Source organism: Dryas octopetala, chromosome 9, assembly GCF_963921425.1.
Source record: "Dryas octopetala chromosome 9, drDryOcto1.1, whole genome shotgun sequence".
Classification (NCBI taxonomy): domain Eukaryota; kingdom Viridiplantae; phylum Streptophyta; class Magnoliopsida; order Rosales; family Rosaceae; genus Dryas; species Dryas octopetala.
Genome location: NC_141374.1, coordinates 7601032 through 7735755, shown reverse-complemented (window position 1 = coordinate 7735755; position 134724 = coordinate 7601032). Strand labels below are relative to the sequence as shown.

General features: G+C 35.8%; 10 protein-coding genes, 2 non-coding genes and 2 pseudogenes across 14 annotated transcripts; 7 read left to right on the top strand and 7 right to left on the bottom strand.

Annotated features, from left to right (window-relative positions):
* The first annotated feature begins 5442 nt into the window (after nt 1-5442).
* On the top strand, nt 5443-15640 carry LON2 (lon protease 2). Its single transcript, XM_086256480.1, has 17 exons — nt 5443-5670; nt 6202-6314; nt 6414-6522; nt 6856-7025; nt 7768-7859; nt 8469-8648; nt 8753-8836; nt 9410-9537; nt 10631-10832; nt 10924-11130; nt 11651-11781; nt 12040-12253; nt 12460-12762; nt 13288-13482; nt 14128-14373; nt 14793-14894; nt 15120-15640. Exons 1-17 carry the CDS (start codon nt 5564-5566, stop codon nt 15201-15203), a joined length of 2667 nt encoding a protein of 888 aa, XP_086112606.1. The 5' UTR covers nt 5443-5563; the 3' UTR covers nt 15204-15640.
* Nucleotides 15641-18142: 2502 nt separating this feature from the next.
* NAP57 (NAP57 homolog) lies at nt 18143-20890 on the bottom strand. The gene is made up of 2 exons (XM_086257243.1): nt 20790-20890; nt 18143-20170 (listed from the first exon to the last, which is right to left on the bottom strand). Exon 2 carries the CDS (start codon nt 20165-20167, stop codon nt 18380-18382), a length of 1788 nt encoding a protein of 595 aa, XP_086113369.1. The 5' UTR covers nt 20168-20170; nt 20790-20890; the 3' UTR covers nt 18143-18379.
* Nucleotides 20891-26349: 5459 nt separating this feature from the next.
* On the bottom strand, nt 26350-28361 carry LOC147273606 (ATPase, F1 complex, delta/epsilon subunit). Its single transcript, XM_086228009.1, has 2 exons — nt 28023-28361; nt 26350-26706 (listed from the first exon to the last, which is right to left on the bottom strand). The coding sequence occupies exons 1-2, from the start codon at nt 28281-28283 to the stop codon at nt 26362-26364; spliced, it is 606 nt and encodes a 201-aa protein (XP_086084135.1). The 5' UTR covers nt 28284-28361; the 3' UTR covers nt 26350-26361.
* Nucleotides 28362-40948: 12587 nt separating this feature from the next.
* Nucleotides 40949-43437, bottom strand: NMD3 (nonsense-mediated mRNA decay NMD3 family protein). Its single transcript, XM_086257267.1, has 2 exons — nt 43251-43437; nt 40949-42746 (listed from the first exon to the last, which is right to left on the bottom strand). Exon 2 carries the CDS (start codon nt 42742-42744, stop codon nt 41218-41220), a length of 1527 nt encoding a protein of 508 aa, XP_086113393.1. The 5' UTR covers nt 42745-42746; nt 43251-43437; the 3' UTR covers nt 40949-41217.
* A 4189-nt stretch (nt 43438-47626) lies between these two features.
* Nucleotides 47627-68866, bottom strand: LOC147273604 (MraZ). Of its 2 annotated transcripts, none has more exons than XM_086256438.1 (23): nt 68720-68866; nt 65926-66952; nt 64693-64808; nt 63064-63272; nt 61555-61674; nt 61296-61424; nt 61067-61192; nt 60366-60421; nt 60162-60261; nt 58012-58129; nt 57731-57937; nt 56372-56699; nt 54858-54951; nt 53670-53778; nt 53271-53536; nt 53006-53130; nt 52614-52848; nt 51571-51759; nt 51193-51479; nt 50314-50521; nt 49991-50230; nt 48528-48613; nt 47627-48141 (listed from the first exon to the last, which is right to left on the bottom strand). In XM_086256438.1, exons 2-23 carry the CDS (start codon nt 66765-66767, stop codon nt 47982-47984), a joined length of 4350 nt encoding a protein of 1449 aa, XP_086112564.1. In that variant the 5' UTR covers nt 66768-66952; nt 68720-68866; the 3' UTR covers nt 47627-47981. The 2 variants fall into 2 exon arrangements, with proteins under 2 accessions (XP_086112564.1, XP_086112563.1); XM_086256437.1 differs by having other exon boundaries at nt 65926-66946.
* Nucleotides 68867-71011: 2145 nt separating this feature from the next.
* On the top strand, nt 71012-72269 carry LOC147273603 (deoxypodophyllotoxin synthase-like; annotated as a pseudogene).
* A 7171-nt stretch (nt 72270-79440) lies between these two features.
* On the top strand, nt 79441-80103 carry LOC147273602 (uncharacterized). The gene has a single exon (XM_086228238.1). It carries the CDS (start codon nt 79441-79443, stop codon nt 80101-80103), a length of 663 nt encoding a protein of 220 aa, XP_086084364.1.
* A 2452-nt stretch (nt 80104-82555) lies between these two features.
* LBA1 (RNA helicase) lies at nt 82556-96522 on the bottom strand. 2 transcript variants are annotated; one of them, XM_086256568.1, is made up of 29 exons: nt 95805-96522; nt 93930-94181; nt 93662-93832; nt 93454-93504; nt 93242-93334; nt 93031-93126; nt 92885-92935; nt 92670-92788; nt 92058-92166; nt 90854-90976; nt 90688-90759; nt 89554-89625; nt 89404-89470; nt 88411-88553; nt 88260-88331; nt 88040-88168; nt 87369-87524; nt 87110-87223; nt 86925-87023; nt 86761-86838; nt 86104-86238; nt 85602-85676; nt 85322-85439; nt 84579-84955; nt 84406-84468; nt 84245-84316; nt 83819-83950; nt 83626-83745; nt 82556-83353 (listed from the first exon to the last, which is right to left on the bottom strand). In XM_086256568.1, exons 1-29 carry the CDS (start codon nt 96339-96341, stop codon nt 83195-83197), a joined length of 3855 nt encoding a protein of 1284 aa, XP_086112694.1. In that variant the 5' UTR covers nt 96342-96522; the 3' UTR covers nt 82556-83194. The 2 variants fall into 2 exon arrangements, with proteins under 2 accessions (XP_086112694.1, XP_086112695.1); XM_086256569.1 differs by having other exon boundaries at nt 85328-85439.
* A 10200-nt stretch (nt 96523-106722) lies between these two features.
* On the top strand, nt 106723-107225 carry LOC147273600 (putative invertase inhibitor). The gene has a single exon (XM_086228460.1). It carries the CDS (start codon nt 106730-106732, stop codon nt 107222-107224), a length of 495 nt encoding a protein of 164 aa, XP_086084586.1. The 5' UTR covers nt 106723-106729; the 3' UTR covers nt 107225.
* A 4323-nt stretch (nt 107226-111548) lies between these two features.
* LOC147273599 (putative invertase inhibitor pseudogene) lies at nt 111549-112768 on the top strand (annotated as a pseudogene).
* Nucleotides 112769-114848: 2080 nt separating this feature from the next.
* On the bottom strand, nt 114849-117442 carry LOC147273598 (Intron maturase, type II family protein). The gene has a single exon (XM_086227430.1). The coding sequence runs from the start codon at nt 117217-117219 to the stop codon at nt 115006-115008; it is 2214 nt and encodes a 737-aa protein (XP_086083556.1). The 5' UTR covers nt 117220-117442; the 3' UTR covers nt 114849-115005.
* A 1579-nt stretch (nt 117443-119021) lies between these two features.
* On the top strand, nt 119022-119093 carry TRNAE-UUC (transfer RNA glutamic acid (anticodon UUC)). Its single transcript has one exon. It is a non-coding gene; the product is annotated as a tRNA-Glu (tRNA).
* Nucleotides 119094-120794: 1701 nt separating this feature from the next.
* On the bottom strand, nt 120795-120989 carry LOC147273596 (U2 spliceosomal RNA). The gene has a single exon (XR_015119787.1). It is a non-coding gene; the product is annotated as a U2 spliceosomal RNA (small nuclear RNA).
* Nucleotides 120990-121589: 600 nt separating this feature from the next.
* LOC147273595 (putative purine permease 11) lies at nt 121590-123060 on the top strand. The gene is made up of 2 exons (XM_086227510.1): nt 121590-121721; nt 121884-123060. The coding sequence occupies exons 1-2, from the start codon at nt 121688-121690 to the stop codon at nt 122981-122983; spliced, it is 1134 nt and encodes a 377-aa protein (XP_086083636.1). The 5' UTR covers nt 121590-121687; the 3' UTR covers nt 122984-123060.
* The last annotated feature ends 11664 nt before the right edge of the window (nt 123061-134724 follow it).

Here is a 134724-nt window from a genome sequence, read left to right as displayed (position 1 = left end):
TTTTGAGTGGCAAGGCTACTGAAAAAAAAATATATATATATTTATTTTGGAGGATATGAAGAGTGGAATGGAAGATGGCCATACTGTTCACGTCCAATCATTTCACCACCCCTTGCCACTTTATTCAAGCATGTAATCCAGGTTAGTGTTTTTTTTCGCTTTACAAAACAAAAGGGCATGTTTGCTGGATCATGCATTTTATACGAGAAGTGCTTTAAAATTAATTAGTTAGCAAGTTAATACGAAGTTAACTATTTTTTTAGGACCACCACATAGCTAATTTCATAATTCGAATCGTCAATTATTTAGGTCATACTTCATCATTGTAAAAAATTAACTAAATCGTAAATCATTTTATCATCTAATTGAGATCAAATAAATATACAATCAGTGTTTTCGATAAAATCATATAAATAGTTGTTATAATCAAATGACTAAATGACTTCCGATTTTGAAGATTTTTTACAAAGATAATTTTTAAAGTATGGTTTACAAAATAAAAGGTTCAGATTTTAAGATTACATTGTGCAGTGAGCCCAATAGGGTAGTTAATTTTGTATTAAATTACTAACCAGTTAATTTTAGAGCATTTTTGTTATATTATATATATAGACCTATAAATTCACACATGATATCTTTCTATAGATTGTAAATTAGTAATGGTATCAACGCATATGGTCATCTTCACATTTGGGTGGAATAAAAATAAAATATGAGATAAAAATAAAATAGAAATCCTATTTCGGAGAGATGGCCAAATAATTGATGGCCCCAGTCTTGAAAACCGGTGTAGTTCGTCTTTTGCCTTGATGTCTTGGGTGGAAAATCTATTGGCTGCTTTGACTTCAACGATACAAGATACAAGATTTAATAATTTAATAATAATAATGTTTTTTTTTGGCCAGCAATGTTGAATTAATGGACTTATGTATTTTCTTATTGCGATGTCTGTGACTGAAGCATTAAGTACACTAGCTTGTGATGGCTGGCTATTACAGCCTATACCATAATAATTAACCTTTTGAGCTGAGCTTTTCTTGGCCCAAAAAAAAAAAAAAACCCTTTTGAGCTGAGCTTCAGTTTGAAATTGTCAAACAATTTTAATATAATCACGATTCACGACTAAGATGGGCACTATAACCAAGGCTAATTGGGAGACTTATCAGAGTCCACTCCATTTGTTTTTTTGCTTGATTTCGATCATAGTTTTATAGTATAAATTCAAGGGTGTGAACAAAAAGTAATTGATTGAATATTATCTTTTTTTTTGCCCAAGTATTGAATATTATCTTTAAAGATGCATGAGTGAGGTAAATATACAGGTGAGATTAACAAAGCAAGTGAAAAATATACGGTAGAAAATTTAGGAATTGACTACTTTACTTGGACATGGGAGCTGCGTGCATGGACTGTCGATCGTCATGTAATAAATTATTACTAAATATTGTTAAAGATGCAAAGCTAATATTGTTTAGATTAACTTAAGCGGTGAGGATGAGTGAAATGATATATTAAGATTATGCTAGGATTCCTTCAATATACCTTAAAAAAGGATGCAAAGTCAATGCAAAGCCCCCACCCCCGCCCAAAGAAGAGAAAAACTAGAAACACCCTCTTATATGGTCATCCCAAATTTCAACTAAAATTTAAAACGAAAAGCGTTATTCATGACATTTCTAAAAAGTCGGGCCTACTTGGTATTCTATTCAAAAATTATTTATTTATTTTTTAAAAAATAAAAAAATAAATTTTAATCAAGAAAACGTGTTTGGTAGACTATTTTCAGAAACAATTTTTTTAAAAAAAATTCAAAAATATGCCTTTTTTTTAAATGATAAAACATCAAATTTTTTTTTTTTCATACTTTCTTTTTTCTTAACTGTCATCATTTTTTAAATTTAAAAATTGTTTTCAAATTTCATACCAAACAAGTTTTCAAATTTTAAAAATTAATTTTGAAAACTCACATTTTTAAAAAAATCTTAATTCTTGAAAAAAAAAAATTTGAATAAAATACCAAACGGGCCCTCAGTTTATGTTTATTTCTTATTTTTATTATTTTAATATAAGTTTATGAATTCAATTGTTAAACCTACTCTTGTATTATATTATTTTTTTTTATAACAACTATGACACCCCGAAATTTTCGTGCTATTTATTTTGAGCTATCTCAATTTTCTAGTATTTGTGAGGTTATTAGAATTTTCCTCTAGTTTATTTTGGTGAAAATTAGAATTTATTCCTATGAGTTTCGAAGAATTGTCACAATTTTTCGAGGTCAAATGGATCAAGGTGGGAACAAGGTTGGAAAGTATTTGTTGATACAAATTCCAAAAAATTTAGTTCTCTAAAACCGTCAATTTTATAGGTCTTTATTAAAAAATTATCCTTACAAAAAATTAAATAAATTATAAACTATTAAGCTATGTAAATTTGATCAAATAAATAGACGAATAAAATATTTTCGATAAACACTTAAAATGATGACCGTTTAATTAAATATATAAATGATTTCTAATTTAACTAATATTTTGTAAAGAGGGTCTTTAATGGAGACCTAAATTTAGATTATTTCGATTATCAAAATACAATATGAAGTGAACTCCCAAAAAATTTCATTATTAAAATAAAAATGAGAATTACAATGTGATTGGTTGATAAAAAAAGAATAACTCTTTTTACGAACTTGTTAGAATAGCAGTACAGCTGCATGCATATACGTTGAATTAATGTTTTCCATGAAGCATATGTTATATGTGTGATTGACCGACAGATTTGATTCCATGGAGTGATCATCGAATTTGCTTTGTTTCTTATCTCACGCTACTTTTTTTCCTCTTCGAGGTAGCTCCGCCTGCATGTGGCTCTAAGCACACTCACTAGGAAGAGTAGATCAAGACAATTGTGGAAAAAGAACAAACGAACACACCACTTTACGATCATTGCCATCTAGTACGGACTACAACTTGTGTGTGTACAATTACACTCCAGTCCTGACACGCAGCGCTGGGTCCCACTGTGCCGACATGGCGGTCGGACTGTTCACACACGTCAGAGATGACGTTTTGTGGTTGACGCATGCAAGTATGCAACCATTCATTCATTATTCACATTTCACACTCCCACCACTTGGTGATGAGTCAGCGACCGCGTAGCACCCACCTTATCCGGAGATCGGACGATCCACAATTGGCGTGAAAAGGACGTTGTAAAATCCAATCATGAGGAGGAGGATTGGACCCAATAGATTTTCTAGAATGCTTATACCTCACATGGCTCTTCACAGCCTGCAGAATCATCACCAGATCGGCCCTCGCGATCTTCGCCTTCCTAAGCACAAGTATTTCACCGTCGGCACAAAGCTCACAATCGCAGCAGCTGGTTGTTCCCAATCCACTCATTTGTCACCTAGAGTTTGAGAAAATTCTTAACATCTTTTCTGGCGAGAAATTATTTTGTATAATCGATATATTATTTTGTATAATTAATTTAACATATCATAATATAAGTAAATTTTACAGATAATGGAGATATTATGAATAATTACAAATGACGATGGTATGAATAAGCCTGTAATCTCATATTCCTTTCTTTCTTAGCCTATAAGAGAGTAGCAGCCTCATGGCCCACCTGAAGGGCCACCTGAAAAGATAGGAGAAAGAGGAAACCCAAGTCGCAGATAATACAAATATTGTCCAAGTGCCGGACAGCCTACCATATCCAAATGATAGGGTGGGGGAAATACCTGAAAAATGAAAACCAAATGAAAACATACATATATCTGATTATTAAAATACTATGTATAATTGAGTGCATACTCTGTTTTTGTGTGAATGTCATTCGAAACAAAAATTAAAAATATCAGATATTTTACAGCCATTTATTTATTTTATATGAAGAATATGCATGTCTTTGGGTAAACTACATATTTAGTCTATGCATGTCTTTTAACTCAAAATCACATTCGGTCATTGTGATTTAAATTTATAATTTTGGCATTATGTTTCATATTATTTACAATTTAAAAATATTCTGCACCAAATATAATTTTTTTCTTCAAATTAAAGCTAATAACTTATTTAAACTCGTGAGTTCAACTAAAAAATGACTAAAATTCATAAATGTAACTTTGAATTTGATACTTTGGTGGCAAAAAGAATTTTTTTTTGACACTTTACCCTCCAAATCAATTCCATTAAACACGTTACCTCAAAACTGAACAACAAATTATCCATTAGTTCTGCACACATGTTGGCACCACTTGGCTTTCTGCTTGATGTCATTTTTCGTTTTTTTATTTTTAGCTTCAGTTGATGATTAACACGAAAAATATCGTAATTTAGAGGACCACGTGTGCAAAACTAACAAAGAAATTGATTTTATAATGATTTTGGTGTAAACTATTTAATGAATTTAAATTTAGGAAATAAAGTGTCAAAAATTATAGCGTGAGGAAAAAATATCAAACAAGATATAAATTATGGTGGTATCTAGAATTAGCCAAAAAATAATCCCTTCAATTTAAATTAAAAAGCTAAAAAATAAAAAATGAAAAAAAAACCATCCAAACCCATCCCCACCAAGAGTATCCCTACACTCTTCGGCCACATCATCGACGACCATACTCGGTAGCTCGTCTCCCTCATTTTCCTCTCTCTCTCTCTCTCTCTCTCTCTCTTTCTCTCTCTCTCTCTCTCTCTCTCTCTCTCTCTCTCTTTCTCTCTCTCTTTCTCTCTCTCTCTCTCTCAAGTTGCAATGGCGCAACCAGAGCAAAGAAGACTGGCGACTTTGTCAGTTTCTATATTAAAAGACTACTTGGCCAACTGATATTCCTCTCAACAATCTTAAAGAGATCCTAAATTTGAATTTTTCCTCATAAAAAAAGGAAAAATATTTTAAGAATGACTTAAACTTTTGAGTTGAATCAATGTACCCTAACTTTAATTTTGAAGTCAATTTGCCCATTTTATTAGTCTAGCTACATTTTTCGTTAAAAAAAGGTTACGTGCGTGAAGTAGTTTGACTTTTATGTACTTGTATTACAAGTAGAATGGCGAATGTACTCTAAAAAAGTGATCACATGTGTGACACATGATAACTTTTGAATAGAATTTGTAACCGAGTTGACAGAAGTGGCAAATTGGCATCTAAATTCTAAAGTAAAGTTGAGGGGACAAATTAGTACAACTCATTATTCATGTCTTGAATTGACACATGAGGCAACATTTAAGTTATTTTCCAAATTTTATCCCAAAAAAAAAACAAAAAAAAAACAAAAAGCAATTGTTACATAAAGATTCCTAAATTCACCCCAAAATATCACCGCTGAAAACAAAACAAAAATATTAACGAAAAGAGAAATTAAGTAAAAGCGAATTCACAACTACACAAGCCGTCGACGTTTTGAAAAATCAGACGCAACCAACTCAACCATACCAAACCAAACCAAATAAAACCAACCCACATACATAGCATTTACCACCTTCCTTTCTCTCCTCCTCTGACTCTCTCCTTCTCTCTCCCTCTCTGTAAAATCACTGTTTCTTCTCTTCAGTTGCCAACCATGGCGGAATCGGTGGAGCTTCCGAGTCGCCTTGGTATCCTTCCTTTCAGAAACAAAGTCCTCCTACCCGGCGCCATCATTCGTATTCGGTGCACTTCACCCAGCAGGTTCCTTTTAAACATAAAAACCTCCTCTTTCTTTGATTGCTTTTTTTTTTTTTTTTTCTTAAAAATTATCATTTTTTTGTTTGGCTGCTGAGAAAATTCTGTGTGTACTGGAATGCTGTTTGAACTTAGCGGAGCCTTATAGCTATCTATGCAACTGTTCTGCTTGTTTGGAAATTCTGTTCCTTCAATTTTCGTAGAAACAAAATGGAGGAGCATCTTTTCCGGTTCTTTGTTGTCGAAAAAATGTGTCGTCTGGTTTTTGGCCTTTGGTGGTGATTTTCCACTTGATTTCTGTGACCCAATGTTACATATTTTGTTGGAGCGGAAACTCGAGCTATTTTGTTTTTCAATCCTGTTAACAATAAAGGATTTCAATTTCAATGTGTACTTTCTTTTTTCTTGTGAATATGTTTGTAAACAGAATTTGGTGTTATGTTTTTCAGGTAATTAATCATTATGTTTGTGTGGAATTGTGAATTTGTGAGTGCTTGATTATGGAATTGATGAAAATGATAATTCTAATAAATGTAGTGTCAAATTGGTGGAGCAAGAGTTATGGCAGCGCGAAGAGAAGGGATTAATTGGCATTCTTCCCGTTCGAGATGCTGCCGAGACAGCAACAGTGGCCCCTGTGTTGTCTCAAGGTGATTTCTGCTTATTTGCTATTTTCATTCAGATGAGTGGGTGTCTATATTTAATGGCACTTCTGAGAGGGAATTTTCTTGGAATTTCTCTAATTTTAGGTGTGGGAAGTGATTCTGGGGAACGAAGCTCAAGAGTTCAAGTTGGTACATCTGATTGTCACAGGCTAGACGGAAAAAATCAGCAGGAAGTTATTCATTGGCATAACAGGTATATTTGAATCAAAATTCTATTTTATTGTGTATTGGAAAATGTTTGGCTTTTATGGTGCTATTACTTCATACTACAGATATCAGGGTGGTCTATCTAATTGTGTCTTGTGTTCTAATTTTCTATATTTCAATCAGTTTAACTGCCCTTTAACACTTATACGGGCCATCATAAGGTTTCTGGTTCATCCCACATTAGACTGGCGTTCTGTTCATTTTATTTCCTGTTTTTCTGTGAATAACTCCATCATCTTGTTCATATATTTTTATTTGGTGTTTTTGCACTCTGTTGTAACCTAATTATGTTGATAATATTTGATATTTATACTCGTAGGGGAGTTGCTGCGCGTGCGTTACATCTCTCAAGAGGTGTCGAGAAGCCAAGTGGGAGGGTTACATATGTAGTCGTCCTTGAAGGTTTGTGCAGGTTCAGCGTCCAGGAACTTAGCACAAGAGGAACATATTATACCGCACGGATATCTCCTCTTGAAATAACAAAGACTGGTATGTTGTCAATTTAGTATGTGGATTTATTTTTAGTGGAAGATTTTAGGGTTTATCGGTTCATTTACTCCTTATGGTTTGAAACATCCTGCATTTTCTTGTTTTTTTGATTTTCAATTTTCTTTTTTGTTTCAGTACAAGAAATTTTGTTCAGACTTCAGGTGTTAATGTGTTTGTTCAATGTAACCCCCAACACATATATTACATTTGATTATGAGTGTGGTCCTGGTTCATTAGTTGAATATCAATCTGCTTTCCATGACTAGATGTGCTTTTGATAGTTTAATCTCTCTCTCTCTCTCTCTCTCTCACACACACACACACACACACACCACACACTGAGGTTGTTTCTGTGAATCTGACCGGTTTATGTATGTCCCATAACTGACCTGTCACATTATTTAAGGCTCTCACGTAAAATTAGGAAATCTAATTCTGAAGTCACGTGTTCTTAGGAAGAAGATGGTTAGGTATTATATTATTGGTTTTTTCTGTTTTGGTGTGTGTCTTTGCTTCCCTCTAAACAATTGACAATTTTTTTAATGTGACATTCTTACATTATGAAGACTTCCTTGTTGCTTTAAATGTCTACCAGAATGTGCTGGAGTTTATTTTAGATGTTATTGTCTCTACTGTGCTGTATATTTGTACCCATCAAAACTACACGATATTTAGATTGATGAGTTTTATGCCCTTATCTACATATATGTTGAATTGCTCTCATCCTTCTTATCTTAATTAGAAATGGAGCAAGTGGAGCAAGATCCAGAATTTATAACATTGTCTCGCCAGTTCAAAGCAACTGCTACGGAGCTGATTTCTGTTCTTGAGCAGGTAATACCTGATATTAGCGCCTTTCTGCACTTATTTGAAAACCTTCTAGAGAATAAAGTCACAGACACCATCAGTCTTGCTTTATTTCTTTTTATTTTGTTTTCTGGTGTTATCTGAATATTTAGTTAGCAAGTTGGCTCAGGGGTATTAGACTTGATTTCTTCAAAATTATAGGTCAATCGTCTAGTAAGAGGCATCAATAGTGAAATACAAACGCTATAGAGACACAAATATGTATGTATGTATTCTCTATCTACCATATATGTAAGCTCCTTTTGAAGCTGTGAGGCTGAGTGCCATTAGTCAACAAATATCCTTGGTGTTTCAAATGGTTTTTGTTGTGCTTCATGGTAAATATTTCTAGAGAATGTCGTTTGCTTGAAATTCCATGATGTGGTTGAAGAGCATCCTCTAAGCTTCTTGATTTATGAATTCTACCCAGAATCTGCTATTATTAGATATGTATAATAATATATATATTTTTGTTAGTATAACTCTGCGGGTAAAACTTTTTCGAGCCTTTTATTACTTGAAAAGTGTTGTGTTATTTTAGATTTATGTTGTTATTCATATTTTTAAATCAACTCTCATTTTCATTTGTGCATGCAGAAACAAAAAACTGGAGGAAGAACAAAAGTTCTTCTAGAGACCGTTCCGGTTCACAAGTTGGCTGATATATTTGTTGCTAGCTTTGAGATAAGTTTTGAGGAGCAACTGTGTATGCTGGATTCCGTTGATCTGAAAGTAAGACTTTCAAAAGCTACCGAGTTAGTTGACAGGCATTTGCAGGTAACTGCTGATTCACTGGTGCCAGTGTTTTGCACATTTACATCCAATCATCATGATACTTCTCCTATTTCTTAAGGAGTCATGTTGGTTTTACCTTGTGACAGTCCATACATGTAGCAGAGAAGATTACACAAAAAGTTGAGGGTCAATTATCAAAATCACAAAAAGAATTTCTTTTGCGGCAGCAGGTATGCACTTTCATATCAGTTTTTGATTTTCTGAGGAAGTGAAAATTAGGGTAAAAAAGCTTTTTAATGATAATTTTCCTTTTTTATTCAGTTCATCTTCTTTTGTCTTCCTACATTAAAGTGTGATCACAAGTATTGTGATTTATATTTTTATTGTTAAAATTTATTTTTGGGATGGATTTAGTAGCATTTTTAGGATTTTTGTTCTTTTTGAAGTGCTATGGCAACTTTTCAAGTGGAAAAAATAAGAAATTTAGTTAGACTTTTACTGAACTAGTCCATTTTCTCTTAATGGAAGTAATAACTATTAAATGGTTTTAATTAAAATTGCTGATTACAGAATGAAAGTGAATGCTAATTTTATGGGGGAGAGTGGTGATTTATTCAGATTTTCTCAAGCAATATGAAAACTTTCATATATTAAAAACTATGTTGCCCTCACATTTTTCTACTTTTTCAGTTTGATGAGGGATGGAATCCAAAGGACTGTTGGCTTTCTATATTATTATACATTAGCGCCTAAACCCTAATCGTTGTTCCACTTCCTTTCTTGCTTAATGAAACACATTCCAGATGAGAGCTATAAAAGAGGAGCTTGGCGACAATGATGATGATGAAGATGATGTAGCTGCCCTGGAAAGAAAGATGCAAAGTTCAGGAATGCCTTCTAATATCTGGAAGCATGCACAGAGGGAGTTAAGGTATAATTTGATTAGAAGACGGGAATAAAAGGTTACTACGTTTCAGTGCGGCAAGTGAAGTAGTTTTTTCTTCTTCTTTTTCTTATCATTAAATAAATCAATTTTCATATGATGGTTATTAAAGCTTTGATTTAATCTCATTCTTAATAAATTCTGGCCTTTTCTTTTTCCATGCCGAGTAAGATATGGTTATGGTTCTTCAAAACAAAGAATTCTCTGAAATTCAGTTCTTTTGAGAAAAAGGGAACGATGAAACACTTATTAGTGCCCAACATTGCATTATGTTGACATTTCATGGTAAAGTTGTTCTGAATATATTGTTCTTAAAATTTTTGTAAGAACAGAAAATAACAACCAGTGCATATTATTGCATTTTAAAATCTGAAGCCACGTCGAATTATGCAGCTTTACAAACAAAAACAAAAAATTGAGGATTCCTGACTCTTGGGTGTCATTAGTAATAAGATTAAAAATTTGGACTTTGCTAAGTTGGGGCCAGATACAGTTGTATAGAAAAGAGGGGTTACCATCATGATCTCTTCTGTAGATTTCTGACTTTCGGTAGGTTGATGCTGGTGATACTTTAGACAATCTGCTGCCAATAAATTTACTTCCTTATACACTGCTTTGACCATATTCAACATGCATTTTCCAGACCTGCTGTGGATTGATGAACTGTAGTTGATGGTAATTTCTAATTATGTCCATTGTTGATTGTATTGTCTGTAATGTTTCTTTTCTGCAAAACGGTGATGATAAAAATAAGTATAAAAGAAAAATAAGACTAAAATAATGACTTAATCATTCTTCCTCTGAGTGTTCCGTTGTGAAATTTTGCATTGTGAACTAAGCTTTCACTGGAAAAGGATCATAGTAGACTGTGAATATCAAAGAAAATTCATTAATCCCTGTGCCTTGATGATGAGCAAACAGCTATATATTTTTGTTAAGTTTCTGATTTTAGTAAATGTTTAAATCTATCCTACTTGCCTTTGTTGCTTTGTTTAAGTGCACAATAATTGTACTTCAAGTTCTAAAATTTAGTGGGAACTCTCATATCATTTATATAGTTTATTTTCTCCTCATGCCTCAGGAGGCTTAAAAAGATGCAACCCCAGCAACCTGGATATAATAGTTCACGTGTTTACCTGGAGCTTCTTGCTGATCTTCCCTGGCAGAAGGCCAGTGAAGAATATGAATTGGATTTAAGGGCTGCTAAAGAACGTCTAGACAGTGATCACTATGGTTTAGTCAAGGTCAAGCAGCGAATTATTGAATATTTGGCTGTTCGCAAGGTGACCATTTATGTAGTTCTTGTTGCCCTGACTATTTTAATGTTTTGCATTTAGAAGTTGATGCTCATATGTTGGTTACTTTGCATTGCAGCTCAAACCAGATGCCAGAGGCCCTGTGTTGTGCTTTGTTGGCCCACCAGGTGTTGGGAAAACATCTTTGGCATCATCTATTGCTGCTGCTTTGGGCAGAAAGTTTATACGCATATCCCTTGGTGGTGTGAAGGATGAGGCTGATATTCGAGGGCATAGGAGGACATACATTGGAAGCATGCCAGGGAGACTCATTGATGGATTAAAGGTATATATATATATATATATCTATATATATATTTATTTATTATTATTTTTTTGATAAAACATTTTTATGGACTTCTGGTATGATGTCCATATGCTTGCTATGAGGTGGTAATGGGTTCAATGGTCTCAGTCATAATGAAATGTTACGTTCTCAGGGAATCAAACCAACCAAAAAAAAGAGAAGACAAAATAGAGTACTTTGTAATTGATAAGTGATAATTTTTGAAAATTGGATCTATCACTGCCTTAGACAAAAAAATTTCTAGATTGAAAGAAGCCTCATTTTTCTTTTTACTCTCTCTCTCTCTCTCCCTCTCCCTCTCCCTCTTCTTCCTCTCCCTTCCTTCTCTTCTTCTCTTTTTTTTTCTCCCTATAATGGGTCTTTTGAGGACTTTTGGATGCTTTTATTTGGGTTACTGGACACACACAACAACAAAAACAACCCATCCATACCCTCACCTAACTGAAAAATGAAATTGATGTAGCAGGCTAATATTTTTCTTAATTATTTTGTATTTCAGAGAGTAGCTGTTTGCAATCCAGTCATGCTTCTAGATGAAATTGACAAGACAGGTTCTGACGTGCGTGGTGATCCAGCTTCAGCTCTACTGGAGGTTCTTGACCCCGAACAAAATAAAACATTCAATGATCAGTATCCTGTTCTCTTGCTATACCCTATCTCAGTCTAATTTTTATTGAAGTAATCTGAAGTATACTGTCAATATAGCCCGTGACATGATGGTTTAGCTTAATATCACATGACTTCTGAATTTTTAATGGCATAAATTATGTGAAATAACTCTAATCAAGTTTTTTTCTTCCTGGATCCTTCCAATTACCAGTCTTATGTATTGCCTTCATTTGGGGGGATTGAGTATATTCAAGTGATTCCTTAATTAAAGGCCTATAGCTATTTGAATGTTCCATTTGACCTTTCAAAGGTGATTTTTGTTACAACTGCAAATAGGGTGCAGCCTATTCCTCCAGCACTCTTGGACAGGATGGAAGTTATCGAGCTGCCTGGATACACACCTGAAGAAAAACTGAAGATAGCTATGCGCCATTTAATTCCAAGAGTTCTTGATCAGCATGGTTTGAGTTCTGAGTTTCTTCAAATCCCAGAGGTACTAAGTTAATTCCATAGTGTGCATATCAAGTAGTAATGGTGTTAAAATTGTGGTATTTCCAATCATGTCTTCTTTAGATCTAAAAAAGGCACCATCTTTCTAGCTTTAAATATCACATTTTTCTGCCATAGCCTTTTAATGACTGCCTAATTCAAGGCCAAAGTATTTACGAATATATCATAAATGTCTCTCTACTGTGGTAGGCCATCGTGAAACTTGTCATTCAGGGGTACACTAGAGAAGCTGGTGTTCGGAACCTGGAGAGAAACTTGGCTGCTTTGGCTCGTGCAGCAGCTGTCAAAGTTGCAGAGCAAGAACAAGCTGTATCTCTGAGCAAAGATGTGCACTCGCTTGCGTCACCACTACTGGAAAACAGACTTGCTGATGGAGCTGAAGTAGAAATGGAGGTTATTCCAATGGGTGTGAATAATCATGAGATATCGAGCACTTTCAAGATTGCTTCGCCATTGATTGTGGATGAGGATATGCTCGAAAAAGTATTAGGGGTAATTATTCTTGGTTTTTTTATTATTTATTTTTAATAATTAGGTTAGGTTGCTTCATAATTGCAATAAGCATAGTGTTTGCTTAAAATTTAGAATTCAGAGTAATTAGACTTTGTCTTTGGATATGCTACAATCTGGGAAATGTGCCATTTGACAAGTCCCCAAGTTCCATTTTTATGATGTGTCAGGACCATGTTTCTTCAGCTTCTTTTTTATAAAGTCCTTTGTAATGAAGAATGTCAACTTCAGGGATCTTATTTTGATGATCATATGCAAATGGATGCATAGGAGACTTTAGTACCATGCTTCTCGAAACTTGTTTTTCACAATTTGTTATAGTCTTTGTTACCATTTTAAATAGGCTCAACTGCTTAAGCTCCTCATGTGTGAGGTGGTCCAGATTCCAGAAACTAGGAATAATTTTTATAATCAATGTATTTTGGTTTTCTCATGTATTAAGTTTGCTGGTCGGCTTATCATATTGCTCAAGAGATTCTGAAGTTGTCTGTTTGTGTTGTAATGCAGCCTCCAAGGTTTGATGACAGTGAAGCTGCAGAACGGGTTGCAACACCTGGTGTATCTGTTGGGCTTGTTTGGACTGCTTTTGGTGGAGAGGTCCAATTTGTAGAGGTTACAGCAATGGTGGGAAAGGGTGAATTACATCTTACTGGTCAACTAGGAGATGTTATCAAAGAATCAGCCCAAATAGCATTGACATGGGTAATTTTTTTCTTCTAAATTATCTTTATTTATTTGAAGTACCAATTCCTGCCACTGTTTCATGAGTCAAACATTTCTGATGGTGCCTTGATGATCACACTTTCAAATTGGTTTTGATTGCTTATTCATGCATGTTGGGATATACCCAAACTGATTTTTGAAACAACTAAAACAGGTAATCTTAATATGTACATGTATATAAGAAAAAATTCATATGTGAACGTCCGTACGTGCACACTTGAAGCCACCGATATATATATATATATATACGTACATGTATTACAGCAGCAACTTACTGCATTTTTTTTGTTGGCTTGGTATCAACTGTCAAATGATCTTAAGACAATAAGTACAGAGACATTTATGTTCAGATTTTTATATCCTTTAACATTTATATTTTCAAAATTTTGCCTTTTTACTGACAGAGGCATTTATGTTGAGATCCTAGTTAGATTTACTTATGTTTCTGGGATTGGACAGTAGAGAAATATGTTGTAATGTGGATTGCTTGAAGTTAGGCATTAGCCCATGTGCTCTAATTCTCTGATTGCAAAATATACTGATGGAACATGATGTTCAAAATTTCGGCTCATGGAGAAGTTAGCTTATGATTAATGATAATGATGACTGTACTTGTCTCTTTAGGTAAGAGCCAGGGCAATAGATCTTAAGTTGGCAGCAGCTGAGGAAACCAATCTTCTGGAGGGTCGGGATGTTCATATACATTTTCCTGCTGGAGCTGTACCTAAGGATGGGCCCTCAGCAGGTGTGACTCTGGTAACTGCACTGGTTTCATTGTTCAGTCATAGAAGAGTAAGAGCAGATACCGCAATGACTGGAGAAATGACATTGAGGGGTCTTGTACTACCTGTTGGTGGTATCAAGGATAAGGTATGCTCATTCACTTCCTAGTCTTCTTATAAGAAGTATATAGCTGTGACTTTGTACACAAGTCTGTCTGGTAAATCTAAAATGGCTTTCGTTGTAAACGTGGTAGTGCAATGCACCACATGCTCCCATATTATTTTTGCTGTCATTCTGCTAGCAGATCTGTAGAGCCACATGGGTGATTGTATGGTCATTTGATATTTAATGTTGTACACCATTTACAGAAGGGATTTGAGAAATTTTACCGTATTACAAGAAACTTGTTTATCCCAAAAGACTTGAACCTTTTTTTTTTTTGTCTATTATAACTTTTGAAGGAACCTTCAGGTCTTGTAGCAAATCTGTGTGTAATATTCTGGTACATATCAGTAAATGACCCAGGGTTTATCTTGGATTAATTGCCTGAATCTACATTACTGCAGGTATTGGCGGCCCACCGTTGTGGTATTAAAAGAGTCATTCTTCCAGAGAAAAATCTGAAGGACTTAATTGAAGTACCATCAGCTGTGCTTGCCAATCTTGAGGTAATTTTTTATTTTATTTTATTTGGAGCAAGGTGTCTCTCAATAAATAAGTGTGTGTATGACATAAAATGAATTGAGGCCAGATGGTTAAGTTTGCCGTCTCCATAGTTTGTCAGGTGTTTTGATTGCATTGTCAGTTGTAGTTACCCTGATAGGTTTTCACCGTATGAGATGTTATTGTGTTCACGACATAATTTTCTGTTTTGTAAAAACCTGTGGTAACAGATTATACTAGCAAAGCGAATGGAAGATGTGTTAGAGCAGGCATTCGAAGGTGGATGCCCTTGGAGACAGCATTCAAAGTTATAACAGGGGCCTTGAGGGATGAATTTTCTTACACATTCTCTAGTGATTGAATTGACTTTGCCGGTTGTCACTTGCTCATGGCATGCAGCTCCTTATTTGTTCAGCAACAGACTGAAGAAATTGTCAATCACTTCTACCAATCATGGCCCTGGAATAAGAGGAAATCAGCTGGTCATCAAATCTTAATCATTCACTTCCTTTTGAGAATTTGGATGGAAATTCTGGGTTGTATTACATTGTTCTCACAAGGCTGCATTTACTGAGGATGGCCAACTGCTGTATTTTCTTTTGTCCCTCTGCTTCTCTTCTACTTGTCATTTTTTTTTTAAATCCCTTGTAATTATAAATTAATTCCCTGTTCTGTATAAATATTATTGTTTATTTAAGCAAAATAATACATGCCATTTCTTTGGTCCCTTAACAAGTGAGACCTCATATGACATCCAGGATTGGATTGTTACCGAGAATTATACTCGAGTGGATCAGACAGGGGGGGGGGGGGGGGGGGGGGTGGTTTGGATATTAAAATGACCAAATTTCTGTTTTGGTCTTTGTAGTTTGGGTTAGGTTTCACTTTGGTGCATGTAGTTTCAATTGTTTTGATTTTGGTCCTGTATTTTATCAATCGTTGCAGTTCAATGACATGTTCGCATTTTCGTTTAATCGTTGTATTTTTGTCATATACTTTATAATTGACGAAAATATTAACATGTTCTTGCATTGGAACAATTTGTAAAGTATAAGACTAAAATCAGAACAATTGAAATTACATAGACCAAAGTAGAACCTAGGCTAAACTAGAGACCAAAAATGAAATTTAACCTATTAAAATTTGAGACACACCCTCATCTATGTTGATGATGCCATCACCGGCCAGTATATGTTACAAGAAAGTTTTCTTGTTAAAAAAGAGACTGAGAAAACAAAACTTGAAAAATCAAAGAGACAAACAAGAGGAAGACAAGTAGACAACTAGGTCTCATACCATATAAATCTTTTTTTTACATATTTACATGTAAAGAAATCCGGACCGTTGATCCCAATTGATTTTCCCACTTTCTCTTGACCTATCATTATCCACCATACCAGCATTATATTTTTGTTATTGCGATGAAGCCTAATTTCATATTTTCTTGCCTATTAAATTCATGGCCATCAAAGAAAAATAATATTGCCAATGACTTGTTGGTTTATTACACCATGTAGCTGCTCCTTAAGGATGGAGTTTGAGCTCACAGATTTGGACTTGTCCTTTCCGGGCAAACCAATGCTTAAAGCCTAACAATCCAGACAATCAAGTACATTTGTATAAACATAAAAGGGGGATCAATGCAAGAGTTCCATTTTACATATTTAATTCCAGATATCAGGCATAGTAATGAATTCCTTGCATTTTTTTAATACCAAAACATTACATTATCATTTACAATTATCTGGCTAGTTGTGAATTCATCATGTTTATGCAGATCAATTTGTGAGCTTTTCAGAAAAGAAATGGTGTAAAGTTTCATGTTTCAGCAACCATAGATTAGAACGAAGAAAAGGCAATAATAATGATACTAAGTGGACAAAACCTAGAAAAGCATTGATCACTTGTTTAGCTTTGATGACAGATAACCCAAGAAGAAACACCTAAAATAGCATTGACTGGTTATAGAGATTTGAAGAAAGAGTAACAGAACCAAAAAGAAGGCTATATATAGAAGAAAGATTTTATACACTTTACGTGACAAATGAAGACTATCTTCTGATTTTTACTAAAGAAACTGCTAGCTCTGCATTCCATCATGTTATAGGTAGGTTGCAAAGGTGAGCATACAAAAACCAACTTGAGGAATTCTGGAAGTATCAGGGTTTAGAGAATAGACCACTCTCCATATAAAAAACACAAGCACAACAAAAAAGAAAAAGAAAAATATATATTTAGGCATGCTATTTGGTTTCATGGTTCAACTACAACATATTATCACTGGAAAATGAGAGCTTTCTAGTTGCATCCAATCCTTAGATGAGAGGCCAGGTGGAAAATGAATATGAAATTCTAGGGAGCACAGTAAGTGCGCAAATAGTATAACTCAATACACTCCATCTGCAGCCAAGTTGGAAGAATACCCACATATCGAGCAGAACTATAAGAATGGAAGCATACATGTCTAAATATGAGTGAAATTCAGATGAGATGCAAACCATACCTGCTTCCATGAGTTTTCTATTCCAGACAGTGATGCCGCTGGGAGAGAGATCCGCCCTTTACTGCTCCTGACTCATCATAAAAGATGAATAAATCTGAGAGATCTCTTGCTGCTTACATACAGCCACCAAATTTTATGAATAGATAATATCATTTTCGGATTCTAAACTCGAATAGAATTTGTCTTATATATTTTTTTGTGCGTTGGTGTTTTAACAATCCGGCTTCTATGAAAGGCTTAATATGACGGACAACACATTCAAGAATTGAATTTGCTTTAATGAATTGATTTTACAATCGTGTTCAATCCAATCATTGAATGTGTTGTCTCACACTTATCCCCCATGTTAAGTCCATCATAAGAGTCGATTTGAGTGTTATAAAAGATGTTGGTGAGGCGCACTAACAAAGAACATTGATGCCGGAACAGTAGTGTTAGTTATCAAAGCAGTTGCCATAGAGAGATATTTTGCCAAGTCAAATTTCACTGAAAAGGTCATGTGGAAGAACTTGTCATCTGGAAGAACTTCACTGAAAAGGTCATGTATCCCACCGCTAAATGCTCAATTTGGATGAGTCATGTTCACTCACTGCACAACTTCAAGCTTTTGTTCATTAAAATTTATAAGCTAATAAACCAGAAAATCGTACTCAATAGCATCATTAAAATTAACCCAGAAACCAAATAATTTTACTACCCTGCTGCATGAACTAGATCAGAAAGGGGATTTTCCTTCATACATTTAGGGTGGAAAACAAGCAAAGCAAAATGTAAAATTATGAAATGAAAATACTCGATTAACAAGAGAAAACAGCCTGCAAATACAGTGCTAAACTACAAAAACTAGTTCTGCAGGAAGCCCATAAAAACTTAACAAAAATGAAATACGAAAAGTCCAAAGTTGGGAAAATTTCATTGTAGATGAAATAAAAGAGAGGCATACATTCAAAAGTTCTGCAATTTAAAGACTAATCCTAATCCTTTCCTCTAATCTTCTTCTGCATCTGTTTTAATCTTTTTCTTCTTCTTCTTTTTCTCACTCTTATCAGCCTCGCCATCACCCTTCAAATTATCAGTGCCGGTGGGGGATCCAGCACCATGATCCTCAGCATCTTTGTTTTTCTTCTTTTTCTTCTTCTCAGACTTTTCTGTTTTAGGTGAACCAGCTTCAACTTTATCTTTGTGCTCCTTCACCTTCTCAGACTTCTCCCCATCTGAAGAATCCAAAACACCATTCTCTTTATCCTTTTTCTTTTTCTTCTTCTTTTCACTCTTGACTTCTTCAACTTCGTCACCTTTGCTTTTCTTAACAGGTACTGGAACAGGGCTGTCAGTGCTTTCCTCTAGTTTGCGCTTACGCGCCTCCCCAGCTTCTTCTTCATCCTTATGTTTGTCCTTCTTTTTCTTCTCCTTTTTCTCCTTCTTCTCCTTGTCTACAAGAGTCATCTCATCCACTGCCACAGCTGGTTCAGTGGCAAGTGCGGCAGCAGTGCCAGCGATTATGGAATCCCCACCGGTCGGTAAAACCACATTCCTCGACCATTCCTGAGGGGTATTCTCAGTGGGCTTCCCATGCTTATCCAATTTCCCTTCTGCAATCAGTTTCTTCTTCATGGATGCTCTCGGCCCCAATCCCCACTTCCTCGGGTAAGTATCTCGATCCATCACCACCCTCTTAATCTTTGCCACCACACCATGATCACAAGTTGCCATCACTGCAGTGGTCATCTCAGCAATTCCCAACGCAATGGCTTCCCCTTTGGTAGTCATAAGAACAACTTCCTCTCCAACCTCAATATCATTCTCAAACCTCAGCAACCCTGGAATCATCAACTTGGCACCATAGCAAATGGCATTGACAGCTGAGTCCTTGACAACCAATCTCTTATAACTGGTCAAGAGCATCTCAAGAGGCATAATGACCCTCCTCAAATAACTCTCATCCCTGTAATTATCATAAGCCCATTGAGCATCCATGACATCATGCATGGTAACCATGTTGTCTTTCTCACCCATAATCCCAGACCTGACCCTCCTAAGCTCCTGCATATGCCCTCCCACACCAAGAAGCAGACCCAAATGCACACAAAGTGTACGCACATAGGTACCTGCCTCACAAGAAATCCAGAAAACTACCAAATGCTTATCTGCATCAAACTCAAGGAGCTTGCTTTCATAGATAGTCCTAATCCTAAGCTGCCTCTTGACTGCAGATATCAAAGGCGGCCTCTGAAAGACAGCCCCAGTAAGGGCTTCAAGTGCACGAGCCACCTTGGCAACATCAGGCACAGCCGAATGCAAGCGTGCAACACAAACATACTCTTTCCCTGCACCCTGCTGGGACTTCACAAGTCTCGTGGCTCGGTCAATGCAGACAATGAGATTACCTGTAACCTTAGGATCCAGAGTACCGCTGTGGCCAGTTTTCTCCACACGAAGGATGCGTTTAATCCAAGCAACGACCTCATGTGAAGAGGGGTTGGCGGGCTTATCAAGATTGAGAACACCGTATCTGATGTACTCAGCAAGAGGGCGTTTGAGGGGAGAATAACCGGAGGGAAGAGGGGTGTAGTGTCCAGTTCGAACATTGAGGCGGTCATAGTTCTTGAGAAGGATGGGCCACTGAGAGGTGTCTAAGGAAGGAATTGAGTTCTGGGGCTTGATCATGAAGTCACTGTCCAAACCATTGTCTTTGTCTTTATGCTTCTTCTTCTTCTTCTCTGTATCTGTCACTGTCTCAATGGCTTTAGAAACCTTGGGCTCCGAAGAATCCATTTCCTGCACATTAGACAGCAAAAAATAAGAAGACCCAACATAATAACAGTGGGTAAAACCCAATATCAGATTGGAATTGGCTTCTGGGCAATTTTAACTGGACAATGCCTATGATTTTTTTCCAAGAAAACTTCATTAATCATAACTTATCACAGATGCACATTATATGACTGGAGCTAGTAACTTTTATACAAAGCATGATCATTAAAATCCCAGGCTAGAAGTTGCACAAAATACCATGTGGGTTTTCAAAACAGACATTAGTTTTATGTGCAGAAGCATGTTTGGCTAAAATATGAGCAACTCTGCTTCCCTGTATATTAAAGTTAGCTGCAAAGCTTTTTTTTTTTTGGCCAAAGCTGCAAAGCTTTTAAGAGTAAGAAAAAAACAACTCTTTCTAAGTTTTTCTAATCAAACTACTCTTTCACATCTATCTAACTCTTTATGTTCCCAGAAATGATAAGACTACAGATATATTATGAAGAAGTAAAGCCCTCAAAGGCTCAGGAGCTCTTATATGAACAATGAAACAAGCACAATAAGGTTTAGTACTACTTTACCACAATACCATAAACTCTACCATGATCAAGCTCTTCAAAACCCTAAACCAAAAAATCAATACCTGGGATTTTGATTTCTGCTCCGAGGAAACCCTTGGAGTTGGACAGTTGAGAGAGCGGCCACAGAGAGGTTCTCACTTCACTCTTCGCTTTGGTTCTAAAACCCTAAAGCCGAGGTTTAAAAGCACATTTTAAGAACGAAAAGGGCAATCTCGTCAATTCCGCATTATGTGCCTATGCAATCAACATGAGAGTAAAATAGACCTATCATCCTTTTTTTATTTAATAATTCATTAGAGAGAATTCTACTGTCATCCAAAATGTTCAACACATCTAGTTACTTTCCAGTTTCCACACACAAACTCTAATTTATAAAAAAGGGAAAATTTTTCAAACATGACACCTATTTTGGGGTCAATCTTAGTTTTGAACACCAGTTTGAGTTTGTCTTAGTATATGAAACATATTTAGGATTTGTGTTAGTTTGAGATAATCCGTCAACTCTGTTAACTTTTCCGTCCAAAAAGGGATAATTTGATCATTTTATATATATTTTTTTAAATAAAAATAAAAAAGTTACTACTAAAAAACTAAAAAGATTAAAATTGAAAAAAAAAAAACAAAAGAATTAAACTCTCTCTATCTCTCTCTCGGGGCTCGGTGGGGGGGCTTGCGAAGGGGTGGGGCAGGCTGGGTTGGGGTGAAGGGGGTGGTCGGGGAGGGGCTAGGTTGGGTTGGGGAGAGAGGCAGGGGTGGTTCTGGGTGGGGAAGAAGAAAGCAGGCGAGGGGGCTGGTGCTGGGTGGGGGGTGCGACGGGGGCTGGGGCTGGGGGGAGGGGGCGAATCGGGTTAAGTTGGGGAGAGAGAGGCGTAGGTGGTCTTGGGTGGGGAAGAAGAAAGCGGGTGGGGGGGGCTGGTGCTGGGTGGGGGGTGCAACGGGGGCTGAGGCTGGGGGGAGGGGGCGAACCAGGTTGAGTTGGGGAGAGAGAGGCATGGGTGGTTTTGGGTGGGGAAGAAGAAAGCGGACGAATGGGGGGCTAGTGCTGGGTAGGGGGTGCGACGGGGGCTGGGGGTGTGACGGGGCAGGGGCTGGGGGCGGAAAGGGGAAAGAGAGAGAGAGAGAGAGAGAGAGAGAGGGGGGTCGAGTCGGCAGGTAAGGCCTCCGCCGACCGGTAAGCTGTCATCGACAATAGGCTGGGCAGTCTAGATCTGCTGCATCTCAGTTTTTTTTTTGGTTATTATTTTTAATCTATTTTAAATTAATTTTTAGTTTTAAACTTTTTAATTTTTTTTTTCCTCCAAAAAAAGTTTTGCTTTTTTTAGGTAGTAAGCTTTGTTTTTAAGTTTTTTTAAAATTTTAATTTTAATTTGTTTTAAAAATATGAAATAACCAAATTATCTTTTTTTTTTTTTTACAGAAAAGTTAACGGAGTTGACGGATTATCCCAAACTAACACAAATCCTAAATATGTGTCCTACACTAAGACACATTCAAATTGGTGTCCTAAACTAAGATTGACCCCAAAGTAAGTGTCCTGTTTGAAAATTTTTCCCTATAAAAAATAACACTTTGGTTAAGACTTGCGAGCAAAATAAATCTTAGCATGTTCCGAAAAATACTATTCAACACATTTTTATTTTATTTTGTAAAATATTAGAAAAACATCCCAGCACCTTAGAACCCCTTTATTTACTCCCCAAATTTTTGTTGTGTGAAATAAAATTTGGTAATGTAAATTATGTAATTAAACTAAGCTGCAATTTATTTATTGACTTCAAAATATTAAATCATTACAAATAATTTGAAATGAAAAAGTTATGCCAAACATATTATGAACATGATGAACATCAGATAAAAAATAATTTATGAATACATTGCAATGACCATTCAATATAGCATTCATCTAACAAAGAGTAAGAGAGAATGAAAAAAATGAAAATATAAGAATGAGAGAATATAAGAAAGAGAGATGTTATATGCACACCATTTTTCCTCTCAACAAACACCCCTTCTCTCTCATTTAGTAAATTTCGATTCTAACCCCTAACCTAAATGACCAAAATACCCTTACTAAATCCTAGAATAACAAAACAACCCATTACCACCTTCAGCCACCCCCACCCCATCGATCGTCGGCGGTTCAACCTGTCGGCTTTCCTTTCTCTCTTCTTTCTCTATTTCCCTCTTTCTCCTCTTTCCCTTTATCTTCGATCAAATGCAGGGGCTGGCGACCTTGTCCCTAGGAGGGAGAGAGAGGAAAAGAGAGAAAGGAGAAAGGAGAAAGGAAATAAATGGAGGTTGGTGTCAGGGTGGGGCGGTGGCCAAAGTCGGTGTCAGGGGTGGGTTGGCTGTGTTTTTTTTTTTTTCGTTGTGTGTAAATGAGGGTATTTTGAATATTTTTGAGGTTCGTTTTGAGAAATTAAAGAAATAAAAAAGAAAAAAGGGTGTGAGGTGATAAAGGGGTATGTAGTGAGAGAAAAATGAGTGTGCATATATATAGCAGTCTTCTATAAGAAAAAGTGCTGCTATTTGCACACTATTTTTTTCTTTTTGCACACCCTTCATCACTTAATTAGTATTTCTAAAAATTTGTCCCATTGTGAAATTACCCTAAAGCCTTCCCCAACACACTTCATCTCTCTTATCCTTCCCAACCATGCCTTCCATAGCTCCCCATCTCTTCGACTTCTTTCTCCCTCTCCAGCTCCTCTATTCTCCTAGCACATGACCACTCTCCTCGCAACATCTCCCTCCCCACAACATCATCCTCCCCGCAGCACCAACCTCCTCGTAACACCACATTCCCAGCGCAACACCACCTACCCCGCAACACCTTCCAGCGTAGCACCACCCTCTCAACAGCATCATCCTCCCCGTATCACCACTCTCCTCACAGCACCACCCTCCCAGCGCAATACCACCCACCTCGTAGCAACTTCCAGCGCATCACCACCCTCCCTGCAACATCACCCTCCCAACGCAGCACCACTCTCCCAGATCGTTGACTCTCTCTCACTCTTCTTCCCATCTACTACTTCTCTCTTCTCCCAGCGCATCACCACCCTCCTCGCAGCACCTCCCAGCACAGTACCACCCTCCCCACAGCACCACCCTCCTAGCGCAACACCACCATCCTAGCACATCACCATCCTTCTCGCAGCACCACCCTTCCAGCACAGCACCGACTATCTCTCTTTCTCCTCCCTGCAGCACCACTTCTTCTCTCTCTTCTCCCTGCAGCACCAACTTAAAAAAGTTGCAGGTTCGGCGGACCAGTGCTGAACTTGGCTGTTTCGTTTGGCAGAATAGAACATGATTGTTTAGTAGGTACTTGCCGAATGAAACAGCCAGGTTCGACACTGGTCCGCCGAGCCTGCAACCTTTTTATTTTTAAGTTGGTGATGCAAGGAGAAGAGAGAGAGAAAAATGTGGTACTGCAGGGAGGAGAGAGAGATGAGGGTCAGTGATGCGGGGAGGAAATAGAGAGTGAGGTAGTCGGGTGAGGGAAGGAGAAAGGGAGGGAGGTGGTCGGGGTAAGGGAGGGAGAGGGGCTAGGTGTTTTTTTTTTTTTTGTCTGAGATGATGGGGTGTGTTGTGGTGATAAATTTTGTGAAATGTATAAAATATGGGTATTAGGGTAATTGGAGGGGTGTGCCAAAGAGAAGTGTGTATGAGAAAATGATGTGCAAAAAAAAAGTAGTGTGCAAATAGCAACACTCATAATAAATAATAAAGATAAAAGACATATAATAGAGAATAAAAAAAAATGTAATTTTGAGTGCTGCTAGTCAAAGCTCATAACGAGCCACCTGGGCCAACTCACAAGTTGACTCTGGGTCCAAAAGTTAAGCCCGAGCCTTGCTGGATCTATTGCCAAACTTAGCCCAGCCAAATCTTACCTTCTATTGTCTCTGTATCGTCAATTTAATGATAGAATTAATAACAGTGATGATATATTTTTTTATTTTAGCATGAAAAAAGGTTATCAAATTGTTTATACATTAGCCCCAATTTTTGGCAAAAAGTGGTAGTTCTTCCATGTAGTACTGCACTGTCTTTGTATTATGTTATGATAAATTTGATTTATATATGCTAAAGTATCCAATAAGAATTTAATTGTATTGATATATACCACATGCAATATTTGATGTGGAGCAGCAAATGAAAGAGAACCACATCGTAGTATGAGTAGTCACAGTAATTGAAGTACTTGATCGATGCAGCAAATTTCAACATTTTAGAGCATATAGTCTGGTAATTAGCTAGTCCCTTATCCTAATGATGGGGCCTAGACCATTATTACTCCGAGATCGCCATATATAGGAGAGAAATTCCGCATGTAGGGAGTAACGCGTCTCCTCACGAGCACTCTAATACCATGAATAAATCGGAGCATCCAATACAAAATTAATTGATAATAAGTGAAGATGTCCAACAACTTGTATCTATTAGTAAGAGTTTATTTTCTTGACGTGGGATACTCCTCTCTAGAACTCCTAGCAGGTATAATTAGCAACCAATTTGTCATTCTTTTGTCCTTGTTTGTAGAGCAATTAAGTTAAACTATTTGACTAGGTAATTAATATTTAATTTAATTATTAATTAATTAATAAGTCCGTCATTATATTTTCTTCTCTTAGGCCTAATTAATTAACTATAATTAATTTTTGTTCAAGCCTATTTCTAATATCATCCCACACCTCTTGGTTTGACCTTTTAGGTTCCAGTTAAATCTGACAGAGATTTTAGGATACTTTCATAAATTAACCTAATTCGAGTAAAATTATTATTTTACCTTTAGATCTCTATAAGTCATGATTGACACCCTTAGAGCATGTAAATTGCTAAAGGCAAGATGCAAGGCTAAATGCAAAATTTAGCTTTTGCTTTTAGCCAAATTTACAAATTTGTACATTGTTAAACGCTAAGGCTAAAGACAATCTATTTAATTTATTAATTGGTTGGACCACATGTCATTGTCTAATTGCCTGAGCCAATTATTAATAAAAAAACGTGAAGGTGAAAATGAAAACATGTGAAGGTGGGCTAGTCAATGTCTCCCATATGAAGAACAAACGAGTTCCGCTGCTCCCTTGCTCTCCAATCGTTGTGCGACACGTGAAATCCACTATACCCACCAGTTACTGCTTTTCTCAGGCGGGCTCCACCGGTTCTTGGCTTCTGTGCAGGCAAAAGCAAGATTTTAGGCCAAATTTAACCCAAAATCTTGCCAAGGCAAGAATTGTCTTGCCTTTGGCCAATCAATGTAGAAATTTTTTTCACATTTTAAGCTAAATCTTGCCTTAGAGCATGTACATTGCTGGGCCAAAAGCAAGGTTAAAGACAATATTTAGCCTAAAATATGAAAAAATCATTGATTTAATTAATGTCATTTTGAAGCCTCAATGTGGAAGGCTTGAAAATGAACTCGAGTTTCTCCAATTATGTGGTATGGTATCACTAGCACACAACCTCCAACAAGACTACCAGCTCGAGAAGGATTTTGAACAAAAAATTATGGGTTCTTAAATTACTTTATTTTTCTGAAAATGACACTGACAAAATCTTTCCAAGCAGATTATTGCATACAGAGAAAGAAAAATTGAGGTGGAACCATGCAAATAAAATTATTAGCTAGCCAGTTAGAGCAGAGTTGATAGCACTATGAACATCAATGCCAATCTGTGCTTGAGCTTTCTCCAAATCGGTTGTAGCTGAACTGAGCTTCTGGGTGAAGTCCGCAAGCCCCTTTTGTACCAAGCTTGGGTCAATTTGGTCGATTGGCACAGCCTCCACAGCAATTATATCAGCAACAGAATTCGCATGAATAAAAGCAAACCCACTGCTAAGAAAATACTTTGTCACGTCGTTCCCTTCATGCACTGATAGGACCCCAGGCTTAAGCTCTGCAATGGTTGCTACATGGCCAGGCAAAACGCCCATTTGTCCAGTTGTTGCTGGTATTATGACCATGTCAACCTGAATCACATCATTGAACTTCTTATATTAATAGGGATTTAGAATAATAAATTAACATGGGGAATTAAAAATGTGGAGCTGCAGGACTAGCTAGCTATAGGGAAGACATATATACTTGACTTGAGTGACCTTTTCACATATATTACATGTGTGCAGATGAGATATATCGATCACGAATACATATTCACCATCACCATAGCAAAACCAATAAACTAGAAACCAACCAAGTATCACGCGCGCATATATATATGTAAAGACAGACTGACCAATTTAATTGGAGTCCAAAATTAAGCATGCTCCAACAAATAAAGATAATTAACTTGTACAACAACCAACTAAACTTTGTTTTTTATATATGAATTGTAATGATATATACTACTGTAATAGAAAATCATGAACAAGCCATTCACGTATGATGGGCTCTTTCAAGAATTTCATGGCCATAGAAGCATAACCAGATCGACTATACGAAAAATCAGACTGTTCACATTTCTATAAATTAATAGAAACTTCAGATCGAATTCCCAGAAAACTCTAGATATATATTATTGTTTTTGTATAAAAAATCTAGCTTAAAATCATAGACATAATATAAACTAGAGCTGATCAACTTTATTGATTTAATATACCAAAAAAATCCAAATGATAAAAATGAACGACCATTTAAAAGATTTAACAAACCTTACACCATAAGAAGGCATCCAATGAAAATTCCAGAACTAGAATATCATAAAAAAATATTTCAGATGAAACATAACAAGTACAAGAATCTAATCATGATGGCCAAAAAAAAAAATCATATACAATTAGAGAACAAATTATCCTCAATCATTGTGTTCTTGAAGTGCAAATTAAGCCAGGATGAAAAACTGTAATGACTAAAAAAACCTACCATTTAAACTAATTAACCAAAAGAATGTGCATAAAAATCAGTAATTAAAATCACTCATATATATAATGGAGCAAAAAAAAAAAAAAAAAAAACCCTAACAAATACAGTTTGATAATTAATAGGTTCATCTCCATCATTTTTTTCTGTGTGGGTTTCTCAAAAAATTTCATCTCCATCAAATTAATTTGGCCTTCTCCACATAATTAAATTCACAAATATACAAACATATGGATCGAATCAGATAATCCAAACCATACCACATCCAATGACCCCAACCTAGAAAATCCAAATAACAACAAGACTTAAGACCCAACCCAAATGAATGAGCTAATCCAATCCGATCCATACCATTACCATATGAGACAAACCCAGAAACAAGAATTAACAATGAAAGAGAGCAAAGCAAAAGGCACAGACAATCGACCTCTTTGGAGGAGAGCTCAGAAGAATAGGGGAGGACGAAGTTGACGGTGAGTTTGGAAGGGAGGGAAGAGGGGGTGGGAGGGCGAGGGCTGATGTAGGCTGATGGAGTGTTGGGTGGCTCCATGTTTGGCATCACTTTCTTCCACGACTCAATGAAGGTCGAGTCCCCGCTCGGGGTGTCTGGGACCTCCGTGCACAAGGCTCGTACCCTCCTCGGCCAAGAGGCTCGACCCAAGAGGAGACGTGAGGCTTGACGGAACATGGTGATGATCGGAGTACAATGCAATGTGAAACAAGGGCAATGTGGTGGTGGTGGTGTCAATCACCTCATCTCTCTTCACTGTTTCGCTTTCTCAACGATTTTCTTCGTTTTTTACGTGAGTTGTGAACTGAAAAATGAATGCTTTAATTTTGGTCAAACAAGTTACACTTAATTAATTAGAAGAAAAATAAAAAATAAATAAGAGGAAATTATAAACTTTTTCCACTTACTTTATATCTAGATTAATTTTGGTCTACGATTTTTTTTAAGTGGACCAAATCTGTAAAGTTCCATGTCGCGCATATTTCATTAAAGTTGACCGGATTGGGAGCGCACTGTAGTACGTCAGCTGAGTTATTAGCTTTATTTTTCAACTTGACTTAAAAAAAAAAAACCAAAAAAAGTATGGGTTGTTACATTTCAAATGTATATAAACCCTAAACCCTAAATCTATATTCTTAACTCTCAGCATATACCTAGTTTATTGCTTAAAAATATTGGTTGGGACATTTCAATTGTACCAATACGTAGTTTTGTACATTTCATATACTGTACTAGTAGTGAGTTAATTAGTATATTTCGATCAATTGTACCAATATGTGAGTTGATACATTTGAAAACAAAACCATAGTAAATCCTAAGATAATTCAGAGAAAATTTGAAACCCCCAAATTTCATCAAAAAAATTCTGAGCAAGTTCGAAATTAACCTAGAACAACTATACTACAACCAAAAGAAAATTAGTACTATACGTGACAAATAGTGAGGTATTTGAAAAGATTTAAAAAAAAAATCCTAAAAATATGAAATTGTTACAAACAATTCGCAAATCCATAAACACAATTCCAAATTGGTAAAAATTTGCCCAAAACATTTCCCAATATCCTAAATTAGTATACTAGCTAGTTAAAAAAACAACGAGTTACATACTAAAAGTAATGAGTGCATGGAACGACCAATGAGTAAGGGCCAGTTTGATATTGCTGTGAGAAAAAACAGCAGTGAAGTAAGTCAGCTGTAAGGTAAAGTAGTTGAGTGTTTGGTAAACTATGTTTTCAAAAGTGCTGTGAGTGTAAAAAATAATATTAAAGTGTTTGGTAAATGTTAATGTAAAAGTGCTGTGACTGTGTATAATTACTAAAATAGACATGATGCTGAAAGTGTCTTTCATTATTTGTTTGGTAAAACTAAAATGCTTTTTTACTTATTTTTTAAATTTGTGGCTACAAATTTTTATTAGCATTAATTTTTTAAGAACAACATTATTAAATAAGTATTCCTATTATTTTTTAAGTATATTATAATTTTAATCGTACAAATAAAATATCATAATTAATTATCACAATATAAAATATAACTAATAATTGACATATTTTTTAATTAAAAATAAACAAATAAAAATTATAGAAATCAATAAGAGTATTATGGGTAAAATAAAATATTCATTGTTGTTGTGATTCACTGCAGCTTTCAAAAACACTTAGAAACCTGCTTTCTGTTTTTGTTGTGGGGAGTTGAGAATTGTGGGGGAAAGTAGTTTTTTATTTTTTACCAAACGCCAAAACTGCTGTAGGTGATTGAGAATTGTCATCTACAGCAGCTTTTGGGTCCTCCACCGCAATCTCAAACCGGGCCTAAATGTTGAGATTAACGTTCTAGGCTCAATGAACCACATGAGGTATTACGAATGCACGAAAACGTCAATTCGGTGCATGCTAAGTCCAATTTCTTCAAAAGTCAACCAAAACATGCCCAATTGGCAAGAAAGACATGATAACATACTTTATCATGTTGAGATTAGTGTTCTAGATCCAATGAATCACATAAAGTATTATGAATGCACGAAAACGTTATTTCAGTGTATACTCAGTCCAATTTACATAAAAAGGAGAGAAAATAACATATTATATACTAAATTAGTTTGAGGACAAAGTTACAAATTTGCGGAAATGGGATAGGGAACCTTGATGCCAAAGTTGCAGATGATTGGATGTGGTTGAGAGAAAAAAGAATATGTTCAAGTTGAAATTATCTCCAAAAATGATCTTCAATAATATTTTCAATTAATTAAAATTAAATTCTAGATCATATAGACCAATATTCCAAAAAACAAAAAAGTAAAGGCAATATAGGTATTTCAAATTTCATAAATTTTTTTGCAAAAAAAATTAATTGATGATTGGTGATGTGTCATAATTTTTGGACCTCGATCAATCTAAAAAAAGGGATTTCAATCAAAATCAAAACAAACATAAGTTTCAGTAAAAATCAAATCAAACCTAAGCTAATTATTATTATTTTTTTGTATTTTTATAAATATAACACTATCACTAACCCTAACAATCTTCTTCTATAATTTTCATGTTTGTGTGTTGCGCCGCTCTCCTTTCTCTTTGTCTTTCTCTTTCTCAAATCTCATTCTCTCTCTCTCTCTCTCTCTCTCTCTCTCTCTCTCTCTCTCTCTCTCTCTCTCTCTCTCTCTCTCTCTCTCTCTCTCTCTCTCTCTCTCTCTCTCTCACACACACACTTTTTCTCGATGTCTTTGACGTCGTTCAAGAAACCTCATCGTTCAAGAAATCTCAGTTTCAGCGTATTGATTGAAACCGAACCGAATTCTTGGCATACCGAACTAGTCGATCTTAGCTTCATTGGTGATGGTGCCGGTTCCCTTTTTAACGAAACTGATGGCGTTGGTTTAATAGAAAAACCGCATTGTGGCCTCAATTAGTGAACCACACCCTCCTCTTATATCTCTACAATCTACACATTTTACAATTATTTGTATTTCATAAATAGGGATGTATACTACAATTGATTCTTTAAGGTTGTAATGAGTGACCATTTCACATTATGTATTAACATAATCATATAAGAATCCTCAACCAAACACACTCCATTGATGTTTCTTGATAACAATTTCTTTTATTTCTTCAGCAATTCTTTGGACAACATATTTCAAACTTCTACAACTTGTACAATTATTTTCTTTGTGCAAATGAGGATAATGTGATTGATTTTATTCTTAATATACATAGCATTAATGAGGTTAGCTTAATTAGCAGATTACAATTAAATTCCATATTTTTCATTCATTGGCCAAAATTCAATAAAAGGCCATTTAGACCACTATATATATGTACCCTGGTTATTGATGCATATAGTACAAGGTATGCATATGTGATATATTTTTTTTTCTGGTAGAGTTGGAGGTGAACTCTAATCGGTCAATGATTTACCAAAAACTAGTCAGAGAGCTAGCATCTCAAGTTAGGCTTCTGGTAAATCATTGATTCGTTTAGAGCTTGATTCCATTTAACATATGATTTCCTTGTCCAAATTGCTAAGCATTGAAGAATAATTCTAGTCGGTTAGCGATGTACCAAAAAATTATTGAGCAATCTACCTCCTATAGTTTTCCAGTTCATCGTTGATCCAATTAAAGTTAGTTTTTCCAGGAAGCTACGTCATGATTGGAGGAGGTTTGCACTATAAACCCTTATATTTTATTTTAATTTTTTGGGCACTACCCATCATTTCCTCTGAGCATTGCCTCTCATCCCTATTGCGAGGAGAAGCGCTAAAACATAGGGAAGCTATGCCAATGACTTTGCTACCATGGCTAGATCTAGCAAGATCTGCCAAGATCCTGACAGATCTTCTCATATCATGACAAGATCTGACCAGATCTTCTCAGATCTGCCGAGATCCGCTAGCTAGCTATCTTTTCAGATTTGCCAAGATCTAACTAGATCTTCTCAAATCTGGCAAGATATACTCAGATCCGACAAGATCTGCCTAAACCTATTTGTGGAGGCCACAATTTTTTCCTGATCCCCTATCAATGGGGCCTTGCACATATATAGTTGTTTAATTTTTTTTACTTTTAATTTGGTGAATGGAAAGTGTTATTGTTACATTACATGGAATCAAACCACAAACTTGTATTAACTTGAGTAGCAGGATTTTATTCTATTCAAAAACTATTTTAAGAAATTATCTTCCTTATTTCATCCATAAATAAAAAAGTGAAAAACAAAAAAATATTTTTAAAAACAATACCAAATAGGTCAATATTTTCTAAGAAAATGCAAATAAGTAAATTTACTAGGATTGGAAGTTGAGCTATATATAGTTATTGTTTAATTTTTATATTTATGTTTCTTCCAATTTTAAGAAAATGCAGTGAAGGAATTAAATTTACTACGATCACCTAGAATATGGCTATATTGAGAACTTAATACATTGAATGTGTATGTATCCTATAAAAAAAAAAGTCCGTTGACTTTAGGTACCAAATTTCAATATTTTTTTATTTTTACTATCAAAACGTTTATATCATTTCACTTTAGATACTAAATTTTCAGTTTAGGTACCAATTTTAAAAAACATGGTTCTACCGAGCTGTAACTGTTAAACAGTCACAACTTTTTTATTGATTTGTTATTTTTTCAATATTTGCAAGGCTTAAACTTTAATGTTTAGTCTTTGTGTTATAGGATTTCATCCCAAGCTTAAATCAAAAGTATTAAATCCTTATAAATTTTGAATTTTTATGAATTTGAAACAGTCATAACTGTATAACAAACCAATTTGTGACATAATCCAAACCTAAATTAAAAAAAAATTAGTGTCTTACTGCTTTTGCTGAAAAACTATTGATATTTAATATTTGATCATAATTTTTTAATTAAAAAAAAGCTCAATATAGTGAATATTGCCAAGGTTTGTAATTTAAATTAAAATTCCCTATAAAAGAAAGGCTAAATGACCATTATCGTACATGTATATTTTCCCTTATTTCACTTTCATTGTTATGGTTTCAATTTCGACAATAATGCCTTTAAAGTTTTTTAAGGTATGCAATTGGAAGACAAAAATCTCACGTGCATGCGAGTTGATTTTCCGTCAAAATTGGTAGTTGAGGTCCTGAGGATATGAGAGGGAACACAAAAGGAAAAAATTGTCCTCACAAAAAAGACCCGTGTGATTTTTCCCTCTATTGATTTGATGAAAAATTGATTTTGTCCTTCAATTACAGACGCTATAAACTACAAGCGTACTATTATTTAAATTAAAACTACGAGGATGAAAAAGAAATAAGGGTCATTTTTCTTAAATGAAATGCCTAAATTCTTGTATTCTTACTCTTAGGAATTCCATTAGTGAGAGAGAATGGACTAAAAATAAATCAGATATTGTATGAAGGGTTATCTTTCGTCATGAAGTCATGAACCTACAAGAGAAATTGAACTCAGTAACCCACTTTTTAGAGCAAATTGTTATTATAATCTTATTTTTAAAACTTACTTTTAGAGTGTTGTTATATTTTACTTTACTAAAATTTTGGTTTCGATGAAATTTTTTTATGGAAATTTTGATAGAAATTTTCGCGAAAATTTTGATTTCGACAAAATTAGACAAAAACGACAGAAATTGCTATCAAAATGTGAAAATTTTGAATAAAACTTGACTATATGTTTATTTAACATATTATCTACTACATTGATAAAAAAAATTGAAGAAACCAAATTATATAGTAAGTTTCATGTGATATAAGGTGAATATAATGCGCGCTGGAGGCAAATACTGTTAAAAAAATTGGTCACTAATTAATAATTATATAAATAACACCTCAAATTTATTTATATTACGATATCAAATCATGAATTAAATAAGTATTCAATAAGATGAATATAATGTGTGTTGGAAGCAAATACTGTTAAATAAAAATGGTTCACTAATTAATAATTATATAAATAACACCTCAAATTTATTTATATTACAATATTAAATTATGAATTAAATAAGTATTCAATAAAATGAATATAATGTATGTTAAAGGCAAATACTGTTAAATAAAAATGGTTCACTAATTAACAATTACATAAAAATGACCTCTTTTTAAGCGATATATATTTACTCATTTTGAATCCAATTGTCCTTAAAACATATGTGGACAAATAAGAAAATGATATGTATGGTTATTTTCTAAACCCCTTAACCCATTAACCAAACACAATCCCAATAGATTGTGAGATCCGGGAAAATTGGTTTATAATTTATTTTGGAGTAAATAGTGATTTATTGATAATTATCTTGTTAATTTGGAGATATTAGAATTTTTCTGACGAATTTTGAAAGACAATAAATGAATTTGAAGTCGTAGAAAAATAAGATTTATCAAGACGAGTTCACGAGATTTTACAAAATAGTTTTTCGGACCTCGAAGTTAATTTTGGTGAGTTATTTGGATTTTAAGTAATTTCGGCGAGCTATCGAAGAACAATAAAAATTAGGAAATGCCAAGTCTTGATTTTAGTCTTGTTGGAAAAGTCTCGGGTCAACAAGCGCGTAGACGCAAACGGAACGTGTTTTGGAGTTACGGATAAACAAAGGTTGAGGGGTATTTTAGTCTGTTCACCAACTAGGGTTTATTATAAAAAAAACCCAAACCCAGAATTCTATTTCATTCTCTCTTTAGCCGCCACACGTACCAGACCTCATCTCTCTCATCTCTTTGTCACCAAGGCCTAATGTCTTGAAGATAACTGGTGCATAGAATGTGATGACATTAATGCCATGGAATCAGGATGCACATCACAAGGTGAGGCATATATCTATCCTGCCATATGGTCTTCAATGGATGTTGTGCTTTTTTTGCAGCCTTTATTTGAGCAAATGATCGAGAGTCTCTCTCCCCGACCTCATCTCTCTCTCTCTCTTTCCTCGGTGGTTTCGACGCCTCCTCTCACCCCCTGCTGTCGAAACCCAGTGAAAATGGGGCTGGAGGCTGGAGTGTGAGTGTTTACTAATAGCAAAATTTTTGAAATTTCGGCGAAATTTGGAGAAATTTAACAAAAATGTGCTTGGAGCGTGTTCGAAATTTCACCTAAATAATTACGAAAAATAGTGGATACGTGATAAAATTTCGGGATCCCAAAAAATTGAAAATTTAAAAGAAATTTCGCCGAAATTTTCGAAATTTCATTCATTGGTTATATGCTCACCTAATTTCTTCTCACTACACACTCCTCCCTTTGAATTTTTTAAATTACAAATTTAAACCAATATGAAAAGACAATAAAGGACAAAAGGAAAAAAAACAACAACAACAACAAAACACCCCACCCTTAGGCACCCCCACCGCTGGCAAGGTTGTCGGCAGTTCAACCTGCCTTTTCCCCTCTCTTTTTCTCTCTCTTCGTACTCTCATTCCCTCTTTCGATCTCCTCTCTCCCTTTCTCTCTCTTTTTTAGTCCCTCTCAGTCCGGTCTGTTGCAGAGGCCGGCGACCTTGCCGACCGACCTCAAATCAATGGTCGGCGAGACAAAAAACAGAGAGAAAGGAAGAGATGAGAGATAAGGAATGAGTGTAAAGGAAAGAGAGAGGGAAAGAGAGTAAAGGAAAGAGAGAGGGAGAGAGAGAGAGAAGGGAAGGTTTTGTTCGACATAAGGTTCGGCAGTGGTCTGTCGAACCAATTGGGTTCATTCGGCAACAATCTTCCAAATAGTTTATGTTGGTTTGGTAGGTATTCGCCGAACCACTTTTTTTAAAAAAATTCATGAATTTGGTTCGGCAAGTACTTGCCGAACCAACAGAAACTATTCGGCAGATTGCTGCTGAATGAACCCAATTGGTTCGGCAAACTAGTGTTGAACGACCCACAAACATGTTTACTCCTCAACACAAAATTTCAATCTTAAACCCTAAACACCTTTAGTCCAAATCATCTCAAATAGGAAAAAAAAAAAAAGTTGTGATGGATTAAACAATTGAAATTAGATAGGAAAACCTTAGATATAGATTTGAATTAAAAAGTTTGCAGTTAGGGCATATCTCTAAGTGTTAACAATGGCTATGGTTGTGTGGTGGTTTAGAAGTGTGGGGTGGGTGTATAGTGAGAAAATTTGGTGAGAGAAATTAATTTGACTGTAAAAAAGGTAGTTTGGTAATGTGAGAGATGTCTTATGAAAAATTACAAAATTTAAAAAGTGGAAGTGAGAGGAAATAAGGTGTGCATATAGCAGCACTCTACTTTTAGAGTGCTACTATTTGCACATCTTTTTTTTTTCTTTTTGCACACACTTTTCTCCTACACACCCCCTATCTTATCCCAAAATTTAAAATTTCTCTTTAACACACCCCTCCAATTACCCTAATACCCCTATTTTATACATTTCACAAAATTTCTCATAACACACCCCTTCACCCACCACACCCCATCAACCATACCAAAAAAAAAAAACACACAGCCCCTCCCCCTCCCTCACCCCCGACCACCTCCCTCCCTTTCTCCTTCCCTCACCGACCACTTCCCTTTCTCTTTCCTCCTCGCAGCATCGACCTCTCTCTCTCTCTCTCTCTCTCTCTCTCTCTCTCTCTCTCTCTCTCTCTCTCTCTCTCTCTCTCCTCCCCGCAGCACCACCCTCCTATCTCTCTCTCTCTTCTTCCGCAGCAGCACCACCCTCCGAACACCATTAAAAAAAAAAATTTCAGTTCAGCAGGTTCGGCGGACCAGTGCCGAACTGGGCTGTTTCGTTCGGCACTCATCCGCCGAACAATCCTGTTATATTCGGCGGATGACTACCGAACCAAACAGCCCGGTTCGGCATTGGTCTGCCGAACTGCATATATATTTTTTTTAATGGTGGCTGGTTATGGGCTTCGAGGTGGAAGACAAGGTGCTGCGGGCGGAGGTGTAGCAGCGTGTGGGCGGCGGCCAAGGTTGACGGTGAAGAAGAAACATGTGGCTGCCGAAGGTTCGGTGGGTGGCTGCCGAAGGCAACTCGAATGTTCGGTGGGTGGCTGCCGAAGGAAATTGCCGGTTTCGGCGGATGGCTGCCGAACGAACCCGCAGGTTTCGGCGGATGACTGCCGAACGGCCTGCGAAGCTCATCCTTTTGGCAGGGACTGTGGCGTGGTTGTGCAAGCTGGGCAGAGCGAGGTCGGGCGTCAGCGGCGTGGTCGAGCGTTGGGGTTGTGCGAGCTTGGCATGGTGGTGGGCGTGGCTGTGTGAGCTTGGCATGGTGGTGGGCGCGAGAAGGGTGGTGCAGCAAGGAGGAGAGAGAGATGAGGAGAGAGAGAATGAGAGGGTAGTGCAGCAGGGAGGAGAGAGAGATGAGAAGAGAGAGAATGAGAGGGTGGTGCAGGAGGGTGGCGCATGCAGGGGGTGTTGCTGCGCACGGTGGTGGTGCTGCGCCGGTGTGTGCAAAAAGATGGGGTGTGTACGGGGGGAGATGGGAATGGGGTGTGTGGAGGGCCAAAGTGGTCTTTTTCTTTGAGTGTTTTTTTTTTTTTTTTTTTTTCAGATGGGGTGTGCAAATAGCAGCCCTCTACTTTTATGACATTTTTTGAATGTGAAAGGTCCAAAATACCCTTCTCATATTTTCACTATCCACCTCTCTCTCACATCACCTCACCTCTCTCTCTCTCTCTCTCTCTCTCCCTCTCTCCAATTCAACAAAGCCAGATCAACATTCAGATATGAGATCTCAGATCTTCAGCACTTCTTCAATTTTAGTAGATTCAGCCACCATCTAGGCATCTACGAATCATGTGGAATATCATCGACAACCTCAGATACTTTCCTCTTCTTCAATTGAAACTTCTCCATTCTCAGAAGGATATATTGTGTACTTCCTCCTCACCAACATCTTCAGACATTGCAATTACAGGCTCGGAGACATGATTGTCGACCTACAAATCATAAGTATCTGCAACAGGAATACTCTCAAAATTAAAGCCAGTCTTATTGATCCAATGGATGGTCTTAAAAATTGGAAGATGCCAAGCAATGAATGTGGACTACGTAACACTGCCTAAATTCAATCCCCTATCAATTCAAACAACCAAGCTCAACGCAAATTCCAACTATAGGCTTAGATTGGTCAGATTAAACTATTTTTCGTTGTTTTATTTTTTTCTGAACTGACAAACTTAGATTGGCTTCGGCCCTTTTCACCAATTCGCAAGAGATGTACACAGTACACCTAATCTTCTTTTTATTATACAGAAACGATCACTATATATATACATATACATGGGAAGGTGATTTGAGATGTACTGGTAATTGAATATATATAAAGATATACAGAAGCTGGACATCTCCAACATGAACCTCAATGGCCATGTATTCAGATCACATTCAAGGTTTACACAGTCTTTCTATTCTTGAACTTAGATCTTGGATCTTAGATAATTGAATTAAGAACTTGAAATTTTGATAGTCAATGTTGACCATCAAAATATCTCATTTGTCGACTAGACTTGATATTATAAGTCGACGTTATGATCATGTTGACCATGTCTGGATCCCATTTGTCAACCAAAGATCGATGTGCTTTGGTCTAGAAAATGGCCAAAGAGTAAGTTTTAAAAAGGAGGTCAATTTGCTCTAAAAAGTAGGTTACTGAGTTCAATTTCTAACCTACAATTCATTTATAAAAAAAAAAAAATTTATGGTTGAACGTGTACTAAATCAAGAAAGTTGATATGTTTTTTGTTTTACTCTGAACTTAATTAATTAAAATGTTATACATAACTCAGAAATGTATTTAATTTTGGTTTAAAAGGATTTTAATGACACTCAAAAAGTCTTTTGGTCACAATTGACTCACAAATATTGTATAACTCACAAATCATATATTGTATAAGTCACAAGTTATATATGTACCTCCCAAAAGTGCTCACTATAACTCCTCCTTTCTCTATATTTCTCTATAGTGTAAGCTCAATTTTACCCCTACAAACTAAATTTTGAGTCTTCCTAGAAAACTACCCACTTTTGGTCCCCCTCCCTGCTAGAGTTGAGCTATGTTCATGCAATGACGACCCAAAAATCCACTAAAACCAAAAGGGGACTATGCAGACCACTCAAAATGCTGAATTGACCACCTCCTAATTTATTTTGCAAATATTCCTAATATACCCTTAATGTAAATTTATTAAAAAAAAACCAGAAAACCCCATCCCTTCCACCCAGCCGACTAGTCATTCTCCCTCTCTCTCTTCGGTGTGTCGCCGTCCGGCGACTAGTGGCGGCGAGACCACCACCGGCCAACTCGCCTGCCTCTCCTCTCTCTTCCCATGGTAGCCTTCAAACCAGGAAAGCCCAGAAACCCAAACCCAGGCGAAGACCCGATCGGCCCCTTCGCCGGCGATCTTCCTTTTCCGGTGGAGTTGAGACGCCGGACCACTTGGGCTTTGTTCCCCAGGTCACGGCGAGTCCAAACCTGGTCTTCCCTTGCTCATCCGACCACCGTGTGCGGCTAATCGACGTCGTGAAGCTCCGCGACATTCGTCGCCGATTCCGACTGCGAATTGGGTCGACCCATGTATGGTTTTCGATCGTCTCGTTGTGTTCTTGTTGCTGGTTAGATTGGTTTGAACCAATTATGAGGAGGGGTAGTGGTGGCAGTGGGTGGGTTGTTAATGGACATGTGTTTCTTTTTTTTTTTTTTTTTTCTTTAATGCAGGGGTAAAATAGAAAAAAATGGGAAAAAAATCTTAGGGTGGTCGGAATAGCTCCCGTCAAACCAAAACCAAAAGAGTAGAAGAAGTAATAGATTACAAAAAATAGAAAACCCAAATTCACAAGTTGTCAGTTTTATTTTAGGTCAGAAGCTCTCAAAGCTTTCAACTAACTACTCAAGAGCTTAATAAGAAGATATTTATACCTAGGGGCCAAGCCAAAAAAAAGTTCACTCATGGGGGATCACAAAAAAATGCAAGAGTCAAGTGATAAAAATTCACAATTATAAAAAGAGCAAGAGGAAGAAAATTCATTTACACTAGCCGTTGTCTGTGTTGCTTTGCAAGAGAGTTAAAAGTGAGATTAGAGAGGTGGGAAGTCTCTAAAAACAGATATTAAGAGAGGCCCAAGAATTGGATTACGCTAAGATTTTTGAGAAAATTGCTTAAATATTTATGTAAATACATTAATCTTATAATGTAATTATGTAAGAAGGTTTTCAAATAAATAGTGAGCAGGAGCATGAGCCTCTCTGGGCCTCATGTGTATCCACCATTGTAAATACATCAATGAGGTAATTAGCTTAAGTGGAAATTACCTCTTAAACTTAATTTTACAATGCTATAAGAAAAACTTAATTTTACAATCTATAATTCTATACCAAACCACTTGAGCTGGCTTGGGATTCCAAGATCTTCAAAATTCGAGCTTAATTGAGCCACAAACCCAACGATCCACATTGGCTTTTAACTACAAATATAAACATATCTTATGGTTGGCTGCTTATATTGGCAGCCATTTTGAACCACCGAACCTCTTCTTCCATTAGATGTTTCTTGACTTGCTTTTTCCTAGAGGTTCACTTATGCTACAAGGAATAGGAACCAAATGTTGGGAATCTCTAAAAGCTTAGGAATTAGGAAGTTATTCCACCAATGCTGCACCAACAGAGCTCTTCATACAAGTCAACAGAGCAAAAGTTAAGTCATGCATTATATTAAATATTTGTACTCATCATGTTTAGTGGCTTGAAATCAGTTTGGTTTAGATATTTGTGTAATCTCAAGAATCTTTTAAACTAATATTTCCTAATTTTCTGGACTACAAGTTCGAAAAGGGCAAGTAGTAATGCTATCAACGTTAACCATTATGCGAATTTTGGTATGAAGGAATTTTAATTAGCTCACAAACAGAATGAATATGAGTCATATCTTCTTGCACTATATAAAAAGTCAGTACTCTGCTCCACTAAGGAAGTAGTGCCATCTAAGCTATTACACCCACTGTTGTAAGCAGGAAACAGCATATAAAATAAAATTTTAAACAAGCTTAAACACCATGTGAAACACAAGGAACAAGGAGCAAGGAACAAGGAGCAAGATAAATAGCTACTTCGCATATGAAGTAGAAAGAAAAACTGGACCAAAAAACTACCCTGTGATAAAATTGATATTCAGATTAATTTTACTCCATGCGACTGTCTCCATCTTCGTCCTCACTAAGTTCAAGGTCAGCAAGCAACTCTTCAAGAGGAACAGATGGTACATCCTCCCCATCAGTCACAGATGCCATCTCTGATGGCTGGTATTCTTCATTACGGTACAATGATATATTGAACCTCATATCAGGGTTCTCCTCCAGATCTTTCAAGAACTGTTCATATTCAGAGTCCACCTTTTCTTGGTCAACTCTACCTTTATCGTCAACCTCCATGTTAAGGGATTTAAGCTTCCATGGACGAGCCTTCCCACGTTTCCTCTGGCGCTTTTCTTCATAGCTCTTCCTTATCAAAATTGCATCTGGAATGACTAGACCCTTGTACTTATCTAGTTCATCATCATTACTGTTAGCCCCATATAAGTCATAACCAAGAGCATAATCCCCGGGGTTCAAAAGATGGCCAAGATGTGTTTTGATGTTGAAAATAATATCATTCTTCCCAAAATCAGACACACGAGCAACTTGTGCATCAGCTAAAGCATACCTTGAGCCACCAACATTAACTTCGGGCGAAATAATCTCCACGTCAAGCACTATATACTCCACTAGCTCCCTGCACGTGTGTAGAGATTTAAAGGAATACCTCCAATACTGATCAGTATCCAAGAAACAATGCCTCAGGGTTAAAGGATCAAGCAAAGCAATACTGTTGGTCACTTTAGTGCAAATCACGAGAGGACCAAGATTTCCCAGACTAGTTCTAATCTTGGGAGGCAAACAAATCAAATCCTCACGACAAATGGGGCATATTTCAACTGAGAATGTATACTTATAATGATAATTATTACTTTTAGTATCCTGGGAAACAAGCTGTTTGTCACTGCGACTCTTTACCGGAGCAACTTTACCAACAAATTCCACAAATTTCACACCATGGCTCCGGTTTGAAAAAAAGAAGTCAATACCTTGTTCCATCTGCTTTATCTTTATGGCACTGGCAGCAGCACCATGCTTCAAAATCAGCTGCTCCAGATAGAAGAACGTGCGCCTGTGAGGAACATGCTGGCGAAGTTGCACAGAAGCAACCCACTGGTCAGGGTTGGCCTGGACCCTTGAACAAGATTCACACATATGTTCTTGTTGAACATACTCAACAGTGTAGGATTGTTCGAGAATTGCCCCATTAAGTACCTCCTTCTGAACTTTCAACTTAACCTTGATCCTCTTGGAGTGAGGTTCAGTCCAAATAAACTCGGCATGAACCAACCTAACTTTGTTCAAGTTCTTCAGTCTCTTAACACAGAAGGTTAGCAGCTCCTTGGATTCTAATTGGGCTTTAATCCAAGTTCTTGGAGGCTGCAAGTAGGTATCACACTCGGGGCAATGAACAATGGTCACATGCTTCTGCAAACCTTCTGTAATATCAACTTCGGAACGCAAACACTTGACGCACATATTGGCAGCATTTGGTGCCATGGGGATACCGCATTTGCAACACAGTACGCTGCCAACGGTTTGAGGAACCACAAACATACCTGCTTCTTCGGCCATTGCTGGTGAATGTAACATAGAAGCAAATTGTTATTATTTTACAGTACAAAGACAGAACAACAGGAAAGGTTGAAAATGTTTGAGCAAAAATAATTATAGTGAAAAAATAAAACTGAAGAATTTGTATATACTGTTTTTTTTTTTTTTGGCTAAACATATATGTGACATGAATACTAGAAATTCCAAGCAAGCACACACGCACAACCATGAAGACAATCCATGCAATTAGCTCATAAATTAAACTATGATATTTTGCAACAAAAATTTAAACTAATATTTCATGGACATAATTTTCTGTATGCTCCGTTTGGATTGGAAAAAATTTCTAGATAATTTCTAGATAATTTCTAGATAATTTCAAAAGGTTCCCAACTTCTAAATCCTCGGTAAATCAAACAAATATATGATATACTTGGAACTCACAGGAAAGGGAATAGAAATTGCAACTGCTAAAAGATTTTAATCAAACGACAGAAAAAATAAGAAAAATCCAAACACCCACTTACAAAAGAGAGACTTTGAGATGGAGCTCTGGTTGTAATCTTCAATGGAAGGTGAAGAGGATGACAAACGATGAGAGAGTGAGAGGAACGAGACAGAAATGAAGATATGAAAGATTGAGAGGGAGGGGGGTGACGGTGGCGGTGGCTTGAAGAGAGGTGAGCTTGTGCGTTAGGTTTATCAAAGTTTTATTCAAAGGCGTATGATATTTTTGTTCTGTTGAATTACACAAACAGCCTTGAGGTTGAAGATGTTTGCAGTTTTCACATAATTTTTTTTAAGAAAAAAAGGTTAGGGTTAATTATATTTTGCACCCTCTAAGTTTAGGTCTTTTTTCACTTTGCACCATGACCTTCAAAACTCCACAAGTTACACCCTAATGTTAGGTTTGTCTTTCAATTTGTGCGCTCCGTTAATTTGACCATGTTTGACCACTTTTTTGAAGCGTTATTTTGTTACTTGGAAGCTATTATGGGACCCGCGTTTTCTTATGTGACAAGTAACGAGAAGTCCACTCTAGTTTTTACTTGGGCAAGTGCTATGTCATATGATATGACAAACGTGGACAATTTAGGAGGGAAAAATTGATTTTATGAGAATGCCTTTAATAGAAACCAAGGTGGATGCATTATCACATGCTATGTAAAAATGAGTCCATTAGATTTTAGGGTTGGACCCATTAATAATGTTAGTGAGAAGGACAATTAGCTCAATCACTTAAGTTCCACAACAAAATTCACACAACTTCTTTGGAATTCAAAAAAATATGGACAATTCACGAATTTTTTAAACTTTTACTTAGCAATGACCAAAAAAATAAACTTTCACTTAACATGTATATTTGCTTTATTAATATAGATGAAGCTACAATACTTTTTCATAAAATATATATTTAAGCCTCGAAATTTCATTAATGCTCAAGAGCTTTAATATGTCTCATTTTAGTCTATGAACTTAATTAAAATTGTATTCTTTACTCATGAATGTGTGAACAATTTATTCTTAATTAAAATTTTAGTCCACATAACTTTTAGTCCCTAGCCTAGCAAGATTAAAGTTCAAGTTTACTTCCGTACGTTTTGCATTGTGTACTAATTTAGTTCAACTTCTAGTCCGATACACCGTCATATGGTGTATTAATTCAATGTATAAGAGTATTATTGGACGGTATATTTATATTAATAGGGTATAGTATTAATAACATTCACTCATATTATGACATGTTGGATTGGTTACACCACGTGGCAGTGTATCAGATACATACAATAATTTCTCGGCATTATGTAAATAGATCCGTTGACTTTAGGTAAATTTTTTTGATGTTTTTTCATTTAACGATCGAAACGTTTATATCATTTCACTTTAGATACTAAATTTTATTTTAAGTACAAACTTTAAAAAACTTGGTTCTACCGAGCACTCGGTATTGTTCACCGAGCTCTCGGGAGAAATTTTATATTTTACAAACTCAATTGTGATCATCCCAACAATCATAACTTTTTTATTGATTTGTTATTTTTTTAGTGTTTGTGAGGCTTAAGCTTTAATGTTTAGTTTCTAGGTTGTAGGACTTCATCCCCCAAATCTAAATCAAAAGTATTAAACCCTTACAAATTTTGAATTGACAGTCACAGTTGTGACTGTCAAAAAATTGTATAGAAAACCAAAAAAACAAACTAACAAAAAATCACCGAGCGCTCGGCACTTTGTTCGAGCGATCGGTGTAAAAAAATTCATGTTTCGTACAAATTTGTGACATAATTCAAAATCTTACTATAGGTTAGCACCTAAACTAAAAAAAATTAGCGTCTTACTGCTTTATTAGAAAACTATTAGTATTTGGTATTTAATCATAATTTTTTATATGTAAATCAAGATAATGTAATGATTTTGTGGCTTCTATGACTGACCATATTAAAGGAATGAGCAAATTACAATTTAGTACCTCAACTTTACATGTTGTTTCATTTAGTACCCCAACTTTGAAAACTTGCAAAAAAGTACCTCAACTTTCATTTTGTGTCAAAATAGTACCTCTGTTAGTTTTTCTGTCAAATAAACCGTTATCTGCTGACGTGGCAGGGGTATTTTCGTCTTTTTTCTTAAATATAAAAAATAATAATATTTTTTTTTGAATAAAAAAATTTCATAACATAAAAAAATTTCATAAAATAAAAAAAATCCTTTCCCCTTTCCTCAGCCATGCCTCACGCAGAACCACCCTCATCCCTCTCCCCTCCTCCTCTCCTCCTCCCCCACCCATCCCCTCCCCAGCCCGCCCCCACTCAGCCAACCCGCCCCTACCCAGCCAGCCCCCCAGCCAGCCCCTCCCTAGCCCGCTCGCACCCCCTCACCCCAAGCCCAGCGCCGTCACACCCTCCACCCTCAACCCCCGTTGCACCCCCTCCCCCAAGCCCCAGCCCCATCGCACCCCCCAGCCCTAGCCCCCGTCGCACCCATCCTCCCAGCCCCAGCCCCTCCCCTCCCCTTCCCGCCCCCACTCAGCCTTTCCCCAGCCATCCCAGCCCGCCCCTACCCATCCTCCCCCTTCTCCATGCCCAACCCACCCCCAGTCCCGTCGCCCCTCCCCCTCCCCCTCCCCCCTCACCCCCCCAACCCAGCCCCCTTACCCAACCCTGCCCATCTCCCTCCCAATTTTTTTTTAATTTTTAAAAGTTTTAATTTTTTTATTCAAAAGTTTTTAAAAATATTATTATTTTTTAAATTTAGAGAAAAAGACGAAAATACCCCAGCCACGTCAGCAGATAACGGTTTATTTGACAGAAAAACTAACGGAGGTACTATTTTGACACAAAATGAAAGTTGAAGTACTTTTTTGCAAGTTTTCAAAGTTGAGATACTAAGTTGAAACAACATGTAAAGTTGAGATACTAAATTGTAATTTGCTCTAAAGAAATCTAAGCATCCATCTAAAAACTGATTGGATATAGGAAAAGAGGTCCAAGACACTTATAAAACTTATACAAGGCTATATAGTTTACATGTTTTTTCAATTGTTTGTTCAATTTACCAAGCCAAGCACTCCACCAGAGTTCAACAACCTTCATCTAGTTACAAATTATTTTCGTTTGCAGCAATTTTTCAGACAACCGATTTCTAGAATAAGTGACCACGTAGGCACGTATATTAAATTTCAAGCTTATTTGGCATTTTAACTTGATTATTGAAGAATCCTAAACCAGGCATTCCACTCGTGCGAAGTTATCTCTGGTAACAATTTCTGACATTTACAACTTTTACAATTATATGTGTTTCATAAATGGAGATATGTGATTGATTCTTTAAGGTTGTCATTAGTGACCTTATGAATTAGGTGCTTTCCACATTGTGAACTTAATCATCTGAGTTTTTTAAATACTTGCTTTTGTATTAAAAAAAAAAAAAAAAACTTTATTAATCACAAACTCAAACCATACAAGCAACTGAAGTCCATCTCTATAGTACATATTAACCAATACAAATCCGGAACACATTAGCCTCAAAACTCAAGACGAAGAAAATGAGAAATTTCTAAAACTAGCCAAATTTTGTGTCTTTCAAAGTCATTTCGCCCATTTTCCAGAATTTTAGAAATATAATCCTCGAGTAGTACTCGAACTCTTTTTGAACGACGCTCGAATAGCCATTGAGTGTAGATGGGAGTTGATAGGATTCAAGAAGAACTTGAAGGGGGTTCGAGCACTACTAAATGGGAGTTCAAGTGCTACTCGAGTTATATTTCTAAAATTCTGAAAAAATGGACTAAAAGAACAACCGACTAGTTTTCGACAGTTTTCATAGAAAACTAATTGAAACCGTCTTTCAGTGTAACAAAATGGCAAAAAATTTAGCACTCCTATTTGGGGTGGACATTTTATCCAAAAACCGATGGACCGAACAGGTTCAGGTGAATAATAAGCACTATTAAGGCAGTGAAAGATAAACTTCTAGTAGTGAAGATAGTCAGTGTCGGTCTCAGTCCTGTTATGACAATATCCACGACAAACTGCTTCCCTAAACAGATTGTACCACAGCTTTGCAGCCACAAAACAATGGACATGACTGACACTCCCTCCCTTTTCCCTACACATAACACACCAGTTTGGAGACAAGCACACATGTAGTCTTCTCTTCTGAAGTAAATCACATGGAAATGCTTTCATCTGCAGACTTAAGCTTGCCAAAGTAGGAGGCCCCATTGACATGCATGAAAGATATAATATATGAAGCAAATATATGATTAGTCATAAAAAAATAAAAAAATAATGAAGAGTGTCAGTATTCAACATTTTAATTTTTAACACTAACAAAAAAGAGGATCAGCGCAAGAAAAAATTTCCCCTGTCTGTCTGTGTGTGTGCATGCATGTTGTGCATGCATGTGCATGAGAAAGACCCAAAAATTTATATCATAGAAGAATTAAAATTTCGCATTAGAGTAACTTCTGATGAAAAATGACCTAAGAATCTATTCTCCATCTTCTCTAACTTATCCTACACTTTTACACTCGATGTTCCACTATGATTACAATGGAGAAAAAATGCACACCTATAACCAATACTTTTATACAACTACAAACATATTTACAAAGCAAATCAGCCGCACCAGTGCCAAAGCGGAACATAAAGGCAAAGCAGCTACACTGGTACCGAAGCATAACATAAATGCCTCTTTTCTGACAGCAGAGTAACAGAAAAGATTAGAATCATAATCATTTATATTGCCTTTCCTTTGTCTTATATGAGAGACTCATTCGCCCAAAAGGCATCAGGATCTGGGCAGAACAAAGAATAATCTTGGATTTCTAAATTTGCTATGTGCCAGTCCACAAACCGGGCCTGTATTAACTTGAATAGCAGAAGAATGGTTGGCAAAATCCACCATTTATCTTCCTCCCTGAGGGAAAATTAAATTCAAAAGGATATAATGTTGCATTGAAATGTATGAAAATCTCACATGTACAAAATAAAAAAAGATTAGTCATAAGAATGAAAAGAAAGATAATTGATTATTGAAGATTGGCGTTTAATTTCTTACTAGCCCTTAATGAACAGAAAAAAGTTTTGTTCAATGAATTTAAAAGGGAGCATCCATATTCAACTATATTATGGATCAGCTAAAGTTTTTAACGACTGCAACAAGAAACTAAGGTAAAGCTAAAGTTCTCACTTCATGTTTTCCTTTATAGGCATGTATTCAGACACATTAATAAGGGTCACAAGCAGCAGGTTAGTTCCTTCCAAAGAATCTTGTTTCCAGATAGAATGAAGTTAAAGCCTCACCTTCTAGTGTTCCATGTATTTGACTTGTCGGGTGGCTGGAAAAAGGAAAATCCATAATGAAACGTGCCACATAGGAATGCGACCACCTGCAGAAGTCAAAATTGATCACGTTAAATCCAGAATAATACCCGACCTGGGAAATCTAAATAACAAAACATTTGAGCTCCTACAGTTCTACTTATACGTATACAACTGAACATTATATGCTTAGTCTCATCCTCACGCTTTGATCATAGTGCTTTTAAATATATATTTAACCATTTCAGGAAGATATATTATAGTTAGGCTAAGATCAAAAGGAACCCAGCAGCATCTCATGAACAAATGTTCACTCTCTACAAGGGATGAAGACCAAATTAGTTCTTTCCTAGATAAGTTGAAGGGGAGAGAGAATAGTAGAATACAAAAGTAGGTTAAATGTTTCCTATATAAAATCAAAGGAAATAAGCTAAGAAACATGAGTACCCTTCCCCACAAACTCCATGTGGCATCAAATGTATACCGTAGATGCTATTGAGAAAGATAACAATAATTTTCGGAGGTAGATTTTTTGAGAAAGAGAACAATAAATGTTGGGTATTTTTTTTTACAGTTAAATCTTGATGCTGTTCCTAGAAATTTACACAGCTAGAATGTGGACCAATAATTATCATATTTAACATCCCTCTTAATTGTGAGCCCAAAATCCCCCTATGACTCTATGAGTGGGGCCAAAACATGGACTATTTGAATAAAATAGAGAGGAAATGTAGCAAGCAAGGATTTGAACATACCATTACAAATTTTGTTAGTTTACTACTATTCCTAAAAAGTTAATTTGTTAGGGTGTGAATCAACAATTGTTTTATATTCTAATAGTGGGTGCGTTCTCTTGCCAAATAACTAGCATGTTTTGTTGCCAGACTGTCAAGTTGGCACCATACATAAAACAAGAGTCCACCTAATCAATGGTGGTAAGACTGTTAGGTAAGAAGCATTTCCTTCCTAAGAGTAGCTAACTATTATAAAACCAACAAACACCTCCTTTACCTTCCGAATTCCATAGTTTAATATTTTTGTAGCTACTTAATATTTCATGTTGTACAACCACAGGATAGTAGAATCTCATTTGTCTTAGACAAAAAATGGTTGAACTAACAAAGTATTGTAATTGTTAGAATCTTAATCACGCAGGGCCTCTAGAAAGTAGTACAAAGTTGGGTAATTAAGTGATTCTCGGAATGAGTCACCACCCTCCCCCCCCCCCCCCCCCCCCCTCTTCCAAATACTAGTCCTACAACATAAGCATGGTGAGTCCAGTTCAACTCCTTTCTCAGAGATTATTGCTTATGAAAAATATTAAGCTACCCTAAACATAAAATTAGCTCAAAGTGTCATTTATAGCCATAAGTTGCTTCTAACCTTGCAATAGAAATTTCAAAAGGCAATTCTGCATAAGCATATTCAAGCTCTACATAACTTACAATGTTTGATAGAGATGTAGCATTCCACAATGCATATACACGAGCAAGTGAAGCTCTTCTAAGTTCCTTACTGAATAAAGCATTCAATCCAGCCAGGAAGGGAGAAAGTAGGGATAGAGGAAGTATAAGCAAGACAGCAAGGAAAACCCCAAGAGAAATCCAATAGAATTGAAGCAACATTAGAAGGGTGACAGAAAGATCTGCTAAGAGCATGACAGTTATCAGCAGCAGCAGGGTGTCCTGAAACACAGAATTTGTATGAGATCTTGAACCTTTCAAATAAGCCTATCTTAAAGGCAATAAGAGAAATCTAATAGAAATACCTGACGACCGACAGGTCTTGTATTGTGCAGTAAGAGAGAAAGTGGAAAGAGGAAGTCCCTTTTATAATCCAAAGATCTCAAAGTAGTATGATTTATAAGACCTCCATTAATTCCTCCAGTTATCCTCTTAATAGATAATGCATGGCCTACATATGGCCAACTTTGCTGCATCTGCTTAAAACATTTTCTTGCACATGCAGCATCAGACCTGATGTTGGATCAACAATGAACAAATTAGTCAATAATCAATCATGCAAAACAATACATACAGGGCTCAGGAATTAATCATTTGTGCATTCTAAGGTTTGTAGCGTATAATATAGTTAGCAAATGACATGAATGTAGTCAGAAGTCTATACCTAACAACAATAAAAACAGAATTTGTTTTTATTTATGCCATGCAAGTCTTACTAGGTTGAAAACATTTTTAATGAACACTGGTAAATGTATGACATCATTTAGACCTCACATATTGTGACTTTAGTTACTTTTCAAAATGAAGATTCATCTCTTTGGTTCCTTTTTATTTTATTTTTTTCCTACAATCTCTCTACTGAAGGATAATTAATCATATTAGTACTATGTTCTCATCAACACATCAAACAAACTTCTCAGAGACGTAGACTAGAGAATGCAAATGACCCATCTTCAACAGAAATATCAGTCTGAATGGGCAAAAAAAGTAAAAAGAAAAACACACAAAAATACAAAAAACAAGATGTGTATTTGTCTTGCTGCTGGCTGCTTGCATCTTAAATTGGTTGTAGAAACTCCATGTTAAACTGGAAAATGGAGAATCCCATTATAATTGTCCAGGTGTGTATGAGCAATCAACAGCTGTTTTTTCTGAAGAAATGTACGTACAATTACTCAAATTACCTTGGCAGCTCATTACTACTTCTATCCGACATATCAGACTGGTGCACACTATGAAGAGGATAATCCCCAACAACTACCAATATCCCCAGCTGATAATAACCAGAAGCTGTTGCTTGAAACCATCCAAGCTCAATTTTAACACCATGGAACTCAAGTTGAGGGTTTGCATGGCTGTTTATCCAATTAATAACAGGAATTAGGTGAGAACGAATAGATCCATGCCTCACCATCCTCAACTGAGCATTCATACCAGCCACCAAATGCTTCCAAACAGTTTCTGGGACATGCTGGGAATACAATGACATAGTTTACATCAGATATAAATAAGCCAATAATGATTACTAAGGTTACCAAAAGTATGCTATTACAACTAAAGACCTGGCCAAGGAGGTTGGTCAACAATGTATCACTGTGAAGATTATACGGTGACATATAGCTGCCATCACCACCAAAAATTATGCACATGGGGAACCTCTTCTGTATGATAGATACCATATCTAGACGCTTCTCATCACCACCAAGGAAAAAATCAATATATGCCACTATCAAGTCTGGTGTTGCTCCAACCTGCATCAATTTCAATTATAAAGACAAAGCATAGAAGACTTACATCATTCAATACCTATGAAGAAAACTGAACTTAAAGGGACTGTCAGATATTATTATTTCTTTATAAGTACAATTTACTTAAAAAAAAAAAAAAAAAAAAAAGGGAAACTCTGAATGTAGGAAGTAACCAAAATACTACTGGGGCTATAAAAATTGTATAATTTTTTTCATTTCCTGGGCTTGTGGCATTTTTCTTTTTTACACCAGTGAATATAATTTTCACCAATGCTTGAATGAAAAAGAAGATGAGAAAATAATGGATTCTAACAAGAGTTGATGGCAGAAAGCCAATTTTGACAGGTCTGAGTGGCATGCAAGTGATGTCTGTGTCACACAGTATCAGGATCACATTGATATGCCATACTTACAACATAAAGTGGCATGTGCATGTGCTACATGTCTTTCAATTACATGAACAGGAACAGATTTGCATTGTCCACATTAGAGGATGGGACAATGCAAATCTGTTCCTGTTCATGTAATTGAAAGACACATGCACATCTGTTCCTCTAATGTGGACAATGCATTTTCTATGTTTAAAGTTTCTCTGTCTAAATTTTTTTTTAAGTTCCACATAAGATGTTCAAAAGCTTTTAGAAATAGAAATTTTAAAAAAATTATGCTGAAAAATGGGCAGCAGACTGAATGTTGTGAACTGCATTGGTCATCAATGACCACTAGGAATTCAGTGTTAACCCCAGAAACCTACCAAAAATGAATATGAAGCTTAAAAGAATTGATTAAGATAATAAATGTAGTTACAAAATTGAAATGTAGGTAGGAAATAATACTAATGATAAAAAGAGTAAAACCTTCATCCCTTTGTACAAGGCTCGAGATCTGCAAGAGCGGAGACACGAATGGTCATATTCAGACTTCACATATTCCTGAAGGCGATGGACTTTATTTCTTTGTCGCCACTGTTTCCAGGACCAGGAACAAGGATATGCGAGAATTGAAAGTATACTATGCACAGACCCTTCCCACCAGTCATATGCAGCAACAGAATTGATCTCATCAATAAATCTGTTAAATGCATCTTCATACCTGTAGTCCACAAAGAGGGTTGTAAATATAAATAAATATTGCCAGACACAAGACAGAACAAGTGAATGCTAACCTAAAGTGGTGCTTCCAAAATATCACTCTTACATTAGCATCCACTTGCTATCGTATGCCCTTCTAAGTTCAGTTCTTTTCTTACACAATTTCAATGATTGCATTAGGAGGAGAGTAAGGAAGATGCCAAGGTTCTCTGAAAGTATTAGGACCCATGAAGTACATTCGATGAACATGGCTTTGAGTTTCTTCAACTCTGGTTCCCCGCACCTAAGTTATCATTAAAAAAAAAAAAAAAAAAACACACAAAGGAAGAGGTGCAGGAAACTGTCATAAATTCTCCAAGTTGATCGAATCATAGCTGCAGAAGCATAATTTGAAAAATGAGATACTTGTCATATAAAATGTACCTCAGATAAGGAAAGAAGATGGGGGAACTGATGATGACTGTGGTGTTCAATTGAACCAGCCCTGTGATAAGAACCTTTGCCAACCAATTTGACTCTCAAAATACTTAATAACAGAGCCAGAAGCACCAAAATGCATGACAATAAAATTGCAAAAGGCCAGGGCCCCCCAAAAGTATACAAAAGCTCCTCGAGAGGTGTATAGCATTTTGGCATCCTATATTTGTCGGATATGCATCTATAGGGACATGATGGCTGAGTCACCCCGCCTGCAGCAAGTGTGCACCTTCATGTTAGATGAGGACCCAATAATGAACAAAAGAAAACTTCATGAGGAAAACACAGAGAGAGAGAGAGAGAGAGACTCAAACATAAAAATTAAAATCGCACTCATCAAAGTACCTCGCACATAAATGAATTTAGCACGACTTGGAAGAAGATCAACAGAACAAGGCGTACAAAGATGTGCATCAGAGCCATCAACATTTTTGTATGTGCCAACAGGGCATTCCTGAGAAAGGAATCAATGTTCAAAAACCTTCAGAAAAGTAGATATACATCACAATGACCAAACAGGGAATTGATACTAATATGACAACCTTTTAATACATACAAAGGATGAGATCTAAAACCCAAATTATTAATACTACAAATATGCCTGATTGAGTCCACAACCAGAAGATGTCCTCTTATGTTCTGAAATAGGGGTTACTGGAATGTAAAATATAGTTTCAAAATTCTTTTTCTTTACTTATAAAAGTATTAATGAGTAAAACTAGGATAATAGATATCTAAGTGAGCAAAACTTATCCACTACAAAGGTATTAATGCACACACATACATCCTTCCATCCAATTTTACTAAGCCTAGTAAAATAAGTCAAATCCGTGCTGGCTTTAAGTCAACATGACCATATCTAGTCTGAAACCCATGCCAGTAGACCACTGTTCACCCACTTAACCAAAGGTGTACTAGGCCATAGGCCAAGCTATCTCATATCACTCCATTTGATCAATCAATGTTTAATGCTTGAAACAAAAAAAAACAAAAAAATGCAATCTCTCTCTCACACACACATTGTTATTCCTCTCCCATAAACCCTGCAATTGTCTTTTCTATAATTCTATACTGCAAGCAAGATGCACAACCATATACTAGAACAAGGACAGATAATTACTTCCAAAATAAAGGAAATATCAAATACTATGGAGAGTTTATCCAACATGACGAATGTAAGCCTTGCCTTACAATGTAACTAATGTATTGTGTCTCTCTACTCATTGTCAATTGGTTTTGGGTTGGATGCTATAAGCCTCTCACTTCGACAAGGTATTAGAGCAAATAATCTGCGTGTCAGGCCCAATTTCCACATGTACTCCCACGTCACCAATATAAGTTGTTTGTGTGTTTGGCTCAAGTCACGTCACACGTGAGAGGGCATATTGAGAGTTTATCCCATACCGGGAATATAAAGTCTTGCCTTACAATATTAAATGTAATGGGACTCTCCACTCATTACTAATTGGTTTTTGGGTTGAATGCTCTAATTTATATAAATACAAGCAATATAAGTAACCAGACAAAATTTACCTTGCAGAAGGTGCCATAAAGGCCCTTAGGGCATTTTTTCCCAGTGATAGTTCCATTGCTTCCATGTCGACCTCCATCATCCCCAGCACCTCCACTAATAGACATCAATACAACCGAAGATGAGAGTTCTAAACTCAAAGATGCTTACACCTACAGGCTTAAAAGAAACTGTCTGTATGTGGATCTGAATGGCAACTAAAACAACAACATGCGGAAATGAAAAAAGAAAAGCTGCTTTGCACTTATTTTAACATAGTCTATGAAGCCAACCAAATACAACTGAGTTTTTGGCACCACTTGCTGATAATTAGTTATACTTTTGAAGATGGAACGATAGGAATACCCACAGACTGTTGTGACAATCTCTAGGTCCCAAGGTATGGTATTTGATGCACTAGAAAAATCAGAAGAAGCTGATATAGCATCAAAAATAATTTGAGAAAATAATTCAAATCTTAAAATTATTTATATTCAACATGGGATGAGGTAATGGATGATATGTCCATTTGAATCCACTATATATTATCAGAAGTTGAGGGCATGAGCTATCTTGTGGTCTATAGCCCTCTCAAGGATTATGTAGAGACAGAATATCAAATTCCAACCTAGCATACACAAACATGATCTTGTCTATCATCGTAAAGAATATCTTTCTGTAATGTTTAATCAACTGAAATAATAGGTTCTAATCGGAAAGAATCTTCCTCTTGGGAAGATTTCTTTTTTTCTTTTCTCAAACAATATAATAATTTACTTTTATTTTCTGCTCAGGTAAAAGAATGTCATTATATTGGATACATGTCGTCTGTCTTGTATCATCATTCCCTCACCAAGGAACTTTCCTTGGTGTGATAGGGTGTTTAAACTCTTCTTTTAAACAAACAAGTTGGTGTTGAAGCAGTATAGAAAGGGTGCTCTGTTTGTTTAGGTTAAACATTCACATTAGCAAGTAGCAACTCTAATCAAATTAAAAGTTGTAGTTTATCTGCTAGTGTTCCAGTCTTTAGAACAGAGAACCAGGTGTATATCAAATTTAATACATATTAGCGGCCATTTATCCCATGATTAAACTTAGAATTAGTTTTTAAAAATTAGTAACATGATTGAAAAGTTGAAACGGTTGCAACCAAATACACTTTTACATTGTATATGGCTCCAACATAAAAAAGACAAAACATAATTCTTTTCTTTTTCTTCTTTAAAAGGATTATATAAGCCTCTCTCGGGAAAGTATTATCTTTATTACATGTTGTAAACGGAGTTTCTGCATTTTATGAAAGGTCCCTCGACATCTGGCATTAAAAAAACATGCACAAGAAATGGGTGAGGAAGTGATAGTGAATCAAGGGAAAACTTTTTTAAAATATTTGAACAAAAAAAACAGAAGCACACATCTTATGGTGTTCATTACACATATTTCATCCAACAAGGAAATTAAATATTCAAACACCTGATAGCAGCAGCAAGTGTATCAATGTTAAATTTGTGCAATATATCAAGACACTAAATCATACCTGCTGTTAATGGAGCCACTTATACTAGCAACTGGAATATATTCATCCCCAAAATCTATCTTCGACCAATGAAAATGAACTCTTCCACCCCCACCCCCACCTCCACCAAGGGGACCACCTTTGCCGCCAACAACAGATAAAGATGACTTCTGTGTAAGTAATCTAAGCTCTTGAAGGAAAATAAGGATTGTCCCACCTGAACCTCCACCAAGTCCGCCAATCAAAGAACCATTACCATTTCTAGCTGCTTTACCAAAGCTTTGACCATCAGCACTCAAAGATCCATGGACATCAAGCCTTAAGAGTGGCCACTGGATGGATCCCATCACTAACATGAAATATGGATTATAAGCATGGTCCAGGTACATTGTCAAATAAAAATGTTAACAAGCTTCCACTTAACTGTACAAGACTTTTACTATTGCAGATGAATATTTTCCCTAGTTAATAGCTACTAAAACAATCCTTTTTCCTTTTCCCCGTGCAAAAAAAGGAAAGAAAAGAGGGGTTTTGGAATTGCTTACTAACATTTCCAATGATATGTGGCCTCTTCCACCACTAGAGCCCAACATGTAGAATTCAACTTATGTTGGGAGGTTGCAATTATAGGGATTTGAACTCAAGATCACTTATGGTAATACCATAACAAAGTTTGTTGGTTTACCACTATTCCCAAAAACTTAGGTTGTTAGGATAATGGTCAAAAATTCTTTTACTAGCCTCTCTGAATTCGTTCATGCTCATGTACAGTGGCTTTTTATATTGTGCAGACATTGCCATCAACTTTTTTACAATAAATGTGAACACTTATTTTCAAGAAATTGAAAAGAGAAGATAAAAATATTCTAATCTAAGTGCGTAATCTTTTTGCACATCTCCTAAGCCTTATTTATTTTAAAATTTTTTCCTTTTGCATTTCTTTTTAGCCAAAAACGTTGGTAAAATAAAAAACAGGCTTTACATTTTATTGTTTTTGTTTCTTTTTATTCATCTGAGAAATTCATGCCATACCAGACGTAACAGTTACAACCATGATGAGGTAAATATACAGGAGAGGGAGTCTGAGCGGGAAATATAGTTTGGGTGTGTTTTTCATTTATTTATTTTAAGAACTTTGGGTGTCTAATTTCAGGTGGAGTTAGTGGTAGAAAGTACTAAATGGAGAGGTAGTGGCATGACACTACCTATCAAACGTATTGGCTTTTTTTTTTCCTTTAAATTTAAACATATTCCTTTCCCTGTTTTAATTTTTTTTTTCTTTAATAGTTTTCTTTAGTAAAGGGTAGTTCACAATTTCCAAAAATTTCACCAAACTTCAACTTCTAGCTTTATGTAATAGTATAGATACTGTAAAATTACCAATCATTCCCCCTCCGACCACGTAATATGACTGGTCCGGACCCTCAGCTCCACTCCCCAATTCACATGGGAGATCAGCATTTCCATATTCATCACCACCATTACATACCCTCCCATTAAAATATCCAGATCCCCCTCTTCCCCCATGTCCAGCACCACTACCAGCTCCATTTGAATAGTTTCCCTTTCCAATACCTTTACTGCAACCTGAAAAAGACGGTTCCCATTTAATCAGATGTTATACAACATTTTACATCTTCTTTTAGAATAACCTCCGTTACCTAGTTCTGATGCAGTGATCAGGCCATTGGTATCAATAATAATAGTCCTCGCTCTATGGATGTGTATAACACTTCCCTTGACAACGCCATCAACGAGAAGGTCCTCAACGCGACAAATCTGCAAAATTTCAAGGGAAAAATATATTTTGAATAACAATACCTGTGAACCCACAAGTTGATACTTCTACGGGTAAAGGATTCTAGCAAGAAAATGAAGAAACAGAACATTAAGAAAATATAATATAAAACAAAAAAGTGTTAGTAGTGGTAAAACTTATGTCCAGCACCAAGACCACAAAAGGAAGTCTGTACAAACTTTGTCCAGTCTCCTGCTTTATAACCTTTTTTTTTTTTTTGGGAGAAGAAAGAAACTTTATATATATAAAACAATACAGACAAAGTGGTCAAGTTGTCCACCTCAGATACAGAATAATACAACTACCACACAATTAACAAAAACTAATCTAATGGCTAGCTAACTCACGGCACACAAAGATACACCCCGAAAATTCATTTGAAACCAATGTCTATAACTTGGACCAAAATCTAGCGCTCTCCCACAATTTCTCCTGCCCAAGTCCTTTATGGTCTTCAAATGTCCTCCTGTTTCTTTCCACCAGACCACCCAAATAACAGCCATCACACTACACCCCCATGGAACATTTGCCTACTTCCCACCAAAGCCCTTGTGCCATTTGCTTAACAATGCATGACACCCTTGTGGAATAACCATGCTCACTCCTGCCTCCTTAAATAACTTCACCTGGAGATATAAACCCACTGGACAATGGACCATAACATCATCAATGCTTTCTCCCTTCCCTCAGTGTAAAATACACCATTGAGAATATAAACAAACATATGTAGACTTCCTTCCAGCATATCACAAGTACTTGCCAAGAGCAGAGATCCAAGCCAAAACCTTGACTTTAGGTGGAACTTTTGCTTTCCAAATCATCCCGGCTGGATGTAAAGGATACAATTCCTCATAAGTTCATAACCACAAAGAATCTTCATATATGACTTACAAGAAAAAGATCCTGCAGCTTCTGCCATCCACGCCTCATATCTGGTCTTGAAGTTGCCAATTTCACCCTCTCCAATAACAAAAACAGTGAAGAGAGCTCCACAACTTCAGAATCATTTAAGTTCCTCCTAAACCAAAGTTTCCAACTCAAAGGAAAAGAAGAAGTAGCACCATTACGATTCTAGAGATTGAAAAACCAAGGGAATTTCATTTTATTATATTCTCCCCTACTTACTTGTCCTCCCAAAACCTCACTCTCCCCATCACTCACAGCAAACTGGCAGCACCCTTAAAAATCTTCATAATCTTGTGAAAATCCTTCCAAGGACTGCAACTAGACCCCCAAATGGCAAACCTTACATCCCACCCATTCTCTTGCACTCTATACTTGCTTTTTATAACTGTGTGCCATAAAGCCTCCCTTTCCAAAGGAAATCTCAACAGCCACTTACCGAGAAGAGCCTTATCTTTTGCTGCCAGATTACCCATCCCCAGCCACCTTTCTCCTTTACCCTACAAGCTGACTCCCACTTGACTAAATGCATACTCCTACATTTTGACTAAACGTCTGCGGATTTATAACTATAGAAAAAGGAAAATCGAAATGGTAATAGCTCATTCCAGTTTCCCAACTGTATACAATTTGGCAAAGCCACACAAAATAAACCTAATGGTTTAAATTATGATTTAGTTATATGAAGGAAATGAATGGCATCAGGACGTTAAAATTCTCAATATGATGGTCAATTAAAAGTCTTGAAAATGTGCTCAAATTTGATATTATAATTTCTGAACTCTACAGACGAGATATATGGCCAAGAATTTTCCACCCCATTAAACTTAATATACTAATTAGGTTTGAGACAGGGAAGTTTCAAATAAATTGAGTTCGTATAGGCATTTTCTATGCCACTACTGAAATAACCCTTCCCACTATATTTTCTGGTTGGCATTCCAAGAAACTAATTCTGTATCCTATCCAATTGACTAATAAAGAAATTGAATCTTACAAATTAACAAAAAAAATGTATCAGAAAATGAATATAAATTAATAAAAATCAGGTATCTATTTTGAATATACATTAGCATCTCCATATATCTCTAATAAAATTATGACTCTTACTTGAAGTGAAAAGGAGAGTGTATAATTAACATGGCAATCATCTGGTGGAATAATCAAATCCAATGGGCAAGTTTGGCTCTCGCAAAGGGATTTTGTTACCCTACAAAATTTAATTCACAAAATATTTCAAAGAACTTAGGCTGAGTAAAGAAAAAAATAATAATAATAATCAGACAGCAACAAGACCCTAAACTTCATACTCACATGTTTCTGCTAGCATCATCATCCAATGGAGCCTGAAGTAAAGAACCAGAACCAACCTGTCGTAAAGTGGTTATGTCCAAATGGAATTCTAGAATTGCACTACCATAAAAAAGAAAGGTATGACAAAGTAACAGCAGCACTAGAGGAATAGATGAATTTTGGTCAGAATTAAAAGCTGAGGCACCAGAGAAAAACATACAAAGTTACTGATTGCAAAAATAAGTCACATTCTAAAAAACATTTAAACAGAAACATCTCATCAGTTCTAGATGGGGACAAATGTCAGTCTCAACACAAAGGTTGTTTGCTTGGCACATTTAAGAAATGCATGCCAAAGGTCATCAAATATCACACACTTTTGGGTTGTATGCAAATGAAGATCCATAAGGGAAATCGAAGAGTAGTTCTATCGTTTGAAAATGTTATGCAACGCTACTTGGAAGACACAAAAGAAGATATGATGATGATGATGATGATGATGATGATGACAACAATGAAATAATGTAAAAAAATAAATTTTTTTTAAAAGCTATCAAAAAACAATGGAGAAACAGTATTCATTTTGGAAATCTATGAGCTGTTCCTATTTTCAAATCAGCATTGCAATGAGCAACTAGAATTAAACTTTTAGAGCATGATAGAAAGGTACTAAGAGAATCCAGTTATATATAACAATACAAATGTATACACTAATGGCTTACAGTTATGTTATAAAAGAGAGACAAAGAAAGTCGCTGGGCTTTTATTGCATCACCACGACCAGTCAACTTCAGTAATCCCTGACCATATACACCCAAGTTTGTATTTGAACTAATGACAGAGTTATGCTGCAAAAGTCAAAGCACCAACTCAGCATTTCAGTTTCCAAGAAAGGTTTAAACACAAGGAGTACGGAAAACATAAATATGAATGAGATTAAGACAATCATACCCTCAGAACAACCAGATTCCTGACTTCAAGAACCGAAGCAGTAACAACGGTATTTCCACCGCCATCAATTTGAATTTTGGAGTTCCACATGAGTAACATCTTGACAGCAACTCTAAATGCACCAAAAACCTTCATTTATATTAAGGTACTTTTTTAGACTCTTGACAAACAATAACAGATCACATAGAGGGTTTGGATAATTTCTTGTGCTTAACATGAACATTCGTACATAGAAAGGAATGCTTTAATAGCTGCTTGCCTTTATGATGGAATCACTCATCAGAAGTTCTTCCGCAACAAGCTCAAATTCTGAGATTGGAAACTCAGACAACCCAAAGATGATGCTCCCTCCACAGTATAGACTAATTTGGCCTCTCACCTTCACAAACAAAGAGGATGGTTATATCTTCTGGATCTGGCATACAAAATAAAAGAAAAACTTCTAGTAAAGAAAAAATAAATAAAAGATAAAACATGTAATTCTATGGTAGAATCAGTGCCATGGTACTCTTCGACACACAAAATATATCCCCTAGTAATAATAGAAAAAATAAAAATAAAAAACCTCCATTTTCAAGTTCTTAATTCAAACGTTCCAATGTCTATGAAATGAAGCACTTTATGCTTTTCGAAAGGACAATATATAAGATCACCAGGTCCCATTCTCCTTCGCGCAAATGACAACTAACCCCACAGTTTTAAGTTTGCTATGGCCTCCTTGAGGTACTGCTGCACTAGGAAGCCTTAGATGAAGGACCCAACAAGCAGGTTTAGGAAACACCATAACTCTCCAAAAGAGCTCTCCAGTTTAACATAATAGGTACCTAAATGATGTTAACTCCCTTATGAATATCCTTCTACTTGAGGTCAAGTGCCACTATTAGGAAAGGTTGATATAAAATAAGTTTAGGGTCAAGTGCCCTAAAAAAGTTAAAACTGCTCTAAAATATCTACAAGAGCAAAATATTGCCAAGCCATTCCATTCAAGTAGGATTTATTAACACACACACACCTACCAAGCACGGATACTCCAAAAATTTAGTTGTGGAGTACTAGACACAGATATGCCCCCGATACATCTGGAGACATATCCAATACTCCAAATAGGTATCAATTGACTTTTGGCAAGTTTGACACGCACACACACACCTACCAAGCATGGATACTCCAAATATTTTAGATATCACACCTACCATAATTATGCATGCACTCACAACAGATTGAACCTTGAAACTCACCCGTCATCCTAGTTCTCAGATGGAGGTGACATTAGGCCCAAAGACCATTGTCAATCAACGACTCAACAATGGTATAAGTAGCAAACATGTAATTAAATTTTTCTTTGTTTAATGTAGAATATATTTCATTACATACTTCTTTCATATTTATCTCATCCCACCATCTTCCTTGAAAACATAAGAATATTACTTTTCCACTTTCATTAATTATCAAAGCAAGGCTACATTATAATGCAGAACATAGTTTCCTACAGGATGACTAGAGAGACAAAAAAAAAAAAAAAAAGGGCAACTTTTCATCTGATATGCTCTAGTGTCCCCGTTGATGTTAAGATGATAAAACAGGTGCCAAAATGAAGTCCATACTCCATACAACAGGGGAGGTCCCACAATGAAACATTATGAAGCCACATTTTATGCATCATATATTTTCATAGGACAAGCATTCTTTACAGAAATACAATGTAAACTAAATTTAATCAACTCATTAAAAAATAAATAACTACTTGAGATGACTAAAGTACGGCAACCTGAACTCTGGTCCAAAGCAGTGGAACCAACACTTTTGCATTATTCTCCACAAAAACATGTGTCCATAATGGGCTGGTAGGAAAATCAAGCAAAGGGGTTTCAGTTTCTGTTGTGATATTGTCATTTCCAACTCTTAAACTATGTAAATCTGCATTAAAGTACGTGCCAGCTGCTCCAGCATTCCCAGGACAGCCAATACTCAAACCACCTGACATAGTAAAAGCATAATAAAGTCGAAAGCTCCATTTTTCTATTAAATAACTTTACAGGAGTATAACCGTACTTAACAGAAAGAAGAAGCATTTTACAAGTAGTCCAAGACTGAAGATAAAAATAAACATTTGTTACGATAAGTTGAAAATATAAGCATAAACATGCATTGATGAGTCTAAATACTAAATGCATAGGAACTGAAATATTAGACTGGAAAATCCAGGTAATAGGAGTGTCCAGACACATAATGTTGATGCATACCATGTTCTAAGTCATTGCATGAAAATCCAATAATTAAATAACAAAGATTTAGAGCATAAAAGTAAGATACATTTCCTATTAACTGTTAAATATTCATCCAAAAACTTAGACCATAGTATATGCCTTATTCAGTCATGTGTCTGAGCACTCCTTCAAATAAATGATATATGGGGAATGTTCTCTTGCCCGATATCTAGCATGTTTTGATGCTAGACTATGAACCAGGACCATACATTCAGACATGATTTCACATACACAACGATTCATATTCATAGTATGGCATGGTTATATAAAAGGAACACAACACATTTGTTTCATACAAAGAATTGGAAGAGAAGCCAATTCAGAAATATGGCAAAAATTCTTGGGTTATGGATGAGTACGGGGCAGATCAGGCTAGGGATCTTCATGCTCACCCCACCCCAACCCACATTAGTTGAAGTTTGAACCCTCACTCCCCACTCCCCTTCCTCAGCCCACCCATTATGCCCCCACCATGTCTTATAAACGTGCACACACACACACATTTATATAATACATATAAATGTTATATAGACGAGGCGGGCAACACAAGGCAATCTCAGCAATCTCAACATTCTCATCCCTGCTATACCCCATTCGGGTGGGATCAGTCGGACAGTCACCCTATTCAACATTCAGGAGGGTGGAAACTAGGGCAGGGACCTGAAACTCCCATCCAGATGCCCTCCCCTAGGTTGGAAATAACATAGTAAAAGTACTCTATAACTTTTTATTCTAGAGGTCAATTGGGTTCAGAAATAGAGTTTCATTTTTAGAAGAAAACTTCTCAGCCTGAACATCAAAGTTGAAAAAGTCTCTAAAAATGTCCGATATGTAATACAGATTAGCTTAACTGACTTATATCTTATAAAAATTCAAAGAAAACTTCCATTGAAATCTCATTTGTAATACTTTCATTGGTTGCACATAAGTTAGGATTATATCCACAACTGAGGAACCAAAAATATGCAGCAATGTTGTTCGATATATGCAATGAAATTACCCCATTAGGGAGAAAATAATTTGTATACAACCATTCAGATTTACAAAGACTCTAACATTAGAACCAAATATTAAGAAGTTCAATAGCTGTTGTTTCAACTACGAGATAAAGATGTGAAACGAGTACAAACCATGCACAGTGACTTTTACATCTTCTTGTATGCTGTAACAATCAAGTGATATTCTTCCGCCACCTCCTCCACCCCATCCTCTCCCACCAGCGGCACTTACGGTACCATATCCCTTCCTATGTGACAGGAAAAATTGCAAACAATTGAAAGGACTCAGAGAAATTCTTTTATTAAGTAATGCATTCTTCAAAGTAATTAAATGCATAGAAATTTTAATTATTCATCACCACCAAATTTTTCAAGAAAAATAAAATGCAAGATTACTGGAACAGGAGAATATTTGGGGGAGCCATGGGTGGGGAGGAGGATCATTTGTGGGATAGGCTTTTCTTTGGGAGTCGGTATCTTTAGGCCCCGTTTGGTTCGCAGAATTGAGCTCTTGGGAAATCAATTCCTACGCATTTTCCAAGGGGGAAGGGAATGCAAAATTCTCATTCATATGTTTGGTAATGGTGGAAAAGTAACTAGGAAGTATATTTTAATTTCCATTCCCAGTTTTGCTTTGTGCAAGAATAGGAAACAAAAATTGTTTCATTTTTCAATTATACCCATATTTATTATTATATAATAGATAAGGGTATGTAACATAATTGATATTTTCAATTGTTAATAGGGGCAATTTTGTTTTGAAAAGTTGTAATTAATGTTTTCCCATGGGAAGGGAAAATGAAACCCAAGTTGGTTGGAGGGTTTCACTTTCCCCTTTTTGGGGCATACTTTCCCATGAAGCAGGAATTGTTTTCCCAAGGCTGCACTTACAAAACATGGGAATGAAATTATTTTCCAATTCCCAAGCCTCCAATCCGCAAAACAGGGCCTAGAGTTTAGAGATAGTTCTTTTCATGCCATTTTTTATGATTGGAGTGCAGCTGTGCTTTAGTTTTTTATTTTTCCTGTTTTGATGATTGTTAAGGTCATAGTTGTAAATCAGTTTGCTTGTTAGATTAGTGGACACTTTGTTCTCTGTTTTGCACCTTTCTTATTTATATTAATAAAAGATTGTTTCTCATAAAATAAAAATAAAAAGAGTATGGCTTTGTTTCTTTTGCGCTTTTTAGTTTTTCTGACCTAGGTGGACTAGTGTCCATCTACTTTCGTAATTATGTTCTTTTTTCTATGAACTTTATTTCCTACCAACAAAAAAATACCCAGCAGCACCCAAACAGTTATGTAGATCACCCACACCCCAAAGAAACTACAAGCATGATATCAAATTAAACAGTATATACTCACAACTTTACAGCATGTACAAAGATGCTTCCACCAGATCCTCCTCCACCAGTTGTCCCACCATCCCCTCCTTCTGCAGTTACAGACCCATTTATATATAGCATATCCTCCACTTGAAGCTTGACACGACCTCCACCATTCCCTCCAAATGGAAATTTAGTAGATGTGCCGCCACCCTTACTCCCATAACTCCATGGCTGGGACAGCGTTGACCAAGTATAAACATCACCACCCCAAAAACTTGTCTGATTACTTTTCAAGCAAGAAGCACCTCGGCCACCATGCCCTCCACCACCTCCATCATATCCCACTGGAGTTCCACTAGTTTGAGAAGGTGGTAATCCACCCAAAGATGTTGTATTTATAGAAGAATTATATTCCATAGTCAGATTGGCAGCCGAAAAAACTACAGAACCAGCAACTATTGCCGCAAATTGACCAATTTTAATATTTCCTGACATATTAAATGTAATCATGCAGCCTACAATTGGACACATAATTGATACATGGGGGAGTATCTCCAGGTTTCCAGTACCACGTATGTAAAGATCAGATTTGTAGTACAAGTTTGAGTTTAACAAGCACGTAGTATTGAATGATCCAACACCTTTCAGGTCCTCACAAGATACCGAACCATTTAATGGGGATGATAATGTTGATACCTCATAAGTCGAGGTGCTGCTTTGGAAACCATCACCTTGATGTGACCCAAAATCATGAAACCAGTCTTCAGACCCAGTGCCTGTACTTCTGTATTGCCTTGAAGTAAGAGAAAGGGCAGAGATGCAAACATACCCCACCAGAATGCAACACCAAAGGTACCATTTCATTTGTGAAGAAGGCATTACCACTCAGAGTGACAAAACATCAATTCTGTCATATGCATGTAGATTGAACATATCTAACTTTTCAGCCCAGTCTCAGCAGGCAGTAAAGTAACACACTTCTCAGTGGAATATCAAGTTCAATAGACCATCTTCAGTAACATTGCCACTTCTACTGTCCATATACATTGAATATTGCCCTGCAACTACGACCATTAATTTAAAGATGACTTTGTAATCAAGGAATGGAGAAAAAAAAGGACAAATAATCTGACTACAGAGTCTAGAAAAACACAAAACAAAATGTGAGATTTTAAACTCAATAACTAAAACTGCAGCTTCATATTAGATGCGTAAATCTTGCAGCAGATAAATCTTTGACCCACTGAGGTTTAAGAAAGCACCACTTGATGGAGACTGCTCAACAACGCGAACATACATTCTATGCAAATATTATCCGATATCCCTACTCTTAGATTAATTACTATATCATTATGTTCCAGATAGAACTTTAGGTTGTGCTTAGCCTCCACTGAGATCTATAAAATCAAATACAATTTGGAAATAGGTGAATGTGTTGGACTTCAAATATAATTTTTTTTTATTGAATAATAACTTCGTTTGCTGCCAAACCTAGTCAGTCTGCTTATAAACTATGTTGGCATTGTCATGTTTAAACCCATATTTTCACTCTCTCCCATGGCATAACTCATCATTATTATCAGTACTTTAATATTTTACTGCTACAGAATCACAGCTTCACTTTGCCTGATCTACCTGCCAGGAGGCCACTCACATTGTTTGAATAGTCAGTCTTTTCAGCAGCATCCCCTAAGAATACTAGATGTTTGTTGTTTAGTTCGTAAATGGCCATCCCTGAAGCCTAAAGAACTGTAGATAGAAAATAGAACAGTCCTCTGACAAAGTAAGTAAAGGACTGATAATACTCCAATTACTGTTGGGAGTCTATATTTTTAAAGAGAAACCAATGGAAGCCTATAGGACAATAGTTTAGAAACTGATAATATCTCAAATTATATTGATTAAGGTTGGTCTGTCCCTTTTATAATACGCTATTAATGACTCTTACTCCTCCCTAAACACTCTTTTGGAGTTCCACAATACTATACCAGGCTTTTTTAAGTGTTCCTGCAAAATACTGCAGTTATTTACCAAAAGAGGTAAAAAAAAAAAAAAAAAGCGCATTGCTCTCTCTTTCGATATTTCCGAGTAACCCTTCAGTATTCCAACAGCCTACTTAGTACATAATAAATAAAAACTAAAACAACTCTTTTAACTATTCATCAAATTCCATAAATGCTTCGCATTAAGAACACTACTTCTTGATGCAATGACATGAAGCCACATTGAGTAATTATTGACCAAATATATTTCCTTCCTCAAAAGCAGATATAGTTTTAATTCCATAAAACTGCATTAGTTACATTTGCACAAAATTTCATGACATTGGTTATGCTCAACCGCACTAGATAAACACTTCGTGCAGTCATATTATATGAGAGATCATAAAATGTCATACTCCATCACATCAAAGCTTCTTTTTAAGCATTCCAAACTTTCCCAGATATCAACCAAAATTCAATAGGCAGATACCAGTCTTATGCAATCAATCCCACACCGCCATTATAAGCTTCAATTTCATTGCCTAAAGCATTTCTTATATTCGAATGAAGTACAGTAACCACAAATACAAAACTAAAATAAAATAAACCATAATGGTGTGAAGCAAGCACTCACTCATGCACAACACAGACACACAAGGCTTTCGATGATCTGCCATTTCAGTTTCAAAACTCACATTTCCAACAACGATAATCAATTCAATCAACAATGAAGAAGCTCTTCATAGTCAAATACCAGTACACCAAAATTCACACAATTCCAACAAACAAAACTTCCAGTCCAAAATTGAATTGCGAATTGAAACTAATAATAGCACGAAAAAGTTTTACCGTTTGGCCAGAGAAAAACGCGCGAGGAGAAAACAGCAGAGGAGGAAAATTCCCCAGAATCAAAAGGAAACTTCGCTTTTTCTTTCTTCTGAGTTCTGAGTTCTGAGTGAGTCAGAGAATGGTTTCTGCTTTGTCTCTTTGCTTTGTTTTGCCTTTAATAGGATTTGGCTTTGCCTTTTCGTTGTTCGTTTCTTTTTAAATGTAAATAAATTTGCTGAGTGGCATCACATCGAGTATATCTGTATCTGTCTGTGCAGAGAGAGAGTCAGTAAGGGAGTGACTAGTGAAAGAAAAGACCACACGAGTCCAAAGACTACACGAGTCAAAGGCTCAAAGCTACGTTTTATGATCGACACAATCAAAACCTCCAAGCTACGTTTTTGCATATAGCTGGACTGCGGTACAAATCTAACCCGTTTGGTATTCTACTCAATTTGTTTTTTCAAAAATTAAGATTTTTTTTTTTAATGTGAGTTTTTTAAATTAATTTTTAAAATTTGAAATCTTATTTAGTATAAAATTTGAAACAATTTTTAAATTTTAAAAATGATGATAACTAAGAAATAAAGAAGTGTAAAAAAAAAAAAAAAAAACGATATTTTATCATTTTTAGTGTTTTTTAATTCTTTTTTAAAAAATATTTTTAAAAATGGTCTACCAAATATGTTTTATTGACTAAAACATATTTTTTTGTTTTTAAAAAAACTATTCAAATAGTTTTTTTAATAGGATACCAAACAGGCCTAAAGGAATGATTAACAAATTCAATGGTAGACTCAAAGGGTTACTTCAATAATTTTATTGATACAGAATAATTTAGAGCACATGTAGCTGCTACTCAAAGGATGTTGTATTATTTTCAATTGTCAGAACATAACATTTTATTTCCAATTTCAGAATCAAATGTATGCATTGATATAGTCATCAACAATTTAATGAAATGTTAATTTTAGTGAGTAGTTTCAACAATTTAATGAAATGTTAACTTCCAATTTTATCTTAATGTAAATTGACTGTTAAAGATAAATATTTAATTTAAAAATTTTAAAAATAATTAACTTAAACTATACTCAACAGCATCAATATACCCAACAGCTGTGTATACCTAACATTTTCACTCATCGATCTCTTAAATATCTCTACACATCTCTCCTCTTTTATAAAACCCTAAACTATATCTCAACGAAAGATCCTAGAATAATAACATGACATGTTGTAGTTACCTATTTAATTACTAACTATTATTATGGAACGTTATTAGTACTCAAGCAGCTCAAGCTTAGATGTGTGGCTTCTAACTACTATTGTCATGGATATCCAAATTCAAAATTATTTGGCAACTACGATTGTCATGTATATCCAGATTCAATCTCTCTCTCACGTACACACACAGAGGCACGTACGCGCCCACACACAGGGTTGCTGCTGCAACTTTCTTTTTAACTTCACAAATTTCATAGCTTTCTCATCTACATATCAAATTAAAATTCTAATCAACACTTCTTACATTTCATGTAACAAAAAAGTTCACATACTTGCAAGAAAGAATTTAACAATTTATGAATCATATTGTCAGCAAATAAAAACCAATTTATGAGACGTAGCACCATAAAATTTTTATTATATGTATAAACATGTAAGTAAATATAACATACAATTACATATATAAGAAGACTAAACATGTACTAATAATAAATGCAAAAAACATTACAAAATTATATGATTTTCTATTATTTTATATACCCGTAACAATGTCACGTGGTGTAACCATGCAACGTGTATAACATGAGTGAATGACGAATTTATATGTTTAGCGTATAGTATTAATGATGTCTAATCATATTATAACACGTGAATCGATTACACCACGTAGTCGTGTAACAGTTATATACAGAATAATTTCTCATTTTTTAGAGAAATCACTGACTTGCATGCATGTATATCAAAATTTTCTTTTAGTATTTATACGTTATATATAACATATATTACAATTGTGTTTAAAAACAGCCTAAGGAATGAATTTCATCTTCATTGCATTGATCCCAAAAGCCTTATAAGCAAGCATTTCTGCTTAGTTCCATCCAATCAAACTTATAAGAGAATATTTAAAAAGAAATCATGTCACTCATTTTTAAATTGTTTTGAGGAAAAAAGAATAAAAGTTGGTGAAGTTGAAAAAGAATTACGAAACTCTATGTTAATTTGTGCATGCTTTGATATAAAACTGAAATACAAGAAATGTCGTCGCATATATACCACCCTTTTGAAAATAAGAGGCCCATGCACATGCACATGGATGACAGGCTAAAATGGTAACTCAACAGCTTTTTAGATCTGGATTAGAATAATTTAAGACAAAAATAAAAACACGTTTTGGTAACAGCTTTGTTGCTGTTTTCATGGCAAAGGTTCAAAGTGGAAAGTAAGGTATGCTCTCTGACCACCTCTCCCTCCCTCTGATAATTCTGCATATTAGACATGCAAAAATTAAATGAATCAATTTTCTCTTAATTATCTTCTTTAATCTGGCTGGTGGGTATTTGCAGCTAATTGATTGAGAGCTTCACAACACCATCTGTGGCACATTAGAGGAGTTGTTTGATTTCTCCACCCAAATCAAAATGCAAGATGATTCCGGAAAGCCAAAGCTTCACGAAGCCTTGGGGATTGATGATCCCACAAACTTGGAACAAATTCAGAAATTCACACACAACTTGTGGCCTAATGGAAACGATCAATTTAGGTATGATTTGTTCTACATTTCGCGTACGATTCATCATCAATGTTTAACATATTGATTCACTTTTACAGTACTATTAATTTGTTCTTAATTTGTTGCCTTGTTGGACAGTGTGAGTGTTGATGTGTATGCAAAAGTGATGGCGGAACTAGATCAACTTGTGACAAAAATGGTGTTTGAAAACTACGGTGTGGAGAAGTAGCATGATGATCATGTTCAATCAATTTCTTATACACTCCGATTTAATAAGTACAAAGAACCGCAAGAATACTGGAATTGATCTAGGACTAACTAGTCATATAGACAAGACATTTTCCACCATACTTCATCAAAATCATGTCAATGGTTTGGAGATAAATACAAAGGACGATGAGTGGATAATGTTTGATCATTTGTCTTCATATTTCATATTCCTAGCAGGTGATGTATTTCAGGTATGCCATTAAAATTAGTATTTTGAAAGCATAAAATATGTGGACGGGATTTTATAACAATCAATTATAAATACTTTCTATTGTAAAAACACATCAAATCTTAACGGAAATGTTTTTGCATGCTTTTCTTGGCCAAGGTTTGGAGCAACAACATGATACGACCTTATAAACATAGAGTCCGCTTGAGGGATAATGATGTAAGATACTCGTTCGGACTCTTTTCGCTAAAAAAGGGGTGACACAAATACCTAACGAGCTCGTGGACAAGAACCACCCCTTACGGTATAAACCATTGAATCATATGGAATATCTTACAGCACGAAAATCCACTATCCGTGAAACTGAGTATGCCATCAAGGAATATTGTGGTATTTAATTTTTCTTGGTCCAAGCTCCAAGCTAATTACTCTTTTATGTTTTTTTTCCCTTTCTTCCTTTCTTTCTTGTGTTTTTTTTCTTTAATTTTTAATAGAGGGACTCAAATTTGAGATCTCTGTAACATTGCGAACAAAAAAAAAATACCAACTAGTCTATTTTCTAGTTGATTTTTCCTTTTAGCTCTTTAATAAACATCTCGTGTACTTTTTTTTATTCCGAATCAGTTGATGTGATGGCTTGGTTAATTACTTGTTTGAGATATCAAGGACTTGTTGCCTACAAGATGTTGTGGCCGGAAGATATGTCAGTCGTTTTTTTTTTATTAGTAAACATGATGCATGTGTATGTCTTAGTGTTTTAGATTCTTAGGCGTCGTTTTAGGGAGCTCATATAAATCTTCTTATTATTTAAATAAAATTCTAATTATAATTTTATCTTTAATAAAATTAGGAGGTTTTTAAAGTCCAAAATGAAAAATATAATGATCACTCAGCCCACTATAAAAAAAAAAGGTGATAATATATCCAACCCACTTTAATGAAATCACATAAAACACACGCAGCCCCCGCTTTTTTTTTTTTTGGTATTTGTTTAACCGTGGTTATTATAGTAATTCTTGAACAGTTGTTATACTCATTGGGCAACAAACAATTGAAAAAGGAGTGCTGCTATTTGCACACCCTAAATTTCTCTTTGCACACCTTTTCTTGAAAAAAAAAAAAAAACTCAAGAGAAAAGACCATTTGGCCCTTCCCTCACCCACACACCCCCATCCATTTTTCTTTTTGCACACCCTCCCTAAACAGAAAAAAAAAAACACACACACACACCCAAAACTCACACACCCCATCCCCATCTCCCCCCCCCCCGTACACACCCCCTCCCCATGCTGCACCACCCTCGCGCAGCACCACCACCGTGCGCCGCCCACCACCCTGCTGCACCAACCTCCCCGCGCCCACCACCATGCTGCACTACCCTCCCCGCGCGCAGCACCACCACCTTGCGCCCACCACCCTGCTGCACCACCCTCCCCGCGCGCAGCACCACCACCGTGCGCCCACCACCCTGCTGCACCACTCTCCCCGTGCCCACCACCATGCACCACCCCTCTCTCTCCTCCCTGCTGCACCACCCTCCCCGCGCCCAACCCAGCCCCGACCACCTCAGCCCTCCAGCCACCGCGCGCAGCGCCCAACCCAGCCCGACCTCCTCCCTCCCCTCCACCCAGCCCCGGCCCCACTCTCTCTCCTTCCCTCTCTCTCTTTCTCTGTTAACACACCCGCGCAGCACCTTCTGCACCACCTTGCTCGCAGCAGTACCACCACCGGACCATCCTCGCGCGCAGGCCGTTCGGTAGTCATCCGCCGAAACCGGCGGGTTCGTTCGGTAGCCATCAGTCGAAGCTGTTAGTTTCGTTCGGCAGTCATTTGCCGAAACCATTAGTTTCGTTCGGTGGTTGTCTACCGAACCAACCGCAGCGACAGAGAAAGGGAGGGAAGAGAGAAGGGAGAGAGAGAGATGGAGGAGCCGAGGAGGGAGCTTCCGGGCTGGTTGTGGTGGCTGTTTTGGGGGTGCTGTGGTGATGGTGCATGCGGAGAGAAAGGAAGATGGTGGTTAGTGGTGGCGCGCGGTGGTGGTGCTGCGAGGAAGGTGGTGCTGCGCGCGGTGGTTATTGGGCGAGTGGAAAGGAGAAAGGGGCTGCCGGGCTTGGAAGGAAAAAAAAACAGAGGGCTGCGTGGGTGGGAGGGTGTGGTCGGGTGAGGGAGATGAAGGGGGGTGTGTGTGTTTTTTTTTTGTTTGTTGATGGGGTGTGCAAAAGAGAAAAAATGGAGTTGGGGTGTGTTGGGTGAGGGTAAGTGTGTCTTTTTTTTTAATTTTTTATTGTTTTTTTACAAAAGGGTGTGCAAAAAGAAAAAAAATGGTGTGCAAATAGCAGCACTCTTGAAAAAGGCATAAACATAATACCCTTAGTTTTTTTTCTTTCATAAACATGTCAAAAAATCATAAACCAACATAAAACACAAAAGTTCAAGCTTATGGAGTTAAAAATCCTAACTTAATAGTAACAAATCATTGCCACTGTTGAACAGTAAATATCGGCACAGTACCTTCAGATCGCGCGATAAAAAACTCCGACCTCCATACTTTTAGATCGGTGTCAACAAACTCAGATCTGGAGCCCGACTAGGTTTCTGACCTCCTTCAAGACTCCAACGATGGATTATAGTGAAGAAAAGAGAGAGAGAGAGAGAGAGATCAACAAAGAGAGAGAGAACAAAGATATATCAAAGAAGAACGGAGGGAGAGAGATTGAAGAAAAACGAATAGAGAGAACCACCTGTTTTTTTAAAAGATGGGTTTATAACTAATTAAGTGGACCTTTTTTTATCATTTAAATAAAGTGGGTTGATTTACCATTAATTAAGAGTCCAAAAGTGGACTTTATAATCATCTATATAATAAAACAGAACGGTTTTTGAATCTTAAAATTTATTTCCAAATCTGAATGGCTGAGATCGTTTCGGTTTAAATCCAATGGTCAGTTATTTATTTCTCAAATTTACTTTCTTGTCCATGAGAATTGGTTTGCCGCCTCTCTCACTTTAATTAATTTTTTCTTAATTCTTTTTCCTTAATTAATTTATCCTTAATTTCCCATATTCAATTTTTTTTTTTTGGGTTGAACAATTAGGTTTGTTTGTATTTGTGATTTGAGAATAGAAATAAGAGAAGCATATTAAACAAATTATGCTTGCTAAAATATCGGTATTTGCAAAATAGAAAGAGCTGCTTCACAGCGAGTGTGGAGAGGCTAGTTATTTGATAATATAGTAGTGCTAGGGATCCCAACTTTTTTTCCTAAATTACATAGCATTAATACATTGAACACTAAAAAATATAAAATAAAACCTAAAAAAAAAAAAAAGTACCATGTCCAATAAAGTAATGACACATAAGGTAGGAAACAAATGTTGGAAAAAAAAGTTTGGATTCTTAGCATTTTTCTTTGATAATATAATCTTCAAAAGATAAAAATATTGAAGATTTAAATTTACACCCCTCATTCACTTTGTATTCTAAAAAAAAAAAAAAAAAACTCTTCTACACAAATGATCAATTTAGAGGATTCAAAAATAAGATATGTTATTTACCTTCTCCACCAACCTTCTTTTTAATTATTTTTATTCCGCAGTGTAGTCTCGTACTCAGAACCATTCATTTTATCATCGTTTAAAGATATCTCTGCAAAAAATCAACCAAATCGAAAATCGTTTAGTCATGTAACTGTGATCAAATAAATAAATAGTTTTGATAACAATTAGATTCACCATCTATTTATTTGATAACAGTTACATAACCAAACAATTTCTAATTTGGTTGACTTTTTTCAAAGATGGTCTGTAAAGGGTGATCTAAAGTTTTTAAACAATGAACGGTTCTGGTCATGAGACTACACTGCAGAATGAGAATAATAAAGAAGAAGGTAAAAAAAAAGGTAGAAATGAGAAGGTAGATAGTATTTCCTTCAACAATAGCTATATTGCATAAAATTATAATTGATTTTCTTGATATTCTTTTAGGGATTTTTACCTAGCATGCCAAAATGAGAAAGAAACTTAACTCATATCCACATGGTCCAAAACTTACCTTGTAGGACAAAATTAGTACCGAGCACTCGGCAATTCCTACAAAGCACTCGGTAATTCTTGCCGAGCGCTTGGCAAATGCAGGTGCAACTTGCAACTACAACCTAAAAATTGCATATGCAGCTTGCATTTGGTAACCTGCATATGAAACTAAAAATTTAGCTCAAAATGCAGATGCAGCAAAGCACTTAGTAGCCTTTTTTATGCCGGGAATGTGCATTTGCACAAAATGTCCTTTAGCTTAATTTGTTTTGTAGGTATATTTCCGGTTAAAAAAAACTTGCAATTTTTTGTCCTTGGAAAGTTGGAAGTAATTTAAATTTTTTTTTTTTTTATAATATCACATCAAAGCTCAACCTTGAACGATCAAATAACCACATATAAACACATACAGATCAAATAAACACATATAAACACATACAAGTAAGGCATTATGTGTTTATTCCTTTTATATATATAGAATAAACACATAATTAATGGCTTACTTGTATGTGTTTATTTGGCCATTATTGAATCCAATAATCAATCCAAAAAAAATATTGCAATAATGATTGAACACTTTGGAATCATGATTAGTATTTGGATGGAGAAATTAAATTTAGTATTTTTTTAAATGTTGGAATTTGAGAAATGAGAATCTCCATTTTTCATTTTTGGTATCATTAACAAAAAAATGTGAAATTTGGAAGTCATAAATTTGAATTCAATTCCACCAAAATAGTTGTAAATTTTCTAAATTCAAAGATAATGAGATTTTAAGAAAAAAAACACACCCATCACTACCATCACCACTACCACCACATCTACTACTACCTCCACAGCCCAACACTGTGATCCCCACCTCTGCCTTCGATCCACATATATTGTCACTATTGTCATTACCAACACTACCATATATTGTACCACCATCCTTGCTTCCATTGTCGTTGTCACTACTATCACCACCTCTCATTCACCACTATCATCACCACGCGCATCGGTTAAAATTTTTGTCATGCTTAATATGTTATGCAAACAAGAATGAGAAGCAAACATATAATTGCCTGAGAGATAAATAAAGCCCCACTACGTACCACTAGCCACCGGGAACAGCCTTGGAAATTAAAAAACATGACTTTCATTCATCTTAAGCATCAGTGTCCTCGTCCTCCATACTGTTCCTATTCTGTTGAATAGGATAAATCACACACCAATTCCAGATCAAATGAATACATATCCACTACAGCTAGTTCATTATATACTCCAGAATTTGTGTAACTATGAATCCCTTCAAACTTATTAACACACAAATTAAAGCAACATGTATGGATCGATGCACCAGTTTTGAAGCCATATATTGTATCAACATAATTTTGATTCCTCTAGTTCGAGCCATTTTCGACTTAGGAAAGTGATTTTAACTTTGTCAATCGTATCCACCTAGTTAATTAACAATTGCAAGTAAAGCCAAATCAAGATCGATTCCATCAAATTAATTGACAAAATGCCCACATGCATAGGAAAAATTTAAATCTTTTTGAGTTACCATTATAAAGTTCTAAGCCTGCACAACAAAACTAGAATAGCCTCGACAGAAATCTCGAAATGACCTTAATTGCAATTTTGAAATTATTAACTAATTAACTACAGGGACATGATCATTAATAAAATTGAAACTATGGATACAAAAGTAAAAAATGACAAACTGAAAAACAAAATTGTTAATTTAGCTTTTTTTTTTTTTTTAAGCAAATGAACAAACATATATAAAGATTCATATGCAGGTATATGTATTTTCCCATAAAGTAAATTAACAAATCGAATAGCTAAAATTCAATTACAAACTACAAAAAAATAAACAAAACTATCAAAAAATGGTAGTTTTTACTTCTCACATGGATTAGCAAATAAAAGAAAGAAAGAAAGAAAATATGTGCCATTCCATCAACAAGCTTACATAACAATGTATCAGATTCTAGTTACTACCCTTGATTACATAACAACCTTAGCCTTTTACCCTTGGCTACTTCACAAACTGTTGACGAAAGGATAAGCATAGTTTTGATTGATTATTTGATAATCTAACAATGTATCAAATTCTAGTAGAAACCACCAGGTTTACCATTTTTCTTTCGAAAATTTTCGTAACTTGCTAATTAATTTATATCATTCATCGATCTGTTTTTAAAATGCAAGTAAATTGTTTGTAGCAGATAATATATACAGAGTCCAGGTTTAAATTTGGCAACAGTTTAAGTTTAAGATGGTGGACAATCTGTTAGAGATATTCATTTACTCTACTCTTTAGCTATTCATGTGCAGGTCAATCTCCATTATAATTAGATTGGTTATCTGGGGTAAACAACAGATACTCGCTAAGACCATAGAACTGCATTAATATTATATATGCATATATAAAAACATAAATGAGTACATCCATCAATAAAATGCATGTGTAACATTTCAAAACACTTTTGCTCTTCTTCATATATGCACTAGATTACATTTATTATCTATTCTCCAGTTTTGGTTTTACCATATTTATTGGATGATAGAAAGCACGGATGAGATTTTGCATCTGAGTTTCTACTATAGTGTTCAAGAAACCTCAAAGCACCAACTATTTCTATATATATAGCAGCCAAACATTAATCAACAGTTGGGGTTTTGCATGTTGTTAAGTTCTAGACAATATTGGGGCAATTTCTAGTCAATATTGACATTGAAAACAATTTAATTTCATGGATCAAAAACAGTAAAAGTGGAAGATAATTAAGGGTCACAGATTCATCTTTTTCAAAATGCTCGGGTGTGTATTCAAGACTCGGTGTCCAGAACTGAAGGGAGGAGGCGGCAGAGGAAGCCATCTACTCTGTTACCTTGATCGCATAGAGTTTGCCTTGCAGCTCCACTAGCAGGGGGTAACATTTCTTATCCATGAAACTCTCATGCATTGGAAATGGCTTGATGCGCAAGTTAGGTTTCACATTTTAATCAGCCTCAAACATCCAAATTTCTCTCATGTACCACAAGTTTTGAACATTATCCATGGTAGTGGAATTGACCTTCAGCAGTCCTTCCCTTCTCTTATCATATTCCCACACTGAATATGGCTGGTGCATAAGCCAGAGATTGTCTTGCCTCAAGGCAATTTCCTAAATTTACCTTTTTTTTTTAGACTTATCTTCAAATTGAAGAAAAATATAGAGAAAGCACTAAGAGGCCACTGGCCGTTTTCCTCTTTATTAGGGAAAAAAAAAAAAAAAAAAAAAAAAAAAAAGAGGTCTGAGTGCCACTTTAAGCACAAACTTCAGATGCCAATCCCTTTATCCAACACTACAACAGCACAAATTCTCATCGAACAATTTTGTTGAAAATATAATTGGAATACTATCTTACTTTAAACTGTTGGTAAAAGTTCCACTTCAAGTTATTCAGAGAAATTAATATTCTAGAATAGTCTCTCAAAAACAAAATATCAATATAAAAAGGCAGGCCATGTCTCATTCTCTCTCAGTGACACACTGAGCCTCACTGTCAATGGGCCTGAGACAAATCCAAGTCGCAGACAGAACCCTTGTAATCCACGAGCTCGATGACCTCTGCGACTCGGCCACGGCCCAAGCACGCACCGGGTCGTGGGTTTGGGCCTCGGCTCTGGTCCTCTCCAACTGGATGGCCACTCAAGACCCAGCCCACTTCCAAGACAAGACTGTACTCGAGCTCGGCTCCGGAGCCGGACTCCCCGGCCTAACAGCAGCTCGACTCGGCGCGAGCCGAGTCGTGCTCACCGACATCAGGCCACTGCTTCCCGGGTTGTTAAGGAACGTGGAGGCCAACGGAGTCGAGGAGGGAGTTGAGGTGAGAGAACTCGTGTGGGGATCAGACGAGTCACCGAGTCAAATCGGCGAGTTCGACCTGGTTTTGATGTCTGACGTGTTCTATAACCCGGAGGAGATGGGTGGGTTGGCGAAGACGTTGAAGAGCGTGTGTGGGAGAGGGACTAGAGTGTGGGCGGCGACTGAGGTGAGGCCGTGGACCGCCGAGTGCCTGAACGAGTTGGTGAAGGAAGGGTTTGGACTCGTTGAGTTGCCGGGTGAAATGGGTTTTGTTTGTTTGGAGGGAATGGAGGAGAGCTTGGATTCTTTTGCGGTTTTCCAAGTCATACCACCATCACATGAACTTGAAGATAGCCACGTGTGATTTGAGTTTACGCTTTACACTACACGTCGTCTACTTTCTAAAGCCAGAAGGGTCCCACACTAAGATGCCATGTACCCTTTTAACATTCAAATACGAACAACTTATTGGCTCCACAGATTTTCATACACTGAATCTGATACCATTATGTTCTCTCTTCAATATAATCCTTTATTTTTTCTTTTTTGATTACTCGAGATTTGAACTTAAGGAATTCTTCCCGCTAAATGAGAGATTGTCATTCACTAAACCAAATAAACCAAATAATCAATGACTATGTTAACTTAAATCTGATACCGTAATAATGTTTTCTACTAAACAGCTTGCCAAACCATATGATTTTTCTTTTTTCAATAATGTTATGAATCTTAAATTTACATCCCAAATTTTAAAGGAAATGGTCAAAAAAGTTTATTGTATATTAAAAGAGGTTATTTAATAACGTTCCCTTTTATTCTTATAGTCTTCTAAGAATCTAAGGTGTTAGGATTTCTTCTGTAAGGCCTTCCACAATGGTGAGCTTGAGCTTGAGCTTGAGAGTGAGTGTGTGAGGAAACTCTATTTTGTGTACAGTGGGCCGGAATAATGAGAGTGAGGGTGAGTGAGAGTGAGAGTTGAGAGCCAGGAGAGGGTCCGGCTGAGAGTGAGAGTATGTGAGGTTTTTATTTAAGTGGGCCCTACTGAATTTGAAAAGACCATGAAGGGCTTTTGACAAATTCAAAAAGCTGAAGTGGAGTCCGGAATTTTGAAAGAAAGCAGGGGCAATTTGGTACATGCGGAGGGAAGGAATAAAGTGGCCGACAAGCCACTGTTCACTGCAGTAGCTGCCTCCCACTCGCCCACACGCGCGCCTGCTTCACACTGTTGGCCAAGATCTTCCGCCCGTTGCAGATCAACGGTCCCCTTTTTTAAGCCCGGTTTCAATTAAAAAAAAAAAAAAAAGAAGGCAGCAACACGTGGCAGCGTCTGGAGGCTCAGATGAGTGTATCCGTTGGAGATCAACGGCTAGAATTAATTGACCGTTATAATGCAATTAAAAATACAAAAAAAATTTGAAAAAATATTTAAAAATTATGAAAAATTTATAACGGCTATTTCATCAATTTGCCTATACATTGAGCATTCACACCTCATTTTTTCACACATCTATTTATCCAATTCATTCATTTTATCAATCTATTCAAATCACCTCACTTTTCCTAGAAAATTCTTTTTTTCCAATCATGGAAAATGCAAAGAGAAAGAATTGGTCCAATGAAGAAGAGGTAGCGCTTGTTGAAGCTTGGATGGAAAATTCGGAAGATTGTGAAATCGGATCCAATCAAAGAAACATGGAATTTTGGAATAAAGTGTACGATCAATTTATTCGGAAATATCCTCTCGCCGTGAGGAATGGGCGACAAATTGGGGCGGTCATGGCTCACTTCAAGAAAATAGGGCAAGCCACCTCGAAATATCATAAATGTATCTTGGCGGCCGAACGATCACGCACTAGCGGGCAAAATCAAATTGATACGGTGAGTTTTGCTAGTTAAACTCAAATATTTTTGTTAATTTAATTCACATATTTATGTTTAATTAATATGTGTGTACTCTATTTTAAATTGTGTATACTTTATTTTTGCTAGTTAAACTCAAATATTTTTGTTAATTAAATTCACATATTTATGTTTGATTAATATGTGTGTACTTTATTTTAAATTGTGTATACTTTATTTGTGCTAGTTAAACTCAAATATTTTTGTTAATTAAATTCATATATTTATGTTTGATCAATATGTGTGTACTATATTTGAGATTGTGTATACTTTATTTTTGTTGAAGATGTCTCCAATACCATTGTGTGTTTGTTTGTGTTTGTGTTTGTGGCTGTCGTTTTGTGTTTGATTGTAATTGTTTTTTGTTTTATTTGTTTATGTTTATTTATGTTTATCTTAAATTTTTTTGTTTTATGTTGGTGAAATGAAATAAAGGTATTGGTGGAGACAAAATATAGAATTTATATTTTAGGTAATAAAATTATAAATTCAAATATAGTCAATATTGACCTTATATTAAAGATCTCTTTAAAATAAAACTAATGGTATAATTTTTATAAATATTTAAACTATAAATTATAACTTAACTATAACTTAATCTAACTTAGGCTTAATTTAATTATATACAATTACATTACTCTTAGCTCTTACTCTCAGCACCACTGTAGCTTCAGCACATATCACTCTTACTCTCAGGACAAAAAATCACTTTTCAGGCTATGTCTCACTCTCACTCTCACTCTCACCACTGTGGATGGCCTAACCATGTGACCAAAACTCTAAGCCAATATGGCCAATATAATAGTGTAGAAAACTTGATCTTACGAAAGTGGGGAAAAAAAAGACAACCTGGGAGAAAACTTAAGCATGTGATATCAACTGTAAACCAATACAACATTTAAACAATCAAAAGCCAATTACACAAGAAAACTAATATCACACTTCTTATATACCACTGGGGGATCCTTTTGCGAGCAGTACTCGCGCACTAAAATAACAACACATCATCATCATCATCTACTCAATAATATAATGTAGAGTATAATTACATGTCAGGAGCTGAAAGGGTTAGGCGACTTTCCCCAGCATATGCTGTACAAAATTTTTTCTATGTGGTAAACTGCTGATTCTGTATGAGTGAATAATGGGTGTTTTCCCTTTTGTCAGTCACATATATAGCCCCCGCCGCCTCGTCTTCCAGTTTCCAAACCCTTTCTCACCAAAACCATGCCATGTAATGCTCTCATTCATCCAACATTTTTTACCATTCTTCAGAACAATACAAAACTCCAAGCAGGTAATCGGGGTTATCCTTTTCTTTCTCAGCCCTGGATGTGCCACCTCTTATTTGCTCAGACCCATGTTCACTGCCCACAAAGTATGATCTTACTCCCAATACCCAGAACCATCAACTATGGGTTATGGAGATAACCACACTGAGATCTCACCGGCAAATCTTCTGCATTTTAGATATATTTGGGCACACAAGAGAGCACAAACCGAGTCACTGAATGCAAAGACTATAACCCATCACAGCCATTATTTCCTACTGTCTCTTAACCATTGTAGTGGATTTTCTGATTTTGGGAGCTCTGGCCCTGCTGCTGAGGCTGCTGCTGCTGCTGCTGCTGCTGCTGCTGTTGTGGGGCCTGCAAGTTCATTGGCTGTGTGTTGTAATGAGCAAATGGCTGAGAGTAAAGAGAATTCATAAAGCCCTGCAAAAATGTTGTAACAACTTATCAACTGTTCCACTGCAAAGGAGAACAAACCACCAAGCCAAGATACAACTAGCAAAAGAAAGAGGCAAAATGGAGTAAACATTTGGTCCCAATACACACAACGCGCCCACCATACTCTCTCACAGGAAAAAAAAAAAAAAAACTGCAAAAGGGCTTGGCTAAGGGTAAAGTGGTGAAATGTTTCTGCATGCCATTTTGGTAATTCCCCCATGATAATTCTCTAATGAACAGCATTTGAATAAAAAAACCTGAGACTGAAGTGGATTCGCATTGGCCACTCCATAGTGGCTCTGTGATGCATCATCCTGTGATGGGTCATTGAAGCCAACCTGAGTGAATAGACCTTGTGATCCATGAGGCATGTAGTCCTGTATGAAAGCAGTTCAGAGTTGCCCAAAGGACGATAAAAAGTAGAATGCTAAATAATGGGAAGTAGCAAACCTGAGACATGAAGTCGTTCCCTGCACCAAATCTAGAATATCCAGCTTGAGAATTCTGGTTCAGAAAATTCCCAGGAAATCCACCTTGAGCTCCTTGTGTAACATAGTCAACAGCATATCCACTTTGAGAAGCCTGCAGAGCAGGTTCGCATCATGTTAACATATAAATCAATTTAAGTTGAAACTTGACCTCTTAGAAATTGAAATTGCTTTCCAATTCCTATATTTCAGTTTTTTTTTTTTTTCTTTAAGACATGGGTAATTGTTTGTATGAACTTTGGAAAAATGCTTATCAGAAAATATATATAAACCAGAACATGAAAGATATAGCAAACAAGTAGATAATCCTGAAGCTTTCAAGATCAAGATGCATATGAATAACATATATAAAAACACAACAAAAAATATAAGCACCCAAACTTCGAACCTGAGTGGAGAAATCAGCAACATTATAAGGAACATGTGATCCCTGACTTTTAAAGTCATCACCCAAGAATTCCTAGCAACAGGCAATGGAAGATGAAATTTTAAAAAATGAATACCATAGTAACAAAATATTAGCGTTTTTATGCGAAGTATGAAAAAAACCTGAGACATGCCCGCCATGGAAAATCCATCTCGAAAAGTTTGGCTTGGCCCTTGAACTGGCATCTGAAGTCACATACAAGAAGGATAAGAACATGTGCAGCTAGTTTGGGTTGAGGTTCAAGATTTAGGGGAGAAATGGATACATGAACAAAACAAAAAAATCTAGTACGAACATTATTGACAAATCCAGGTTGAGATAATGGGCCACCGACGGATGGCTGGCTATTAGGATTTTCCAGAGCAGGAAAGTTGAAGGTAGACCCCAGATTCCCAACGTTTTGCTGTGTACCACCTTGCTGGTGCGGGAGATGACTGCCAATAGGTGCACCAGCATTCCCACGCCCAGCTCCAAAACCTCGACTTCCAGGTTGAGGGACATGAGGAACAGCTCCAACCGGCCCATGTACAGCTCCACGAGTTGGAATAGCATATGGCTGAGAGAGTGGACCGCCATGAAATGGTGAAAGAGGTGCCCGAGGCATTGGATATCCAGCAGGATGTACCCCAGGTTTATGAGTACCATTTGGAGGGCCAGGAGGTAAGTAAGAACCTGCATTAAGCATATATAATTGATGAAGGATGCCAGAAAAATTATATTTATTATACTTGCGCATAGAAAAATGTTTATAAAGTAAGTTTACTTTATTTAGTTGTTCTTATTAGAATTGGAAATAGGATTTAGGGGTTAATTATTTCTAATAAATTCCTTGTCCTTGTGGATTTAGTTATTTTTAATTCTCCAATCAGAAATATTCATAATTGGATAAGAAGGCGAAGAACTCCATCAGAGTAGAACAACAAGCATACTGAAGCTAATCCAGTCATATAATTATATAATTTATATCTGGTTGTCCTAGAATGCATCACTTCATCCCACAATTCGTGGAAAAAAGAAAATAAATTTTCACGAACATACCCCTACCGCGACTACTTCTTCTGTCAGCACTTTGTCCAGATGAGGCAATAGACCCATAACTATCATTGGGCATAATTCCAGGACCACCACCAAAGAATAGCCGCCGATCATTGTAGATCTGTGTCAAAATTTGTGCAACCATAACATTGATTTCATATCCAGCATGAATTGGTGATTTCGTAATAAAGATCCAACTCCCACCAACAAATTAAAAAGATACATATATATAAAAAGAAAATCCACAAAAATGATTTATGTCTACTGTCACTCATTGACATACCTTTTTGGGCTTTGGAAATTGAACCATACTCTGCTTCAGGTTATTTAGAGGTCCCTCAACCAAGCACTCATGTTCCTAATGATGTATCCAACAAGACAAGATAAAAAATGAAAAAAAAAAAAAAGGCGAATGAGATAAAATGGAGAAAAACATGCACAAAATTTGTAATCACATCATCAAATACCATAACAAAATCCTGCTGCCCAGCTGCACAAGTATCAGCAAGCTGACACCAACATTCAACACCCCATTTTCAACTTGTGGAAAAAGCATTCTGCTATTCTTTTTATATACACACACACTCACACAGAGTAAACCAGAGGTCCACCAAAAGAAGACTCGAGCAAACTAGACAACAGAAAATTGCAAATCGAACAGAAACAAAAAGCTTATGTTCACTTCGAACAGAGCCTCAAGGCAATCTTTACTCTTTTTCTATTAACGGTAAGAAAGCAGGCTAACACAAACTACCAGTAACATGATTACAGGGAAGAGTTAATACCTTGTAGTGAGTCAATAAGCTATTCCACAGTGGCTGTTTACTTAGAACTTTAGGGTTTCCAAGAATGACAATACCATATCGGGCACGTGTTAGAGCAACATTGAGCCTGCGAGGATCATTAAGGAACCCAATGCCCTGCCATAAGGGTGCATTAGCCAGGAACCAAGAAGCTATCGAAAATTTTCTCCTTTTTTTGAAGAAAAAAAATGAGAAACAGCCACTGATAATTACAATTTAAAAAGAGCTTCGCATCATTAAAATATAAAAAAAAACTGATATTTGTTCGGAAACATTTTACAGGGAACAGCATATTTGCATACAAACTTCTCTAACCTTAAGTTTAATCATGACTACATATTATTTTCTTTTTGATACCCAGAAATCCAAAGGCAAACCCGGCTTCGAAACTGAGGCACCCCGCCGAACCCAACAATCTTTGGGAGGCAGGAATCTCTAGCAAATAGCTAGATAAGTACCTCTGAGGGATCAAACCCCAGACCACATGGGAGCAAACCATGGGCATGACCAGCCGACTAAATCATAACTACATATAAGAGAGTTGAAAAAATTGTTTTGCTAATTAACGAAACTAACGAAAGATATAGTCAGGATCCAGTCCTGGAGCTACAGCAAAGCAAACTGGTTTCCTTAACTCACCTGATGCTCATTACTCCTCACACAAGAAAGGATGATATAATCTTTTTCCCTTCCTTGAAATGAATCTACACTTGCAACCTGCAGCAACAACAAACAATGAAATAATGCCAACAAACATTGACAAGTGCAACAGAATTCAACATCTGATGAGTCAGATAGATTACCTCAATTTCTTTATACAGTTGCTGTCTGAGAGCACCATTTCTTGACATATAGTTCACAATATATGCTCTTTGTCCCTCATATGGTGTTATCACACCAATCTGTGAAATTGTTGACATTATTATATTACAGAAACATGGACTCCAGATACAAAACTCTAAATATAAAAGGAATGCTATAGATTCACCTGACTAGGGACAACACCACTCCTCAAGAATGTTGTAACAATCTTTTCAACATTTGCAGCCTCAGTTCTATTCAGATAGGATGTTCCACTAGCACTTATCTCCTCTTGCCCCATCTAAAACACAGCTAAATGAGTCCAAAACAAGTCTTTGAAGAAAATAAGATTAAGAAGAAAAAAAACAGCAACAGAACTTAACTTTTCTACAAAAAAGAACAAGAAATATCATGTTTGAGCCTATTTTCATTGGAATTTACTGTACCTGGACATAAAAGAACATGGGACGATTGGGAACTGGCCAAGGAAAATCAATGCCTGACGATTGTCTTTCATTGATGGTCACTCCATTTTGAAGTGTGCCCTCATAGAAGCTGTTAGAAGGAAATTCTGACAAGGCAGGATGCATTCTGTATTGAACCTAAAATTTGAAATCACAGAACATAATACATCAGTCCTGCAAAAAACATACAAGCAATAAAAATTTCACTGCAGGAACAAATACAAGAAGGAATCATAAAGAAGACAATAACAAGATACTAATACAAATAAATTTTTTGGAAGACCATGATTCTAGATTAACTAACACACCATTTTGGTGTTGCACCCATAACTAAGCTAAACTTTGAATTTGATTCAAATACAAACTTGATAGGAAACATTTTGTTCCAAAACCGACAAAAAGACAAGACTCCTAGCTGTTCAGAAATAAACAATATTATCTAACACATCCTAATACTACCAAATATTCAGTGCTGCAACATAAAAAGATATATGACTAATATCTCCTCCACTGCTGCATGGATCTTCAATACTCCAATTTCATGCATGACTATCTAAAAGTTGTTCATAAAATAAAAGGCAGGTACATGTACACATATACTGGTACTACGTGCAGCTACATGTGTGCACAGACTGAAAATTTTGACCAGTTACCTGCAATCTAATTGGTTTCACACCAAGTAAAACAAGACGTTCAAAAAGCGACTGGGCAAGCCCAGCACGAGCAGCTTTCTTGCACATAATGACTGGACCAAGCTGGCAGTGATCACCAACAAGAACAACCTAATGTGAAACTTTCTCATTAGATTGCCAACCATTCAACAATTAAATTTTATAAACTTGAAAAACATGTGAGAATTTGATCTCAAAGTACCTGCTTTGCCCCAAGAACCAAAGGAATAAGGCATTCGGGTTCTGTTGCCTGAGTAGACTCATCAATAAGTACCTAAGAGCAAAGGATAGATTTCTGTTAGCTTATTTAAATTGTCTGACAATACAACTGTCTGCGAAAGATGAATTTCAACCTGACGGAACCTAAAATTTGCCAATCGAGGATCTCCAGCACCAACACATGTGCAACAAATGACATCAGCACTCTGAGAAATCTCCCTCTCAGTTGCCCGCTTCAGTGCTTTATATTTTTTCTCATCACTACTGGACAGTTCTCCTGTAAAAATTTTGTGAACTAATTAGCAACAAGTTGACATAAATATTAATAACACCCATTTTCAATACTATGCTACAAAATTTCATCACCCACCCATTAAATAGACCACCACAGCAAAAGAGGGGAAAAAACTAAACACAAAAAAGGATCTAAATGGAACTCCAACCAACATTATGATAGAATTTAGCACATTAGTTCATAAACAACAATTCCATATGCGTAAATCGAAAAACCACAAGGCATTTGGTTAAAGAACAATTAAGACTAGCTTTCCAAGGTTTCATATGGATATTTACATGCTTCAAATAGATCCAATGAGATAAACATTTCAATTATAATACAAGATGGCAATCGAGAATATCAATTGATTGACAAAATTAAAATTATTTTCTACCCACATGCAAGGTAGTAATGTATAACAAAGCATGCATATCATTCTGCCATGCCTAGACTAACAAATAACACACAAAAAGACACTTGACAAGCGTAACAAATTCCATTCCTCTGAACAGTAATCAGGAAAAGCTCTTCCCATTAACTACATATTTCCCATCTAAATGAGATATATAACACAGATATATAAAAAATCAAGAAACTACTAAGACAAAAAAAACGTTAATTTAAAGGTGGGTACTATCAACTTAAAAATACAAACCAAACATGCCAACCAAAATCAGTAATTCTAATTTAACATTCCAAGAATAGAGAACCTAAACCCCAGCAGCCCTAAACAGAAGTTCATCCCGAACAGAATGAATCTACCTGAATACGGAGACAGGGGGGGAGGGAGGGAGAGAGAGAGAGAGAGAGAGAGAGAGAGAGAGAGAGAGAGAGAGAGAGAGAGAGATACCTTGCTCATCCTTCAATTGTTGTAACTTGTGAAGTTCACTCTTTTCTGACGTGTCAAGATGGCGAACCTGAAGTTATCATAATTAGTAAGCATCATGTTAAAGCGTTGAACATGAGAAATTACAAACAAAGTCAACAAGCCAAAACAAACCTGGTAGTGAAGGGTTAAATGCTCAACAGGAGAACTTACAGCTTCCCTTGATTTTGCACAAAGTCTAACAACCTTAAATCCCAGGGGACAAAAAACAAATCAGAAAAAGAAAAAAAAAAAAAAAAACACATTTCATTACCAAAGAGACATAAGCTAAATTCATCTATTGCAATGTTTGATGCAAAATGATGAGGTTGTCACTTTCAAAGGATCCTAGGCAAAGATTTAACTTCAAATTAATTTCATATTAACCAAAGAGACAAATAAGCTAATCCCCACCTACTTCAAATCCAACAACAAAAAATCATCACAGTACCAAGTTATGGAAAACCATATAGTCTCAAACAAGTAAAAATTAGATTCAAACACACTAGTAACGCTTACAAAGCAGGGCTAGTGGTAGTTGAAAGAGAGTCCTAGTAAGATGTAAAATAGTTATACTAGCACAAGGACCATATCAGTAAATTACATAAAACTTTTTCTTCACACTGGGCCTCGCCGAAAACAAAACATAGAAGATCCCATAAAAGAACAGTAAATCACACTCTTCTCAAATGCATTTTATTATATATTAAAAGAATACACACAAAAAAAACACTGATTTCCAAAATAATTTCCAAAATCCTAAACATAGCAATATCTACATACATTGGAATGTCATACTTCATCAACATTCATACTCATTCTTGAGAAATGCCCAGTTTCTGGATGGAATTTACAAGCCATGGCAAGATGGAAATGGAATGCCAAAAAACTTGCATAAAATTGATCCAACAGAGTACTCTGGTCCACTCAAGTGGAAAAAACAAAAATAGAGAAAAAAGCTATGGGTAGATTTTGTTTGATCAATAAAAAGTTGAGGATAACATTTGTACATTGGCTGCTGTGTCAGATCAAATAACTTTAAATGATAGTTTCCATAAAAGATGAAGAGATTTAGGTACTCATTTGCAAAATTTCTTCCACCTGGTAAATATTACAATTTTTTTATCAAATATGTCCAAATGTATGTCTAGGCACCAATAAGTATGCAACCAGAAATGATATTTAAAAATTTAATACATGATAACATCACCAAAGCAAAGGGTACATTATAAAGTTAGTATAATTGCAGGCAAAGAACTCCTCCTCTACCTTCAACCCAGTTGCACTTATCTTCTCAGCTAGTTGGTCTACAGCCACATTACTAGGAGCACAAACCAAAACCTGGTAAAAAGAAAAAATTATGACAAAGGGAACAAAAAAAAGAAAAAGAAGATAACAGAGAGAGAAGGGAACCAAAAGACGCCAGCGACTTTACCTGTCCCTGGCCTTGTTTAGCCATGTGATACACAATTGCTGCAGAAGTAACAGTTTTTCCTGTGCCAGGTGGACCTTGAATCAAACTTATAGGCTTCTGAAGGACACTCTTTACAGCAAAAACCTATCAATAGGGGAGAGTAAGACGCTCAAAAAGGTTCCACTACAACAAAGAATTATTATTTTTTTCTTCTGAGAAGAAACTTTCATCAACACAAACTCAAATATTGCAAACAATGGACTCTTACAGTACAAACCACATCAAAACAGAGTCATAAGAACTACAACCTTATCTAACTAATAGATGCCTTCCAATCCAACAAAACGGATGAAAGACATACACCCCTAAAAGAAACTGAAACAGATACCCAGAAAGAGGACCAGAAAACCACCTATCCGGCAGTTCCTCCAGCACTGCCCCTCTATAGTCCTCAAAGATTTGCTTATTCCTTTCCATCAAAATGACCCATATAACAGCCAAGACTCTATTACAACAAAAAAATTCTGGAAAGGACCTATGAAACAATACTTAGAAAAAAGACACATTTCATGTGAAGAACTAGTGCATAACAGCCAAGACTCTATTACAACAAACAATTCTAGAAAGGACCTATGACACGATACTTACGAAAAAGACACATTTCATGTGAAGAACTAGTGTATAAAAACAAATTCAAAGAACACTTTAATAAAATCTATCAACTACAGTCATGAATGCATACACACCATGGTATCGAGAAGTCCAATAGGGATTAGGATCTCAGTCTCACCCCAAAAAAAAACATGAAATGGAAGTCAACAAGACCTGAAATTTTTGGTATACAGAGCTACCCACACATACACACACAGAGCTAACAATTAGAACTGAGGCAAAACCAAGACATACACAGGCCCGTTTCAGTGAAACATCCGATTTACCGAAGTTCAGAAATATACATAAAATAGGACATGCCATTCTAATAGGTTCAAATCTATAATGATGATGATGGTGATGATGATGCACAAAACAAAAGAGGCATGCAACTTAATACATTTCAAATGTTAGCATGACCAAAACCTTTCAACCACAAATTCCAAACTCATCCATCTCAAAAATCAAAATAAGTGGCATATTTCCACGTAATTGACATAGAAAACACATGTATTTGTTAAAAAAGCTTATCAATGAAATAAGATAAACTCAATATATAATCAAGACATCATACTTGAGATGCATTGAGCTCTGGAAGACCAGGTGCACCAAAACGACGAGGAAGTGTATTACGGACCATTTGAACCTCCACTTCATGGCCTAACAAATGATGGTAAATATACCTACAAAGAGAGTATACAAAAACAATAAATTTAGGTGCAAACCATACAATAGCGTCGCAGGTTGAAATGATATTAGAACACCTATTCCAGAAATATGAACAGGCTGAACCATCACTCACACTGAAATTAGTTAATATTAAAATTTTGAGTACAGCTCTAGTTCTAGGTTTACATACTACATAGAGATGTTTGATCAAACCATGGTCGATAGCACTCCATTGGCCATCTCAAAGTGAAAGTATATCAACCACTTTGGTTAGACACAGTACAATCATTTATGCAGATATTCATATCAATTCATTCGGCACGCAAAGTATACTATCTGGAGGATATTAAAGCTAATTTAATTCCATAAATAAACACCATTAACTCAACCTAAACTAACTAATAACTACTGATGGTATCAACATAAGATAAAAAATTAAAAGAGAGAAAACTGCTTTTTCCAGAACTTTATTTGTGTGACGAAAATGCAAACACAACAAGGACACCAGACAACCTACCCACTAACACTTGTCTCATCCACCGCAAAAGCTTTCATGGCTCCCTGCATCCGATCAAAACTTGTACTCTTCCACACGAAGTCAACACTGAAGCCATGGTTCACATCAACAGGAACTCCCTGCATATAACATTAACAATAAGCACTAATAACAACCAAATTCTCAGGAAAAAAAAGGGAGGGGGAAGAAATTAGCCACACCAATACTAAAACTACCTGACTAGCACGAAGTTCAAGTGCAACCTCCTCTTGTGCAGTTAACTTAATCTGAAACAACAGATAATTAATATATGATATGTCCCACAAAACTCAGGCGAGCATACAAATTTATAAATTCTAAGACCTTCAGAAAAGAGGCATACCACATGTCCCACTGACTGCCATGCTGGATGAGCTGCATCTCCAGAATAACGAAGCCGCAGCTCATCACCAGGTACAAGACGCAACTCATTGTCTTCCTGCAACAACACAATAAGAATTTAAAAATAGACAAATATGGAGAGAACTAAAAAGTGTGCAATACCATAAAAAAATATGCCATCTAACAGAGAAAATATATAGAATTTTCCTCACCTTTGGAAAAACAAAATAAGCGACGCGCTTCTTGTTAAGACCAATGTCCCACCGAATAGTGACATTGTCCTTGCTTTGAGATTCTTTCATCATCTACAACAAAATTAACATCCTAAGATGTGAAAATTGCTTGTTCTTGACACGAAGGAGCATAAAGACTCAATAAAATAAGGGGGGGAGGGGGGTGGAATAACAGAGTTCAGTATGCATACTTTATCATAGTCAGCTTCAAGCTTAATAAGCGGTGCAAACACATTTTGATACTGCATCAGAAACAAGAAAACCATCAACTTATCAGTAAACAGCTATATGCAAAATGCAAATTCTCCCAAGGCCTTATCATGTTATAATATGGACATGATTTGAGCCTTCCCAAATTTCAAAGCATATGCAGAAAGTAATCATTGCAAAAAAGTTCACCTGGTAAGCATCTTCATACTTCAAGACCACAGGTTGGGGTTCATCATCCACACCAGGCTTCTCAAGATCTTCAAGTGAAGCATCAGGATTTGTCTTCCAAAGTTCTTCAACCTTATTTATTTGTTGAGCACTGATCTGGCGTGCCCTCAGCTGCTCCTGCTCAGTTGGGACCTGCAAAGCACATCTTAGAGGGTCTGAACTGAAAACTACAGATTAACTCATACAAAAATAACTATGAACCTGATTATAGGGTAACAAAATGCCAAACCTTAACAAGCCACTGCAAGAAACACCTATCATCAATCAGGGGACACCACTGGCTAAGGTCCCAGTTCATATCCTTCAAAGCATTAACACTTAAGCAGGGTTCTCTACACAGCAGAACAACAACACTCTCTGTCTTGGCTGAGATAAATCCAAGGAGGAATACATTACGACATCCACAGTTGTAGCATTCAAGGATTGTTTCTCCCAATGGGCTATCTTTATGAAGACAAACTTCCTTGTGTTTTGCTCGAACCTACAGGACCCAACAAAACAGACTTCTTAAGAAAAGTTAGAGTGTAATGCCTATCCTACCAAAAAATAGCATCTTTTAGTAATGCCATAACAATTGAAAGATTTATCTTCCAACTTGTATTTAGGAACCATCCAAATGAAACCACACAAAAAGCAGCATATAATAAAGAGAAAAATATATGCTCGATATGAGCCCCCAATAGCTGCTGCTTTCATTATATCGGACAGGTAATTTTGTGGTTTCAAATCCTTAAAATTTCAACCATAATAGGCCAGATAGAGTGGGAGAAAAATGGTGTTTACACCATCAGCAAAGAGATTGATTTGTCATGACGAAATATGAAAGGGCAATAATAGACACGGAAGTTCAATGTTTACAAAACCTTGAAGTCTGTTCAATGTAAACTAAATTTAAATGAGGCAGCTCACTGTAAGTTTCCTTTTCATTGAAGAGAAGATGTTGAGCCCATATATCTACAGATGATACAAATTTTTTAACCATCACCTTGAGCTTAAAACCTTCAATTGAATCAAACTTCATCCTAAAACAATGACACCCCAATTTAGCTTTTAAGTTGAAATTAAAAAATTATTTGCCACCCATCCATGATCCCAAAAATTAGATACGAATGAATTGATTATACAAATGTTGTGGTCTACAACTAGAGCTAATATCAATTGGAAGAGGATGTGAAAAAAAGACACAATGGCACTTTACTGCTAACCTTACAATGTAAATACTATGAAAGGACTACAAACTAAAGAACGCCCACATGAATGGTGGAAGTAAAGCATCAACACACAATTAAATCCATGTAGTCCTGTACAAGACCAAAACCTGATAGATAATGCTGGTTGCTTAAAATCATGTGAAACAGTTGTAATTGTTAACTCCATTGGGGTATGTAACTGGTCCAATATACCACCAACTCAAACAAATTTGAGGAATATTGACTCATGATTGCTTTTCAAGTACCCTATCATTACTAAAACTTTAACAATGAAAAGTGATATTGGTTAGGAGGTCAAACCTTTCTTCTCAAGTACAAAACAGGACAAAAGTGTAGTCAAACCTTTCATCCAACCAAGCTCCAACTCAACAAAAAGTATCCATCTAAGTTTAAGGTGCTATTACTGTCCATTGGGTGAACCCATCACCAAACCTATTTCAAATATGTGTTCTAAATAGAAATTTTTCATTCATTTTGATTCCCAAAATATGCTATGCTAAAAGAATCTTCTTAGAGCAGAAGGATAAGAGCTAAACATCTTGAGGACATAATAATGCAACTTTAAATCTTAAGGTTCAAGCATAATGGAAACTAAGTTTTATCTTCGTATAAATTAACTTGTTCTTCTGAAATGTGTGTGTGTGTGGGGGGAGAAGGGAAGAGGGGGGGGGGGGGGGGGGGGGGTGTACTGCCAAATCCGCACAAGTCTTTCTTCTTCTATGTTTCAACATTCGGTTATCTCCCTACATTCTCTAACTACTAAATTTCCTACTATAGCATCCATGATTGACTCACTCGGGAATTTCCAGTTCTTATCCCAATTCCGAAAATTACAAGAACTACAACAATTAAAAAAAAGCACAAACATTTACATTCCGAACATAGCCACTCACCAGGTGATTCACGATATGAGAGCCGGACGTGTTCCCCCTCGAATTGCAAAACCATTTGCGACAAGACGGCACGTTACACCTCACAACGCAAGCTGGGTTCGATACCCCGCAGTACCGGCATGCATGTTCGGTGAAATCCCCCTTTCCGTACTCATAGTTGTCATCGTCCCCAGTGTCCTCAAAGTTGAGCACACTCATCCCAGCCGCTAGAGCGTCAACCACCTGATTATTCCCGCTGCTACTGCCCGACCCACCTGCCCTGGCCTTCGTGGCACTACCTGGGGCAGCCAAAACCGGAGACGCATCTGACTGGTGGTCGGACCCAACAGCTGCCCCACCGCCACCACGGTCACGGTCGGTAGGGTCCGAAAAGGAATCGGAGGGTGTAGGCCAGGCCACGGGTGACCGAATCGGGTCGCGGAACTCGGGGTAGTCGAAGTCCTCACCTTGGGTGTTGAATTCGAGGAAGGTGTAGGCATCGTTGGCCGTGTCCGGCTGCGACGCCGTATCGAAGAGATTGTTAGGCTGCGAATCCATTGTACGCCTCTCAAATTGAAAATTTAGGGTTAGGGTTTAAGGAGGCCGAATTCAGATTTGGGAGAGATGGAGTTACAGAGAGTGTTAGGGTTAGGGTTAGGTTGGGAAGAGACAGTGTGTGTTTGTGTAAACGTCATAAAGAGGAGAGCAGACGAGAGTGCCTGGGGTTTTGTTTGTTTTTATTTTCAGATAATGATTATAAAGTTCATTTTTGAACTCTTAACGATAATTCAACTCACCTAAAATTTCTTTTATCATAAAAAAAGTTCACTTAATTAGTTTTAAACCACCCTTTAAAAAACTTGCTGGTTCTCTCTCTCAGGGCTGGGCCGGCCCACGACCGGTTTCTATTGGGTCCCAAAATATTTTTTATACATTATATATGTATAAAGTAAAAAGGATACATTTTTGGTTAAACAAAATTTAAAAGTGTTTTTCCAACTCAGATTTTAATATATTTTAAAATTCATAGAATTCATCAAAATTCAAGAGAATTTGCTAGAATTCTCATAAAATTTATTATGTGTAAAAAATATATATAAATCCATTAAAATCAATCACCTAATGAAATCCATTAAAATTTGAGTTTGGAACATCTTGATTTCTTTGGAATCCATTAAAATTCTAATTAAAGACACCTAGATTTCATTGAATTTTTAAAATCCAAGTTGGGGACACCCCCCTTAATATATCAATTCTAGAAAGTAAGAAAGATAGATTGTTCATGCTCTCTCTCTCTCCCTCCCTCGTCCTCATCCTCCCCTTTTTAGTCCTTGTAGTTAGGGCTAGGAAGGGGTTGGTTTTTTCCCGACAACCGACCCAAAACCAACCCGTTTTTTTGGCCGATATGCAACCAACAATCGACCCAAAAAGATCAGGTCGGTTGTTCAAACCCGATTATGTATAATCGATTTGGTCAGATGTTGTGAAATTAGCAGTTGGTTACCCGACAACCAACCCAAACAACCAACTCTAATTAGGAATAGTCATAAATGAATCACAGTAGACCCAAACAAACGAATCACAATAGACCCTAAAAAAAACTAGAATTAATAGTCATACAATTACTTACCAACAATCCCAAATAAAACACAATATATGGCTCTAAATATTGGCAAAGGAATAGATGCAAATAAAGCACCAAACTTCCATGAAAGATGCAAAGGAACACAATAAAAAACAATTTGATAAACCCAGCAGTGTGAGGAGGCTTATTCTAGCTGCCATAAGCCATTATCGAAGCAAACCAAACGAACTGGTGAAGCCGCGGCTTCCTGGCCTTGAAACGCCTTCCATGGTGGTCGATTGAATGATTGAAGGGCACCACCGGCCAAGTTCATTGGAATAAGGAGAAGAAGACCCAACCAGTCCGAGGTCCCAACTCCGCTGGAAACAGTAGATCGTCAGTGGAGGGCTCGATTGGTTTTGGTTGGGTTCTAGGTTTTCTATTGGGTTTCTGGGTGATCGAAGGGCTGGGGAGGATAGAGAGAGGAAGAAATCAGTGGTGGTCTTGTCGTTGTCGGCCAACGAACAGCCAAGAAATCACATGGGAAGGTGATCTATGAGAGAAAGAGAGGAGAAAGAAGAAAGATAAATAGGGTTCCACGAGTGAGGAGAAAGACTTTTGCCTTTAGATGTTTAAAAGTTAAAAACTTAAAACTCTTGGGTGACTTGTACAACCGACCTACAATAATCGGGTTAGTTGTCGGTTTTAAGAAATAGGCAAAGTCGGTTGGTCGGGTAGGTCGGTTGTTTGGCCGATATAGGCCCGACCCAACCAATTCCCACCCATACCTTGTAGTCGCATGCTCCATCTTATGATCTTCAACTTCAAGCTTTGATTCTCCCTCAAATCAATTTGGGAATTCTCTTCCTCAATCCGGAAATCTTTATTACCAAATTAAGAAAAAAATCCAAAAGGTACTTCTTTTTTCCCTTTTTTTTCCCTTTTGTGTATTGCTATTTGTATTTGTGGTATGTTTGTATTTATGATTACGAATCATTGAATTGGGGATGTCTAGATGATAGCCTTGTGGTGCATCCATTTGACTTTGTTTCTCAAGTCTACAAGAAATCTGAGCCTATTTTCATTGTTTATGTGCTTGTTCTTGTGTGTTTATTTGTTCATTTTGTTTAATTAATGTCTCTTGAAAATTGTTACCTAAGAGATATCTCTCTAGAAATGAAAAAGGAAAAAGATTAGGGCCCATTTCTAATTTTCGCCCTAGGCTTCTTAAAAGTCAGGGTCGGTCTTGCTCTCTCTCCATCCCCTTCTCTTTCTCTTTCTCTTTCTCTGATCGCCTTTCTCTTCCTTAATTCTCCGATCAAACTTTCATCGTCCGGCGAGTAAGGCCAACGAGACCACAGCCCTACTGCTTGTCTCTCTTTCCTCTCTCTTTTGTGGTAGCATTTCTCTTTCTACTTTGATTATTTCTCTATCTCTATCTATTTCTCTCTTTCTTTCTCCTTATTCTCTTCACTATAAGCCAATGTTGGAGCCTTGAGGTCTAGATTAGATTTTGTCGACCACCGATTTGGAAGAACATGCCGGCCTCCTAATCCGAATGTGTTGAAATCACATATCTGGAGGTAATATGTTGATTCCATCCTTTTTTTTTTTTCTCTCTCTCTCTCTCTCTCTCTCTCTCTTTCTCTCTCTCTCTCATCTTCACTATAAAGCCATTGCTAGAGCCTTGAGGTCCCAATCTAGAAGTAGGCGCATGCCGATCTCCATATCTGGATTTTGTTGAATTACTTATCTAAAGTTGTTGTGTCAATCGTTATTGTCGAACAGTAACTATATGAGACAATGACAAATATTTGTTATTATTCAAATTAAGATTTTTTACTCAAAAAGCTTATTTTTTGTGTTTGTGTTGTTTTATGTTTTTTTTTTTTGCATGTTTATGGAAGAAAAAAGTAGAAGACAGTGACAATTATATGGTTCCGAGGTTACATCGTTTCTTTTTTCGGGTGGAATTCTGTGATGTATCTTTGGAAATCTTCTTTTGCCTTGGACTGGTGGGGCTAGCATGTGCTTCCTTGGTTCGGAGAGCATCAGATTCACTCGAACACATCTACTTCCTTCTCTATGGATATTGTTGCACAGTGAAAATTATCATTGTCCAACAGTGGCAATTATAGTCATTGTCGGACAGTGGCAATTCTCCTGATGTGAAAAAAGGTTGGGCGTGATGGGCTCCTGGCTCCATGCCCAACACATTTTTTCAGGTAGGGATGGCAAAATTCCCCACCCCCGAAAATCCCCGTGAGGACCCACCCCGATTAAGCGGGTATGGTAATATCATCCCCGTCTCCGCCCCGCCCCGCCCCGTATACCCATTTAATAAAAATATTATATTATATAATTATATTTTAATTTATTATCTTAATTTTTGTTGCATGTCTTTAAAGTTTAATTGTGTTATCTTTATGATTTAATGTTATTGTAATATAATATGATGAAGAGGAAATTACAGATTTAGTCCAGTTATTTTATACCTAGTTCAATTTTGGTCCACAATTTTTTTTAAGTTCTATTTTGGTCCATTATTGTCTCACTTGTTCAGTAAAGGTCCAGATTTGTTTTCTCAAATTTGGTCTACCTTTTACCCTATTAAATCTCACCCAAATTCAGCAAACATATACTTGTTTCAAAGTTATGCATTTTTTCTTTACAACCATATAAAGATCATTCAAATTAGAGTTCTAAAACTTAAGATAATTGACCCCAAAGTAGGGTACCCGAAACTGCCAATTTTTCAAACTTCACCCAATCTCAATTCTCTTAGATTCTAATACTCCAAATTTGTTTTTATGACTAATAAATGATGAAATATAACTTATACTCCAATTATAATTCAAGAAAACACAACCCAAATGATTTAAAGTCACAAATCTGGACTTTTATTGAACAAATAAAACAATTAGTGGACTAAAACAGAACTTAAAAAAGATCGTGGACCAAAATTGAACTAGGTATAAAATAAGTGGACCAAATCTGTAATTTCCTCTATGATGAATTTTAATGTATTTCATCTATTATATTATATATTTATATTAAGAGGAAATTAGATATTTGGTCCACTTATTTTATACCTAGTTCAATTTTGGTTCACGATCTTTTTTAAGTTCTGTTTTGGTCCACTAATTGTTTCATTTGTTCAATAAAAGTCCATATTTATGACTTTAAATCTTTTAAGTTGTGTTTTCTTCAATTATAATTGAAGTATAAGTTATATTTCATCATGTCTCAGTCATAAAAATAAATTTGGAGTGTTATAATCTAAAAGAATTGAGATTGAGTGAAGTTTGAAAAATTGACAGTTTCGGGTACCCTATTTTGGGGTCAATTATCTTGAGTTTTAGAACTCCAATTTGAATGATCTTTATATGGTTGTAAAGAAGAAATGCATAGTTTTAAAACAAGTATATATTTGCTGAATTTGAGTGAGATTTGATAGGGTAAAAGGCATGCCAAATTTGAGAAAACAAATCTGGACCTTTATTGAACAAGTGAAACTATTAGTGAATTAAAACAAAACTTAAAAAAGATTGTGAACCAAAATTGAACGAGGTATAAAATAACTGGACTAAAGCTGTAATTTCCTCTTATATTATTATTTTTTTTTAAAATAGGGGTCTCGAATACCCCCGATGATGACCCAATTACCCGTCGGGGCGGGTATGGTATTGGCAAACCTGCCCTGTTGCCATCCCTACTTCCAGGTAATTTCATTAAAGTGAACTGCATTTGGACTTGCGTTTTGATTGTGGGCTTTAAACAAAGCTTATTTTCTATAATGGACTTATAAAAGATAAACTTTTTTTTTATATGAAACAGGTTAATTACACTTTTGCGAAACTGAAATTGTAGCTACCACAAAAGTAAATCTACAAAATCGATCATAGAAATTGATTTTAATGCAATCAACTACAAATCTGAACGTGACACATTGATAAATATCAATCTGCTAAATTGTAAATCAAAATGAAACTGAAAATGTAGCTACAGCGAAAAAAAATGCAAAATTGATTTCAATGCAATCAACTATAAATCTGAGCGAGAAATATAGGTATATATCGATCTATAAATTTGACAATAAATAATCAAAATAAAAAAACAATCAAAATAAAAACAAAAAACAAAAAAAGATCGATGCAAATAAACACTATAAAACTACAAATCAAAATCAAACAATCAACCAAAATCAAAATAAAAAATAGAAATACAAAATCAATTGTCAATTGTCAATTCAAAACCAAACATACCTACGAAAATCGAAAGATCGAAGAAGATAATCTGAGAAATCGGAGAAGATCAAAGAGCGAAGTTGATGAAGATCGATTTGCGAAAATGACAGAGAGAAATTGAGAGTATAACAACTAAAAAACTGAAGAAAAGGGTAAAAAGGTAAATGACAACCTTTAATGAACTGCCAGCTACCAACTGGATCAAGCCTACATGACCTGATTATTAAAAATATCACCTTATTGTTACATATCAATAATAGGTGTATTACGTGTTAAGTAGAATGCATAGTATGCATCCTACACTAATTATTTCTTTTATTTATCTTTATTTTCTTTTTACTAATCATATTGCTTATTTTTATTAAAAAAGGTTAAATAAGTCAGGCCGGCATAATTGCGACACGCTTAAAATGCGTATAACACGACATGTGCATGTAAAGAGTTGAGTCGACAAGCACACCATAAATAAATAGACTAAGATAATCCAAAGTTTTGAGTCCATCAGGCAAAGCACCTACATGAGCACAGACTAAGCCTAAACTAGGCACGACTCGTGTAACATATATTTTCCATTTAAAAAATTAAATTTTTCATGCAAAAATATATTGTTAATTTTTTTTGAGAAATTGTTATTTAATTATAAGAAATAAAAAATAACATAAAATAAGGGCCCGTTTGGTATCCAACTCAAAATTTTTTTTTTTCAAAAATTAAGATTTTTTTTTAAATGTGAGTTTTCAAAATCAATTTTTAAAATTTGAAAACATATTTAGTATGAAATTTGAAAACAATTTTTAAATTTAAAAAATGATGACATAGGCTCCATAGGCTCGGCCCGTTTAAGGCATGTCATGTGTATGAATGAGACACGACCGTGTCAAGGCCATGTCATAACTATTTGGATTGGTACAAGCACAATATGATTATTAAAGAGGCAAACACAAACAAGGAACGAACCCGCAAATAAACCCAACTTAAGAATAGTCTTCTACGTCCTTAATCCTACTTTTCTCAAAAGTTTAAAAGGATTCTGACCCTCTGCGACTAAAAAACAACTACTCTTAACACAACTATTCTTCCATTGAGGGCTATGTTTTGGTGAATTGATGATCTTCTCATTAATCAATAACAGTATTTATACAAGTACAACATAGGCCCAATGGCTTAGGGCATAAGTAATACAAGGTAATCCTAGTATGACAAGAACTAAGGCCTAAACATAAGTACTATTTAACACTTTGTTTTTACAATTAAGACTAAAATAGGATCTTTGTAAAAAATAAAAAATAAATGGGGTAGGAAAAGCAATTGGAGGGGAGAGGTACATTTAGAAGCTCCCTATATATTGCGTGGATGTGTGTTGGATATCTAAAAAAGAAGGCTTATTCACACCATTGCTCCTGTAAAATACACTTTTTTTCAATGTTTTATAATTTTTTTGTCCACATGAATCTTACATAACTAGAAAAGGGTCTCACTCATGCCATATAGGTGTCACGTCAATTTTTTCAACTGTGTGAAGTTCATGTGACAATTTGAGAAGATTTAAGTTTTAGGGGATAAAGTGAGAAAAAATGTATCTTATAGGAGACAATGTGTGAATAAGCCAAAAAAGAATTGACATTTAGGAACTCAAAATGATTGCCTCATTAAGCTCTCTTCAAAGCCGACCCTAAAAATTGTTTAGCAAATTATTCTCGTAAATAAAGAAGAGGGATTCTTTATAAATTTAAACATCGTCTGTCAATACCAACTAACTATTGGTCTAATGATATTTCTCTCCACTTTGTTGAAATAAATACCAAATTTGAATGCCCTCTCCCAATTTCTTTGAACACCCAACTCCAAGTTTTATCATGAAATTTCTTTTGGACACCCAAACTAATTTACAATATTTCGAAATTAACTAAGCCATGAAATCTCATATTTTATTTGTTCTAACTTCTAAACACTAAAAGAAACTAACAAAATAGGAAGAAAAAAATATAAGAGAGTGGCAGTGGCGAACTGGCGATGGCACAACCGCACAATGATAGCTGTCCAATCTCAATCTCTCTTATCTTTCTCTTTCCCTTTTTCTCTATGTCACAGGTCCACCACCAATTCATGGTGGTCTTGGGTGGCACAACCTTTTAACAGCGGCCCAAGAAAGACCAAAACGAGGCCAGCCCTATTGTCGGACGGTTGCACATAAAAGTTCACTCACTACCATATTGGGTTTGTTCGGCTTAAACTTTTCTTTGACACATGCTTTCCTCCAAACCATTTCTCAAAAACAGTCTCTTGCATTTTCATTTTCGATTGTGTCACTGTCCATTCCCTTTCAACACACAATACAACACTTTGTGTGCTAAAAGTGCTGCGTGACTCAATTCAGTTAAAGTTTGGATTTCTTTTGGATGACTATGTGATGAGTAACACTTCAAGGGATTTGTTAAACAATGAACCAATTAAGACTAATTTTAGCAGGTGTCTAATTAAGACTACCAACTGTTTTTTGTTTTGGGTTCCATTGATGGCTATGTCTATGTGTCAGTTATTTTTTTAAACGCATAAATAAAATTATGTTGAATTGTTTACAATCTCAATTGACTATTTTATGTATTATTTCGTTAATTAATATAAATATGACTCATTTTATGTTAATAAAGATAAGAACCACATAAGTAGATTTCACATTTACTTAAAAAAATGATATACAAAATAGTAAATTGAGATTCTAATAACAGTATTCAACATGTCAAAATAAAAAACAATTGCATTCTTACCTCAGATCAAAATTCTGAGGGGCTACGCATGTCCCAACTCGCGAAAGGTTTAAGTCTCAAGTGTGCAAGCAAATGTACTTCCTCAATTCATAAGTAACCGAGTTATCTTCTCGAGCAAAAAACAATTTGAGAAATATGCAATGCAACTAATAAATAATACACTTGACATTTTCAATATTATTACCCACATGCATCAACCAAACAAGTACACATCGAGTCCTTAAAGGCTTAAAGCAAGTGACATGCTTCCAATTAGTCGGATTCAACATCAAAAGAATAAAAAAAAAAAAAAAAAATCCCCTCCCTTGCAAAGCCCATGTAAAAATGCCATGCCATGTAAGTTTGGCTAAATGATATTATCCATATATTAATGATTCAGACTCACCAACACATATAGACAACTACACAAAAACAAAACTCTTCACATTATCCTTATGATGATGCATGGCAATGCAATTGAGATGGCGGCGTGCATGTTCTTTATAATGATGCCTTTATGCCGTGTTCATTCACTAATTATGGTGAAAATCTATTTTTGATGCTTTTGAAAACATATGATATCTATTTTTTTAGGAACGTACATATGATATCTATTTAATTGAGTACGTAACGAAAGAGCATCTCTATATATTAAAATTTGTTTATTAATTCCCTATACATAATCAATTTTCTCTGATTAAATTGCATCATCTTAATTTCGTGCATTCAATCCAAATCCCAGTGGGAGCCATATATGCCCCCACATAAAGCAAGTTTGATGAAGAAGCCAGCCTGTTATTCGATATTTTAAATCCCATGGAATTATGACAGCCACCAATACCTCTCTAAAATTTTCAAAAGCCACATTATGACCCTTTTCTTCTTTCAGAAATTATTTTTTTTTCTTTTTTCTTTCTTTTCACTTAATAAACTCACATGCATCCATGCGTTGCGTGCCAAAGTTACCCTTTTATATAGAGAATATAGGAGTCACGTATCTTCATAACCAAAAACTATGTCAAAACAGAAAACAAAAAGAACAAGAGATGTCTCATTTGCCACAATTCATGATGTGCACTTTCTCTATAGACTCATCACCATGTAAAGATTCCACGACACCTTCCAATTAAATTATGCATAGATCAATACGTACTCCTTTTACCAGTAGTTTCTTAAATAGATTAATCTATTTAAGCGTGATTATGTATAATCAAATATCTTGATTTAAATGGCCAAAAGAAAAAATATCTTGATTTATAGTTTGGAGTAAATTAAAGAAGACTACAGACACACACATACATGCATGATACATGTATGGGTGGGTTATTGAGTAAAATTGTTAATTAGATCATATTTTTATATAGAGTATTGATGGGGATTCAAATTTGAGACCTCTCCTAATATTGGGGGAAATACCACTAGATTATTAACAGCTAGTTCATAATTTAGATTATATATTCAAACAAGAATTTAAAAGAATGATAAAAAAACAAGAATTTAAAAGGGACTGTTACGCTTACCAAATTTATTCGATCACCAAATTTTTCATTAAATGATGTGGCAATTTTTTATGTATTGAAATCTAATTCATTATGACGACGTCATTTATTTTCAAAAATTAAAGTAAGATATATTGACATATATATATAAGTGAAACGTATACAGACATATTATTTAGGGATTAATACTATTTTGCTCCCCCGACTATTACACTTGTATCAGTTTGCTCCCCAGACTTCTAATTTGGAAAATTAAGGACTCTGACTTTTTCAATTTTGCCAATTGAGGTTCTTTTGTCAATTTACACATTGTTTATCCAAATCTTTGAGGGCAAAATGGTCCCTTCCAATTAGATCTTATCATTTTTTCCTCATGCATCATTTTTCCTCTTTTATTTCTTGCTAAATTTTGCTTGATCATCTCGACATTTTAGATGAAAAATGTATAAATTGACGGAATAACCTTAATTGGCAAAATTGAAAAAGTCAGGGTCCTTAATTTTCCAAATTAGAAGTCTGGGGAGCAAACTGATACATGTGTAATAGTCTGAGGAGCAAAATGACATTAATCCCTATAATTTAATGAAATGTATATCAATACGTTATTTAGTGAAATGTATAGAGACCCCGTCATTTATTTAACAAATTTAATTAGGTATCAGATTTTAGTGAATCTAACATTAATGGAGCTTAAATGGTCCAAGATTTTTTACCGAAAAAAAGGTCCAAGATACATGCATGTTTCTTGTGTGTGTGTCAGTGTATATTTATAAATAACGCTCCCTCCAATTTTACTCTCAAAAGACCATCAAAGATAATGGGAAAAATGAGGTGTCTCATCTCTTCAATTTACAAGACCATCACTTTTCTCATGCTCTTTCACATCACAATGGGTTCGAATGATCTCATCCAAGATTCTTGCAAGACAGCTGCACAAAGTGATCCAAATTTGAGCTACAACTTCTGTGTTGAAAGCATTGAGGCCAACCCCAAAAGCCACAAAGCCAGCCTCGAAGGACTAGCAGCCATCTCACTTGAGCTATGCATATCCAATGCCACAAACATCAACTCCACCATCTCAAAGCTTTTGGAGGACAAACGATTTGACAAGTATGCAAAGGAATGCTTGCAAGACTGCTTGGACCTCTACTCGGATGCCATTCCTACCCTACAAGAAGCTACTTCTGCCTTTCAGTCCAAGGATTTTCTTACAGCTAATGTGAAAATCAGTTCTGCCATGGATGCATCTACTACTTGTGAAGATGGGTTCAAGGACAAGAAAGGTCAAGTGTCTCCATTGAGCAAAGAGGATGATATGTTCTTTCAATTGACTGCCATTTCTCTTTCTTTTATCAACAAGTTATCTAGTAAGAAAGCTAGATAGATCGGCAGTTCATACTTATAATATTCCGGCCAATAAGCTTGAAAAAAAAAAAAAAAAAATCTAATAAGATATATAAGCAGTTTATTTCTCTCTATATTATATTCCCGTTTCTAGGGTATATGCTAAAAGGTTTTTCTTTTTTTTGTTATGCCTGTTTAGTGATTATTTTTTAAATGCTAAAAGCGTTTTTTAATAATTAAATATGTCCTTTTTTTTTTGTTCATTTTATACCAATTAGTTATTAGTTAAGTGCTTGGCCAAAAAAAAAGTTATTAGTTAAGTGGTATTTTTTTTTCTTCAATGTTGGAAGAATCCAAATTAAGTTCGAATCGATCTCTCTCCACATGTCAAAAAATAAAATTTATTTTACTACTTATTTTAAATAAACAAAGAAGTGTTTCTTAATTATATAGATTAGAGAAATACTTTTAATGCAGATAGATTAGTGTTTCTGGTTGAAGCACATAGTGGTGCAATAGTGAATTTAGAAATTTTTCATTATATACGAGAAGAAAATACAACAAACTACCTATGTCAACATCGTTAAGGCATTTCAAAATCCTCTCGCCCTACATAAATCCATAATGAATAAGTGCTTCTTACAAAAACTTTTATGAGGGAGACTAAACAAAAGTGTTTGATATTGAAACACTCCCAATTAGGTAAGCTTGTCATCCCCTTTGTCTCTTTTTCTTTCTAAGAAGCAAGGTAGGTTCAATTAATTAAGTTATGACAAAGTAAATTAATGCTCATTATTTCATGCGGTTTTGGCTACAAGAGTAGTTTTCATCTAATGCACAATGCCAAAGCTATTGGTCACAAATCACAATCTACTGAAATTTGTCTTGTGATTTTTGTTTGTCGAAAATTACATGTATCTCAATATGAGATCAGGTATTGGGGAAAAGAAGGAAGCCACCCAGGGACTTACACACCTATCCACACCCTATCTTCTTCTCACAGTACAAAGCTACCATTATCTTATCAATTCATGAACAACTTTGTTGCAAACACTCCTAGGCTTACATATATTGAAATTCAATATGATCCATGTGTTTAGCCAATTACTATATATTTCACCTCCTCCACCAGGCTTTACAATAGGTGATTCTATAAAACATTCCACAAAATGGTTTTAATGATTTTGAAATTAATATTTTTCGAAGGGTTCGTAAAGTTTAGTAAAAGAAAAGGGTTCTTAAATGGAATAATTTTATTTCAATAATTTTGATTTTATGTCAAGGGTAATTTGTCTTTTAATAATTTTAAGGGGTTTTTATATTTTCCACGAGGCTTGGAAAATGGGCTTTTATTTCTTCTAATTTCAAACAATTATATTTTGTTACATTGCTCCAGCGGGTATTGAATTGTTCAAGTGGTTTTGTGCTAAATGTTCCAAAGGGGTTATTTAATAAAATTACTATAGCCATTAAATTATGATGTATTAAGGGGGTCTTCGTTTTCAAACCTTCCAAAGAATTTATGATGTATTAAATTAGTTTTTGAGTAATTAAATCGAACTTACTTGATTCTAGCTTGGTTGTTCTTGGGAAACTTCCGAGGCAAACAATTAAAATGAGACCCTCAACTTTTCGTGCACATTCATGTGAAAAAAAAAAGAGGGCTGCTATTTGCACACCCCTAAATTTCTTTTTGCACACCCTTTCTGAAAAAAAAAAAAAAAAAATTCAAGAGAAAAGACCATTTGGCCCTTCCCTCACCCACACACCCCCATCCCCATCTCCCCCCCGTACACACCCCCTTGCTCTGTTTTTTTCCCCTCCGCCCCATCACCACCTTCCTCGCACCAGCAGCACCACCACCTTCCTCGCACCAGCAGCACCACATTCCTCGCACCACCATCTTCCTCGCAGCACCACCACCTTCCTCGCAGCACCACCACCGCGCGCAGCACCACCCAAAACAGCCACCATAACCAGCCCGGCAGCCCCTCCTCGGCTCCTCCCTTTCTCCTCTCTCTCTCTCTCTCTCTCTCTCTCTCTATCTCTCCTTCCTTCTCTCCTCTCACCCAAGCAGACAGCCAAACTAGTAAAAAAAAAAAAATTGCAGCGGGTTCGGCGGACCAGTGCCGAACCCGGTGGTTTCGTTCGACAGGTACCCGCCGAATAGAATAGGATTGTTCGGTGGGTACCTACCGAACGAAACCATTGGGTTCGGCACTGGTCCACCGAACCCGATCCAATTTTTTTTTTTTTAAGTTTTCTTCTCCGGCGCGCGACGGTGAGCTTGCTGGAGGAAGGGAGGTGGTCCGGGTAAGGGGAAGAAAAAGAAGAGAGGGTGGGGTGGTCGCCGGTGGTGGTAGGCTGCTCGGGGATAGGTGTGTGCCGGAGAGAGGAGAGGTGGGGAGGAGGTGTGTGAGTGAGGGGGTGTGTACGGGGGGGAGGGGGGAGATGGGGATGGGGTGTGTGATTTTTGGGTGTGTGTGTGTTTTTTTTTTTTCTGTTTAGGAAGGGTGTGCAAAAAGAAAAATTGATGGGGTATAAGGTCTTTTCCTTTGAGTTTTTATTTTTTATTTTAAGAAAGGGTTTGCAAAGAGAAGAAAAGGGTGTGCAAATAGCAGCACTCAAAAAAAAAAGAACATAGAAGAAGAGATAAAGTACCGATGAAATTATTAGAAGAACTCAAAGGGATTGAATTTGATCTTGTTATTTCATATTTTAGTCAAATAAAATTTGAATAACAAAAAACAAACACCAAACCAAGTGCCAAAATTCAATTGTTGGGCCATTTAGTTGGTTGGGTATTTGAGTTATGGGTTTTAATGTTTTATAAATTGTTGAGCCCTTTTAAGTTGGGTTGATCTAATTATCTAATTGGACCTTTTATATAGAGTTTAATAATAATTGAAGTGCATATAGGTTGGGGCCCTAAAAAGAATGGATTGAATTTGGGCCAAGGAAATTACCTCAATTGCCTGCCCTCAAAGCCGAACCCGTGTGTTTTTGACTCCCCTACTACTATAGCCAACTTTTTTTTTTTTTTTTTTTTCCGCTTGTGGTAGCCATTGATATCCTTGTGTTTTGCATCATGCTGTAGGCTTCTTATATTTCAGCCTCATTTGGTGGCAAAAAGAAGATGAACTAATCATAAGAAGTTGATATTTAAAACCTATTTCCTCTAATTCTCACAAAATGGTGAGATTACTCGAGATAAATTTTAGATATCAACTCCTTATGACTGATTTATCTAGTTTAAGTGTATTTAATGGTTTAGTACATTAAGGGCTCGTTTGGCACTGCTTTTAAAATTGTCAAAAGCGCTTTTAAATTAGTAAAAGCGTTTTTGGTAGCGTTTGGCAAAAATAATTAGAAGTGCTTTTGAGTGATAAAAGCGCTTCTAAGGGGTTTTTTGAGAAGCACCTGATAGGTGCTTCCTCAAGAAGCACTTTCAAGTGCTTTTACATGAACAACTTAGAAGTTTTATAAAAATTTATATGTGCTTCTTAACATAAGCGCTTCTGATAAAAGTGCTACTAAATAAAAGTGCTTCTGAGAAGCAGTGCCAAACGAGCCCTAAGTCGAGTCTTTTTAAGTCTGCGTCATAGAGGATTTTTGTCTCTGTTGGACTAGTTTCTCTAGTTTTTTATTTAGGTTTTCCTCGTAAAGAATTTCATATGCAATTTTACTTCTAAATTTTGTTATGGTTGATTTGTAAATTAATTACTTTTAAGTTGTATGTGTATATTACATGTTTCTAATATACATATATGCTTGGGTTGAGTATTAATTCAATTTCTTGCTTCAGTTGGCTGGGCGAGAGGGTACAGGAGAGTCATGGTGGAGATGGACTCTGCCATTGCTATTAATACTCTTATCAAACAAGTAAATACTGATATCCACCTCTTGCCACCTTGATTTAAGGCATGTCAAAGTCAGTTGATTAAGGCATGTCACCTTGATCTACACCTTGTGGGAGTGTGAATTTCTATCCCATCTACAGGGAGAAGAATTCTTTAGCTGATGGGCTGACTGATTTGGGGCATTCTTTGGATTTGAGAAGAGTAGTTCTAACAAAATAAACCCCACCATTTTATTTTGAAACCCCACCATTTTAAACAACTAAAATAAGGCCCACAATTATGCCAACATAACATATAGCTCACCCGCATCTAGACCTCAATTGTGTTGTGGTGTCATTTTTCAACCCACAAAAAATTCAAGCAGAAGACAAAAGGAAGAGTGTACGGTTGGTTCTGTCGTGGCATTGTTGCTTCAAAGGAACCAGTACTAGCAGTAGGAAGCTTCCTGTATATATTTCCCAGCATAGCAAATTCATATTACATACAACTATATATATAGCTATCTCACTTCGTAACAGCAAGAAAACCAAAGGAACAAAAAAAATGTACCATATTTCTTCCTTTTCAATCTTTTTGTGCTGCTGCTGCTTCTTTTTCCTTATAATCCCTCATCAAGAACTATCCACCGTTACTGCAATATCTGTTGATATAATCGATCAAACCTGCAAAAAATGCGCAGATGAATCCGATGTCTTCAGCTACGACGTTTGTGCAACCTCTCTCCAAGCAGTGCCTGTGAGCCATGTGACCAATCTTCAAGGACTAGCATTGATAGCAATGGATCTAGCACTAGACAATGCAACCAACACACTTTCCATCATAAACAAGTTGATGAATAACCAAAGTTATGACGCTTTTGGTGTGGTTTGCTTGAAGGATTGCTCTCAGCTATATTCAGATGCGATTCAGACACTGGCAGATGCTGTTGGAGCGTTTCTGAGTGAGCGTTATGACTCGGCGAATATCTGGGTGAGTGCAGTTATGGAAGCACCATATACATGTGAAGAAGGCTTTAAGGAGAAGGAAGGTGAAGTGTCTCCATTGAAAAATGAGAATTACAATCTCTTTCAGTTATGTGATATTGCACTATGCATAAGCCACTTGCTTACCTCAGGTTCTACATTCTTGATGAGGTCCTCTGCAACTTAGTTCATTGTGTTGATTATGTTCCTTGTGGAACAAAAGCTGCTCTGCAATGTTTTGCACATATGATTATTTCCAGCCAAAGAAAAATCTGATCCACTTTCCCTGGGAATATCAGAGAGAATGTGACAAAAACCATAATCAGTAACCCTGTAGTATGATCCTGATGATCGAATTAACTGTAATATCTTTTCTGCAAAATCTAACTTTTTTCTAATAAGATTTGTGGATCTAAGCTTGTACAATAATGATCATCATTCAGCAAATTCCTAACCAGCCCCACATAGCCACATGACAACTTTTATGACAACAGACTTGTCTTAAAGTCCAAGAAGGAATTGAATGCTCCATTATATATTTATATTAGTTATTTATATTATCTTTTTAATTTTTCCCTTTAATTGTGGGGGTCTTTATATAGCTCTGGAATAATGGGACAAATCTAATTTTCCACCAGAGTATGCATGACACATTGCCACTACAAGTTCGGCCTAGCTGCGAAGCTTCATGGCAGTTTCCTTTCATATCATTCTCTGCGAAGTTGTAGTTAAACACATACAGGGTCCATGCATACTGTACTGGAATTCAAGTAATAAATGTGGACAATTATAGCACGTGATACTTGTGACAGTTGGCAAGTCTCTGGTCCCTTGAATTATAACCCAACCCAGAAAACCTCCCAAAGACATTCTCCTGTGTCCTCAATGAACCTGCCTAATAAAGTCCATGCTGCAAACCCAAAAGAAAGCAGTAAAGTCCAAATCAGTCAAGTCCATGCCTGAGTTGGGAAAGATAGGGTGTGGTATTCATACCCATCAATGTAATCACTACACATAACCCTTAAATTTTTTCTTAACCTTTTAATTTTAATTTTTTATATTTAAAACTTAAAGAAAAGGAATATCAATGAAAATAGGCAGCAATGGCTGGCCCCAAGATGGGAGCATCAACCCCATCTCAGGGCCAGTTATGGCTGCCTTCTTTTAAAAATCTTCTTTAGTTTTAAAGAAATAAAGGAAATTAAAATTAAACAAGCCAAACTCAATCGTGATGCATCATGTCAAAACATGAATGACACAGGGAAGTCCAAAATCTATCAACCATGCGAGAAGATGCAAAAGCCATTAAGCACAGGATGATAATCCTTAATTGCTCTAAAGCAGAGTGCAATAGACTGAAGAAATCTAACCAACAAAAACAGACAAAAGATGGAAGGCAAACAACATATCCAAACCTATATATTACACTCATAACATGAGAAGATGTACCAACTCCGAGACATTTTAGTAAAGAATCTTTTAACCATAACAAGGAAACCAAAACACAATGGAGGGGGGAAATTTATGTTTCTACAATTATTGCAACATAAACAGCTTACGCACTCATATAAAGTATGAAATGCTCCTTTTGGAAGTACCGTTCCTCCTATCATTCAGCAATAACAACATGTTCAGCACAAGAAAATCGAGAAATTACTACTTCACAGATAGGCACATTCTTTACCAATTGGTCTAGAAATAGCAACTTCTCCAATAAGTAGAGCAGAGATCATTAATTCCTGAATGACTAGTGAGGGAACAAAATCCAAAAGTCTAAAGTCAGACAATACCACTTTTTTGTGCAAACAAACATCTAAACTATGATTTCAAGCATACAGAGTATCACACAATCAGATAACAGACTTCAAAAAAAGGAAAGATAGCATTATATTTCATGATTCACCTCTACCTGGGGATTCATAACATTATCTGCATAAGCATCAACTTACAGCTTAGGAACAAAAAATTCATGATTTCAAAACATTAAAAAGAAAAGATTTAGCATCTGTTCACAAAAGAAAAATATTTAGCTCTAATATATACTTGAAATTAAATATTGAATATTGTGCAAATAGATAGAATTACGACAGCCCCTCTAACTATCTCTACTACAAATTACATAAATGTTACCTTTCTACTTACGTACCCCCAAAAGATTACTGAACGTACAAACCTGCAACATGACAAATGTTTATATATAGAAAGTTTAAAACTCCTAGAATATATAAACAAGCCACTCAAAATCTGCCCTATTCAACGAAATCAAAAGGTAATTTATAAAAATATCCCAAAAACTATTCGACAAAATAACATTAGGTAATGGATCTTTCAAATTTTCCCAAAACTAATTTTGTCGTTGACAATGTTAACATGCCCTACAACTGTGAAAAAAAAAATTGCATCTTGTTATCAAAAGACTTATAGCACTAATATAGAAAAGATATGTTACCAACAAAATGTGTAACAAGAAAAATTGAAATCTACATCTTTTTATAATCAATGGTGATATTCAAATTTACTTATAAGAAATTGTCGAGCGGAGAAATAATTGCAGTTTCAATAAGTGGTTGTAGCTGTACCTTATCTCTTTTTGTTTCTTAACAACAAGGTGAGAATTTGTACATCCATTTCATACATGACTACAACTCCAATGTTGGAAAACAATGTAAAATATCAAATCTGGTTTCATATATCCCCGAAAGTGAAAAATTGAAATAAATAATATCTTAGATTTAAAAATACAACAGATTATTGATAATTGGAAAAATAAAAAAATTGATAAGATGCCTGAAAAGAAATATCCACAAAAACAGAATATGTGCAATTTGTAGAAACTGTGAAATTGATTTGAAAAATTAGCTAACCAAATAAGTATTATTGCCTTGTTGACAACATACAACTAACTTTTTCATAACTTGCCAGCATATGTGTGAGTAAAATACCAACATGATCACATGCCACATGAATAACTTCAGCTTACTAATGTGCCAATAACATTTTTACATTTGTGATACACAAAACCGTTCATCATTTTCCTCTTCTTCTTTATTTTTGTACTCCAGTTTATCTTGGTTCGAGCCCAGCTGCAATTGCTTATCTCTATCAACGCTTTTGTTACCACTGTTTACCAAGGAAAGCTGATCCAACATGATAGCATTCCTTTTGTAGTTCCAAACAAGCATTGAGATGTAATCCTGAGGTGAAACAAGACCTTGATCCAAGATGCACCTACGCTGCTCCTCTAAAGTTTTTGGATCATCAAGCCTAATATATTCAAGCAATGCCTTCTCATGATCAGGTCTCCAGTTACTTGGAAAAGGGGTGTAATCAGTCTCAGGTACAAGAGACATCCTAGTATACTGAAGCCCATCAATTGATTCAACAAGACCCATCCTCAACAAATTATGGTACTCAGGTGACTGCCCCTTCTTCTCCTTCAAAGGGCGACTCAGATTCCTAGAACCAATCTTGTACACCTTTGCGCGTGAACGGAGCTTGTACTTTGCTGCATAGAGTTTCGCAAGTGAACCTCTTAATATGTAAGAGCAAAAGTTTACAATCTTTTTTCGGTTATCTGCATACCGATACCACTCAACCATTGTCGACAAAAACTTGTTCATTTGTGCATTAGTGTGAGCCTGGGTGGCATGAAACATTCTGAAGCAAGGCTGTGGGTCTGGATCCCTATCTCCCTTCAGAAAGCTCAACTTCCTAAATGTCTTGATGCTCTGTTTCAAGCTTGCTGTAACTGATAGAAGAGTGCCCACTCCCTTCTCACTAATGATTTTCCCACCAGTAGCAGTGTATCGAAGCGTTGGGTACACGACTCTGCGACACAACACATGATCAAGAAACATTATACCCTTTGTTATGTGTTCTATAGGGAGGCTCTCATTGTCAAGCTTAAGCATATACTTCTGATCACAAAACTCAATCAACTGCTTTCTCAATGTGGCTGCATCTGCTCGAGGTCCTCGAACACCAATCAAAATATGACCTCCATATCGAATATAATCCATCTTTCTGGTCTTATCTGGCCCACTTGTTGGCACAAATTCAGGCCAAGACGTATTTCCCTGTTCTGCTTCGCCTTCTGGGCTATTCCATATGACGTCACTCTTTGATGGATGATAAAAATCCTTAATCTTCCCCTCCATCCAGCGGTCCAATTCATCTAGAACAATATTAGCCAAAAGGGGACTAAGTATCCCACAATGCCCCCAAGAAGGAAGCTTCTCTGCCTCCTCAGGTGCAAACCCAAAAAACGTCTCTAACCAATATGGGTCTGGCTTCGGCTCATCCTCTGCCAACACCCTCTTCTTCTGATACTTCCTCTTCTTTTTCTTCTCCACACCATCATCCTTACTCGAAATCACCGGTGTAACCAATGCTGCTTTCACCAAATCAATCACCTTCTTATCCCTCACATCCCTGATTAAAGCATTTATCACCATCCCCACCTTCATCCCATCCAAGATTGTACTCAAATCTCCCTTTACATACCACAAGTACCCTGCAAAACTCCTCCGAATCACCCTCAACACGGTGTGTGCATTTCTCCCGGGCCTAAATGCAAATGATTTTTGCGAAAACCGAGACTCATATATTGGCTCCAAAATCATTAACAGAACTTCTTGAACTAACCTATCTTGAAAAGGGGACGGCTGCGTGGTTGTCAAAATGGCCTTAATTTTTCTCTTAGATAACGACTCGTACTCGGTCTTATCCTTGGGTGATTTAATATAGAACTCAAGTCTAGCTCCCCACCTAAACCTATTGTCAAGAACAGCATTACGAAGTGCTAATAAGTCCTCAAGTGCCGATCTCTGTATGGCACTGCGGGGCATATACGCACCCATATCGTCGGCGCACACTTTCTGGTAAGCCAATACCCACAACTCAAATCGTCGAAGATAAGAGGACAAATTGGTCACAATCCTATCAGGTTCACGAAAATTCTCAATCCACAGCTGGGATAAAACCGAAACCCCATCTTCCTTTATCAAATTGGAGGGGTCTTCAGGATCGGGTGCGCGACGGTTCACCGGAGAGAATGAAAGTAAGCGAAAAAAGGCGAACCCATTGGTCCTGGGATTTGAGGGGTTGAATTGGGAGCAGAGGAAGAAGGTGCTGGTGTTGTTGGTGGTGGTGGTGAGGACAGAATTGGAATTTGTGCGAACTTGATGGGTAAAAATGGCAAGGCGGCGATGCATTTTGGGACTGGGAGTGTTCTGGGTTTAGGTCATTTTTGGGTCTGAGTTTCATCAACTAGAGAGCATTAGAACTCTATAGATAGAGAAGAGAAACTTGAGAGCTTACTTGAGTAGTTGCCTAGTTGGCCTGGTTCTTCAGCAGCTCAACGTTGTCGTTTTGGTCCTTTGGAGCAAGATGCATGTGCAACAGAGGTTGAAGACGACAAGAAGCAAAAACCTTGGCTCAAAGTCTTAAACCCTCTGTCTCTGCGATACCTGCAATTTTCTTCTTTCTATGTTGATTGTATTTGCGACCCTTAAGTTTGGGTATTTCTATTTTGTCCCCACAAACTTCAATTCATTATGAAACATGTGCCTTAGAATTTAGAAATTAGAACTATAACTACATCTAAATCCGAATCGACCGATATACAATTCTAAGTTCAATATTATCGGATTATATAACTCAATGCAACTTGTATTAAGAAAATATTATTGGATATAACTGATATATTGCCACGTAGTGTAACCAATTCAGGTGTAAGAATATTGTTGGACGATATATTTATATTGGTAAAAAAATAGTATTTCGATCTATTCGATCTATTTCTTGTACTTGTGTAGTTGTGCTACTCGAGCTTGTAATCAGGTTAGGAAGGTTTGTTTGGAAACCTGGATTTCATGGGGTGGATTTAATCCTCATGTTTGGATTCAATTTAAGAAATAAATTTAAATTTGGCTCAAATCCATGGTGGATTTTAGAGACCCAAATCCATGGATTTCAAATACCTTCTCAAACTAAAATCCCACCACCCCACTCTCTCTCTCTCTCTCTCTCTCTCTCTCACCAACTTTCCGACGACTCCTCTGACCAACTTTCTGGCAACCCCTCTAGTCAACTTTCCTCCGACTCCTCCGACAAGCTTTCCGTTGACCCCTCCGGCCAAATTTTCGGCGACCACCGCCGACCAACTTTTCTGGCGACCCCTCCGGCCACTTTTTTGGCGACCTCCTCTGGTCACTTTTTCGACCAATATATATTTATCATATATTGCAATGTATATAAAAATTCAAAATTCTTAAATTAAAATCTTCATATTTCATTTTTTTTTTTTATCCAAACAATAGGATTTGAAATACATGAATTTGAAATCCAAATCTCTAATCCAAACAGGCTCTAAATGTATGGATTGAAGACCACCCATCTTGATTTCTGCTGTACTTGTTAAGAATGCTTTACATCCGTAAATAAAAGTGTCTCTTCACTATCCTTTCATTTTTCCTTCTCTTTCATTAATTAAAACTAAAAACTATAAAATGAAAATGTTACAAACGGGCCCTAAAAAAATCAAATCCAATCCATTGAAAAAAGAGCAAACACAATCTAATTAATGATTTATTTATCAGTAAATACAAAATTCTATTGGATTAGAGCGAACTCTTTTCCTTGTTAGGAGTATAAGCTACGATTATTATTACATGAAAATCATGAGTCTCCTTGACTCATCTTAGTAATTGGGTATGTGAATTCTCTTTATCTTGTATCTAGAGATAATTAATGACTCTTGGACACCCTTATTACAGTTTCAACGTTACAGAAAAAGATTGCTAATCAATTTCTGACTAGCATATGAAATCAGGGTGTTTTCTTTTTATTGTATCAATATTTTTTAATCAATCTAAATTCTGTACTATATGAAGTAGGAATTTCGTATTAATTATCTTTAGGAATCTTAATCGTATGGATGCATTTTTCACCTCCCAATTATCAAAGGTTTATCTTAACCGTGTATAAATAAGTAATGCGGCCTAAACACCAAACATCCGTTGTCGTCCAGCGGTTAGGATATCTGGCTTTCACCCAGGAGACCCGGGTTCGATTCCCGGCAACGGAACTTTTTGTACTATACTTTCCTCTATTTTTGTACTCAATTCATCCAAAAATTTCAACCAAATTTGATCTTAGCTACAAGGCTAGCTTTTCTTCAGTTTGTTGGCTCACTTTTATAGTTGCTGCTCTTAAGCTTTCTCTTTAGCTGCTTAATAAGTTTTCAGTCTGCACAAAATAGTATCATTGGCGCGTACAGACACCGCCCAGAAGTAACCCAAGTCAATTGCCGAACTGACGAGGCCAACCTCATTTCCTCTGCTCCATGGTTGGTACCAAAACCAGATTTTAATTGATGCACAACCTTTCAAATAAAAATGCTATAAGGAAAAATTCATCTTAAAGTGAGGGCAATTTTTTTAGTTTTGCCACTCTACAAAAGAAATGGTCGAAAAATAATGTCTTTAACCAGGTTTAGAAACCAATGCAACACAATATTGGTCCCAGTACCCTAAGAAGAAGGTGGTGGTGGTGGTGGCTGTTTTGGTGGTGCATGCGGAGAGAGAGAGAGAAGGAAGAAGGTGGTGGCTCGGGTAGCAGCCCTCTATAGCATTAATGATATGAAGGCAATTGTGTGGCATCAGCTAAATGCCATACAATGTTTACATGCTTCAAATTGTGGGAGGCAAAAATGAGAAAGGTAATTACATGCTTCAAATTTTTACATATCTAGTATCCTTCTCATTGAAATAATTTAAAGAGATGAAAAAAAATTTAGAACGAAAATTTGGGGTGAAATTAGAGGGGTATGCATGCTTTCTATTGTTTTTGCTATTTGTTTTTTGAGAAAATTTTAGCTAAAGGATTTTAATTATATCTCATGTCTCTATTGAGGACGTGAATTTCACTGTGTCAGTTGAAGACCGAAACTTTCATTTTGTGTCAATTGAAGACCGAAATTTTCATTTTGTGTCAATTAAGGATTCTATTTTTTTTAGTTTTTATCTCAACTTTGGCCCGATATTGGACCCATCAAACCTTCATCAAATTCAACAAACTTATACTGAGTTTAAATCTATGCATCTCCTCTTTACAACCATATAAAAATCACTCAAATCGAACTTTTACAACTCTATATAATCCACCCTAAAATAGAGTACCTGAAATTGTCTAATTTTCTAAATATTTTTTCAGAGGTCCGATTAGACAGTTTCGGGTACCCTATTTTGGGGCCAATTATCTAGAGTTGTAAATGTCCTATTTGAGTGATCTTAATATGGTTGTAAAAATGAGATTTTTTAAATCAAGTATAAGTTTGCTGAATTTGATAAAAGTTTGATGAGTCTAATGTCGGGTCAAAGTTGAGATATCAACTGAAAAAAAAAAAACAGGGTCCTTAATTGACACAAAATAAAAGTTTTAACCCTCAGTTAACACAAAATGAAATTCATATCTTAAATAGAGATATGAGGTATAGTTATGGTCTTTACCTAAAATTTTCCTATGTTTTTATAAGTTATGCTTGTGAGCTTGCCTTCTTATCTGATTAATTTGGGACTATTGGTTTAACTCGGACCTGTTCAACACTTCACCTCTTTCATCCCTTTGCTCGATCAACTCACTTTCTACTCTGTTTTATATCCTGCAGCTTTGTTGAAATAGCTAAATGACATTGCAGGAGACATATAAGGTAACTTTTATTTTTACAGACCAAACAAGTACACGTATATGATAACTTGATCGATCAAATCTTTAAAAACTAGAATTTGAGGGATGCGCCAGGCCCTTGCAGTAGTGCAACGCAAAAGCGACGCTTGAAGGCTCCAGTAGCAAGCTACTGCATCGAGCCCTCCCCTTAAAAAATTAATTTAATATCGTGTGAGTCAATGACCCACATATCAGATATTAAACTGATAAGAACAGATACTACACTTGATCTTAGCCAAAAGGCCGAGAAAGGTATGCTTTCTATTGCTTTTGTTATTTCATTTTATAACTTATGCTCCTCAGCGTGGTTTCTTATCCGATCGATGTGGGACTATTGGTTTAACTGCACTGTGGTTCACCACTTCACTTAAAGTAGTATGTTTCATTTGTTTTATTGAATGAGATTCCTGTTAGTTTTTTGGCTCGTATTTGAAGATTTTGCTGTGTCTCTCATAATAAAATAACAAAAAAAAAAAAAAGTTTAATATAGGAAACAAAAACAACAAATTAATGTTGAAAATCTATATATACTTCTTTCTTCCTTATCATGATCATAGGTGCTATACTCCATTCACATTGTCGCGATGTGTGAGATTTTAGTCCACATCAATGCAAGCTATTACCTATACGGGTCTCACACCATTTGATTTTTATTAGTTTTTTTAATTTAATCCATTTGGACTTATTAGCTAGCCAATTTAGACCATTTTTAGTATCAAAATTGACCCCATGTAAACAGAATCCATCTAATGGATGTGAATGAATGTGTAAGACTTTGTATGGTGACAGCAGAATTTATATATTGATCAAAGGAGCGAAAGTCATGCTTTGAGTGATGTAATTGCTTATCCTCCTCCTTTTATATCTTTCCCATATGTATGAAGGAAAAGAGAATATATCTTCTTCTACAGTTCTACTTCAACTTAATTATTTATCATTTTGTAAATCTTGAAGATGAATACCCAAGAGCTGGAACTGCAATCCAGAGGTTAGTACCTTAAAAAAAAAACTTGCTGATTTTTATTTAGCAATTCATACCTAGCTAGGCTGATAGTGTACTATGATGTAATTAATTACCAAGTGTTTGATAAATTGCTTGAACCAGTTTCTCAACATTAGCTTAATTCTATCTACATATGTTGTTCACCAGTTGAGGACCTGAGACAAGATTCACCAACAGACACCTCCCTACACTCTTCTCCGAACCGGCGAAAACCTCCTAATTACAAGTGGTGGCTTCGCGTGACCATCTACACCCTCTTTCTTCTCGCTGGCCAATCTGCAGCCACTCTCTTGGGGAGATTATACTATGACAAAGGAGGCAATAGCAAGTGGATGGCAACATTTGTTCAGTCCGCTGGCTTCCCAATTCTACTTCCTCTCCTCTTTTTCTTCCCAACACCAATTAAGTTAACCACAAAAATCTCAAGCACCCTTGCCTTCCTCTACCTCTTCTTCGGCCTACTCTTGACCGGCGACAACTTGATGTATTCATATGGCCTTCTGTATCTCCCTGTCTCCACATACTCTTTGCTATGTGCAACCCAATTGGCCTTCAATGCATTCTTCTCATTCTTTCTTAATGCACAAAAGTTCACTCCCTTTATACTAAACTCTCTAGTCCTTGTCACCATGTCTGCTTCCCTTCTTGCAATCAATGCAGACTCTGAAAACACTACCAATCACATCTCCAAGACAAAGTATGTGATTGGTTTCCTATGCACGGTTGGCGCATCTGCAACTTACTCATTGTACCTTTCCCTGGTTCAACTTTCATTCCAGAAGGTTATAAAGATACAGACTTTTTCTACTGTCCTGAACATGCAAATATATCCATCATTTGTTGCAACATGTGGGTGTGTAGTAGGACTTTTTGCAAGTGGGGAATGGAAGGATTTGGAAAGTGAGATGAAGGAATACAAACAAGGAAGGGTCTCTTATGTAATGACCCTGCTTTGGACTGCTGTGACATGGCAAGTTTCTTCGGTGGGTTTGTTGGGGTTGATTTTTGAAGTGTCATCTCTCTTCTCAAATGTCATCAGTACCTTGGCTCTGCCTCTTGTTCCCATTCTTGCTGTTATTTGTTTCCAAGATAAAATGGATGGGATGAAAGTGATGGCAATGCTGTTGGCAATCTGGGGCTTTGTTTCCTACATCTATCAACATTATATAGATGACTTGAAATCCAAGGTAAACAAAACCAATGACAATCAAATTTCTGGGATTGTCACAGTCACAGAGGCTTGTTGATAAGAGATTTCAACTTGGATTTCCGATATTTGGGAGTTCTAGCATTAATTAAGACCTTAATTATGGAGGGGTTTTTGAATCCCTTTTCCTTTAGCAATTAATAGTTTTATATATTCATAGTAGTTTGAGATATGAGTATATCTTTAAGATTAGAAGGAAGTATTTCACAAACAAAAGAGTCCTGTCTCTTGATTTAATTGTAGGTTAATCTTTTTTGGATAAATAAGTTGCAGGTGAAGTGACTTTTAAAAAATAAAGTATGTGAACCTCTAAACTTTAACCATTATGTTAGTTCCATCCTTATATTTTGATTTACACCAATGCGGGTAAGCCATTAATTGGCCGAAAATCATGATTCCATGATTACGGTGACTGACTGAAATATATAGCGATCAATCCCAAAATTATTATAATCGATTCCGGTCACTAATTGATCAATGCTTTGAGTGCTGACCTTGTTGGCATTCAACATGTCATTCAATACCAGATTATTTTCTTATCCAACTTAGATTCAAACTTTTGCATTTTAAATTACGGTCAAACTTTGAGCGAAATTTGGTTTTTAGGCTTGAACCGATTTCTCACTTAGATGAGCGAGGCCGCTCAAGTTCAAAATAAACACCCAACTATAGGGTGAATTTCATCTGAGTCCACAAATTAATAAATCTTTCAAAAACATCCACAAATTAACATATAAATTGAAAAATGTATTTCCATTTGCTAAACTATTAATTTTGGGGTTAAATACCAGCATGACAACCCATGACGTGACATGTTTAATGATGTGGCACCAACTTGGCAATCTTTATCCCTGGTATCTTGGTAGATGACTTGGAGGTGGAGAAGCAGTTTGGGTGAACCTTCATCTCAGATAAGTAGAAACCAGAAAGGATTGCCAAGTTGGTGCCACGTCATTAAACATGTCATATCATGGGTTGCCATGTTGGCATTTAACCCAAAAATTAACAATTTAGCAAACAGAAATACGTACATTTTTCAATTAGACGTTAATTTGTGAATGTTTTTGAAAGATTTATTAATTTGTGGACTCGAATGAAATTCACTCCATAGTTGAGTGTTTATTTTGAACTTGAGCCTAATTTATAACTGTCTAACAATCAATGGTTTTGTGAATAAATAGTAGAGTGGTTATATTATCACCCACTTGTTTTATTTTTCCACCCACATTTTAATGAAAATAATAATGACAAATTTATCTTTTTGTAAAATAACCTCAAAGGACTTGACTAATTAAAAAAATTATAAACATACTCTACCCACCCACTCCCTACTCACCACCTCCCTACAACGACCTAAAGTCAATAAACCCTAAAATCTTATTCTCTCATTTTTCTCATATCATCAATCATTTGATTATATTATTTTTAAGTGATGGTGGACAATCAAATGGATGTTGAACTCTCCTAGTAAAAAGGGAAGCAAAACAAATTTATTTGTTTAGGATTTTTTTTTTGTGTGTATGACAACCAATGCTCGATCTATCTTTTCCTCCCATTTTTGGAAAAATTATTTAGTCCTATCTTTATACTGTATACCTTGGTAATTTAGTTACCTGCAATGTTTTTCGGTTGGCTACCTATCTTCCCATTAGGACGCTCTCCTTGCTAGCATAGTTGAAAATGAGAAGCAAACTGAAATTGCTACTCGTGTTTCGATATACATGGAAACAAAAAAGAATTGAGTACATGCAACTTGATAGAACAAGTAACAAAGTGGAACCTGCAAACAATGATTCCACTCCTACAATGGAAACTTGGGCATCGTTGAATATTTATGGTCGTGACCACTTTGACCATAGCAGAAAAGTAATCTTATACTCATCCTATATTTCATCCCTAAACTTCAAATTAAATCCTTAAAATCAATACTCAATTTCTAAATTAAAAGAAACATTATAATACAATGAATTCTTGATCTAAAACTATAAAAAAAAAAAAAAAAGTAGGATATAGAATAATCATACCTTTTAATAGATCTATGAGCATCAACCAAATAATATCATTGATTTTCAGTTTTGGTGACATAGTAAAACTAGGGTTTATGAAAAAAAGAAATCAAGGAAAAAGATGGGTGGGTGGCCGAGTTGATAATTAAGGGGGTGAGAAGATTGTTTAGTGCGTGTGTATTTGAGTTGGTATATCAAAAAAATATTATAGTAACAATTGGAGATGGAAAAAGTGTTTTTATATATTTTTTAAAATTTAATGTGGGTGTTAAAATAAGGTAAGTGAAGAAATATATAAGACAAGGGGATGAAAATATAAGCACTCTAAATACTATTCGATCATGTGATGATAAGAGCGTTGTAGTGTTGCATAACTGTATATGGACCAACAATTTTGTAAATAAATGATAATTGCACATAAGAGTACAATAATAGAACTTAGCAGTTAATAATTAGCGTAATCAACAGTTTTTAAACAAGTAATACTTTTCTTTATTTAAAAAGTTAAGTTCAACCCGATATATATATATATATATGTTCCTTGTTTTTTTCGTAAAAAAGTAATTGATCTAAAATGTCTTTTATTTTTTTTTGTAACGGAAAATGTTTTGAACCAGTTTTCGCACACTAGAAATTTTTTTTTTTTTTAAACAAAATCATAATAGTAATAACTTAATTATTTTTCCAAATAAGTTTCAATTATGAAAATATTCATGCATATGATTTTGCCATATCCCACTAAATCTGAATTCGTTGAACCTTATTTATCACTTACCAATTATATATATAAATATATTAAATCTTAATATGGAAATGGTTAGGTAAAATCTACTGGCCAATAGGATACGGCCATGACAACATATATAGTGCTATTGAGCACAACCCTATAAATAGATACCTAGAGCCATAATCATTCTCATCCTTCGTAGAAATCGATCGTAGCTTATAGTATATGTCTTCTTTGTCTTCTTTTCTAGGGTTTATCCTTTCTCTAGTAAAATTAGCATATAGGTCATCTTTCAAATTATCATTTTTTGACTGTTGGGGCATCTCTGTTTCTCATTGATTTCATAGTATAGTGGATAAAAGGTGTATGGGAGTATAATGGAGGAAAACACCAACATTCTTAGGTTTTCGAATAGGAAAAAGGTCAAAGAAGAGTTGGAGGCTCAACAACCTTTGAGATCTTATCGGGACAATAATTTACCAGAATTAATGTATTGTTCTCTATCTTTAGATCTCTCTTTCTTCTTCCTTTGATAATCAATTTTTTAAGGCATGTATGCTTATGTGTGTTATATATATTAGTACTCTTATATGCATGTGTATATTAATATGATAGTGTGTTGATTGTCCGAATTGGGAACTGTGTGAATTGTAAAAAATTAAGGAGAAGGTATAATTTGCTTTCTCTTCTTGTTGTGGGTATCTATTTTAATCTGTTCATGAAACTAGAAATATATATATATATGTGAAAATATTTAATTGATCTATTTTAAATTCTTATTTTTTGAAAAAAAAAAATGATGGAGTAATAGCTCGTATGTGTGTTGCACACTTTCACTAATTTTGTACTAATTTGTTATTTTAATCAGACTCGACGGTTGGTATGATGGTTCAACGAGGCTTGGGACTTCGATGTAGTCATCTGGTCGCTCCAGCCCATTTATTCCCTGAAGCAGAACAACTCTTCATCCGCAAACATATGTATGCTTCTCCCCACCCTGCAAGTGGAGGAAGAGGCAGCTATTGCTTATGTTAGGCAATGGTGGAGAGCAGTTTCAAAGTCAGTACTCAACCGAGGAGATGCTGACAATGCTTAAGGATAAAACATACTCGTCCAACCTTATGAACTTTTGTTCAAAGCATTCATCAAGTCTGGGATTTCATATCGCTAACTTTTCCAGAAGGAGCTGATATCCACCTCTTGATGATGAACTCGCCTCATGGTGATGATGATGATGAAGAAGGAATGAGCAGATCTGCAGGTCGAAGTACTAGTGACCGGCCTATTGTAGATATATTGTTCTGCTATTGTTTAGGAGTAATATTGGAATTCAATATGTAAGGGGTATTTCTGGATTTGTAGTTATGTGCTATCGAGCAGGTTGTATTAATTAATTAGTATCAACTGATTCAAATGGAATATTGTAAATTTGTAATTATTGCTGCTCATTCTGAATAAATTTAAACGTTCAAACTCTATTTCTGTTTTTGGGATAGTCCATATGGAAATGTTGTAAAATTTGTCCCATGTACTCAAGTTCGATTCCACCTTCCTTGTATCAAATTAAAAAAAAAAAATGTTGAAACTCTATTTGTGACTTTGTTATCATGACTACATACTATACTCCTAGGAATAAGGGAACACCAGGAAGAATAGAGATTTAATTAATACTATTCACATTGTTTTGATGTGTTAGACAATGCAAGAGGTCTCACACCAGTTGGACTTCAGTTTTTCTTTTGTTTTATTTTGGATCCATTCAGATTTGGCTAGCCAATTTAGACCATGTTGTTTGAAAGTTGAAAGTTGACCCCATATCAAACTCTAAGGGCCCATTTGGTTTAAGTTTTGAAAGTTTGAGAATGAGAAATCAATTTCAGTTTCATGTTTGGTAAGTACATGGAAGGGGAATCATTTCCTGCTTATTGGGGGGAAAATGAAACCCTTGCTGGAGCTTAGGTTTTGTTTTCTCTCCTTTTGGAAAACATTTATTGCTTATTTTGTGGACTAAACTAACCTTGATATTTTATTAAATTAATTAAAAAATATATTACTTTTGTTTAATAAATAAAGGTATAATTGGAAAACTATATCAATTTTATTTTCTATTCCTGCACAAACCAAACAAGGGAATGAAAATGAAAATGGAATTATTAGTTTCCTTTCCTAACATTACTGAACGGGAGAATGTGAATCTTACATTCCCTTTCTCCTGAAAAAGACATAGGAATTGATTTCCCAACGAACCAAACAAGCCCTAATTAATAGATATGAATAATGACCAAAGCAGCTAAAGTCATGCATTGATGAGTGATGTAATGCTTATTCATGGTCCTCCTAGTCTTTCTCATACGCAATTATAAAAATAAATAAATAGAAGATAACATAAAATAATTTCTTTCTCATATGAAGGAAAAGAGATTGTATCTTCTACTACTTCAACTAGCTTTAACTGCTTATCATTCCTTCATTCTTGAAGATGAACTCTACCCAAGAGCTGGAGCTGCAACCAAGAGGTTAGTCTCTAGCTAGGAAATGTTTGTTGATTTTTGTTTATCATGTCTAGCTAGCTAGGATGATAACCACAAAACTCAATTCTACTTCCTCTCCTCTTTTTCTTCCTAACACCAACCAAATTAACCACAAAACTCTTAGCCACCCTTGCCTTCCTCTACCTTCTCTTCAGCGTACTCTTGACCAGGACAATTAACATGATGTATACAAATGGCCTTCTGTATCTCCCTGTCTCCACATACTCCTTACTATGTGCAACCCGGCCAATTGACCTTTCATAATTATAATTCATATGCCATCATAAAATGATTTTTTGTTCACTCAATTACAACCTCTAACCATCGGCTTCTCTTTCTTTTCCAAACAAATCAAAGATCAAAAACAGAGTTCCGTTTGCTCGATAAGTTGAGGATGCATGAAGCTTGGAAAGGGATTTTGTGATAACCGGCCTGATTTTTAACAAATTAATATTGTTTTTACATGCGTATATTGATGATTTCCTAAGGATTATTAGTGTGATTATATTTGGTTTTCCAGTTTTATTTTAATTTTGGAAATTAATTTTCAAGTTTCATTAATTAGGTACAATTATGCTTAGGGAAACTCCTAAGAAAGTCTTAAGTTTTATGCTAAGGGATCCCTCATAAGAAACTCCTCTTATATATATATATTATATCCAAAAATTCTTTTAGAATACACACAATCTGGACAAGATCCAACAAAATTTCCTCAAGGTCATGAGGTTTTTTTAAATGAACTCAAGATCATGGGGTTACATCACGCCTTTTGGGCTCTTTTTGACACGGAAAGAATGAATTACTTACATGATTGTAAATACTGCACGAACCAACTTTAATAATCACCTAAATCTAAATGATAACTACAACGCTTCTCTAGGGCATATCAGGTCATCAGGACCAAGCTAGCTGGTTCGAACTGCCATACTGTACCACCATACATGATGCTTATTTTGTACGAGAACATCTCTATACCGCGATACATGATGTCCATTTTATATAAGAATGTCTTAATGCATGTATATATAGGGCCGGTGAACCATCATGTATCGCCGTATAGAGACGTTCTCGTATATGATAGACATCATGTATTGTTGTATAGTATCGAGTTTGGAACATGTCCTGACAACCTAGGTGCTCATGTAAGAATTTGGAATGATAACTAACTCATTTTTTTCATAAAAAGCTAATATTTTATGTTTTACCAAACCATTATTTGGCGTGAAACTTTTAGAATAAGCGATTTTCAATCCAATAAATTAATACCCAATGGGGCCACATCCTTTCATTGCCATCTTTTGTGAGTGATAGGAGGATGGCAACGTTCGTCATATATAAAGTTGACCCATGTATATAATATATATAATAAGCGATATATATATCAGGCTCCGATCTATTGAGGTATACCTCATCTTATTTATGTTGAGGTATGACCTTGTTCAGGCCCACACGAGTCGTTTTATGTCGATCCGAACCGTTCGCAAGGATCATCTTCATTGATAGATCATCTTTGCAAAAAATTAGTCAAATCGGAAATCATTTGCCTATCTAACTTTGATAAAACAAATGGACGGTTTCATCGAAAATATTTGGTTCGTCCATTTATTTGATCAAAGTTAGATAGGCAAATAATATATATATATTATATATATATAGCATAGTATTAACTTTGTTACTATATCTAATTCCATAATTATGGGAAGACATGATATCATCTTTTTAAAATGTCATTATTAACTTCGTTACTATCTAATTCCATAATCATGATATCATCTTTTCAAAATGTCATTTATTGTAATTATCAACATCAACTTATTTATATATGTAACAACTCGATCCAAATTTCACTAGAGAATTAAAGTTTGATTGGTCAAAGTGTTGTAAAAGTTGAGTTGTGAGAATCCAAAAACTTTTTCTAAATTAATTTGGAGACAATAATAAATTCTTTGAGAGTCCTAAAAATTAATTTGAGATTATATATAAGGATTTTCGGTGAATTAATTAAAGTCATTAAGAATTTATTAAGAATTATTTTTCGGACCTGAATCCATTACATGAAATAGAATTTAATTACTATTCCATATATCGTCATCTTCCAGTTCTCTCCCCCCTCCCCCCACTCTCTCTCCTATTTTAGATCTTATATAATATATGGTATCTCTCTTGGAGTCGGCCATGGCGGCTCGATATCTTTTATCTATGCTTATGGAGTGTGGAGGTCAAGGAGTTAGGTCTGTGACCATAGAGAAAACCTGCAATTGTGCATAACAAGCATTTGAGAAATTCCAAATATTTATTGCCCGTTTGGTTCAAGTTTTGGAGGTCTGAGAATAAGAAATCAATTTCATTCCCACGTTTGGTAAGTACAAGGAAGAGAAATCATTTCTTGGTCCAAGGGAATCTGATGCCCTTATTGGGGGGAAAATGAAACCCTTGCTCCAGCTTGAGTTTTTGTTTTCCCCCTTCTTGGGAAATTATTTATTGTTTTTTTTTGGACAAAACTAACCCTACTATTATTTTAAAATGTCATTTATATTGGCATTCTTTAAATAAACAATAGATGATCGAGGGTATATTTGAAAAATTGACACTTTTCATTTCCAATTCCTGCACACCCAAAATATGGGAATGAAAATAATTAAAAAGGTAATTTATGATTTACTTTCCCAGGATTACCAAACACAAGAAATGGAATTTCACATTTGCTTTCCCTCGGAAAATGCACAGGAATTGATTTCTTGGGAAATCAATTATGTGAACCAAATGGGTCCTTAATGTTTATCACATTTTCTTATTCCTTGAACATATCAGCTGTTTTAAGATATTTCGAAATGGGTTGCAACGTGAGCTTCAAACTGGGGCTCAAAAGAGAAGTGGCCTGAGGGCAAGAGTTTGCATAAAAGTTTTGATTTGAAGTGATTTTGAAGGAAAATAGTTTTAAAGTTTATTTTGTCCACTCTTTGGGACCTTATATTTTCCTCTGTTTTGTTTTTAACAGCCTCTCAAGTAGTAGAAGTTGCCGAGGTCTAATCGCATCACGTCGAGTCATCTTGTTTCCATCTTCAGTCTGTTGACATTGTTGGATCAATGCCTTCCTTGTATTTCTTATAATTTAAGGTGATTATAAACTTTATTAGTAAGCTATGATTTGGCCAATGGTGTGATAGTGAATGGATTTTTGTTATCATGTTCTTGATGAAATTAGAAGTGACTTTCTATGCCTTACAAGTGGGATAGTCTAACTTATAGGGGGACTTTGTCGAATTTTTCCTTTGATTAATTTACTTCCTTATTTTAAACACAAGGGTAGTTCAAGTTAGCAAGCTCAACACTTATTGATGTTGGACCCCACAGGACCACCTTGAGTTCCAGGATGAAATCTGGAGATATTCTTGTCATATAATATTAACTCGATCAGTTACCATCTAATTCCATACTTATGGGAAGACATTATATCGTCTTTGTAAAATGTCATTTATTGTAATTATTAGGACTTGTTTAATTATCTAAATATAAATGATTTTCCTTTTTCTCTTTCACTGCTAACCCTTGCGTGCTAATCTCATACTAATCAATTAAACTGCGCCGTTTTACAGTGTAGGCTCATAATCTCATACTAATGATTTTTTAAATTACCCTTTAAAGATCATCTTTGCAAAAAAAATAACCAAATCGAAAATCATTTAGTTATGTAATTGTTATCGAATAAACATACAGTGAGTTTAACCGTTATAAAAACCATATGTTTATTTTATAACAGTTATATGACCAAAAAAATTTCTGATTTGGTTGATATTTTACAGAGATGATCTTTAAAGGGTGATCTAAAAAATAAATGGTTTCGATCATAAGCCTACACTGTAAAACGACACAATTTGATTGATAAGTATAAGATTAGCACGCACGAGATTAGTAGAGGATCTAATCCTGCAACAGAAATCTTTCAGCTAAACAAAATGATTTGTAGTAATAATGGATGTTTGAGAGATATATTCATTACAATTATAGGGAAAAAAGAGTATTTAATCTCACTCATACATTCATGCGTGTGAGAATTCTAGTAGTAATATAACAATCTAATTAACCAACATTTTTGTGAGTATATAGTGGACACGTGGTGATTGTAACCAATATGGTTTTGTGAATAAATAGTATTTATGTGATGATAAGAGTGCTATAGTGTTACACAACTATCTATCGACCAACAATTTTGTAAATAAATCTATATAAAAAAACAGAACAGTTTTTTAATTATTTCTGGATTCGAATGGCTGAGATTGTTTCGACTTAAATTTAATGGTCGGTTATCTATTACCCAAATTTACTTTCTTGTATTATGAGAATTGATTTATCCCTCTCTTTCCTTAATTAATTGCCGCCTCTTTCTCTCTCTAATTAATTTTTTCAAATTTATTTTTCGTTATTTATTAAACTAATTGCACTTGCCAAAATATCGATGTTTGCGTAATAGAAAAAGCGAGTTAAACTGATCCCGCGAGTGCGTAGCGGCTAGTAGTATATAAGTGCACGTTAAAGGACAATAATAATACTTAACAATTAGTTAGCAACCAATGAGTTTATGAACAAGCAATACTTTTCTTTCTTTTAGGTTGAGTTCAATCCGATAGAAATTGCCTTTTTCCCCCCAAAAAAAAAAAAGCAGTTGATCTAAAATGTCTTTTTTTATAAATAAAATTCATAATTGGAATAACTTCACTATTTTTCCAAATAAGTTTTAATTATTAGATATTCATGCATATGGTATTATATATCCTAGCTAGTCCACTAAATCTGAATATATTCGTTGTACCTTAATTATCATTTAACAATTATATATATATATATATATTAAATTTTTATATGGAAATTGTTAGGTAAAAGTTTTTGGCCAATAGGATATTACAATGACAACAAATGCAATTAAGCACAACCCTATATATAGATACCTAGGGCCATAGTCATTCTCATCCTTCATAGAAATCAATCGTAGCTAGGTCCTTTATATAGTTTATGTCTTCTTTTCTAGGGTTTATCTTTTCCCCTCATCTTTCAAATCATCATTTTCTATTTTCTGGGGCTTTCTTTTTCTCAAGATTTCATAGTAAAGTGGAATAGAAAGTGTGTGAGAATATAATGGAGGAAAACACCAACTTCCTTAAGTTTTCAAATAGGAAAAGAATCAAAGAAGATGTAGAGGATGAGGCTCAACAACTTTTGAGGTCAAATCGGATCAATGATTTACCAGAATTAATGTATTGTTCTCTATCTCTAAATATCTCTCTCTTTGTCATAATCAATTATGTAAGGCCTGTATGCTTATTTGTGTTACATATATATATATATATATATTAATATTTTTTGTTTATATGCGTGTATAGATTAATATATATGATCTTTCAATAGTGTGTTTATGAGGTTTTTGATTGTCTGAGTTGGGAACTGTGTGAATAAGAAAAAAAAAAAAAAGAGGTATAATCTGCTTTTTCTTCTGGTTGTGGATAGCTATTTTAATCTTCTCAAGGAATTAGAAATATATAATTATAAGCTCAACTGAAAAATAAATGATCTCTTTTAATTTCTTCTTTCTTGAAAAAATGATAACTATCGATCTCCAGTATGTGTGTTGCACACTTTCACTAATTTTGTACCAATTTGTTATTTGCATCAGACTCCACCATTGGTATAATGGTCCAAAGAGGTTGTTCGGTCCGCTGGCAAGTCTGCTGAAAAGTAGTCGCTCCAGAGGGAGATCAAGGAGGAGGAAGAGGCAGCTATTGCGTATGATAGAGCTGCCATAAAGCTTGAAAGAGGTGATTCCATTGGACTAATTACAGTGGTGCAGAGAATGTTTTTCAAAGTCAGTACTCAACGAAGGAGGAATGAGCAGATCTGCAGGTTGATCTTCTGGTTCTTGTATTTGTACCATTAAATTAATTAGCTCCATTGAGATGAAGTACTAGTGACCTATTGTAGATTGTTCAACTTTTGTTTAGGGGTAATATTGGAATTCAATATGTAAGGGGTATTGCTGCATTTGTAGTTATTTGCTATCGAGCAGGTTGTATTTGTATCAACTGGAATATTGTTAATATGTAATTAATCCTTGCTGCCCATTCTGTTTTACGTTCAATCGATCTATTTCTGTTGTTGGGGTAGAGAGAGAGAGAGAGAGAGAGAGAGAGAGAGAGAGAGAGAGAGAGAGAGAGATGAATTTTCTAGAGAGGGAAAGAGAGGGCTTTTAATCGATCTTTTAATGCTGTTTGATCAAAAACTGTTCTCATTGTTTGCTAGTATTGATTGGCAGAATGTAATGAACACTCATTAATTAGTACATCTTATTTTTATTCAGTGACATCTGACAAATCGCCTAAACATGATACTTATAAAAATGTTTTTATCTTTTCATTACATTTACATGTGAAAAACTAATACACTAATTAACAAAAGACAAAATATACAAGAAAAAAGGAGAGACAATTCCTTGGTAAGAAATAATAATAATAATAATAATAGTAAT

What these genes read in the sequence shown, in the direction of transcription:
- LON2 (XM_086256480.1), top strand. Translation starts at nt 5,564, where the DNA reads ATGGCGGAATCGGTGGAGCTTCCGAGTCGCCTTGGTATCCTTCCTTTC. An exon ending in TCTTGAAATAACAAAGACTG is followed by an intron (nt 7,026 to 7,767) that starts GTATGTTGTCAA and finishes TATCTTAATTAG; the next exon opens with AAATGGAGCAAGTGGAGCAA. An exon ending in TTGGTGGTATCAAGGATAAG is followed by an intron (nt 14,374 to 14,792) that starts GTATGCTCATTC and finishes ACATTACTGCAG; the next exon opens with GTATTGGCGGCCCACCGTTG.
- NAP57 (XM_086257243.1), bottom strand. Translation starts at nt 20,167, where the DNA reads ATGGATTCTTCGGAGCCCAAGGTTTCTAAAGCCATTGAGACAGTGACA.
- LOC147273606 (XM_086228009.1), bottom strand. Translation starts at nt 28,283, where the DNA reads ATGTTCCGTCAAGCCTCACGTCTCCTCTTGGGTCGAGCCTCTTGGCCG. An exon ending in CTGAGCTCTCCTCCAAAGAG is followed by an intron (nt 26,707 to 28,022) that starts GTCGATTGTCTG and finishes GATGTGATTCAG; the next exon opens with GTTGACATGGTCATAATACC.
- NMD3 (XM_086257267.1), bottom strand. Translation starts at nt 42,744, where the DNA reads ATGGCCGAAGAAGCAGGTATGTTTGTGGTTCCTCAAACCGTTGGCAGC.
- LOC147273604 (XM_086256438.1), bottom strand. Translation starts at nt 66,767, where the DNA reads ATGCCTTCTTCACAAATGAAATGGTACCTTTGGTGTTGCATTCTGGTG. An exon ending in CACTCTCCTTTTCACTTCAA is followed by an intron (nt 58,130 to 60,161) that starts GTAAGAGTCATA and finishes GAAATTTTGCAG; the next exon opens with ATTTGTCGCGTTGAGGACCT. An exon ending in AATGCAATCATTGAAATTGT is followed by an intron (nt 52,849 to 53,005) that starts GTAAGAAAAGAA and finishes TGTGGACTACAG; the next exon opens with GTATGAAGATGCATTTAACA.
- LOC147273602 (XM_086228238.1), top strand. Translation starts at nt 79,441, where the DNA reads ATGGGCCTGAGACAAATCCAAGTCGCAGACAGAACCCTTGTAATCCAC.
- LBA1 (XM_086256568.1), bottom strand. Translation starts at nt 96,341, where the DNA reads ATGGATTCGCAGCCTAACAATCTCTTCGATACGGCGTCGCAGCCGGAC. An exon ending in AGTATGAAGATGCTTACCAG is followed by an intron (nt 93,505 to 93,661) that starts GTGAACTTTTTT and finishes TTTCTGATGCAG; the next exon opens with TATCAAAATGTGTTTGCACC. An exon ending in GGCAGTCAGTGGGACATGTG is followed by an intron (nt 92,936 to 93,030) that starts GTATGCCTCTTT and finishes CTGTTGTTTCAG; the next exon opens with ATTAAGTTAACTGCACAAGA.
- LOC147273600 (XM_086228460.1), top strand. Translation starts at nt 106,730, where the DNA reads ATGGGTTCGAATGATCTCATCCAAGATTCTTGCAAGACAGCTGCACAA.
- LOC147273598 (XM_086227430.1), bottom strand. Translation starts at nt 117,219, where the DNA reads ATGCATCGCCGCCTTGCCATTTTTACCCATCAAGTTCGCACAAATTCC.
- LOC147273595 (XM_086227510.1), top strand. Translation starts at nt 121,688, where the DNA reads ATGAATACCCAAGAGCTGGAACTGCAATCCAGAG. An exon ending in GCTGGAACTGCAATCCAGAG is followed by an intron (nt 121,722 to 121,883) that starts GTTAGTACCTTA and finishes GTTGTTCACCAG; the next exon opens with TTGAGGACCTGAGACAAGAT.